Below are 118955 nucleotides of genomic sequence, written 5' to 3' on the forward strand. Positions count from 1 at the left end.
AATGTATCGAGAACGCAAATATGCAAGTTCATGCTGCTTGGGGTTCGTTCTGACTTTGGTGAGTGTGTTTGCTCTCCAATGTACCCCAGTGTTTGACGGCGTTCATATTATTGAATGAATACAAAGGGAATTCACCAAAATGGACAAGCATGTTGTGCCAGCAGGATGTTCTTTTTAAGCCTTCTAAATGCTATCAAACCCTACTTGGTCTCAGTAGATTACCAGGCCTACATTGCGCTGCCTTTGCGATGATGAGCCTCTTTTTTGCCGTTGGTTTGCTGGTGTGTGGCTCCTGGTGAAGCTCTGCAGGTTTCTTTAAAACAACCGTCTGTAATCAGGGATGTTTTTTGCACAGACATGCAGGAGTGTGACTTGTTGATAGCATGTAGTCATTTGTGAATGAAGCAGCACTACAAGGTGATGATGAAGAATTTCAGAAGGAATGATATTAAAATGCAGGTTCATGAACATTGATTTGATTGAGGCGATTGTAACGTAGCTTCTTGTGGCTACTTGGTTTGGATCGAGTATGTGAACGCATCAACAAGTTTTTTATGATTGCTTGAGTTATTTCATGTCTGGGCTTCTTTTTCTAGATGCCTCGTGGCCGTGGCCATCGCTCTCGGGCTACAACCTGGTCAACTGTGACCTGGGAGCCACAGGAGCCCCGCTTCCACCATGATGCACGTATGTACCAGCGACTCCATGTAACATTGCTTTTATTGAAGGTGCCTCTTATACTCCCTGTTTGTAGAAGCCCTGGTTTACCAAGAATGTCTACTAGTTAAATGTGTGTGTTTCCACTGGTTCATGATAGGCTACGGTACTGGCTTCCGGCACACTGTCCAGAAATGGCCAGTTTCAGAGCTGACTGGGAAAAGCCACAAGCTGATCCTTCCAGTGGAGTCTCCACACCAGAAGGTAGCAGTGATGTGGAATTGAAATGAAATTCGTCCAAGTCAACATGATTTTGTATTTTTTTTTCCAAGCGACTGATTGTTTTGTTTCAGTTTGGACTGATCGTTGGAGACTCCCACCTGCGAGGAGTCGTGGATGGTTTTGTTAGGATGCCTGAGGGAAGACTGGCCTTCGGTGTGATGTCAACACCAGGGGCCAGCGCCGCTGAGCTGAGGACTGAGGTCCTCCACGCTGTGGTGCCCCGTTCACCCGAGGTCGTCTGCCTCCTGGCTCCTAGCAACAACTTGACGAGGAGCAGGACCATCAGCCAGGCAGGAGCAGACTTCGGCTTGCTCCTGACCTCCGTCTGCAGGCGCTGGAGGAATGTACGTAGATGGTTTTAATGTTTGTTTGTTTGTAGTCATTTATTCTAGGGTGAAATGTGGTTCGTTGTACATGCTTTCAGACATACATAGATAATATTTAAATGTGTATGATGGGCAGTTTGATTTCATCTGTTGTTGTTTTGTAGGTCTTTGTTCTTGACTTCCCTCCACGTCTCAACACTGACGTGGCTCACCAGGAAGCTCTGCGCCGGGAGTTTCAGCACGTGGCTGCACGAATGGGTGAGTACGTTTGTAAACTGTGCTTCTTTTTTAGTTGTGATTTTTCTTGGTTGAGGGATTTCTGATTAGTGGAACTGAATAATGTTTTTCTGTTCTGTTACTTTTCTGTATCAATAGGAAGTCTTTGTTAATAGTTGCATGTGACAGTTGATGTGTTTATCCAAAAACACCTGCACTTATCTAGAAAATCAGATTTACTGGTAGTTGATAGTTTACTGCCTTTTGCTGGTTACAGTTTGTGAAAGTTACATTTACACAGTTACATTGTTTTTTGAACCATCTAACAAAAACACGTGATCAGCTTTTGCAGAACCAAAAGTGTCTCTAGGATCTGTCCAGGCATTTTAATAATTCGTGATTGTGATGTTTATTTAAGGTGTGAAGTACGTGCCTGTTGCTGAGCACTTCCCCCTGCAACGCCGTGAGCTGTGGTGCAGAGATGGCGTAAGTAAACCCCATGTGGTGGTGGCGGCGGCAGGAAATGTGTGACATGCATCTCTTTGTAGTTGACAGTAAAATGTAATGTATTGTATTACTACTGTAAGTCAAGTGTTGATTTTGTCCATTATTGTTGAATGTGTTGTTTGTGAAGGTTCACCTGAGTGACAGCGATGGGATGAAGATCCTGATGAAGCTGCTGGTCTCAGCTGCTCACCGGCAGCTGTAGACATCAAGCTAGAAGGATCCAGTCCCTCACAGACCCAGAGGTGATGGGTACAGCCCACCTCTGGGTGGAGAGAGGAGCACAGGAGGAGGCAGACTGGGACGGGACACGGAGAGTCCACGACCTCGGAGACCCAGAGGTCACTGGTGTTGGCGTGGCTGATGACGGGGACAGAGGAAGTCGTGACAGAGGACCTCCAGGTAGGAACTCCTAACTAAAGTGTGGATTTGATCGATGGACGGAGTGTCGGTTGTTTCCAATGATGTTTTTAATGAGATGAGGATGCTGGATGATGAGGGAATAAACTCAACCCTGTATTGTCTCCTCCCTTGTCAAGCATGAGAGCCCCCCCACCTCCTCATCCCTCTCTTCTCCTCGGGTGGCAGCAAGATCTTGCGCGGGGGTGTGGTCAGGCAACACCAGGGTCCTTCTGCTGATCCTTGACCCTTTTCACTCATGAGACCGATGCAAGGAGACCAAGGTAGACCAGCCTTTATATCTGGGTGTAGCCTTGGTGGAGCAGGTCTCTTCAGGTAAGTAATGTTTAGCATGTTACTATGGCAACAAGCTAAACACACACATACATATCACATGGCAACATTTTAGAAAATACACTTTATGGCCCTTCATCAAACAAGCAGGACAAGAAGACAGACACATTTGTGTCCTGCATGAGAGACCAGCTCACTGCTAGTTAGCTTAGCACAATCAGGAGCAGATGCTGATAAATAGAACCTTTGACTTTTATTTCATCTTTTTACATGAAACCAGAAATGTTTCAACCACATTAACCCTTCAATAACTTAGTCCTCTAAAATCTTCTCCTTTAGCACTCCAGGGGTTCTTTTTTCCTTCATTGCAACAGCATATTTACATCCATGTTAATGACATCCAACAACAACACACACACCGTTCTATGTAGCTTGAACACACTTGTGAGTTCCTCCTGTACCACAGTAGACATTTGCATATTAACACCAAATGCTGTTGCTAATGAAGGTTTTCTTTCCCCAAATGTCATAAAAAAGCAAAAGACACTGGTAGAGGTGCTTCCATACAAGTGGAATGGGGTTCAACTCCCTGCGGTGTCCATGCTTACAAACATGGCATTATTTCCTCCATGCAGTAGTAAGATTTGTAACAAGCATTCATGTAGTTTTCATGTAACTTTAGAAATATGCCCATCTTATATAATTCGATGCAGCAAATACCTCCTGAAGCTTGGATTGCTTGGGTCTATTGGGTTCATACCTTTTATTTCTAGTCATCAACAAATGCTTTGTTTGGGATTTTTCTGGTACCAAATCACCGCCCAGTCAAGGAAGCAGTTTCAGCTCAGTGCCTGATTGGGAAGTTGAAATATTTCAGAGTTAGGACCCGAACACTGGGCAGTGTGGGGGCCCTACTGAAATCCAGGAAAGTATTCCTTTTTTCTTCAAAACAAATCAGATTTTAGGGGGCTTCAACAAAATAAAAATAAAAAAAAACGCCTCCAGGTGGTCTGGCAGTTACTTTACTAACTTTATACTTTAACAATCTTTCCCAGGGGCTTCATCCGATTCTCCTTCACTTTTGTGACTGCATACAAGCGACCCCAGCGACGTAAAATTGCAAAGCTTCATGAGGGGGCTGCTACATGCTGATGTTTCTCCATGATTCACAAAACCATCACGTCTCACTTTATTGTTTTAAGTCATGTAGATATGAGAAGACTGGACCACGGAAACAAACCTGTGTGTTGGATTTGAATTTCCTCTTCTTTATAGTCATGCCATATTCACAGATTTGAAGAGGTTTTATCATGAGACCTTGAGACTGCAATTCAATTCTAGATATCATCACTAAATAAGTCGACGACCAACCTCTTCTTTCACAATTTCATTATCCCTTTATTTTAAAGGAAATTTGAATGCTAAATAAATTGAATTTCTAAGTAGCTACCATGTCATGTGACCTACTGACTCGGAATCAACACATCCATACATATACACACGCGCATTTATATATATATATATATATATATATATATATATATATATATATATATAAGAAAACGACGTCTGAAGGTGGTTTCACTCTGAACGCATGGGAGGAAGGCATTCTCCCTGTGCCTGCGTGGGTTCTCTCTGGTACTCCAGCTTCCTCCACAGTCCAAAGACATCAAGAGGGGACCAGGTTAATCCAGACTCTAAATTGACCGTAGGTGTGACTGTGGGGTTATGGCGCTGCAGTTGTGTGGGGAATAGACACCCGAAAACTGTAATAAAAATCACCCAAAACCAATTAAAAACCATAAAACTTAGGTGGTGGTGGCGGCGGTGCTTTTTTAACGTGTGCGCACAGTTCCGGCAAGACTTTTAAGCCACTTTCACCCCTGCTAAAGCTCCAAATGGATGTAAATTTCTGTTGAATTTGCAATCAAATCTGAAGTGTAGTGAGTAGTGAATAAGCACATTAATAATATTTGGACTGGTTTGCATTCTTGGGTGTATTAAAATAGTCATAGTGAATTACTCTTCAGAGGACTAAAATGTGTCGTTTTAGTCGATCTGCGGTGTTTTGCGTTTCACAGTTCAAACTCTATTTATTATTCTACCAATGGCCACATGTTTTTGTGATTGAATATCACTTGTGTGCAACATCACGGGATGTATATCCTGCCACTGTTGGCTGAGGAGCTCTGGAGAGAGACTCTGAGCAAGCTCATAACTCAGGTACTGCTGTGCATCCTTTACCCTTCAGTGTCACCTCTCAGAAGCATGGTGGTACTTATAACTATGGTATATTTTAAATTAGTGTATAATCACCTCAGTTGCATTATTGTCAACACATCTTTGAATCTACCCTCTGAGCAGCGCCTCTGACTCCATACATTTGCCATCTTCCATTTATATACAATGGCCCAGCACCAGACAAACCTTTTCATTTAGCTGGACTGAATGCATTTGGACGACAGTCAGCAGCAGATGTCACTGCGGGATTGGTGAGGACACACAGACGGTTCAGATGCAGAACAAAGCGATGAAGCAGGGGAGCTGGATCATGACAACAGGCTGATAGAGAAGCAGGTCTAAACCGTATCCCAGGGTCAAACTCTTTCATAATGCAGTTATTCTGGCATCATTTAGATCTGCTTATTGCAATCAAATATCAGTGAAACTGAAGTCGAAACCAGAGGTCATCCAGGTGCGGCCCTAATTGCTGTAACAGTCAAGGTTGTGTGGGCCTCCGGCAGCTGTCCTGCCTCGACTGTGGCAGCTGGTGTGATTTCAGGTTATCTGTCATCCATCCCTCTGATTGGTGTCAATATTTATAGAACTTCTTGATATTATTTCTACGACTATTGTGCCAAAACCCACTGGGACTCAAGGATGACCTGAAATCGTTTTGGTGGTTATAGGTCAAGGCCACTGTGTCAGACACACATTGCTGAGGCATGCAACCATGCTGAAGTAGTTCTATTTGCTTTTACAACATATTGGGACCTTCAACAGGCACAGTGTTATTATTTCAGCCATGGTTGATGAAGGGCAAAGAGAAAAAGCATATTTACACGGAGGTATTAAGCCCTGCTCCTCTTTTACTTTCCTGACAGGAAATGAAATGTGAATATTGACAGGTAAACTTACCACGAGCGACCTGCTCCTCTGCTCCTGCAGCAGGACCCCAGATGCTCTGTGCTGCACAAATATTTCATCTCTCCTCACCATGTTTAGCAGTCGTAGGCGGCTGTTGATTCTAATTAGGTTGTTGCTGGTGTTGTGAGAAGTTCAAGTATTATGATCATACAAGCCACCATAATTTTTCATATGAGCCAACTGACGCGTGGGATTGCTCCATCTCCAACTTAAGAGCCTCATGTGCCTTAATATATCTGGAAACACAAATGTCAAAGATGTTCAGTGAAATAATACAGAATCCTTTTAAAAATTACAGTATGTCCTGACTGATGTATAAATCAGTTGTCACACAGTACAGCCTAATGCACTGTATCTCATTATATTTCCATACATCACTTTATGAGCTTGTACATAGATAAGCAGTGTGTCAGACCGAGTCTTTTAAATGTTTAATACAGCATGGATTATGCATAAAGACTGAGCAACGAGCACGATGAGATTTAATCGAATCCACAGACATTTGGAGTTCTCTATATCATCTTTATGGGTCCAATGAGCTTTTGGAAAAGTAGAGGAATAAAATATACAACAGCTGAATCAGTAACTGTACTAATTACAGTCATTTCTGAAAATGAGCAAGTTTCTCCCACAGCGACAAGAAAACAGCTGCAAAGTCAGCTGTGCAATGCTGATTCATGCCTTAAGGAAAAATAACTGCACTTGATCTCTTTCATATTTAAACACACCATTTAAACAATGTTGTGAAATTTTAAATCCTGATATCATTTTGTATCATGTGAATTTACAAATAATTAAAACTGTGATGAAATAAGATGATTTATTGTCTTCTCGTATAAGTGACTAAATATTGTTCATTGGATTAGAAATATTTGTAATATCGTGCATTAAAAACATCACCACAATTAATCTTGTCCTTGCTTTCTGACCCCGTTGGACCAGTCACCAGTGGAGGGCAGCATTAGACTGAGGCTGAATCTCAACTGACAGGAATTCATTTTAGAGTTACACCTTTAAAATTGATCAGGTCATTCATTTTTACATTTACCAAAATGTATTTGAATTGAAAATTTTAAATGAAATAACATGTGATAAAGAAGATTTGTTCGAAAGCCAATTAATAACCATATGTATAATTCAATTATTTCATTCAATATTCTTCACTTCTCATTAACAAATATTCTGAGCTGTATTTTCTTCAGTAAGCAATTCATATAAACAGTAAACAACATCAAAACCTCTTGTTATACACACATTTTTATAATTGGTCTTTCAGCAGCAATTCACACGTTAGTAGGGCTGCATAATTTATTGAAATGTAATTAAAATCGCATTATGTCCTATTGAATATTTCAAAGCATGGGAAGATGTAATATTGGTTTAAAGCAAATTGTGTGTCAAAACATAAATTTAAATCAAATATTGCATTGCAGCAGAGATGCACCAACCCCAGCCATGACATTTAACAGACAAGAATCAAATTATTATCATCCTAATGAGGTTTTCAGTGACAATGATCCTTCCATCCATCCATTTTCTACTGCTTATCCCTTTAAGGGTCACAGGGGGGTGGAGCCTATCCCAGCAGCCTTCACCCTGGACAGGTCACCAGTCCATGGCAGGGCCAACACATAGAGACAGACAACCATTGGCTCTCCCAGTCACACCTACGGTCAATTTAGAGTCTGGATTAACCTGGTCCCTCTTGATGTCTTTGGACTGTGGAGGAAGCTGGAGTACCAGAGAGAACCCAGCAGGAACAGGGAGAACATGGAGACTCACACAGAAAGATCCCATGATGGAGCCGGGGCTCGAACCCAGAACCTTCTTGCTGCGAGGCGACAGTGCTGACCACTGCACCACCGTGCCGCCCTCGAAGACAATTAGTATAATGAAAATCATGATTGTCTCTTTTATTGTAAATCATATAGCAATCACAGTACTAAGTATCACAGTTAGATATGTTTTCAAAATCATGCAGCCCTACTTGACAACCACAGAGACACATGCTCAAATTAGCCACTTAACCCTAGAACCCTAACGTAGGAGATTTTCACCCACATGATTCTTGTTATGCCATTTTATAGGGTCCTCATGGTACCTTTTTTAATTTTATGTAACACTGCATATTGGGAAATTAAAGAAGAATACTTCAATTTGGCATACAGTGATGTACTTTAATATAGTTTGATGAAAATTATATTTTATCAGGAATATTATATCGGGAATAATCTACCCGACATTCGTGATGGTGTAAATTATTTTAAAGTTAGCGTTCTAGGGTTAAAACTGATGATGAACCAGGTCTCTCATGCTTAAATGACAATATCTAATAAAGAAAAATGTAAGAATATCCACGGAGGAGGCCACGATCCTCCTATTCACACCACTGAATCAGACTCTTGATCAAACGTGTTGCCGTGAGATCTGCTTATTTGGCAGACACATTTCAACCATCAACAACCACTGAAGTATTGTAGTTGTCTTTAAATAAAGGATTGTTTTTATGTACATATTATCTGCAAAACAAATGAAACCATTTTTACCACCTTCACACTGAATTTGGCCAGACATTATTTCAGGCCCCTGTTCTCTGTCCATTGAACAGTTGGAAAATAAAAATAATACCGTAATGTCATACATTTCCCCCCACATATTTGGCACGAAGCCACATTTCATTGTGTCAGTTAATACCAGTGAGAAGTCAAATCTCATGAGCAAGTTGAGTGATCGTGATACATGTACTTGTCCACTAGGCGCCAGTGTCCCCAACATAATGCTGCAAACATCTGCGGAGTGAGCTGGTGAAGTGACAGAACCGAAGCGCAACAAACACTCTTCTGAGCTCACATGGAGGAGAGGAAGAGCTCAAAGACACTGACCAGACAAAAGTGCCACAATGTTCCAAGGCACACGGAGCAAATCACAACATTCGTCAAGCACCATCAAGCACAGGTCCAACGTTTGTCTCACACACACAAACGTGCAGCTAATGATTTCAGACACAGAAAAAAACACAAGTAGCTGTGTTTTATGAAAGCCAAAAGTGCTGCCTCACCATGCATATATGTAGCCAACATCTGGAAGTGTGGAATATACATCAAGCAATCTCATCATAAAACACTTAACATGGTTATATGTATCATGCGTTTGATTCCCTTTATATAACAGTAACAGAAACTTATAAAGGACTGACAAATTCAGTTATTATACTGATAATAAGTACAATACAGAAAATTAGTGGCAAGAATACAGCTTAAAAAAACTCAGTAAAGGCACTTAGAATCTACCTGTGATTAAAATGTTTTCATTATTCATGTTCATTGTCGACTTTTCATTAAAATTTCATCCATGATGTACATCAAATATGCACATCATTAATTTGAGAGATAAGGCACCCCTGCATAGGCTGTGTTAAAGTCCTCAGTTTTAATGTGACAAAATGACAGCTTGATGTAGTACCTGGTGCTCGTGAGCACCGAGAGAATAAATTCCATTTCGAACCTTTTCATCAAAGCATTACAATCTAAAACCTTGCTGTACTTCAGGCTACAACCATTTGAGGGATTCTTAAACCATCACTTCCTGCAGAAAAGACTCAAACATTGGTTCGACAAAAAAACAAAACAAAAAACAGATGTAACTGGTCACATGTTAAATTTGATCTAAAATATCAAAGTAGTTAAATCACTTGTTTCCATCAATGTATTCTGATGCACATTTACAAGTATCATTTTGGAAAACAAATCTCCCTCAATTTTACAAAAAAAAATTCTATTTTCACCACAATGTTTTTGTATCATTATGTTTTGTCCCTTTTTTTGGAAAAAATTGAAGACGGAAATCTCTTTTTCTACAAAGCTAATAGCTGTAGCGTATCTTTAAGTCACATGACCAACAGCCTGAATTACAATCTGCCCAACAGAAAGTTATTCCTCAAGACTTCTCTTCAATTCAGACTACAAAACAGTAACATTTTCCCCCTGAAATTAGCTTGACATTATTATTTTTTTAATTATTTTCATGATTACCTAATTTTTTAAAAAGTTTTACTTCTCCCAGTCCTCTGTCTTGCTGCAAAAATGACAATGCTGAAAGGAAATAATCTGTAGTCTGAGATTTCTTTAACTTCAACTCTGCTTTAACATGTACTTTGCTTTTTGTTCACAGCTCTAATAGCAACATCTACCAGCTAAACATACAAATTTAGCTGCAGTTTTAAAATGGGGGCTGGCAGGGACTCATACTTTATGGTACATTGTTAAATCCATTCTTGGTGTTGATTGTGTGCTCGACTTTTGAGTTCTTTGGCTTTGCTGAATTATAATTTGTCCCTGCAATCACAGAGGCGAGATGCAAATAGCTCTGCAGTGCAGGTAGTTTATGAGATTTTTCAGAAGCAGTCAGTATGATGGAAAACAAACAAGTCTCTCCCATATCTACCATTATGACTGCTCACCCCTCCACTGCCACATCAGTGGCAATAGTCTGCCATGAAATGATAAAATTGTTTACTGTGGAGTGATATTTACCGCACACTCAATGATGCATTTTGTTGTGAGGCTCATTAAAATGCTTCAAAGAGTGATAGAAATGTCAATGTTATCCTTTTAACTCAGCAGACAGGAGTTATATTTCGAGGAGACATTGTTGACACTCACCAATGACTTCAGTCAGTGATGAACCTTGTACAGACTGCCCTTCTGTATTTCTCTCAAGTCGAGTGTCAACGACCCTTTGTCTGACAAAAGCTGTCAGTTGATTCCATGAATAAAGATTTAGATGGCAGCAATGCACTAAAAAAACATGAAGAATACATAAAAGCACTAAAACAAATGATGTGTGGCTTGCTTGTCTAAAAAAATGGCTTCTTTTGTCATTTATTCTGTTCACACAGTCATTTGAGATGGGACAGACGTTGCGAAACAAAGGGTGCTAGTGTTTGCTTTTGTCTCTCTCATAGGTTGGGCACACAGCACAGACAAAAGCAGTGTTGTTTAGACATCACGAGGAATGAAAAGGAACATGAAACTTGAAAGACCAGAAGAGCTGAGAAGGACACCTTTTTGGAAAATCATGACGAAGTCCTCCCTCCTTTGTAGAGCAAAGGAAAAATAAATATGACAAGTCTGCTGTGGTTCAGTCGCTGGTCATCCACCGGCTTCGTATCATCTGCCTTTAAACATGCGGATTTTGTGTTTGTCTGCTAAAAGGAGAGTAACATTATATTCATAATCTCCGTCGTGGACACCTGTGTGTCGGAAAGCTCCGGCCAAATGGTTTTCCTCCCAGTAGTGGTGCCAGTTTCCATACTGGTCTGCCCCAAATCCAAACACACTGACCTATAGCACACAAGAAATAGATACACTGTCACAAGCAGTTTGGGTCCGATAAATTGGACTTTTTGTGTCTTTGTTGGGTTCTCCTGCCTGTCTGAGCGTTTTTTTTTTTAAATTTATAATCACTGATTTGAATGTTTACCCAATGCCCCCCCCCCAAAAAAAAATCAACCTTTCATTTACATTATTATTCAGGTACACACATGATGATACATGTTTGTATGTGGATGAAGTATTATAATTGTTTTCTGGTATTTCTTTGAAAATCTGAACAAATAAATCTGAACAAATGTAACAACCACTGAAAATGTAGGAGAAAGCTGAAGCTTTAACTGCACCTCCAGGTTGCAGGGTCATGATGTTGTTGTTCAGCTTACCTCATCACATATGTGGATAGCCAGCAGTAAGCTGAGGAAGCCGGTTGAAGGATATCGGCCGTGTCCTTCGAGCCACGACTCATAGACATACTTTAAAAATGTTGGACTGTAAATCAACACCTGCAAATGAGACGAGGTGGTCAGTTTATGTATTCTGAGTTCTTGAGATGACTTTATACAACGGGGCATACGGGTCTGGAACCGCCACCATATGAGAACTCTCTGAAGGATTTACAGATTCAGCATCCTTTTATGTACCTGTTTTTATGAGTTGTCCTGACGTTCATAGGTACATCCCATTCTTATGAGGACATTTCAAGAATTTCAACTTTCTTAAAACATTTCTCAGCTGTCCACAGGGACTCACAGATGAAGGGAAGAGTTTTTGGAGGTTAAAAGTCGGGGTCACCTGACTTCAGTTCATTCATGGGTGGCGTTCATGCTGAATGAAGGGGATTTCTCACTGAACAGCATACAGTCTTTAGTCATAATGTTTTCAGCTGTGTAAAGAACCTTTTTCCCCCCTGTTACTTGTGTGTTAATGGGAGGACATCGGTGCAGAAGTGTTCCACACCCCAGCCAAGGCCTTTCCAGAAGAGCGGTGGCTGTTTCAGCAGCAAATTAAAACCTACGCTTTTGGAACAACCTGGTCAACTATTTGATATGGGTGTCACATTCAGAAGCCTGGTCACTTCATTGAAAGTGTCAACACACTTTCGGTCATGTTGCAAAAGCATAAAATATCTTAAAGGCTACTTTATTGCCAGAACTCCTGAACCTGCTGAAAGGTGTGAAAGGTACATTTTCTTTGAAATAAACTTTAAACCATTTCATCGAAGAAGCTCGAAAAAACACATCTGGTAAAAGTGTCATTTGATTCTTCATTCAATGCTTCTGAAATGATAAATAACCAAATACTAAGCTTGAACATGTCCTACTGTGTTCTATACAGTATTTCTCATCTAAACTTTCATCAATAAATTACACTAAAACTAATCAGACACTGTGAAACATGCAACTTGACTCAGCAGAGGCCAAGACTCATGTGTCAGTGTCTTTCTTTCAAATACTGCTAACATATGCCCATGATATAAAAGGTACATAATTTATTCCATATCTTTTTTATTTATTTATTGAAAAAATACCTTGTCAAATAAAATCAAGCATTTCAAGCATTATATATGTGTTCTACAAAAACAGCACAAAATAAAAAAAGGAAACCAAAATTAGCCACTTGTGAAAAATACTGCTGCTTTGTGCACACACAGAGTAGCCATTTAAGCCTAATCTCAAAGAATAAACTCTGAGGATTTCCATCCAAACCTTACCTTTGATATTTTAAAAAGGAATTTAGCATTGACTTTACTCACCTTATCCTTGTTCGCCTTTATACTGGATATAACTGGGATGTAAGTGCTGCAATACAAGAAAATACCAGTGGCTAAGTATTTGTACTTTCATTACAAGAAAAATGACCTCAAATAGAATGGTGCAGGATGAGTTCTGAACCCAGCAGACAAGTTGCCCTGCTGTTTTTTTAAAAATGGGTTTTCCGTAAAATGCCTAAGATAAGGCCTGTGATTCATGCTAGCATCAGGTATTCCAACATTAATGTAAAATACTGAAGAAAATCCCACACTCGTGAATGTTGACATATTTATGCATCTTTACAGTGACTACTACCGAGGGTTTAATGAGACTTCTGAGGTTCTCGCACATACTGAACATCTTCATGCAAAAAAACAAAAACAAAAACAGAGGGAGCGAGAAGCTACATTAGATGTGTAGTTCAGACCTAGCCTAACATTAGCTTTGCACTGCTGGAGATTTCATTTAAACTTCAAAAGTCATGCAACCTATGTTCACGTGGGATGATTATCTTGGAATAAAACGTAAGTCTAATAAATGTTTGTTCACTACAGAGCTTATTTTCATCGGTAACTGAAAACTGACTGCTAAAATCTCATTGGCTTTTGGTTGAAGAAACCTGTGGCAATGCTAACTTCTGGGTTAGCCTCTTGTTCAGGACACAAGTCTGCTCGACACTCTAGTGTACGCTATACTCTCTACACTAAATGAAATCAGTCCCAGGGCATGGTTTCAACGATACTACAGCAAAGATGTATCAAAAATCAATTAAAAGTTGTATTTATTTATTAGGGAATGTTGATTAAATATCATGGGACCATTTCCCAGTTATCACAGTAACATACGAACACGTGGTAAAACACGCATTCAACTAAACTTCAACTAACCCTAACAGTGCATGCAGATATTGTAAGAAAATGGACAAATAATTTATTTAGCAAAGTAAATCGAAGGAGGTATTGGCTCTTAAATATACTCTTTGAAGAAAAATCATAAACATAAAATAATATGTTACGCCCACCTATGATAGAGGGTCAAGAAGTTAACAAAACTCCAGTCTGTTTTGCTTATAATGACTTTAACATCAAGCCTTTCTAAGAAAAACAAAACAAAGAGGGAGTAGAATGTACAGATATTTGTTTTAAAATGTTGGGTGTGACAAGTTCAAGTACAAACTTGTTAGAAAAAAGTCCACAAAATCTAACAGAAAAATTGATTTTAGTACATCAGCGAAGTATCTGGACTTGCTCACTACACATTCTAATCCTTCCCATATGAAACGAGGAGTTGTTTTTCACTCTTGGTTCATAAAGACACTGCAAAGCTACAACAAAAACATGGCTGATACTGTTTGATTACAGGTGTGTGCAACAAATACATGGTCGTCCCATTTTGCCCATGGAAAATGTCTTCAGACTTCGGACTGGAGCAAGAGCCGGATATAACTGCAGTATTACCTGCAACATGAATGTAAGAACCCAAAGAAAAATCCTCTTGACAGGACAAAATGGAAACATTAAGGCCATGAAAATTCTGCACCGTGCCTTTGGGGAGTGGCAAAGGTGTTGGCATACCAAAGACTCACATAAAAAGTAATGGTTATTATAATCTTCATAAGATACAATCCAGACATATGTTTCCAATTAAAGTAAGGCTTATCAAGGCATTTGTCTTGCAGCGATGTGCCTCATTAAAATGCAAAGATGATACAGGCAGGTCTATCGGCTGGAACAGTCCAATCAGTTCCTCCAAGTTGTGTGTATGCATAGTACCTGTCATGCCTCTGGTGTTAGTTTAACAGCAGAACGCTTACGAACATGAAGTTCAACAGACACACGCTTGCGTCGACAAATAATCCATTTCAAGGTTTGACATGTGAAGTCAAGTTTGGATCAGAAGTCCTCAGACCTGCGTCACCTCTCACACAGCGCTGTCCTTTACCACTGCCCTATTTTATCTAATAAGACCAGAGAAGGTAACAAAATAATTCACAGCTCTCTGTTAGGATCTAATGGCTTTTGGGCTAATGCTGACATTACTGCCAGTAAAATGAAATTTAATGACACAGAATGATGGCTTTGGCAGAGCGAGGTGGCAGCTGCACATTTATAGGAAACATTTGTTTGGATTTACGTGTCCTTTTTCTGTCCGACATGATGTGTGACTTACTGGCATTCATAGGTGGCAGCTTCATTTTGTTTTCTGCGATGCCCAGTAATTAAGCTAATGATTACAGGTCATTGGGAATTAAGCAGCAGAAGGTGAAATATTCTTGTCGGACAAATTGGGGTGAACGTTATAAGGGTATCTGAATTTGGAGGGTACATTAAAGGTGAAGTGGACAACATTTACAGCTCCTTGGCAGGAGGTGTTGCTCTCACTCCCACTGCACTAAATTATTCTACTGGTACATTGACACAAGCGGTCAGAGTTGGTGAAGGGGTAATAGGACAACTTACGCAGGTGATCTGGTCATCATACAGCAGGTGATGATGCCACACACTGTCAGTAACAACATGAACCTGCTCAAGCTGCAATTGCCAGTGCAGAAATGCTGAACCCACATTGACTCTGGTTTTGCTCCTTTGTTGCTCCGACGGTGACTGAGACAGTTAACGGAATTATTTCTCATCCATCACCTGGTAACTCCTGAGCTCCTGGGGTCAGCGATGACGCAACGATAACGCGTGATCTCAATGTGTTTCGGGTTCATAAGCCCAGAGACTTTTAAGGGTTTAACTAACTGGAAGGTTAATATGATGAACATTTTGGACCTCATAACATTTCTTAAAATTGTTATGTCAGCACTATAATTCAGAAAATGTAGACTTTAATTCTGCGCCAACATTCTGTGGCTGTGTTATTTTTTTTTTTTTTCACTATTTGTTTTCTTAAAATTGTTGTCTTTTTCAACTTTAAGTGATGCCCCTCATATCAAGAATAAAGATAGCACATAACAAGAATGAATCACTTTTAATTTTGAATGCATTACATTTGGGGGTCATTTGGGGCACAACAAAATGGTGATGCAACATATCACAACAAAATTAAGGCTAAATAATTGCAAAAAAAGAGAGATTATTGACTCATTTATCTTAGTGAGGCAAGGATGATGTGTTTGTTGGCCAACTCAGAAGTTAGCATTCCTGAGGGTTCTCTACAAACTCAGGTCTTCCATGTGGCAGCGTGAAGCTCAAGTCATTGAACTGCAGTGACAAAGACACTGAATGTGTGTTTCATAGTTCGTTTTCTTACTCTCAGTCAACTTTATTTCAAAATTTCCACTGTTTTCTCAACATTTTCTCATTTTTTTGTTGAATTGTGTTATAAAAAAAAATCTCTTTCAACTTTATTCTCAACAGTTTGACTTTTTTTTTTAAAATGTGCATGATGGAAAATGAAATTGGCTGCCTCTCATTTTTTCCCCTCAAAGCTTTCGGATCATTGCAGAAAATAAGCTCCAAAGATTTATGAGACTTAAAAGTTTTATTTGACAAGATGAACTTTACAAATGAATGACGCTTTTATTGTTTTTTGAAGCATAAATATAAATAGCAAAGGTTAGGCTGTGAATGAATTGCACCACAGACACTGTGCCAAATGTCACCACAACTCATTTTTATGCTTATACATCTTCAGTTTTTCATGTCCTTGACAACTTCTGTTGTCTTGTTTAGCCACGTGTTGGCAACCACTTTTTTTAAAGACACTTGAAGCTTCAAAATTCACAAGAGTAGTATTTCCTGGCATATTTCATGCCGTAGAAGGAAATGTGGAAATACCGTAAGCTTGAATTGACCACAGAATTTATTTTAGGTCGAAAACAAATTGCCTTTGAGACAAGGGTGTGCTAACCGATTTCTAGCTTTTGGAGACTTTAGTCATCACTATTCAAGCTGAGTAATACCAGAATACTACTGAACTTTCTTAGATTCAACATAGATAGGCTTGCATTGACAAAAACTTACAATTTTTTTTGACGCAAGCGTTGGCTTTACTTTTCAACCCCAAGGCCTGCTTTTCAGGACCAACTGAATGATGTAAGTAATTTGAGCCTAGATGCTTCCCTTTTGTCACTAGATAATATATTCATTTATTAATTTAGACTTGTGTGTGGTGTGTGTGGTTTAAATGATGTGAACTGTGAAGTGAACGACAGCAGTAAAGTTGTGGGCCATAAATCCAACACAATGGCCTGAGGGGAACTTCATAGCTGGGTGATAACTCTCGGTGGCTTCAACGCCTTTAACACACAATCATTTTACCCATGCAAATTTGATATTTGACAAGTATACGCCTACTGTTTAATGGTTCCTGTCGTCAGGGCGCTTATGATCCACTGCAGGTCCAGAGTCTTGAAAGGGATCAACACCAGACTGGTTGTGTTGTCCAGGTCTATGGCACTTTCTGGATACATGACATGATGAGTTGTTCTGGAGCCCACATCTTCTTCAAAGCCAGAAGTAGGAGCTTGGTTCATCCTGCAAGGAAAGAAGCAGGGTTTTTCATGCTGAGGTTATTTTTCTAACCAAATGCTTTTATCATGACTTCAAAAACTTAATGTTGGCAAGAGGCAGGGTGAACCAATGTTTTCAAGGTCGTCTGTCTGTCAAACGCATTTTTAGTTCTTGTAAGATCTCTAGAATCCCTTCTGATATGAACTGCTTCAAATCGGGCTCAAATGTACACTGGGACAAAAATGAGCTTAAAATATTTTGGTGGTCAAATGTCATTGTGACAGGCACACATTGCTGAGGCATGCAACCCTGTTGTGCTATTTCCACATAAACCATATATATATATGAAGGATTTAAAAAAAAGAGTTAACCCACTGTACCATGTTTTTGGACATCCAAACATCAATTCAGGACAATCCAGTGTCCATTTAAAGCCTGCAATTACTGCTTGGCAAGCTTTTGGGAGCGTCCCAATTATAATGTCTAACAATACTCACAGAAGCTGCAGCAGTAATTGGTGGGACGGGGTGGCAGTTAGATTTGGTCAGTGGAAGGATATGACATTGAGAAGACAAATCATGAAGCGTGTTTGTGAGGCCACTGAGGTCTGAGCAATATTGTCTTGCTCATTATTCACTCTGAGGTGACAGATATATAACAGCTTGACAGTTTCAGCCTGAGCCTGTCATGACTCAAAAGGACCTCCTGCAAGAAGCATTTTGTATTGATGCTGGTGAAGAAAATAACAGCGCAACATGGAAAAGTAGCCTCCCAGGCAAAACAAAAAAATTAATGATTGGGGAACAACTTTCATACCTAAGAGACTATCTTAGGCAAATATACCCGTAAGTAAATAAATCAATACAGTGTTTGAGAAATGGGAAAAATAACTGCCATAAATGGCTCGCTGTAAAAGTCCTTCACGTGCGCCATGATGCTAATTTTAAAGGACTTGTTGCAGCATTTACTTTTTATTTACAATAATTACGCCTCTGCACCAATGACAGCTGTTGGCTGGAAGCATTAAGTTAATGCAGCATTTCAGGAGCACCTTGAGGGAGTTTCTTCAAATGTGGCTTAAAAGTCCACTGGTTCTCACAGATTAAGTGAAAAAACTTTGGTGGTCCAAAATATAGGTCCAATATTCGCTATCCTCTCTCAATAAATCAGGGTAGCTGCAGAGATGATAATATGTGATAATTGCAATGCCAAGGAGCGCATGTTTACTGTGTTGTTGTTCTTCTGTTTGTTCGCAGGATTATCAGAAACAATGAGGCTAGTTTCTATAGACCTGGAGGACCGATGTTCCATGAGCTGAGCTACGACCCAGTAGACCTAAGGGCCCTTGAGTTCTTTGTAGGTTTGTTACTAAGAAATGATAATCTCAGGTGATTTTTTTTGGTGAATTCACAAAGCATATACTTGACAAAAGCGCCATAAATTGCGCATCACTTTCACCTGCTGTCTGCCCTGTCTTAAGGTTCTAGTCACAAAAGAGATTGCCCTAATGATACTAGTGTGGAAACATGCTTTTGAAGCTTTGCAGCAGAGTGTAGTTTGCCATTGTTTTGCATCTGATTGGAATTATCCCTGTGGCAAAATATAAATAGTGGATTTGCAGCAGTGGAAGGAGGAAGTGTGTGTGTGTGTGTGTGTGTGTGTGTGTGTGTGTGTGTGTGTGTGTGTGTGTGTGATGACACCCTGACCAACAAGGTGCAAAGGCATTCTTCCAAGGCTAAACCTTAAAGAGAGATTTTAAGAGATATTTTGGATTTAGAATCCCTGATTGTGTGTGCTGTTGGTGTCCCAATCACACATCAGACTGTAGATGACATGATTTGAAGTGGAGGACAACAGGAAAAAAGAGCAAGGATGGAGGGAGTTGACACATACAGAGAAGTGCGTTTCACTGAACTATGAAGGTGTTCTTCGCTTCCTTCCTCTTATGATTATTATTATATACCATGCTTCATTTGTTTTACTGGACTTGGTTTCCTAAAAATATGTGCCACAATGTGCCTGGTTCTTCCTTTACGACTGCAACCCACTCAGTCAACCAGCATCTGGAGGACCACTGCTATTATAAATGTGCTTCAATTACCATTACCTCTCAGAATATGCTGATATTTCCACAGCATGATTCTATCTGTACCTTTTTTTCCTCCTGAATTACACTTGGTTTGCAGTAGCTCATTTGCATAGTCAGGGGTCACATCTTACTGAGAATGTGTGCATATTACCACATTTAAATACGTGTGAATAGCAGAGAAGCACCAACATGCTGCTTGCTTGACAGCACAGTAAGGCTGCATTTAACCTTTGCATTTGCTTTGTGTATTACTTGAGTTTTTGTCTTAGTTGCACACATTTGTGTGGCTCAAAAGTAGTGAAAATATTTATGAATTCACCCCTAAGTTCTTTAGCCCATATATAAAATATAAATTTTGATCACAGCAGCTTTAAGTAGAGGTAGTTTTAAGGAATATCTGGACTGTCTTATTCATCTCATGTGCTCAAGTGAACTGAAGTAAAATCACATCAGCTAATGGATAGAGGAAGGTCCCGGAGTCATGATTGGCAGTGGTCTTTATTGGGCCAGATGAAATTTAACACTCCAACTGACAAACGGTGGCCAAGCCAGTCGGTCCCAGAAGAGACAAGAGGAACATCACCAGCAACAAAGCTGCCACAACGGATGTGACTTTGGCTCTAAGTTACACTGCACAGATTATGATGCATCCATCAGTTGTAGCATTTTGGGGTAAACAGCTGGTTTCCACAATTCTGACAACTCAACAAAAACCTCTGTCTGAGCTGTTTGGACCTTGCTTTCAGAGCAACAGCTTGGTCAGCTCTTAGCTGCCACGTGTACACTGAACTAGCAGGGTTGTCAATAAAAACAGTGCAGTTGCCCTGGGGCTTGTGGGGTGGGTGGTTATGAAGGGAGCAGAAACTCCCACAGTGTAATAGGTGATTGATGATCTGTCCCATTTCAAAGAAATTGCATACAATTAAATGGGGTGTAATTTGCAATCTACATCCTGAAAATAGCAAACGCGTCTCTGCCTTGGTTTTATTTTTTGCATGTAAAATTCAAAGTTGCAATCTATACGAAAATGATATGCATCATCTCCAAAAGTTGTCAAAGAAATTTAAGTTATTTAAATTATATTTTATGTTTTATTTAAGAGTTAAATGAAAATTACTCCAGTTAAGGCTACCCCCAAATCAGACTTATCTGAGTCAACTCAGATTTGACAGTATATGGTCCTGTATCCATCCATCCATCCATCCATCCATCCATCCATCCATCCATCCATCCATCCATCCATCTTCTTCTGCCAGTCAGGTCGAGGGGGCAGCAGCCTAAGCAGAGAAACTCAGACTTCCCTCTCCCCACTACTTTGTGCAGCTCCTCACGGGGGATCCTGAGCCATTCCCAGGCCAGTTGAGAAATATAGTCTCTCCAACCTGTCCTGGACTTTCCCCGAGACCTCCTGCATTTCAGATGTGCCCTGAACACCTCCCCAGGGAGGCGTCTGGGAGGCATCCTGACCAGATGCCAGGGCCACCTCATCTGACTCCTCTCGATTTGAAGGGGCAGCGGCTCTACTCCACTCAGATACACGGTCAAATGCGTTCTCCAAGTCCACAAAACACATGAGGACTGATTGAGCAAACTCCCATGGATCCTCAAGGTCCCTGCTGAGAGTGTAGAGTTGGTCCCCACAGTTCAACGACCAGGATGAAAATCACGCTGCTCTTCCTGAATCAGAGGTTCAACGATCCAGTGCACTCTCCTCTCCAGGACCACCAAACAGACCTCACCAGGGAGGATGAGGAGTGTGATCCTGCGATAGTTGGAGCACATCCTCTGGTCCCCCTTCTTAAAAAGGAGAGCTTCCACCCTTGTCTGCCAATCCATAGGAACTACCCCCAATGTCCATGCGATGCTGCAGAGTCGTGTCATCCAAGATAGCCCCACAGTATCCAGAGCCTTGAGACACTCCAGGTGGATCTCATCCACGCCCGGGGCCCTGCCATCAAGGAAGATTTTGACCACCTCAGCAACCTCAGCCTCAGAGATAGGAGAGCTAACCATATAGTCCCCAGGTATTGCTTCCTCATTGGAAGACATGTTGGTGGGATTGATGGTCCAGTAGTTTGGCGGAAATGAAGGTAATTAGCAGCGTCTGGTAGTAGTAAGTGCTAGCTCAGTTAGGTTTAGGTTTCTCCCAAAATTAATTAGGGTTGATTTCATGCTCAACAACAGAGAAATCAAAGCTAGCATGGAAATTTGGGATGATCGTAGACATTTAGGGCTTGGAGGAGTGCATGAGGATGTACTGGGAGACTCTGCCGTCTGCAATCGGTGGGGCTCCATGCCCTGGGTGCCTCCGCCAATTTTAACTACATTCTAGTCATCCACATCATCACATCTACATTCCCACGCACAACACGCACCCTGCACCCATGTTGGGATGGGGGAGCAACTGGGGCGGGGAGTGGGTCCAGTGCTGCCTCCTTTGCTGACTGCACCATTGCAGGCCTGGGGGCCTGGCCGGTGCTCTTGGGGGGTGGGGGGTGGTCCTCCTCCCAGCGTGGTGGTTGGGCTGGGGTTGGTTGCGGGCCCTGCTGTTGTGCAGTGGATCGCTTGCTGGCGGTTTTACGAGGTCTGAGGTGCCCTGGACCATATCAGCATCTATGGAGTACTCAGCCCCTGTATGGAGGAAGATGAGAGTATGATTGTTTTGTCCAGGGGTGGCGGTCCTGGGCATGCGTGCCTTCGGCTCACCCCGGCGGGTGGGCTGGGCCTCTCGGGGGAGTGGGGGGTCCTGGCTGGCTGGCTGGCTGGTGGTGCCCTATAGCCTGAAGACCACCTGCTCTGGGGGGAGGGGGAGAACAGGGGATGGGTGGAGGGGATGGGGATCGAGGGTTGGGGGGGGGGGGGTAGCCCTGTACGGGGGCGGTGGGCCTGGTTGTTGTGGTGGGCTGTGGTTGCCCCGCCTGGGTGTGGGGTGTGGGTGGGTGAAGGCCTCGCCGCTGGCGGACCTCTGGTTGGGTCTCGGGCCAGAGGGGCCCTATGCCCCTGGGCTCTGCTCATGCTGTGGGGGGCGTCTCTCTGTGGGTTGCTTCCGGGTGTGAGTTGCTGCTCCAATGCTTTCCTAGGGGTCCTGGCATGGGTTGGGCCTGTGGCTGTTTCCTGGTGGGAGGGGTGGCCTGGGGCTCCCCGTGTCCTGGGGGTTTCTGGGTGCTCTGGTGGCCTGGTCCTGACCTGCCTGCTATCCTGGACTGGGGGTGTGATGTCCTGGCCCCCCACATCAGCTACAGCCAGCTACACACAGCATCCAAGACAAACCGTAGCACACACATACACATACACACACACACACACACACGCGTATACACACATACACACATGCGGCGCACAACTGACCCATAAACACACACTCAGACATTTATCTAAAAATTATATTAAACCAAATGGTAAGCCTGCACTGGAAACTCTGCAACCAATGTTTTTTCCTTTTTTTTTCTCCTCTCTGTTGTTGTTGTTACTTTTTCTTTGTTTGTTTGTTTGGTTTTTTTGTTTTTCTGCTGTTGTTGTTTTTGTCCCCCCCCCTTGTCTTCCCTATCCTGTCCCTGTTCTCTCTTCCTATCCACTCCTGTCCTCAGTCTGGTCGCTTTATCAATGAACCAATACCATTCCTAATAAAATTAAGCATAAATGGCAATAGGAGGAGTTTATCATGCAGAGTAAAACTGCTTCAGTACAACAAGGCACCAGGAACATTGATGCTGCTTGCCCCAGTTACTGAACAGGACAGGTTAAAAAAAAAAAAGAAAAATTTGGGATGATTTAGCAATGTGGGGTTGTTGTTGATGGGGGTTATGGCTGACTGCTGCTATGTGTGCCAGGCTTATCGTCATGCTAGCTGTGCCTCACTACTTGCTGTTAACCTGGGTGGTTGCCTGACCCACTGATGGTTTGAACCAGTGAGTTGGTACCAGCCAGAGAAAGAGTTTCTGAGGGCAGAAATAATTCTGGTGAATATATGATACCTTACAGAGATATGATCATAATTACTTGGTCATGTGCATGTTGAAATCCATGAGGATGTGGACATCAACATCTGTAACAGCTGAAAGACAACACAGACGACTGTACCCATCAGACCATTTTCTTACCCATAAAATCTGAAGAGCACACACAGGCTGGCCACTCTGTCTTCCCGACACCATTTTTACTTTTGTACATATTCCGTATCTTAGCAACTAAAGTGCCTTAGCTGGGGAAAATGCAGTTTCTCTGCTCCAAGATGTTTCTAGCTGGGTGCATTCAGAAGAGTGCATGGAAAAAAGAAACACTTTGCTGGATACAGGCACTAATTTATTATCCCTGAAACCCATTCAGCATCTAATCCACTGTCCTTTTATTTCAGACTTAACAATTTGCTTTTCAACACTCATCTCCTGTTGACCAATTCCTCAACTACAGGGAGGACGCACAATTTACATGCACATGCAGATATAAGATATTTAAAACTGCCAATAGCTGATTGTTATTAATGTCAGTATTTACTGTAGGTTATGATATTTACATTTACATGTTGTACATCCTGGAAAATAAATGCAAACATAGTAAATCTGACAAAGTTGTGTTTTCCTATTTTCAAAAACATTTAAAAAAAGCACATAAATCCTATTTGCTTAATTGTTTGTTCATAAATTTGATGAGCAAAGAAGAGATAAGTATAACTGGGGCAATATAAACATTGGCCATCAGACACACAAATTATAAAAATGGCCAGCATCAGCCAAAACCACTGACATGACACTGACAGAACAATAACATTGTGAAACCCCTGGTCAAACAGTATTTTCAACTTAACATCAACTGCAAAGTGCTGCTGTAAAGAAGAAAGTAAAAAAAAAAACATCCACAAAAAAACCCCTTTATTTTGTACTGAGTAGCCATGCCCTCCAAATACTGTTGCTGGAAAGTTACTTGAAAACATATAAATCTCACCATCTCACCACTTCTGGCAGGGTTCAGTTTGATGGTAATGAAAGTGAAAGGGCAGTCAAGAAGTTCGCTCAAATTACTAAGTGAATTCAGCCGTTGTTCCCTTAATCTTGAGGGGGCGTGAGATGTCAACAGCTCTAAGGAGGTGAACGTTTCAGTTCAGTCTAATCAATATTCAACCTCTGCTCTAACTCCTGCTTGGCACTGGAAATTTTCAGGGGGTTGATTTGAAAGAAACTGAACTAGATGGATTTAGTCCTCTAACCGACAAGATGTTTGGTCATGCACAGGAAACCCAGGCTACTTGAAACTAAACTGTAGTGGCAGGTTGAAATGTAGTGAAGTCTAAAGCAGTGTTATATACTACAATTTTACATTTTTTTCCAGACTTCATAAAAGTAAAGTCTGTATCTATTCTCAGACAGTGAGAGAAAAGAAAATCTTCAGAAACTAGTGGGTGTATCCATTGACACATTAGATCAGATGGCCTCAGAATGAAATACTACTGAGGCAGATACAGTAATTTAGAGGTCTATTAGATTCCCATCATGTCATTATATTACATATGTACCATTTTGCAGATGTTGTCTTTTTTCCCCATCTTCTACTGTATAACTGAATTGTCTGTAATATTAAGCCAAAGTTCATAGTAGGCTCGTACTGTTCATACCAATCAGCACCAGAAGATTTGGTTGACATCTCTGAGGTAGGTAGAGGCTTGTTTGCAAGTTTTCAATCATGCTAACAAGGCAGAAACACATTAAACTGAATATTTATATTATCATGCTACATGCAGACTGGAAGGTGGCTCTCTTTCACATCCATTGAAAATGGAGGAGGAAACAGTAAAGATACATGTATACTGGTGTGACAGCCTGACTCACCTGGCCCCCAATATTGCCAACCTCAGGACGTCGCAGTACACGCAAGCACTATGGCATGTAACATGACATCGGAGAATTGACTCGTCACTCTTCTTCAACCATGTGTCAGAAACTCAATAAAACATGAAATGGCTTGGGCGGCATGGTGGTGCAGTGGTTAGCACTGTCACCTTACAGCAAGAAGGTTCCAGCCCCGGCTGGAGCACGGGATCTTTCTGGGTGAGTCTCCATGTTCTCCCTGTGCCTGCGTGGGTTCTCTACGGTACTCTGGCTTCCTCCCACAGTCCAAGGACATGCAAATGGAGACGAGGCTGATTGATACTGTAAATTGACCGATTGGTGTGGCTGGGAGAGCCAATGGTTGTCTGTCTATATGTGTTGGCCCTGCAATGGACCGGTGACCTGTCCAGGGGGAAGGCTGCTGGGATAGGCTCCACCCCCCCACAACCCCGAACAGGATAAGCAGTAGAAAATGGACAAATTGAAGGCTATAGATTTATTGACATGTTAAATACTAATCCTTTGTCCTCATACCAAATAGTCATTAAATGATATCAAATCTGATCATTTGTAAATGTGTGTTTTAACACTTCATTTTGTACTGCAGTAGCCTGCCTGTAGTGAAAGAAATAGAACCCTTTGGTATTTGGGGCACATGCTGCATTTGAATCTGAGGAGGCAGAGGATCAACTACCAGGACTCCGTTGACCTGGAGCAGTCTGGCAGTCTCTCAGCAGGGTTGTCATTGTTGTTGTCGGCACCAAATGTCTGTTTGGCATAACTCAAAAATCACCCTCATTCTAAAAAAGGTGACTGTGTAATACTCACAGTCTGTCTGAGGGTAATCATGAAAAAAATGTTTGAATTCTGTAAAGAAGTGCTCCTTCTCTTCCTAATTTCACACATCCATGTTAGGGACCATCTACTAACCAGTCAGAGACAGACTACGGCTGTCTTCTCAGGATAAGTTCCCATTATGTTCAGTTCAGACAGGCATGAATAAAGCCCTTTAGCAAACATAATCAAAAATGGATAAACGGTTGAAATGACTTTGGCCGGTGCCCATGGGAGCAGCACACCAGTTGAAGAGTTGAACATGAGGGCTGGCGGTGTATAGAGACTGGGGGGGTACTCAGCAGGAGGCTGGATGTCATTTTTGGGAACCAGTGTACTAGTACATTCCTAATTCTATATGTGCATTTTTTGTACCATCTGGTTTTGATCCCACATCAAAGAGGATGTTTGTGTGAGCCCTCTCGTTTTCCCCATGTTGGTTTGGACACAATTACATGGAGGGATCCAGGGGATTCTGTTGGAGTAATGGAAAATTTAGCCGAATTATTGACCTGTTGCACAGTACATCTATTTGTGTGATGTATTGAGGTTTATTGCTTGGTTTCTGCTTAAAACACCCCAAAACATACTGTGTGAGACAAAAAGTGAGTCCTCCTTTAAGTTATAAAGTAAAAGTTATTTCATTTAAATAGTAAGGCCTGTGAGGCCTTTGAGCACTGAGTATTTGTTAAATCCCCCAGTAAATTTTGAGGGCTTCTTGATAATGTTTGTCATTGTTTTGCTGTTGGTTGTTGATTTATTGTTTACATCAATATAGATTAGCATAAAGTAAGCATATTCATCCATTCAATGTTGTTGTTCAAACTGTGTCTTTTAAAGTGCATTTTTAACAGATCATAATTAAAATAATACTATAAGTATAAACATGGACATGACTGGAACCTATGTCAGTGGTCCATCTCTCTGTAATTGTGCTTAGGAACGAAAAATTGTGGGCAGGAACCAAAATCTACCCAAGAAAACATGCTGTTTCTCAGTTTTGCAGGACCTGCAGCCAGCAGTTATTCATTTTCCATGACAGCCAGCTGCTTCCTGGAAGCCAGTGACTTGTGGTCACATTTACATTCTTGCTGGTCCCTGTGTGAACATGTGGTAAATTGTTGTGCAATTCACACAAGTTGTGCCCATTGATGATTGTTCACACTGAGGAAGGAGTTGAGCTTGAACTTTAAGTTCACTCGTAAATATTCAAAATAGAACAGAACAATGTTGGAAATGGCCCAGAAATGAAGAGATTATTCACTTATTATTTCATATTTTTTGCATTAAATAGCTCTTTTCTACCTTTATGGCACTTTACTATGTTGCCTCATTAATGATAGAGATAGACATTCAAGATGTACCCCTGCTCCATCCATCCTTCCTTCCATTTTCTAGAGCTTATCCTGACAAGTATGATCAAGGTCACGGGGTGGGGGGGTGGAGCCTATCCCAGCAGCCTTTGGTTGAGAGGCGGGATTCACCCTGGACGGGTCACCAGTCCATGGCAGGGCCAACACATAGAGACAGACAACCATTGGCTCTCCCAGTCACACCTACGGTCAATTTAGAGTCTGGATTAACCTGGTCCCTCTTGATGTCTTTGGACTGTGGAGGAAGCTGGAGTACCAGAGAGAACCCAGCAGGAACAGGGAGAACATGCAGACTCACACAGAAAGACCCCGTGCTGCAGCCGGGGCTGGAACCTTCTTTCTGTGAGGTGACAGTGCTGACCACTGCACCACCGTGCCGCAGTACCCCTGCTCCTCCAGAGTAATAAAAATCTTCCATCGAGGACACATGCCACTGAGATCAAACCAGCAACCATTCAGTCACTAGACAGACATTCTCCCTCCTGAGACCCGATGCTGCTGCATGGAGCTGCCAGGATCTCTTCCATGAACAGGTGTTGTGGGATGGATAGAGCACTTGATATTAATTGGTTGGGGCAAAATTACACAGAAAGTGGCCTAAAGTGGCACACCAGCCCTCATTAAGTGAGTATAGAAATCTGTTACCACAAGATTCACGTTATTCAAGAAAGCTGCTGATCACAGCATAAAAATCAGCTGCCATTGATGATTGCGGCAGCTGAAAACAATAACACCTTTTTGTTCACATCATAAAGAAACACAATCCACCTAAAAAGAGGAACTTTTCCAATCTTTGTACACCTGTTTCCTGTCATGGGTTTGTTTGACAAGTGGGTAAATGAGGGCAAGTGTTACAAATCACAAGTTTTTTGAGTCTCTTTTGGGCTGACATTTCACAACTGTGCATTATTCTCCTTGGAAATGTCCTTTTTTTTTTTTTTTTTTACTGCTACTTTAACAGTGAGACCCTGATGCTGCTACATGATTATGGACATGACTGTTCATCTACCCGCAGGCTCTATGACATTTTTTTTCCAAATCATTTTGAATTTTTATTAGAAAAGCTCAAGCGTAAAATCACAATGTATAATAAAAGGGCCCTGTGCTTCAAGGTGCAGCTGGATGACGTGGCATGTACTATAATAGCCCACTAACACTTCAAGGGTCAGTGGTACATCAGCACAGTCTCATTCTTCACATGCCCAGTGGTTCTGTACTTCCAAATGCTTTGCTAACTGATAATCACAATATGGAATGAATTCTGTGCACATTTTTACAAGGCAAATGAGGCGCAGGGCTGGAATGAGACACCAGATGCAGATGAAAAGTCTCAGGTGTGACTTTAAAGCTTAAGGCTTTGCAATTAAGAGGATGAACACGAAACTTTAGCTCAGTGTGGTCCTCAAGGTTGTTTTGAGAAAGGTGTAGTAATTTGCCTTGAAAAATGAAAGATGTCCTGGAACCAAAGCCGATATACTTTTTCTTGTTGTAGAATGATGAAGTACCAGGTTTCCAGGTCTGTGGTCCTAAATCTGGGCAAGTAAGTGAGAAAAATGTCAAATCACCTTTAGGGCTTTATTTGTGCTTCATAGGTATCTAGAGGATATACAATCGATACCTGGACTCATGCAGTAGGTATCCAGCAAAGAAACTGCGCTCATAAACTCTGAGCTAGTAGTGTAAATAGCAACTGTACTCCAAAGGATTTGGCAGGTGCTATTTTGATGCAGCACAAAGTTACAGACCAACAAAAGGGCGAAGTCCTCTCACAGATTTGTTTTTCCTTTTTTTTATTTGTACGTAGACGTTCAAAATAATGATTTAAATGATGATACAGGCAGAAAGAGTGACATGTGGCTGGCTCTTACTGCACGCTGGAAAGAAGGGAAGTGGAAGGGAAAACCCTCTTGAGCTAAAGACAGTTATTTGTGAGTGCTTGAAAGGAAATACACGCTCTTAAGGTGCTGCATCGCTTTAAATAAAGGGGAAAAAAAGAAAAAAGGGCCTTTAATGAATCAAATTAAAAAAATCTAGAGGACAAGACAGAGTAAGATATACTTATGGGATCTCCCCAACTATAGAAAAAAAAACCGATCCCATCCATCAGTCTGTCGAGGAGCTGATGATATGAGACAAGCTTTTTCAATTCAATGGGCCCCTCTTGACAAGAAGAAGCTGTTTTTCCTCCATCCCTTCATTATAGTCCATCCACTCACAAATAAGGCAGTCTGGATCAACTCAACCTTTTTTTTCTTCACTATAATTGATAGATCACCTAAAGGTGGACCACCAATTATAAAAAAACAATATAACCTGGGAGTGAACTCAAAATTGTGCTGGTGATTTCCTTGATGCAATTCTAGACTTCCCAGAAACCTTGCACGCCTGTTCATGATCGGCTACTTATGTTCATTTTACCTCTATTTAAACAGGCAACTCAGACTGACATACTATTTATTCATGCTAAGATGTATGCAGAGCAAAGTATGGAAAATTCAGTACATGTGACAGACATGGGGTATTGCTAGATTAGTAAGTATTTCTACGTACGGACATTCTGGACTACCCCATGATGCATTGCATCTCTTCAGACAGTTAATATGTTACACAACTATGTTTTATAAAAATTTTCATTCCATCTCACTTCGCAATTAACATCATCAGCCTCCAGGTAAACATGATCTGGTCAAAAGCCCATGAGTACAGAAGCCTGAAAGGTAAAGTGAAAAATCGACTGCCCCTTCAGCAAAAGCCACAGTTAAGTGACATCTTTCTTTGTGTGCAACAGGCTACAGCTTTGCACATTACACTTGATTTATTTTCCAGGTCTCAGATCACCTGCCTACACTGGGTTAACATCAGAAAACTCTTGTCCATGTTAAGTAGCCTCTTGTCCTGTTTCATAAAAACAAACAAGTTCAGTGAGCACAGAATATGTACAGGGACAGCACTGATTCCAGAGTGGATTGAGCCTGCCCAAATGTTACAGTGCAATTTGCAGGTATACCACTGACAAATTATTGAAAAGTGTGTTTTTTGTTGACCTGTACCAGTACTTTATTCTAGTAATAAGTCTGAATGATGGGAACATAAGCTTCAGCTCTGATCATATTTTAATGCCCCCGATGATAAAAGAATGTTCTGGTCATCCTTGAGTCCTCTGGATATCAGCCACACTCACATGGAGAAAAAGTTGATATTCTGACTCTTGCACACAGGTGTAAAGCATCATTAGTGGTCCCAAAACTCAGGATAGATTACAACCTGCTGTGAAAATCCCAGTGTTAAAGTCAGTTTGGAATACAGACTTCGAGTCACCAATGGGACATTCCTACCTGGCTTATTAGATCCACCATAATGAAGTTATTTGCTTGGGGATACATCATCATGAAGACTATAAGCTTGACTGATCCTCAGTTTGGCAGAGTAAATATGAGGGATGAGACAATCACAGATCCAGGACAGCTTATGTCTTTCCAAACAAATATCAGCTTGTGTGTCCACAGCAGCAGCACTGTGTTTGTGTATGATCAGATGTGATTACGGTTATATATCAAAGAAAAATGGGACAACGAAAAACAACATTTCATGTTAATGCATTTATGGTCAAATAAGTGTTCTACACCTTATTAATACAGTGTTCTGGTGGGTGACCTGGCTAGGTACCATGGCCTCCCACCAAACATGATGCTCTAGCCTGAATAAATAAAAAGAAATCTGCACACTTCCAGCACTTCCGACAGCTGGAAACTATTTTGCTAATGAATAATAACTCTTGTCTCCGTGCCGTCGCTGTCATCGGATAATTGAATTGGAAGACAATGCCATGCTGCTGTCACAGCGGTGGCTGGCAAAGAAGATAAGTGAAGTAATGTGGTTTTTACACCAAGCAGCCATGTTGTGATAAATTAAAAGTCATCCAAGAATGCAGAGTGAAATTTGTTTTTGGATATTTAAGCAGCCTCTGCAATTGTTCACGTTACTATAGGCAGGAGTTTGTGCACGATTTATGAATGCTGTCCCATCTAAATCTTCCTCTAAATACTTTCGCATGAATGTCATTTTAGCTGCTCACCTGAAACTAAAGCTAAAGTAATGAATAGTGCAAATAATAATGTATAAAAAAGATGACACCTGAAAGCTGCTCCGATTGTATGAAATAGTATGCATGGCATTCTCCTGTGTGGGTGTGTTTGTATGGATGTACGGAAGCTAGTTTTATATCAGATTTCAGCTTTCATTCATGTTTTCACAAATCTTTTTTAAATGTGTATGTGTGTGTGGTATGAAGGTGACTGCAGTGAACCCAGACAGAACACTGAGGCAAAAACAGAAGGTTCACATATGTGTTGCCAGATGTCATGAGACTTTGTTGCTGCTGCGGTGTTGTAAAGATTGGGGCAGTGGTGAAATCTTCGTGATACATATACGGGAAATGAGTACCAGTATACCATCTCATTCCTAGATATTCAGAGACACTGTGTAATTTTACTTCATTTTAGTAATGGTAGGTTAGCAAGTATCAACCCATTACTGTGATCTTGTGACTAATGAGTCAATATGTGTGGGGTATAAAAAGCTCCTCTGTAGAGAGAAACCGGGATAAAGCTGAGGGGTGCCATGTATACCTTGACCTTTGACCTCCAAAACCTTTTCTATTCTTCCTCGAGTCCCAGTGGATGATTCTGCCTGCATGTGTAAAATCTAGAACAAACATCCATCAAAACTGGCCAGCACGGTGGTGCAGTGGTCAGCACCGTGGCCTCACAGCAAGAAGGTTCTAGGTTCCAGCCCCGGCTCAGCACAGTCTCCATGTTCTTCCTGTGCCTGCATGGGTTCTCTCTGGTACTCCAGCTTCCTCCACAGTCCAAAGACATCAAGAGGGGGCTAGGCTGCTTGGGCGGTTGAAAATGGATGGATCCATCAAAGAAAAGGATGAAATGCAAAGATTTTGGCGGTCAAAGGTCACTGTCAGTTCATATGTTTTCTGTCCCATTCCTTTCAATACAATATATCAGGTATCTTATGTTTATATCTCTTATTTAATTGCTAACAGTAAAATACTAAAACCAGGATAAAAAAACCCCACAACATTAACAAAAAATTCAACAACTTAACTCCCTGCAAGGGTCTCTTGGATCTTTCTGCTATAAAGTGCTGTGAGGAAACATCCAAAATATATGTGCAGCTTATAAGCAGATATAATTTAGTTAGAGTATTTTAGACCTTTGAATAATTACACTACTGCACATCACTGTCATTACTGTCAGAGCAGTGACGTGGACAGGAACAAGGTACCCTGGTCCAGCACTCTCCCTCACCTAGTGTTGCTAGTCCACCACTTCATGTCTAAAAAGTACTTTTATTAAATACAAAATGATGCTGTGTATATTCTTATCTAATATGTGCTTTTAGAGGTTTGACTGAAAACACAATTATAAAAGCATGCCTTTTATAAAAAACTTTTATTTCTGCTTGCTTTTGTCTGCCTTCAAAGGCTCAATTAATGACTCAAATCTATTTGAGCACCTCAATATGCCGAACAAACAAGAGGCTGCAGCTTATTGGCCGATGCACTTCAATAAACACAACAGTGTGTAAAGGAGGTTTAAGCGCATCCATGTGAATTGCATGGTAGGTATTTGAAAAGCATTTATTTTCAGTCTGTGCTTGGCTCACATTAACCTGACTGTGTTCCTGCAGTGTTTTCAAGCTGATAACAGTGTTGTCTACTGTTATTCTCACTGTCCCCTGTAACTGCGTTCATTCTTTTTGTGCAGAAACAATGAGAGTACAGACCGAGGTTTTATCGTTGACAGTGCACTTGAAGAAGATGATGCAATGGCATTATTCATTAGAATGAATAATATTGATTTACATATGCTTGCATTTTTAAAGATCGGAATCACCCCGATGAGAAATAAACTTTCCATTTTATCTTTTACTTAGTGTCTGCAAATCTGCAACTGGTGTAACGAATGTGCAAACATTTGACTACTCTCTTGATTTAATCTGCTTATTTGTTCATGAAATCTCTTCAAATGTTTATCTCATGCAGAACACTGATAGGCATGAACCAAAATCTCCAAATCCACAAAGTAAATGAACAACAGAGACAAAACTCAATATCCTCTTTTGGTTAAGATGCGTACCATTATACTGTGATGGCAGTAACTCCTCTTTTCTCAACCTTCACAACTTTGACTTTTCACCAGCATCAGCATCTAAAATGTAAAAGGAGACCTAAAACTTTTCCATATTTTCTGTCATATTTTATAAAGCTGAATGTTCATATTAATGTGGCGAATGAGTTAAACAAATGTAGAATAAAACGAAAACGGCCTGGGCTTCAGACTCTCTAAAGAGGTTTCACACGCCAGAGGTTTGTCTACTTTTGCAACCAACTGACATCAGCCTGGCATGAACATCTTTATATGGTTTTCTGCTCCAGGCACAGCACGCTGTGGATGTACAGGGGCGCTGCCCCTAAGCAGGCTTATGAACGCTGGCCGAGCCAAAGAAAGAAGGTTATCAAGGGCCAGACACATAAAGACACATGAGCTCAAAAGGCTTGTTTCTAACAGAGGATGAACTGAGGGGCTGAATCAAGGGCCGGTAAACCCCAAACCATGCAAAGCTCTCCTATAGGGTCCCAGAGTAAAGAAAGACACTTTTTTTTTTTTAAGAAATGCGCCTTTTTGTTTCCCAAAAGGTTGTTCCGTCCTTGCTCCTTTAATCATTTCCATATTTTCTCAGTGTGCTATATTTGACTGCCTTGATATGAAAAGTATGTCAGCATGGTTTTCAGCTAGGACGAGCCATGGATGGATACTGATAATCATGAAATAGATACATTTTCAGGCAATAACCCACCAGACAACATCGGTGCTTGTGATATTTGGTTGAAGGTAGGTTGTGTTGTCAATGTCCAAAAGTGATATCTTGTTTCCACATACGTATCTCTACAGTCTGTGATTTCTACATTCCGTTACCTCAAGGATAACGGAACGCTTGCTGATTGGGCAGGGTTGAGAGGCCAATTTGTCTCTGTCGATAACTAAACAAGGGTAATATCATGGAACATGAAACATGATGGAGCAATAGCCTGTTAGCTCACTCATAGCCTGTTAGCTTGGACAATGTCCACAGGCAATACAAGACCCTTAGAAAAGTACCAGTAGTAGTAAAAGCAAGTATCAAGCCTAACTTAAATGGAGGGAGGCAAGATTTGATTTTGACATTGGTGGCTCCCCTGAGAGCTGATATTAGTTGCAATTATGAGCCCACTTCCACATCATCCATAGCTGACAGAACAAGCTAAAGATCATACTTAGAGGAAGAAACAAAAATCAATTCAGGTTAGGTTTTTATTTCAATTAAGGTTTTTAATCTATACTGTGAGGTCTATAAAAGTGTAGATTACTTAAATTATTTTAAACTAAATAGATTATGCACAGAGGAGCCAAACAAACAGTGAAGTTAATGGTGAAACAATAATTCCTTAATCAATGAACACCTAAACAGGAGAATTCAGCCCACTAAGAGCTGAGAGACTGAGTGTGTATGAGAGAGGAAGGGACAGGACTGATTCAATGCACATACAGATATAAAGAAATATCATAACATAAGATCTGGGTTTATCAAAGCTCTGCTAAAGACAGTACCTCAACACCTTGCTTCTCTTAACTCTTTTGAAGAGATCCCACCGGTTGTTGCTCAGCTAATTCTCTTCTGCATTGTGTCATCAGTTCAGTCTTGGGTTGAATCAGATTGTAGTTTAGATTTTGAGACCAAAGGCACCACCGAATGTAAAATCATTGGACTCCACACTGACGGACAGCTGGATGTAGGTAGGGACATGTCCCTATCCAATCCTACACCCTAGGAAGGAGGAGCTTTGGAAACACATCTGAAATCACAGCAGGAACTAACTAACTGTGTGTATTATACAGAGATTCATACAGACATATGTGGAAGCCCATGTTCAGTTCAACACTAGGAGATGACCTAATGACTCCATCAACCTTGCGTAGGATGCACGTAGGTCGACTGACAACAGATGACGTTCGTATTTTGTGAATTTTCATTTGTTTTTTTGATTAACCAGCGTCCAGAATCTGTGTTCACATATTAATGACCTTACCTACGTTTTGCCCATTTTGGTTGAAATGGGCAAAACAATGGATGCTGCAAAACTGAACAGATAATGATTGTGTCATCAAATGCATTTCCTGACAGCCCTCCTTCTCTGTGCACCCAGGCAACGGGGCGTGGCAGAGAAAAGGATTAGACAGAGAGGCTGCCTGTGGAAACTCTCAGAAGCTTATGAAACATTTCATTCTTTGATGAAATAGCTGACATTCTTTCAGTAGCAACTGATCTGACCCTTCCATCTAGAGCAAAAATCTCTGCCCATGGTGTCTACCTGTTTTTGTCCAGGTTTGCTTTCACCATTTTACTTCCTCTCTGACCTTATGTAGCAGCTTAAATGCCTTTCTTAGACTTCAATTTGAACAGATACCATTGAGAGCTATAAAATTAGACGTGTTGTAACAAAATCCTTTGAAAATGTAGGAAACAATTGTTGAAGATGAAACACAAAACAAAACAGAACTCTACCACAGATCGAACCTCTTACTGACCTTATGATGAAATGACTGGAGTCAATAAGGCTGCCATAATGGGACCCCTTCAGGTTCCCAGAGTTCCCCACCACGGCGCAGCTCCTGCAGCGCTCAGGGCTGGCGTCCATGTAAAGCACCTCATCAGGAATGACTTGGAATAGCTCCTCCACCACTTCACTGAAGTTGGCTGGCTGCCTCTCCGACTGCAACCACTGGTGACATGACAGAGACAAGCCTCAGAGAGAGACGTGGCTCCGGGCGAACTTGAAGTAGAAGTGATTGAACAAGGCCACAGGAGCTCCAGACACTGAGCACATTTCTGAAATAACCTCAGGGGTGGCTTAGCTCTGTCTGCAGGGGCTCTTTTGGCCTGGCCTTCTTCTGGTGGCTTTGAACTAGGAGAGACAGCAAATACATGCAGGAGTGTGCGTGTGTGTGTGTGTGTGTGTGTGTGTGTGTGTATGTATGTGTGTGTGTGTGCGTGTGTGCGTCCATGCCTGTGTATGTATGTGCGTGTGTGTACCGTTACATTTTGTGCTGTGGCAGCTGGGAACATAGAATGGATACAGAGTGTTCTGCCACATCTAACAACAGATTTAATGGAAAATATGAAAGCCTGAACTGAACATTACTGTATCTTGTTGTCCATTCAACTTTGCCAGTGGAGTTTTCAGATAACTTTTTTTGTTTTTGTTTGTGTTTTGTACAATCATATTTTGGGTTGGCAATGATTTATTTCAACGGGTGATGCGCTTTAAATCATCAGTCTGTTTTTCAGGATCACTGTAAAAAAAGATGGAAAAAAGGATATTAATTGTTTTATAGGAGATCAAATGATTCAATTTATTGAGATTTATTTTAATGTACTTGTATTCACTTTAAGGATTAAAAAAGGGCTTTTTATGTCTGCAAATGATTCTCCTACTATCTGACTGGAGGACAGAGAGTGTGTGGAGGTGGTACCCTTGAGCAGCTGCACCATCCTGCCAGGTGCCAGCTGATATGTTACTCTTGCCTCCTTGAGCTCCCTGTGAGGTGCATTTCCCTGAAATGAGCAGTGACAGGAGGCAACCTTGCAGTAATTTTTCTGTTCTTGCTTCTAATTGGACAAGGTGTGAGCTGAATGTGGGAATACCTACAGCGTTGGCTACCATCCAGGTTTATACACAGGAGAGCTGTGTGAATTTTTTTTTTCGAATAGACTTTTCTGAATCTAGACTATTCTAATAATGGAATGTAAAGTGAGTATAGTATATATTAGTTTGAAAGCATATATTTAATTTTTGTAACTTACTGTAATTTAAAGCAAATTTGATTTAACTAGACATCCTCCTTAAATAGGCTCTATCCCTGGTTTATATTCTGGGTTGATTTTATGTTTGGTGCATGTTATAATCCCCGCAAACGGTGGCATCTCAAACAGAGTTTGACATATGAAAGTATCAGTCACCCACAGTGGAGGTTTGAGCAGCTATCTAACTTCTACAAATTCAGGGAGGAGGCAAAAATAACAAGTTCTCTATCTGCAGAAGTGTAAGGTGAGTGAAGTTAACTTGGTGCTGCAAGATTTTAATTCCCCTGCCTTCAAAATCAACATTTCAGAGCGGTTCCACTCATATTGTTATTAAATATATAAACAACCTCACAGGCATATCCAAATAGAATATTCATTTACACGTTTAAAGTGGAATTATCTGACTGTTAGCAGGATTACACATAAACTTTTAAACTGATGTTCTTGAAACCTGGGCCAAGAAACAATCCTTTAGTTTTTGAAATGGAGCCAAATAAGGACTTCTTTTTACTTCTTTTTTAAACGTCTTTGGTTTTTGATGGCATATCTAAAAACAATAACAGAAGCACCGCATTCACGCTTTAAAAATCACAAGTGGTATACATTTGTGAATGATCATCTGACAGGACTTAAAACAGAACTTCTTTTTGGTGATAATTCAAAAATCTGCTGTATAAATCCTGTTGGCCCTTCAAATTACCGAATGTGTACGGTTTTTATTTTTTTACATTGTACCAAAAAAAAAAAAAAATCACAAAAAATGGAGTAAAGCACTAATTTGATGTGCAGCATTGCGGAGTCCCAGAGATATATTCCTGCTGATATACATGAAGACGGGCATTATGGGAAACAAAAGATGTGATATTATAGAAGACACAAGGAGAAGTAGGTGCACCAAGCGACTGTTAATCGGCACATGTGTTGTCCTTCAGTGGTGAATACTTTCCAACAATCTCTCCAATAAATGTTGCATACGTGCAGTGGTACGCGTGCAAAATGTTTGCATTATTTCAGAAGAAGCAAGGGGACTAATTCCAAGTGAGTGGAGGGATATGGTGTCATCTACACACAAAGATAAAACAAATAATCTCTTTCCATTTATAGATTTGAGCAGAAACGGTGCGAGGGAACAACAATTACCTCATCCACCCGTTCACTTGTTAAATGTGAACAAATTGTGTGTGGGAGTTGGCTTCACAACTTAATCTCTTCTTGTGAGCATCACAGCAGCGTGTGATCTCTCGCCTTTATTTGTGATCTTTCTTTTCAGCACCTCATCTGCTCTCAGAAGCTGAAGTTTCTGTCCCAGCCCTTTGTTGTCTGGCATCACAAATCCCCTGAACACATCCCTCTGAATCTTACCTGCCACCATTTGAATGTTTCCTCTGAGAGGGCGCTGTTGTCCCTGGTCATTAGAGGGTGGATGGACTGATTGAAGTGCTCAGCGAACCAAGGGTCGTCCTCCAACTCTGTCATGCACTGTTGACAGGCACATAGCCCTTTGGAGAAAAAGTTATCCGACAAGCGGAAGGCGTGCTTGAAGAAATAGAGCGAGGGATCCCGGAAGGTGTAACTGAATAGGAAGGTCGTGAATGTAATGGCACAAAACAGCAGAGCTAAAGTCCTAAACTTCCTCCGTTTGGGTAGAGACATGTTAGAATCAGTTGGCAGGGAACAATGGGAGCTCAATGGACAAAAATAGCATCATGATAAATCTAGGGAGCTGGAGGTGTGGGAAAAAGCAACCCTGTTGACCGCGTGTTGCACAGGGCTCAAATATATCACTGCAGTCACCTTGTCGTCCTTATTTTTCAGGCAGCACAGCACTGAGTTCATGCATGTCCATAGTACAATCCATCAGTGTGGTTTTACAGGGGGTTCGCAGCCTTCATCTGGATGAAAGGAGGGTAGATCCACAGTGTGATTCTGTCGGCTCGATGGCTCCTGCTTAATCAGATTCAGAAAGCTTCACTGTCCCCTCAGTTGTTGACTCAGTAAGGTCAGTGACTGATGAGTCATCCATTCTCTAATGATCCACCTAAAAGGCAAACAAAATCACATTTTTGGTGACATGTACTTGGAAAATATGGTTGCAAAGCAGCCCATGACCCTCTAATGCTATAACACAAGGAAGTCTTGTAGTTTTGCAGTGGTAATTGGCTCTAGTGGCAAACATACACCAGTTTTTACCTGTTAATGACTGTAATGGAATTCTACTAGTTCTTCACAGCAGATGAAGTACTGGATGAGCTATGAGCAAATCCAGTAAAAAGATTTCAACTTAGTTACAGTTTGAACCCATGTCTTTGTTAACATCCATTTTTCAGCTGATTTTTTTTTTTTTTACATTTTGCAAGAAGATATTACATAATGACATTTGAAGCACAAGCACAGTGGTTAGCACTGTCACCTCACAGCAAGAAGGCCCCATGTTAGATCCCTCAGTTCAAGCTCTGTGTGGCATTTGCATGTTCTCCCTGTGCCTCCCTGGGTTCTCTCCTGGTACTCTGGCTTCCCTCCGCAGTCCAAAGACGTGCAGGTTAGGTTAACTGGCAGCTCTAAATTGACCGTGGGCGTGGCTGTGAGTGTGAATGGTTGTCTGTGCGATGGACTGGCGACCTTTCCAGGGTGAACCCCGCCTCTCGCCTGAAGTCAGCTGGGATAGGCTCCAGCCCCCCTGTGACCCTTGACAGATAATAAGAAAATGGATGGATGGATGGACATTTAAAGGAAAATGCCAAAGTTTTGGGAGTTATGCTCATTGTCCATACTCCAGAAAGCCAGAAAAGAAGATAGATATCCCTCGCTCTGTGACGTGATTTGGAGCTGAGACCCACAGAGACCAGGTGACTGCTAGTTAACTTCGCACAGTGACTGCTAGTGGGTGGGAAGTGTGAGCGCGGTTCTGTTTAAAGTCATCACGTTCTCTTTTTTCTGAATTAGTCTTTTCCTGGATTATTAGGGTTGAGCATAAAACACTTAAATAAGAGTAAGGGTTTAAAATTATGAAACACTGTGGTTGTAGAATCAGACACACAGCCAGAACTACTGTCTTGACTAGTTGATGTGATATAACACAGTGAGTCCCAGCCAACAAAACAAAACGGCTGGTGCTACAAATCATTTGTAGAATCTTTCTAAGAGAGGATAAGGACGATTACCTCAGGACAAAGCAACATCCTGAGCCGTATCAACTTGAGGATTTTTGACCAAGGCACGATAGCACCCATTACAATTTATTGTTAGAGGGGTGAGAAGGGTGTCTGTCTTCTCTGTCGGCTCTGGGGAGAATGGACAGTCGTCATATCTCTCAAAAAGTTGGCGTTCCTTAAGATATGTTAAACGTATGAGATTTTTCACATTTTGTCATGTATCTTAACACGTTAACACATAAAATGTCATTCTATCTTAAAAAGACAAATTAGTCTGGTAAGGAAATAATAAAATAGTAATAATAATAATAATTTGTCATTAATGGATTAAGATGGGCAAGATACTGAGCCCCTAATTGCTCCTGATGGCCCTGCGACCGACTAGCGACCTGTCCAGGGTGAACCCTGCCTCTTGCCCGATTTCAGCCGGGATTGGCTCCAGCCCCCCCCCCCCCCCCCCTCGCAACCCTTAATGAATAAGTGGTAGAGAAACAGGATGAATGGATAGATGGTTTAAGAGGGTGTCAATTCCTGGAAAGATCTTTTAACTGAGATAAAGTAAGAAAAACACTAGAAAAACAGCAAGCGCTTCATGTGTCTCAGAGCTACATTGACTGATTCAGAATCAGGGTGATGGATAGGAGCAGCTCTCTCTTTGATCTGCTACTTAATATGGAAACGGTGTTTGTGAAAGAGCTTCTGCCATTAACCTTTTTCAACCAAACACACATTTCAAAAGAAACATATTAGTGATAACCTAGCAGAAGAAATCAGAGCAGGGAGACTTTTTTTTCAGAGTACAGCATGTCACGACTGACAAAGCAAGCAGACCTCATGGGGGTGTCATTTTCAACATGAAAATGTCACACCTGCCTTCAAACAGGGTCTGGGTTTCACTCAGATGTGCAGCTTTGTTAAAAATTTCACAAATACATCTATATTTTGTTAGGAGAAGATCCATATTGATGATAATGCATTATCAACACCACACAGGGTGGGGGTGAGGGGTGGGGTGGAGCTGAGGAGTGAGCCCCAGACACACACTACCTGCCCTTTTCTCTTAGCAATCTCAGCGCGAGCCCATCGTATGGGAGATTTGTGGGGAAACGACATCACAAAGAGAGAAAGACCGCTGGCCATGCCTGATTAGAAATTGATCAGGTCATTCAAATTTCACCCTGGAGGGACACAAAGAGGATTGGGGTTTAAGAATGGCTGAGAGGGACTAGGTGGCGACGCGGCCTGCCTGTTGATTTCATTCTTGCAATCAGAGCAGAAAAACAAACTATACAGCTGTTTGTCAGTGGCACTGACACAGGCTGATGCACAGGAAGGCTTATGAGCGGTCCTGTCTGCTGTTGGGAGCTCCATGACTCACAATGGACTGCAGATTTGCATACAGCCAAAGGTTAGTTATTGTCTAAGGCAGGCAGTTTGACAAGGATACCTGGGGACACATATAATAGACACTTCAATGAACAGGCCCACTCCTATAAAAGAGGCTGTTGACTCCACTCACTTTCAAGCCTCCTGCCATTAAGCGGGAAAATAGATGAGAGGGCGAGCAGAATACAGTATATTCTCAAACAGGTGGCAGCGCCCTGATTTTTGACAGCACACTGGCCATCAATTCGTTCCCCTGACCTTGTCCGACTGAAGGATGGCAAGCCTGTGCTGATCAAAGTTTGCCAAGCTGAGACAGCAGAGCATCTGTTCTCACTTCAGAGAGGAGGGAGACGAGGGTGGTGGTGGAGGTGTGAGATGTGATTTTCCGCCTAATCGTCAGTTTTGAGAAGTCATCAACTTTGCAGGGTGGAGTTACAGTAGAGTGTTTTCAGTTTCCGCTCTGTGGAAATTGTTTTTCTCCCTGGATTACCGCTGCTACTTGTGAGCAATTTAAGAAATCCACATTCTGCACTTTTGAAGACTCTTCCAGTATGTACTATGTGTTCTTGGAGAAAGGCAGTTGTTTGCTGCATCTGTGTGAACCTTGACATTCAGCCCTTTTCAAACATGCACATCTTTAAATAAATGAGACTGAAATGTCAGTGTCATGTAGTCGTAAAGTGTCAGATTTCTTCAACACCTCTGTGACAATCTGAACTAAATAAGGTCTGCAGCACATGAAAATATGTACATGCAGGGAATTAAAAGCCCCTCCCCCCCAAGTATCTCCTTAGCATGAAGATAACAAAAAATTGTTGAGGGAAGATCTGTTTTCGCAAATGTTTCTTTTTATTATCTGTTTCTGGAAACAGCAAACAGCTGGATGCCGTCTATGGCATAAAGACGAGCGGGAAACTGCTGGCTCTATGTGACGATAACAAAATACTGCAACCAGCGCCACGAACACTCTAGTTCATACGCTATAGAGAGCAACAGTGAGACTAATGGTTTAGCAAGTAAAATCCATATAGATAATATCCAGGCAGTTGTTTGCTGCATCCGTCAAAAATATATTCGAAAACAAAGCAAATCAAAATACAAATCAGCATTAGCTAATTTATTGATATTATAGCTAACAGATAAAGTGAAACTTCCCCCAAATTGTATTTTGCCTTCCAATTACTCACAATTGTTGCCTTAAAACTCATAAAGTTTTTTTTTTTCCACATGCGACACTTCTCAGAATGCAGAAGGAGCCAGCCATGTATATTTAGCTCGAAGATAATTGCAACCCATGACCACCGAAACCGAAAAACTGACCCTAAACTAAGCGCAGCCTGGAATAATCCACATCTTTTTATCAATCCATATGCTCAATAAGCCATAATCACTTGCACTAAAAAATAAAGAAGCTATAACACTTCCTGTACGGCGTTGGTTCATTTTGTAAGGAGGTACCAATTACATTTTGTAACAGATCCATTCAACAAATGCTTGGGCAGAGCAATACCTGTGTAGTTGCAATCATTCATGTCCTACAGAGGAAATAAACGTGTGTATAAACACAAAGACAAGAGGAAGATGTGGAAAGTGCTTTGCGTAATCTTAGAAAGGATGTTTGGCTCTGCTCTCACCCACTTAAGTGACAAAATACAGTGGAACTGAGGCCTTTGACCGACTTTGAGTGGGTGGGCTGCTGACAATGTAGGATGCATTTAATCTGGTCTCAGCGTGGCTAAATAACCTCAGCCCACAGTGAGGTGGCAACCGTTCACCTGTGCCACATTGGGCTTTGTGACTTGTGATGACACAAAAGCATCCTACAAGTGTCGAGAGGAAGACAGTGAGTCAGCTGAGATGGGAAGTTCCATTTTAACCCTTCCACTTCGAATCCTTAGTCTCATTATTTACCCGTTCAACAATAAATGCAAAAATTACCCCAAAAATTGTTGTTATATTTTACATCAAAATCCAATCTTTTTTCATCCTGTAACCAATCATGACATGACATCCACCCATCCATCAAGCATCTTCTCACAAAACTGCTCCATCACTGGCTCTTTCACTGCTCACCATGTCAAACACTTGAGGACTGGAACCGCAGCCCTGCTGCTGAGGAAGGCATTTTACAGAGCTGTCGAACGTTATGTTGTGACACGTTCTGGTTATGCTAGATTTCCAGCTTTCCAATCAGTTTCATGTTTAGAAAAATCCCTTTTTACTTGAAAATTCCTGACAATTCAGCAATTAAACACTCGAAATTTCAATGCACCTGGACTTCAATAATTTCAAATCATTATTATTATCCTGGATTATCTTTATTGTATTTATTAAGAGAACAACCTTTCTTCCGCAGTTAACTCAGAATTATTACGGGTTGTACATCAGCGCTTGACAGTACTGGTTTGACCACGAGTGAGTTGAAGTGTCTGGAAATGAATAATTCAAAATAATAATAATACTATAAAATACACTGAGGGTAGGATGCAGGAGATTGACAGGCAGATTGGGGCAGCATCCGCAGTGACGCGGGTACTAAACCAGTCCACTGTGGTAAAGAGGGAGCTTAGCCAAAAGAAGAGGCTCTCAATTTACCAGTCAATCTACTATCCAACCCTCACCTATGGTCATGAGCTTTGGGTAATGACCGAAAAAACAAGAGCGCGTATACAAGCAGCCGAAATGAGTTTCCTCTGTAGGGTGGCTGGGCTCTCCCTACCCACCCAGACAGGGTGAGAAGCTCAGTCATTCAGGAGGTACTCAGAGTAGAGCTACTGCTCCTCCATGTCGAGAGGAGTCAGTTGAGGTGGTTTGGGCATCTGGTGAGGATGCCTCCTGGACGCCTCCCTTGGGAGGTCTTTCAGGGCATGTCTGACTGGGAGGAGGCCTCGAAGCCGACCCAGGTCATGCTGGAGGGATTATATCTCTCAGCTGGCCTGGGAACGCCTCAGGATTCCCCTGGAAGAGCTGGTGGAAGTGGCTGGGGAGAGGGCAGTCTGGGCTTCCTTGCTAAGGCTGCTGTCCCCTGCTGTTATCGTCACTGACCCCGACCAACCGGATAAGTGGAGGACAACGACGACGACGATAAAATACACTGTTGTGAAAGCCAGATGAAATAAGCGATGCTGTATATTCCATATCTGTAGAAGGTTCAAGGAACTCTTTCTGATTATTAAAGTAGCCAAAAGCTGATTTTCTTGACTATCATACAATGTGAATAGAAAAAAAACAAAGTGAGGTTTAAGCTGGATCTCTGCCATCATTAACATTCAATATCTGAAGCTGCACTAGATCTGGCAAATAAGATGAGAAGTTAAAGTCAACAGAGATGGAATCCAGAGGGATTTAGTGTGAAATTTTGACTCCATAACTAATACTATCACTCAGAAACGATAACATGAAAAAGCTCCAGATTTCACATTTGATGAAATCACATCTAAGAGTCTCCAAGCTTTAGTCTCTTTCTTAGGGGTGTTTTATTTTCGCAGATATTGGATTTTCAAGCAGTACTTTATTTTAATATAAAATGATGCAAGGTTATGCTTCCCACTCAAGCACTTGAAGAAGAATCGAGGGGCACTGAGAGACAGCAAGGTGTGGCCTAGGTCATCACACAAGATTCAAATCAATAGCTACAGATATGATATTTCTTACTTACTTGATACGGACTTCAAATCATATTGGATTACTGGAAACCACTCAACATGACCGCCGTCAATTTTTGTATTGAAATAGTGAAAATACTTTGTGACACAAAGCTTTTTGATTATCACGCTTATTCCCAGCAGATGCAGATCAGAATTCTTTCAACACCCATGTGGCAGTTACTTTATGTTTTTATTCATCTTCACAGATTCAGATCAGGCGTTCCCAGGGATCACTCGGCTATAAATAAATAAATACCAACAGTGAAATCCCAATGCCGCTTTGTTCCTGTCAAATAGGGATCCAGACTACATCTAGCTTACAGCAAGAACACATGTATGAAATTGTATCCAAGTTGCAGATAGTTGTGGTAAAGACTTGTATTCTTTATGCTGTTTACTCAGTTTTTGTAGTTTTTCGTTGCATGAAATAACGCCAAGGATCAATGCAATGATTTGTAAAAGTACTATAATTTGTAACGTACTAAAAGACAGGGGATCCATCCATCGTCATCTTCCGCTTATTCCTACACATTAAGGGTCGTGGGGGGGCTGGAGCCTATCCCAGCGTCAACGGGCGAGAGGCGGGGTTCACCCTGGACAGGTCGCCAGTCCATCGCAGGGCCAACACACAGAGACAGACAACCATTCACACTACATTCATAACTACAGTCAATTTAGAGTATCAATCAGCCTAGTCCCCAAATTGATGTCTTTGGACTGTGGAGGAAGCTGGAGTACCAGAGAGAACCCACACAGGAACAGGGAGAACATGGAGACTCCACACAGAAAGACCCCGTGCCCGAGCCGGGACTCGAACCCGGAACCCTCTTGCTGTGAGGCCACAGTGCTGACCACTGCACCACCGTGCAGCCCAAGACAGGGGATATTTCATTAAAAAAATCAGCATCAAAAATGTATATTGCAGCAACTGTTGTTGAAGTCAGGGTCTGTTACTGTAAATATCCAGTCAATGCAGCACAAGTAGTTTTCCAGATCTATAAGATCTGATATTACAGCACTGAACTGGTTTCATGTGGCGTGTCTTTCACTTGTCGTTCTCTGTATATTCAGCAAAAGTAGTGAACCTACATTTTAGTGTGCAAAGTTTCTGCCAATTTAGTATTTTCATTCCTATCTATCCCCGTCACTCAAAGAAATATACATTCTGATCAGAACTATTTAACCGAGCCAACTACAAGTGTGTCCTTCGCTATCTGGAATGTGTATGTCATGCAAAGAGCAGATGCATCTTGACTTGTGTCTTTGAACAAGCCACAGCAGGTTCCCTCTCATCAGGACTATAGCGGCAAGTTCTAAAATCATTGTGCAAGTGGAAAATCGGGGTTAAATTATGAGGTGTAGCTGACCAGAAGCCACAACCTCTACTTATTATTAAAGCTTTATTTTTGTTAACTTTTCATTATCATTTTGGTTTACTATGCAGCAACTGTAAATGTGATTTTACAGGAATAGAGTGAACCTAATTACTGGTCTGTGACATTTTAAATTACGAATGATGATCGCTTTTAGGATGCGCCCCCTCATTTGCCTGCTATGTCTAAAGAGGATATGTGGTTTGTGATAAATTGAAGCACTGTTTATTAAGAGCTACTTTGGGTGTTTCTGTTTCTTTGAGGATTCGGAGTGCATTCATACTTTGTGACTGGTGACTGCCACATTGCTTCATGGCAAGAATTTCATTGGTAATATTTTCACTATCATCATTGCCTTTTATAACCTTTTTTATGCTCTTAGTTTTACCGTTATTAACTTAACTCAAATCAACATTTGCTTATTTTCCCTGGCAGCAGCTTATTCATGTATGTCTGTCTTATTCCGATATTGTATTCCTCTGCCCAGGCACTCTCTCATTGCATTTCCAGTGATCACTGCAAAGCTGCATTTATCATGTCCTTCACATGTACCTGCAGTTGCCTGGAGCAATAAAGTTTCCCCGGTGTGTTAAGTCCCTGTTAGGCTGCCTGCTTCAGTCCGGTGTCAATGAATACAAGCACAAAGCACAAAGCACAAAGCAGAGCAGTCTGAGCTGAACCTTCACACTATGATTCGGAGACGCTCCCTAAGCTCAGGCTCCCCATTTCAAACCCCAAAACCTATACTTGTCTACTTTTCCTCTTGACTTTCAACTTAAATTTCTGGAAATATCCAAACTAAACCGCTCCATATTCTACATTACCTTGCTTCACCTTCACCCAAGATCCTATGCTTTTTTCCCCCAATCAAGTAGTATCAAAGTGCTCTGTTCCCTAAAATTCAGTTAGACATGTTTGGTGTCTTAGGAAAACTGGAATTTCCACTCCAATCTGACCCATTATAAAGCATTTAATGATGACTGGTTTCAACCACTTTGCAAGGAAAAAATAGTAACTGGCATTGCTTAATTCACTGAAAAACATTATATCCATTTGGGCTGCGCCACAATAATATTATGATTATTCTATGGGTTGAGTTGTTCTACAGTCTATCTTTGAGCTTATTATCTACATTGATATTTGAGGGGAGATCCATCAGAATATTAAGTTTTATTCTGCTGAATCATATAAGATCCATACCACTTTCATGTGCCCATTTAAAGTGAGGCAGCACCCAGGGGTACTGTCATGATCCTTGTCTTGTTCCTGTTTTATTTTGTAGGTAGTGTCCTGTCTTCCTGCATTCCCTCCCGTGATTACCTCGTGTCTCACCTGTGATTATTGCACCACCTGTGTCTCGTTCCCTCTGTGTATTTAAACTATGTGCTTGCTGTCGTCTCTGTTTGGATCAATATCAGTGCCTGGGTGTGTGCGCGTGTGTGTGTTAAGAGTTCACCCATGGTTTTTCTCCGTCTGTCTTGCTCCTTGTTTTGCTGTGTTCCCAGCTCCCTGGTGTCGGTCCCCTGTAAGTTTAGTTCTCAGTCTTGTTTTTTTAATCTTGGTTTTGTTTGTACTTTTCATCCATCCAGAATGCAGGCCTGTTGACCACTTTATCTGATACTTTGTTTGTTTTTTTCACTTTCCGCTTGTGCTTTGAGGTACTTGTATTGGTACTTTGGCTTTTGTATATTAAATGTCTTTGTTTGAAAGCCATCTGCACTTGGGTCCTGTTTTCCCCCACTTACAAACCGTGACAGGTCAGGGTCATTATTTGTGATGTATTTTCCTAGCCATCTCTGCCAAGACCCGCTCAACATTGTTTGATTGACCACTTCTCACTGCCTTTCGTGGTGAGGTTGAATTTAATATTTAAATCCGTAAATGCCTGAAAGCCGACTGAACACGGAAAAATGCCACTCAGACAATGGGATGTTTTCAAGAGCTATAAAGTACATTTGACATCATTAGGCACTGCAGTGTTCATGGTTAATAAATGTATTTCTGCTTTCAAGTGACACTTCATACATCCTTCTTGCACTAATTAGGAAAGTTGATTGTGATTTTAAAAGTCTACAATACAATTTCTTGTGGTGATTTTTGTCATGGAGCGATCTTTTGTGTAGCTTTAGAAAAACAAACGGTTCACTGAGCCCACAGCAAAATACAAGCCCAAGATGCTGCACTCCAGGGCTCCATGAAAACGCCAGCGGTGCACGTATGAAACAAATTCAACTTACTGAGTTATGATCCGTAATTAAAGGTGGCTCATTTTAAACTGGAGGCCACGCCACTAACTGGGATGAAACATTCACTACACTAATGATGTAAGATTCTTTCAGAACGGTGAAAATGCCTGTTTTTTTTCATTTCGCAATGCGTATCGCAGAATCGCAGGGGCAAAAAAATTCCGCTTGGGCATCCTGCAGGTGGTCTGTAGGTCACTGTAGTATTTGACAAGGATGTCAAACAGTAAACAGCCAAGGGTGGTAACATCAGAGAGGGAAAGACAGCAAATTCAATGGAGACAGTTGAGGAGGCCAATGTTATGTTAATTTTCCTTAACTGAGTATTTTTTGATAGTCTGAGTTGAAGTCTGTTGTGCAACAGGGGCTGCTGGCCACTGGTTAACCTATTTTGGTAAATGATGCAGCAGGTGAACTGGAGGAAAGTCTGATCAGCTACAGAGGGCCCCACCACCTCTGGAGGCAGACACGCTGCTGTCAATAAATGGATTCTACCGCTCAACTGCAACTATACATATAAACGAACTGACAGACACAGGAATCCCAGTCTCAGTTCTACACTGTCTCTGATGTAACCCATGTGTCGATACCCTAACTGACAGAAATCAGCTCAACTATTGACTTTCTGACAGTTGAAATACACCCACTTCTCAGCTGTGGGGAAAGATGTTATGGACAGAAGTTTTTTTTAATGAACTACATGAATACTTTTATAGAATACTACTGGAAATACAACGCTGTGTACATTTGTGAGAAAGGCACTACACACAAATGCTATTAGAAGCAAAGGAATCATTTTTACAAACCACTCACATTGCAGTATCAGCCTGTTAGAATATTTTCAGCTCGTCCCCGTTGGAGTAATACAATTCTCAGATGCTGCAGCTAGAAGGAATTTTCTCACGGGGAAAATCTCTTAACCATTTTGCATGTAGTCAAATGTGCTTTCCTGCATGTAATAGTAAGGTGGAGCAGCTCTGATTACTGATGAGAGTTGTCAAGCTCATTCTCCGTTCAAAACCAGACGTCTGTCTCATCAATCGTTAAGAAAGTGGAAGATGTGAGATGCCTTTGATAACGATGCATATTCCCTTTTCACATTTGTCAACACAGAATATGATGATGGGAATATTTTCCCCGTTTCTCATGTTTTTATCTGTTTTTTTTATGGATAGGCTACTTTACAGTTTTTCCCTCACTTACACTGATAGGATGATGCAGCCACAAAGAGAATGTAAAACAGGTCTCAGTAATAATACGTTTTGTCAAGTAGGTCCCATTAATCATGAGCACCTAGGAAAATACGGACGAAATAAAGTGGTCCATTAGCATTTTTGTCAACATCATGAATAGTCTATGCACCATGAGGATGTGTCAAAGGAGGGGGTTTGTACCTCAGTAATAGACCAGTTGGAAATACTTTCTCCTTCCGTTTATGTCCATGTGAAACTGGGAGCCACAGAAGGAGATTGGAGGGCAAGGCAGCATGTTGACTGAAGAATTACTACACATGGCAAACAAAGTAGCTTCCAGAATAGAAATATCCTCCTCGGATTTCAGGCTCTTTTGGCTCATAAAGTGGGAGCCTTTTCCAAATGCAACTGGTCACATTTGTCCTTTTCTACTACAGGGCAGCAGGACAGGTTTAATTCCTAAAAATCCTTATTCAGACATCTGTTCAATCTTTTTCTTTCTCTGTGTTTGTGGCTGTGGTGTTCAGCCTGTGTCTGATCTGATTCCAGATCCACTTCTGCATTTGGGAAAAAAGCCAGTTCTGTCACAAAGAATATGAAACACACACTGTTCTCTCCTGAGAATGAGAGTGATGAACAAAGAACCCATATCTATGTTTACCACCACAGAGCAGAAGGAAGTGGTAGAAACTAATCATAGACGTCTATGGAGTTAGTATTGAGTGTTGTCCTGCGTCTTAAATCATGTACTTTGCACCACAACCTAATTTGTGCACTATCATTCTTTTTTTTTCATTCACGGTGTATGAGGTGATGTTCTAAACCCTCTGTACTGTTTGTAGATGCAGATTGCAGATGCAGATGTGGAATTATCCAGGTGAAAAACCAACAAAACACATAAAATAGACCAAAGTGTTTGCAGAAAATTGCCAAATCTGGCAATTCAGACGTAATTAACCAGCATCTTTTGGACTCTGCTAATGAGGTTCACATTACTGTACATAACTGCAAGTCATAATAGTCCCCTTCAGTGTTGTGTGAACTTACACGACACTTCTGCGGGTCCTGTTTGGCTCACGTGTGTGATTGTTACGACCATCATCGGCTATGAACAGGGAAAAGGGTTCTGAATGACAAAAATGAAAAAAAGTTTATATATTCATGTATTCATATATTTACTACACTATATTTAAATTGAAGGGGGGGGGGGTGACCCATCGAGGGTGTACTCTGCCTCTCGCCCAATGTCAGCTGGGATACGGATAAGCGGTATAGAAAATGGATGGATGGATGGATATTTAAATTGAAATATTTTAAATGCTTTATATATGCGATTAATTCCAATTCCAAAACATAGAATTAAATAGATAACAATTTTCCATCACCTGATAGCTCTAATGGTAACGTAACTGATTACTGTCCGCCTACACTAGCTGGTAAATTGTGATGTTTTACTTTCTGCCCAGTGTAGGTGAAGGGGAGTTACCCTGAAGACAGCATGATTATTTGTGTGAATCTTGACATTTCTCGTAGTCAGAGCAAAGCTTCTGGTCACTGCTTGGCCCTGGAACAGAGACTGCGCTCCATCATCAATGGTCCTAATCAATCTCCTCTAACAGCCTACTGTAGCAGAAGCTCTATGCAAGTCCCATGAGCAACCAACACATTTACGCTGTCATTTTCAAAACTCTTGTCTTTTCACGCTAATATTGAATCATATGGTGTGTAAGAGTTAGTGGCAGACAAACATCCATTTCTTTAGAACAATAGACGTGACTGAGAACCTATTGAAGCAGCTATCAAGAACATTTGCCGATATTATTACAAATATTTGAGGACATTTTTTATAAACTTTCAACCAAACACCTGCAAACGTCCAGATAGCAAACCAGCAGCCACAAAGCTGCAGGACTGTTTTTTTTTGCAACATGATCGTCAACTTGTTATCACATAGCCTCAGAGCTGCTGCTTGTTATACGCTGCTGAGAGTGCCAGCGGAACGGTGGAGAAAACTGATTAATTTAAAAATGTTTTTTTTTTAAAGCAATGCCGAGGATATAGTTGAATGTTACAAAGATTGTTTCAGGACTTTCTGGTTGAAAAATAGAGGCTGATATTATGCATATATACTTATGCAAGTCTATTGACTTGCTTATGGGTGCAGCGTCATCATATTAACCATATGTGCCCTTGGCTGTTTCACAGGCTAATTTCACTCTCCCTATTTCTAAGCTTTCATCTTGGTCATTATAAAGGCTACATGCTGTATCGAGATCAGGGGTATCCAATCTCTTTCCCGTGGAGTGGCACAACCCTAAAAGGTGTGCTGCTGACCAAAGGCAATCAGATATAGTCTGCATTTTTTCCCGGGTCTTAGCTGTGTCTTGAATTATTTCTGACTTCATGACTGCCAAACTTACCTACTGCACAAATGAAATTTCAACAAAAAGTTTAGGATCCTACATATTTTTACCCCAGAAGAGAGAGGATGTACAGTTTTATGTATAAGTATAACCGTGCACATGCATATACATTTACAAACACGCACACACGTGTGTATGTACATACGTATGTATATACACACACATATGTGTGTATGTGTATGTATATGCATGTGTACATATATACATACACATATGTATATGCTGGTATATATATACACATGTGTGTATATGTGTACGTATATATGCCCACATGTGGGCATATATAAACATACACACACATACACACATATATATGTGTGTGTGTGTGTGTACAGAGAGAATGATATTTTAGACAGAACTATGATAGAGGGTGGCACGGTGGTGCAGTGGTCAACACTGTCTCCTCACAGCAAGAAGGGTTCAGGTTTGAGTCCCAGCTCAGCCACGGCATCTTTCTATGTGGAGTTTGCATGTTCTCCCTGTGCCTGCGTGGGTTCACTCCGAATACTCAAAAAGACACATTTTCTAAATGAGAATTCCCAGAGTGGTGGCACGGTGGTGCAGTGGTGCAGTGGTTAGCACTGTGGCCTCACAGGAAGAAGGTTCTTTCTTCTTTCTGTGTGAGTCTGCATGTTCTCCCTGTTCCTGCGTGGGTTCTCTCTGGTACTCCAGCTTCCTCCACAGTCCAAAGACATCAAGAGGGACCAGGTTAATCCAGACTCTAAATTGACCGTAGGCGTGACTGGGAGAGCCAATGGTTGTCTGTCTCTATGTGTTGGCCCTGCCATGGACTGGTGACCTGTCCAGGGTGAACTCCGCCTTTCACCTGAAAGCAGCTGGGACAGGCTACAGAAACACCCCCCCCTGCGACCCTTAACCGGTTAAGCAGAAGAAAATGGACAGGTGGAGACTTCCCACAATATGAGGGTTTTCAAGTTATTATATGTTTAAATGAAGAAGTAAGCTTTAGTTGTACTGAAAATAAAACTGTTACTGTTTTAAAGCCTGTTCAAGGTCTTTCCAAGTCAATGGGAACTGGCCACAGATCAAATCTTGGGGGTGGGGCGCAAACATGATTGCTAGACCCTATACTGGAATGGCTGACAAAGTAAATTTAGAGTAATCTCTGTTTCCTTTTCAGCACAAATTCAGCTTCCCCTCACTGATCCACAACGTCAATTCATTAGGTTTTAGCTGCTGTTGCAAGTCTTTCTGCAGATGTTTAATGGTGAAAGCCGTAAGCGTTCCTCCAGCTGTTGATGTGAAACAGTGTGGCGTCTTTATTCACAGTAGCAGCAGGAAATTGACCGTAAAAACTGTGGCAGTTCATAGTGTTTTTAATAAACTATGTTTGGATTTATAATAATATCAAATAAAGAGCTCTTGCTGAGTTGAGTGGTTTTGGTGGAACTGCCTGATTTGTATCAGTAGATGCCCAAAAAGCTATTGAGCCAAAAATTAAAATGCAGGAACAGTATTATTTTTCAGTCCTCTGCATGCCTTCCATTAGACTTGCAGTCAAGTCTGCTGTTAACTGGCTTCCTCATGTCCGTTAGGAAAATGTGACATATCATGAGTGCCAGGAACAGTGGAGGGAGGGATGGGGGAGGCTTGTGTAGGAGGAGATATTTTCTGTCAGCGTTGTTATGAATTGCTCTGGTCCCCTAGAGAAATTGGTCACACAACAGTTACAACAAACACTGAAAAGGACACACAACAGTTAATAGACCAAGCAGAACATGTCTGTAGCATCCACATCCAAAGGACTCCCAAACTTTTAAAAAGTTTTAGAACTTGATATGTCCAGGAAGCCGATATATGCAGAGAGCAGATGGACTTCTTGGCAGACTTTTCAGTAACAGTGTGTGGGATTAAGACAGGCCACATTAAATAACCTGAACCTCCCCAGGAAGAACAGCCAGCTCTGCCTCGTCTAATCTATTGCCACAGTGTTATCGGACCACTGCAGGTTGTTAATAATAAGAACACCCCCAAGTAGTTGAGACCAGGCCACCGTGTGGACACTACACAAAAAATGTAGTGAATTTCAAAAACCAACACATAATTTTTTTATGAAACTGCAAGAATTAAACAACAAACAACAAAAAAACAGTCAACCCACAGATATCAATTCACTGGGATTTTGGGGTGGGTATACTGTACTTTAACATGTACACTCTAAAATACTGGAATCCTTGAATAAGCTTTCATGACATGACTTGGATGAAAGGCTTATAATACCCATTGTTAATACATGATAACTGAATACTTAATCTAAGGAATAAGCTGACTTTTTGGGAAATGCGCTCATTTGCCATCCTTCCCAGACTCAGACATGAAGATAAAGAATCAGTGTTCCCTCTATGTTTACTGCTTTGGGGGGAGGAGTCTCAATAGGAAATGCATATATAGTCTTCACATTTCATTCAATTATAATGATGTATCCACCTCATTACTTGTATTTATTATCATTTCCTTTTTAACATTTACTGATTTATTTTTTACTTACTTACCAACCTCAGGGTTATACAGCCAGGAGGAGTATTTCACAGGCAAGTTGGGTCTAAACCTGTCATTCTGAGGTGACTGGACTTGTCCTGCTTGTCAGGGGGAGGGGGTCCAGCAGGTGAGCTACTGCTCTGTTCTCTCCTTGCACTGGCAGTAGGAGAGCTACTCTAGCTTCTACTAGCAGCAGAGCTAGTGCAAGCATCCTCGCCACTGGTCATACATGGAGTTCTAAAAATGCTGACATTTTCACCTCCTTTGCAGGCGGTTGGGGTTAACATGTCATTTTATCCTCCACTCTCACTCTGTGTGGTTGTGGGTATGTGCACACGTGTGCGTCTGTATCGGCACAATGTGCGTGGGGACGAGTCGTTGCAAAACCTACAACAGAGGAGAATTGCATTTGCACAACGATGTAGAGAGTGAAATGAAATTCCCTTGCTTTCGTTTAGCACCTTTAGCTTAGCACAATGTATGGAAGTGCATGGAAGTGTTGCTTTGACATCACAAATGTCTAAGGGCCTATCATCTCAGCTTTCAATATAACACCAACATCCACATTTAGACAGGAAGATTTCTGGCTAATATCTGACATAATTAGTGCGAAATTTTGATGCTCAATTTCAGCACGTATGTATTTTTTATTTTTTTTTTATCTTACTCTACCAAATATGCACATTAAGGGAAAAAGAGGCACAGATGCTAATTACCATGCTCACCGGCAGCAGAGTTATGAGATACCATCTCATGGAGTCAAGATGGAGCGATTGCATGGTGATGCAAGCATGGCAGCGTTGTCCTCCTGTGTTCATTGGAGGCTGAAGCTTTAAAATTCATGGTAGGTAGGGTTGTGCCCGCTGAATTCTCCATGAAATTCATAGGGAGATGTTTTCTTAAAGGAAACGACCATCTGAGGTTTTCAAAAGAACCTCAACTGAGTGTTATTTCCCATCAGTCTCCCCTCAGATCTTAATCTGAACAACTAGTATTGAACACAGCGTGCTGCACTGGACTACTCAATCAGTATAACTGACAACAAGGTTACTAAACCCCATGGCTATCACAGCACTAAACCTCTTTGGATTTAAAGAGTGAAGAAGGGAGGAGAAATGGAGGAGAAGAGTGAGGAATTGAAGAGGAAAGATGTAAAGGATTATGCAGAAAGCAGCTGAAGAGGGAGCGAAAGAAGCAAAGACGGAGGAAAGGAGAGGAGCAGATGTGACAACAAGGCATTAATCTTTGGAACATCCTAAATTTATGATAATAATATTTTTGTTTCACATTTCCCATATTTTGCCATAAATCTTTTGCATAATTCTTTTCCACATGCATGTAAGCATTATTACATTGCACTATTATGTGTAGCTCCACAGGGTCATTCTTTCAAAGCCAATCGTGTCTTGCATATTTTTAATATCCTAAAAAGTGTATGCTAGCTATCATACTTGGGGAAAAAAAAATCTCCTCAAAGGTGTGGACGAAGCCCGACCTCCCTTCCTATATTTCAAATCCACGTGTCAGTGCTACTGGCACTGATTAGCAGAAGTTTGAACACACAAAAAAAGTTGCTGTTTTTGTTGCCTGCATGAACCATTGCTGAACCAGAAAGATGTAGTAAATGTTTGTGGATTACTGAGCATATGCTGGATAGCGAAGAAGTGGATTATATCCCACGATGCACTGGAGAGTTCGCGCAATGACATTTTTGTTGGCAGTCCTCAGTAGTCTATCATCATTAGCTTGAAGCTAAATATATGTGGCTGGCTCTTTCTTCATTCTGGGGACACACAGAAGTCATGCAGGAGGGAAAAGTCATCTTTATGAGTTCAAGACACTTAATTGTGAGACACTGAAAGCAAAAAATACACATGCACAATTTCTTACACTTACTGTTGGAGCTATTTGGTATTTTTGGTAATATTTAATTCATTATTATTTAGTCATTTTGTTGTTGTTTATATTTCAGAAATACACCTTTAATTTGTTTATTATATTTAGGATTGTTTGAGTTATTTTGAGTGATTGTTAATGCTTTTATTTTGAAGGCACCGAGGAGTCAATTAGAATGGGTGGATAGGGGAGGAAGCCAGGCACTTGGGTGGGCATATGGTTTGTGGTCACCATAGGTAGGGAGGCGGCAAGGGCTTTGTTCTTTGTTTGTCCTCTTTTCTGTTGGACGTAAACCTACGATGACAAATTTTATTTTTTTGCCTGGACAGTCCTATCTTCCTCTGTGCGTAAAGACATTCCTCAGTTAGCTCAGTGGCCGTTTGTTTTGAGTTTGTTTATTTTGGTTTTTGATACTTATTGATATTTTTGAATTAATGACAAATGGCCACTACACTCACCGAAATGAAAATTTTGGACTTGAAATGGATTCTCTGCTATGTAAAAGACTCCAGCATAATTATTTTTATTGTTTGGTCATTGAGGTTGAACTTTAACATGGTTTACATATATTTATTCACTACAGAACTGCATATATTTATTCACTATAGAGCTACATATATTTATTCACTTTAGAACTACAACTTGATGTGCAGCATAAGTAGAGACTAGAAATGAAATTAACTGCGGCCTTTGAAATCTCATGCAAACATTTTTTTCTTTATATCATCTCAATTATGAATAATCGACACTTTCCCTGACTTTTTGCACAATTATTGACCAAGCACCTCAGAGAACGGTTGCTGCATGCAGGGGAATACTCTGCTCTGATTTCTCCAGCCTCACACCTCATCACCATAACCTGAAACGATGCTTTCACATCTGAGATTTATAAAATCTCTCCCGGTAGCTGTTACTCAAATGTCTGACACATTAAAATGCATCAAATTGACAGAATTACAGATGATTCTTGCCAGTCTGATTGTATTATAATTATATCATCGGTACTTCTACTTTTATATTGTCAGTACTCTAAAAACACTCATTGTCAGTGTGTCATCCAGAGAGGTGTGTTGTTCGTACTTTATCATGTATCCATATGCAATTTGTTACTCATCAGACAGGGAAATAATTTTGAATTCTACAGATCAGGCCGCCTAGAATTAAAAATGTAGGTTGTTTAAATGAGACAGCATCAGCCACGGACTTGCTGTCCCATGTTTCTTTAGAAAGAATATTCAAATGTTGTAGCTGTTGTTTTCACTGGGGCAGTTCCATATGGAACTATTGAGAATCTGAATGGTTTAACAGAGTTCCTCTTGTGGCGAAGCCCCTATATAAGGAACTAATGCTGCAATCCTCTGTGCCCATAAAAGAGCAACGTCAAACAGGGTAAGGGCACAATAACAGTCTCCTACTCCAACAATGAATTTCTGACAAGACATGATGTCATCAAAAACCAATTTGTGTAACTTCTATTTCCATCCAGTTAATTTGAACTTGATCAGAGTCTTTGCAAGCATCTGGTTTAATCAGTTTGCTCCGTGCTGATTGGATGTGTGGGATGCATTTGGATGTAAAATACCACTTTACAGCTATCGAATTTTGATTTTGCAGAATTGGCTACAAACAGCACATTTAAAAATCACTGGAAGACAGTCAATAAGTTGGTCACTTTTTTCTCTTGTTTTCTGAAAAGTGAAGGTCCCCCCCCCCCCCCCCCCCCACAACAATTGCCCGTAGAGGACCTTCAGCGATGAAACTAACAAAATTGTTTTTGTCTCTTCTTTTTGTGGCCGATCTGAATTATTTAGTTTATCTGAAAAACAGCTCCATGCTGGTTCTGGTTTCCCACTAACACAGTCAACCATCCCCTAGTACGCCACCTTATTTGAATCGTTAATATCACAGTTGCTCTTTTTCTACCTCTACTTTGCACATTCTTTTGTTATGTTTAATATTCCAGACACTATGTCCTCCCGGCAGCGGTCAGCCTGCAGTTAATATATTAATAAGTTGCAGTAGCCATTTGTATAAAAGTCCAATCCTGTCAAACCTCAGCAGTGGTGCATACAAACACAGTTTGGGGTGAAAGTAGAGGAATCCCAACTGACCAACCAAACCACTCAAGGACAAGAGAATGATGGAGAAGAAAAATGAGAGCTAACAAGGTGGAACAAGAAGTTCACACCAAATGTGACCTGTTGGCAAGTAGAACTTTTGTAATAAAATCAATACAGCAATGTAATGCAAATTATTTCCATGCTGCTGTATCAATATTACAGCCCCTCATAGTGATACCATGCCTTAGCATATATTGATGTTTTGATAGGTCTACTGCTAATAATGCTAGGTGTGTTGAGTAACAGAGTATACGTGTGAAGAGTGAAATAAGTTTGAGACTACATTTATCAATACAATGTGGCAGACATATTGTCAGACGACAGCAAGTTGTATTTTCAGCTCTGTTTTTGAATTTTGCTGTAAATGATCACAAAACACATTATATCTCATCTCGATATATATTGTGAGAACATGTAAACATCGTCAGGTCCTTGCCAAATCTCAGCCCTACGGACATCATAGGGGACTCCAGCTAAACCGCTTATGGCTCATTCTCTGACAAGGTGGCAGAACGCTCTTGGAAAAGAAATGATCCTTGCAGTAGTATCACAGTGGTCTGATGGGAGAATGAACTGTGCAGCAGCTGGGTGACAGCAACATCCACCAGGAGATGAACCTGGAAGGCAAACTGAATGGGGGCCAGACAGCAACCCATGAGGGACTGGAATGATCCGGGAGAACTGCACGACTGCTCTGCACTCACGGAGCAGATTTACATACACTCAAATAATCAATGTTAAATAAATGAAGGAAAAGCTCTTGAATATACAATATGAGAACATTCATGAACCTCTTTTTTCCTTTCATACCGAGAGAACAAAGACACAAGTAAAGAACGGATTAGAAACACCAATATATGTGGAAACACAAAATAACTGTAATGGCTTCAGATCAGTTTCATTTTTCTACCTCTTATCCTGTTAAGGGTAGGGGGGGGGGGGGGCTGGAGCCTATCCCAACAGCCTTAGGGCGAGAGGCGGGGTTCACCCTGGATGGGTCGCCAGTCCATCACAGGGCCAACACATAGAGACAGACAACCATTCACACTCACATTCACACCTACGGTCAATTTAGAGACTCAATCAACCTCGTCCCTAAATTGATGTCTTTGGACTGTGGGAGGAAGCTGGAGTACCAGAGAGAACCCACACAGGCACAGGGAGAACATGGAGACTCCATACAGAAAGACCCCGTGCTAGAGCTGGGGCTTGAACCCGGAACCTTCTCACTGTGGGGCGACAGTGCTGACCACTGCACCACTGTGCCACCAATTTCATAAACCCACTAAAAAAAACAAGTCAATGATACAAAACAACATTTCTGTCTGGTCCATTCACGTCAAGAAACACAAGAGATGATAATGAGCTTGATTTGTTTATTATAGTACAAATTGGCGGTATGGCTCTGTTCAGAGGAGCCCCCTGATAATTTTTCATGAGCACCATGAAACAGGGGACCAGCAGCGTGAGGGAAGGTTCTCCCAGTTTAAGACTGGAAGAGCAAACATACCCCCGTGAACAGAGCAGCTGTTCGAACTATGCCATGTATACACGACAAGGTGGAGCTGGGGAGGTGGAGGGTAATAACTTGCGAGCAGGAGCAACTGTACAGCAAATAGCAGCAGCAGCAGATAGCAGATAGCAGCAGATAGCAGCAGATAACAGCAGCAGCAGATAGCAGCAGATAGCAGCAGATAGCAGCAGATAGCAGCAGATAACAGCAGATAGCAGCAGATAGCAGCAGATAGCAGCAGATAGCAGCAGCAGCTGATAGCAGCAGATAGCAGCAGATAGCAGCAGATAGCAGCAGATAGCAGCAGATAGGAGCAGATAGGAGCAGATAGCAGCAGATAGCAGCAGATAGCAGCAGATAGCAGCAGATAGCAGCGGGCAGAGCAGCACAGCCAGAAGCTAGTGGAGTTGAGGCCGGGTGATATTTAAGTTGAGAGGGGCCAATCAGAAGCAAGGGATTTGATCAGCTGATGTGGAGCAGCTGTAGATCAGCTGATTGATCAGTTTGATTGATAGACGGGAAGCCAATAGCGCTTGACTACCACGGCCTGACAGAACTAACGCTAACGCCCGATTTAGCTGATTGGCACGAAAGTTTGCTTGTATACATGCACTTTGCGGGACACAAGGAACTGTTTATGTTACCTCTGTCCGAGCTCTCGCTTTACATCTAATTAAGAATTATTGTCTCTCAGTCTACATTTGTCTCAATAATCAAATCAATTTGAAGAATTGTTCCTTTATTCAAGCATCATTTGACAGCAACAATGTCCAGTGAATATGATGTATAATAATATAGGAGGAAAAAATCTCCCTCTCTAATAGGTTGATATCGGTGATACATACAGTATAATGTGACAACTCAGGATGTTGGTGTGTGGTTTGACTTCAAATCCCCAAATCTAATTTCTTTCTCAAATCACATCTTTTTTCGGTCCAAACTGTTATTTCCAAGTGGTGAAATCAGTTTTGTTGTGTCCAACCTATCTACACATCACAAATTTAAGGTGGCCAGTATCCATGGAGACACAGGTTCTAGTGCTGCAAAAGACTCTTTGAAATCTTATTGGAGCATCCAGACTGAGAGAGAATATGATTCTCAAACCACCTACAAATGTGGTTAGGATGAAATTTGCAAATATAAGATTGTTTTTTTTGGCAGTTCTGACTTAAATCAATATGGATTCAGTGTACGTACGCCAAAAATCAGATATGGGCTTCCAGTATGATTAAAGTGGGGTTCACCCTGGACAGGTCACCAGTCCATGGCAGGGCCAACACATAGAGACAGACAACCATTGGCTCTCCCAGTCACACCTACAGTCAATTTAGAGTCTGGATTAACCTGGTCCCTCTTGATGTCTTTGGACTGTGGAGGAAGCTGGAGTACCAGAGAGAACCCAGCAGGAACAGGGAGACTCACACAAGAAGATCCCGTGCAAAGAACATATTATCATTATTTGTATTATTATTTGTATTATTATTATTATTATTAGTAGTAGTGGAAGTAGTAGTAGTAGTAGAAGCTGTATTAGATAAGAAAAAAAACAGGGAATTTGCCAGCTGATGCCCGTGTAGAATGGGTGACAATTCTATTTTTAATTAAATTACATGCCTCCTCCGCTCAGAGTGCTTCACATAGTTGTTCAAGTCAAAAGCAAAAAAAAAAAAAAAAAAATTTTCATTCTGTAGCTCAAGAGAAATGTGCAGAGAGAACACTTTCTATGGCTTAGCAATGTGACTGTAAGAGGAGGTTACAGGAGACATTTTCTTCCATTTGAGTTCTCCTGAACTGCCTTTTGGCAAACACAGTTCTAAGAAAATGTGGGATCAGGACAGCTCATAGCTAAAAGTGCAGACATCTAAATGTTGCATGTGTCGAGGGCCAGTCAGTGTATGTTCCTTTTCCCTATTTCTGTCTACACACTTCTTTTTCTTAAAACGCAAATGTTCCATTACTTTGACTGACAAAATTATTCATCATAAACAGCAAGCATGTCCATGCTACTTGGGTCTGAGGTAATATTTAGTGGCAGGGCTTCATCCTTCCTGCTTTGATTTAGGATATGCTGCCACAGTAAATTATAGAATCTAATAAAAACTTAAACTGTGTTAATAATAACAACGGTGGTCTCAGTAAAGAAGTACAAATGCAACAATTCATTTGAGCGGGTTCATGTCAATCAAAATCCAGTGATGAATACCAAATACATCTCAAAGGAGGCAGACAGTGACATTTCCTGTCGATGCTTGTTTCAAATTTGGACATCAATAAGAATAATTAAGCAAGAAAATAAATAAATACATAAATGTGTAAATCACCTGACTGTGTGGGTTCCTGTTCTCTCAACTAATTCTATGCAGTGGTCCGACAACCTAATCAAACAGATGAATAAGCACATTTCCGGAGTATTAGCTCTGCTGTAATCCCCAAGGATAATTACTTTCTTGTGCAACCTATGTGATGAACATGTTATACTCATCAGACTCCCTAGATTACCTGTAGTTTAGCTGTGGGAGCCAACAAATCAAGCGTGTGGTTGGTGGTCCAGACACATGAACAAGGCTTAAAGTTTTGCTGTTAAAATAAAAATAATGTGCTCTGCACTGAAACAAAAACCTGTTTTATTAAACATGTTATCAATAGCAAGACTTGGACAACAAGCCCCCCCTGCACTCTTCTCCACAGGTATTCTGTGTGACACAACACAATGACAGTACGAGCCCACACATGGTAGTTTTATCCAGGTCTGTGTTCAGACCCAGAAGTCAGTCAACACCCCGATGACTGACAACGGCAACTGAGATGCAGAAGTGTGCCGTCAGAGCAATGATGAAGTTATGAGGCAAAATGATTTTATAATTATCTAATTCTTCTAGGGACGGGCAATTCATCGTGTCTTGATGAATAAACATTACTTGTAATCAAGATAGGGCTGAGCAATTAAGCAAAATGTTATTCCAATCACGATGTGTCTGTAATATACAAATCATAGGAAGTAAAATTTTGCTCAAGGCAGAATGTTTGCAAAAGGCTATTCTACCGACTCAAGAAAACATCTTTTTTTAATAGATCTCCCTGCAAACATCACACTGTTATGATTATATGATGTTTTCCAATTGAAATGTGAATAGTGACACAAGAATGATAACTCTCTTTATTGTTAATCATGTTGTAAATTCATTATCAGCAAAAAATATTTGCAATTAGATATTTATTCAAAATTGAGATTAGGCTTTCAGTTGCAGCTAGAAATCGGCTATTAGCAAAAAATGTATCCAAAGTGACATGTGACATAAAGTGACGTAAAAGCCCTGCTGAGTTATAATGCATTGTCAAAAAAATGATGAGAGTATTGTAAAAAAGTGGATAATGAATCGTTCAATGATCATAAATAAAGTAAAAGTGAGATCATCATGTTATGTGATATTGATTCAAAGTCATATTTCCCAATGATTATCGTAATCCTTGTTTGGTTAAACACGGGCGTATCGCGATGACATCACCAGCTGTGACTCAAGTGGCTTCAACTACGAATCACACATCACCACTCTTTTCCTTGTCTTTCAGTTACAACACATAATGATCAGGATTAAAAGCCCCATGAGCAGCAGTCACGAGTGAGAACTGGCCCGACCAGATTGACCGACACATTAGACCTTCTAGGTCTCTGTTCGATTCTTGAAACCGGATATTTCATGACCACAAGTTCCAAAACCTTCACTCCAAGGGCTGAACGGTTAAATGATTTTAAAAGGAAATTGCATTTTGAGATACTGCGATTAGCCAAATGCAACAGCTGTGATTGTTCTTGGTAGTAATTATGCAGCACTGTGCTTCTGCCTGGGGGTTTTTAGTTGAATATGGCCGCCACAACAGAAACAGAACCGAGGCTACACTGTTTATACCCAAATGATGGCTTTTTATTTCCTTTAAAGTGTAAAGCAATGAACCTATTTCCGGGTGGGATTTTTGATAAACAAGTTCTGAATGACCTGCTCTCTATGTGCAACCAGCGGTGAGGGATGAAGCTTCAGAGCTGCAGCGTTCAGGGACAGAGTACTGTAGATGTGAAGTGAGCCTGGGGAAATTGCTCAAAATGAGAACAAGAACATGGCCAAAAAAAACACACGCTCAGCAGATTAGCCTCAGCGATTGCTCGGGAGGTTTTCTTGTACGTTGCTGAGTGCTGGTCACCTGTGTTTATGAAGCAAACACCTGTTAGTGAAATATGCACTGAGGCGGTGACTGTGAAGCAACAGTGCTAACCGCTGCACCACCGTGCCGCCCATGGATATGCTCCATCATCTTTTAAAACTATTACACAATGAAAACTGAACTGAGGTTTGAAGACCGAAAAATATTCACAAATCAAATCACAACTGCAGTGTATCATAAATATCATTAAATTAAAGAGGATGTACATTACGTCTGTTGCTCAAACATGCAGTCAAGTGCATGCATATTACATGTTTCTTTGAGCTCTCTCAGTCAAATATTGCACAGCCTGAACTTTTTCTTCATGTTCATATTAACTCCTCCACATCTGAGCTCTATCAGCAATCCGTGTTTGATTTGATCTATTTCCTCTGACTGTGTCTATGTTCGGTTTATTAATCTGACAGTTTCTCTGCTAGATTTAGGGGTATTCTGCCATCGCCATGGCCTGTCCTTTAGATAAATGTAGAATACAGTGTGGGAGGCAGCCTTTGCTTTGATTTGAATTTGTCACTCGTTGTTGTACCTGCAGGGGGGGCTATTACAGAAAGCTTAAGAGATCATATACCTTTGAGCAGAAACATTTTGGGATTTATTTTAGCAACAAATTATGAACTCACAGTGACGGTCATAGCCTATGGGGGAAACAGTTTTAATAATTAGCTTAGCCTCCTGAAGCTTGTTCTGGATAAATGTACCCCAGTCTATTCTAGATAAGTAGGGTCCTTTCAGGGTGCTGACAAGGTTTTTTTTCCCCACATATATACAGCAAACATGAATGTTAACAGGAGCTGGAGTGTCAAATCGATCCTAAAATTCCTGAAACTTCAGATCAGAAGTTAGAGGTCATGAGAGGGTGTGTTGATAATGTTCTCATCAAGCAATCCGTGCCTAAGAAGAAAAATGCAAATCCCTGAAGATGAAGAGGACAGGTCAATTCAGGAACGACTATCTGCGAGGGCTGCAGAAATTGTCAGAAATTCAGACAGACTCAGCTGTTGATGACCAAATAATGAACTTGCTACATGGCACTATGTTGTTTGTCTACTGGATTTACCAGCTAGAATTTGTGAGCAAGGGACAAAGCTTCCATTAGTAGACTACCTCTCTGAGTATTGAGCGATCAAATCAGGGTAGTATTTTGTCTTTGTTTGTAGTATTTAGTTTGTTGTGAAATAGCATGACAAGCATGTTGTCTCTCACTTTCATTCTCATATCTCATGTTGAAAATTGGACAATTATAAATAACCAGCAAATACAAGAGGACGTCTTGGTACAGATGAGAGGGCAGTTTGTCAACCCAGAAGCATTCAATACCAGAAAGATGTAGAAATGCAGAAATTAAGTTTGACTCAGGCTGGCAGGTCACCTCACCTCAGCCAGCCAGCTTTGCACAGTGCTTTGAATTTCTTTAAGAAGTTCAACCAAACAAAAAATGGCCGACCTGTTGTGTCTGCTGCACAATGACTTGTTTGAGGCCGGGTTTGTATTTATGTGACAACACTGAAACACAACACAAGCTATTTTTTTTTTGCATTTTAGTGAATATATCAAATCAAATCAAATCAAACTTTATTTATAGAGCACCTTTCACACAAACAAAAAAATGCAACTCGAAGTGCTTTACATTAAAAGAAATACAAGTAAACAAACCTCCATGACCCCCCCCCCGCACCCTCATTCGTGCACACACACACACGCACACACACCTTTGAACACACAGCGTACTACACAGATCCATACTACCCAGGTAAACTCCCACCCCTACCCCCCACCCCTCACTCATCCACCCTTGAGGAATAATGAAGTATACAAGTATACAAGTATAGCAGAAGGAATAATGAATATACATGTGGTAGCAAAAAATAATTGTCTAGAGCTACTTCAAACTATGCAGATAAATCAATGGATAAGCAGCAGTTATGTAACTGTAGCATAAATGTGTTTGACATCAAAATAGCTGCTGACAGGAGCACCGAGTGACATGTGTGTTGCCTCGTCATGTAACATGGCGTGTACAACCTGGCATATGAAACTGTAGCTCTTAGCAAGAACAGAAGTGACTGTGGCCACAGCCCTCTTCTTTTTAACGACGGCATGCTCGGCCCGGGTTCAGACATGTGGTCAGTGTCTGAGTGTGTCTCATAAAATACGGGTCTGTGCCTTTCCAGATGTTGTCAGAGCTCCAACTGACTGACAGGTAAGCTAATATTCCTTAGAGACTTTTATTTATCCTCAATCAATAAGTGGGGCACATGTAATGTAACACCATGAAGAGATCTGCTATAATCTAACACTCAGCCAAGCCCATACATCAATCATATATCAGTGTCAGCGTAATAACAATGAGTCACCCTCAGGTCATGTTTAAATGGGAAACATCTTTCATGGGGAGGAGGTGAGAATATCAGTGCTCAGTCAGGAAACGATGACTGGAGATTTCCGTCACTGCCGGGTAACGAAATATTAACTCTCCACAGTCTTTTGATGCACTCAGAGGGCAATAAAAGCAATGAAATAAATTGATTAAAAATTGCAGATAGCGTGAAATTGTCGGGTTGGAAACAGGGGGATCGGTAGCCTCTGCAGAAAAGGAAAAACTCAATAACAGTGGTATTATTCTTTAAGCTGATTGGTAGCCCATACGAGCAGGTTGGTTCAGCAACTGACTGGTTGATGTGAAAGTTATAGGTGTGATTCCAATCTTCAGTGGATGCAACAGAATGAAAATGTTTTCTCGTCTGAGGAGTCCGATCGTTTGATCAACTGAAAGAGATCTGCCTGTTTTTAGTTCTTTCACCCTCTATTTCGTTTCTGCAGCTCGGCTCCGATGGTAACATCTGTGGCACAAGCTTCACAGACAAATTTTGCTGTTTGATCAGCTAAAATGAAGACTACACAGTCTGAGAGCCATACTGGGTCTAGTTTGTGCTTCCATTTGAAGGAAATTAGATCAAGTCTGCCCTGCTGTGAGGCTCTGCGGGTGAGTCCAGCACGGGAGAGAATCAAAGGAGCAGTAACACTGTCTTGACGTCTGGCCCTGGCGACACACACACACACACACACACACACACACATACACACACACACAATGCGCATGTGTTGACACCTTGCATGTGTATCACCTGCAATGAATTAAAACCAAAAATTGATGCATATGTTTCATTTGTGATCACATTGTTCCATAATTAGGGACGTGAATGTTTTTGGTCCTCCCATTCCGGCTCGTTTGCTTTGTCAAACGAGTTGGATTTAATGCCAACTGGTAAAATGTGACCTACGCTGCAGCCGAGCCAGAAACATGAGGGTGACGCTTAATTTACATATTAATCAGTACTCATTAGCTTCTCTGCTGCTCCGAGCTGCTAGTGCTTGATTCAGTGTCCAGGACATTGCCTTGCAAAATCACAAAACATTTAAGAGGGCACCCCAAAACTAAAATTCAGTCATGCAGATGGAAGGTTGGGGGAAGATTTTTATTCTGCGAAACAGTGGGTTTCACAAAAAAAGGCATTTCAGTAATCCTCCAAACAACTGAAATAAACAGGGACCAATTTTCAAAAGTGAAAAGATAAATAAAACCATAAAATGCCTCTTTACTGCTCATCTGAAGTCATCCAAGCATCCAGAAGCCTTGGCGTGCCAAGTTGTTTTGAAAAATTTCACTCATGGTGAGATTTTAAACTCACTGTTCACTGTAGCTTGTAGCTCTGAGCCCTGACAGCATGTTTTAGTGAAGCTGATTATCTGAAAAAGAGGTGTGGTCAGGTGATAAATTAGTATATCCGTATCTTAAGGCGGTGAAAAAGCATTGCACCTCTGACTGACTAAAATCATGTCTAGTGCACAGTATTTTTCCTGCTACTTACAGGGAGGAATGTTCAGCCGGTAAACTGCACAGACGCCCAGATAATTCATCGTTTAGCTGATTTGAATGGATTAGACACACCCCAAAGGCACATGTGCTGTGCATCTCAGACCATGTGCTTTAAATCACCCAAGTGTCACTCTCCAAAGCACTTGACACAGGACGAGCGAGAAAATTGAGACAAGAGCTGTGGTACGTTCCAAAATGAGGCAGACCAGCCGAATGATGGACAAATCTCAGCAATCGCTTACTCTCTGTCACTAGCTTGTGACCACTGGTCAAATAGGTCACACAGGTACCTTTATCCTGGACATTTTTCTCTCTTGTATCGCTTCATTGTGACTCTAGAATGCCTAGTGCCAACCACATATATTTAGCTTGAAGCTAATTGCGACTGATGCTACCAAAAGTAAAATGGTGCAACAATGTCTGACTGCAAACTCTCAAGCACATCATCCAACATAATCCACATCTTCGTTATCCAGCCATATGCTGAGTAAAACAAATAAGGTTGATACTTTTGCAAACATGCTCAACATGGGACTACAAGTGCCAGTGTAGTATTACTCTACTCCGATAACATCGACGTTTTACATCAGCATTTCATTGTGATAATATTTGCTATGGAAAATGAACATTTATTTCCAATTATGGCGTTTATTCTCCTTGCTTGAAATGACTGATATTAATGTTCACAATTCCACACTGGTTAATTCAGCATAATGTATATTTCTACATTTCTACATATCTACACTGTGGGTGGAAATACAGTTTCCACTCGCCAATCATTCTCTGCCACTTTGCTTTTTTGTGGGAACAGCAGAGACACGCAGCTTCATAAATGCAAAATTGATCTAATTGTAGGATTGTTGAGTTTGTCTTGAAATGAAACAGCAGCAACTAATTAAAATATCAGCCTAGTACTTCTTATACAAAGGGGGGGGGGGCATACTGTGTACTGTATGTGGCTGTTTAGAAAAAAAGCCAGATTGTCTCCTCTCGAGTTGAGGAACTCCAGCCTGAATTTCAGGACTTATTGTAGTTCAATTCATTTTTAAATGATCTTTCCAAGTACATTTTTTACGCAACTGTCAGTCCAGGACAGACCAAAATAGATGAGTCAAAACTTTACTTATTTTACATATTCAAAATTCAAAGAGATGGAAGTAAAAAGAGGGAAGAGGAAGGCATCCATCAACACTGGAAAGCCCCAAAACACAATAAAATCCCTGGCTGGAGGTGATACAGCAGCAGGAGGATCTGAAGGGTCCCTTGAGATGAATGACTGCGCAGACAGAAACTCATCAGGGAAGCAAAGAGGCCAGTGGTAATATTAACAACTGCAGCGTGCATGCTGGAGTCTTCCAACTCCATGGATATAAAAGCTCATTTACATATTCGCAAGGTTTCTGGGCTGTGCTGTCGGGTGGCAAGACAGACACCACTTTCCCCTAAAAATAACATCCAGTTCATCTTAATTATGCAGGAAAGGCACTCCGTGTCTTAAAATGATGTGAAAAGGAGTCTTAGGGTAGAACTAAACCAGAGTCTTAACTTTCTGGTTTTAAATCAGACATTTTTCATGAGGAGCCAATGCTAACGTCCCCCTCCACTCAAAGTTGTGCTAAACTTAATGTTACTTCACCTGAATGTTTGAGCTTCCCAGTCTGTGACGTGAGAAAGCTGTTTTAACATTAATGTATAATGCATGAAGAAAGTTTCTCAGTGCTCACCTCAAATGTGAGTTAAAGGCGGGATATGTGACATCATCTTGCGTGTGAAGCCAAATATAGTTCAGAATACAACTTACACAAGTGTGATAAGACTAGAAAACTGGAGCTCACAAACACTGAGGATAAGCTCTACACTAAACTAGGAGATTCTGGGACAAGCAGCTAAACACTGACACGAGAATATTTGCATAATCAGGCTCCTAATGAGGTTTCTGCCTTTTATCCCCCCCCAAAAAAGGGGGGGGGGGGGGGGTCCTTACCTGATGGACAGTCTACGGACATATATCCCACCGTGTACATGGTAGGACATCTGTAAAGTCTCTTGAGACACATTTGTGATTTCTGACTTTGTTTCCACAACTTGTTTAATGTCACAGATTGAATTTTGACTTCAAAAGGAAAACTGTAGAGCTCTCATTCTCATTGCTACTCTGTTGGTGCTTCACCTGAGTCCTATTTCTACAGACAGCAAAAGACACCGCTCAGCAGGTGCGTTTGAACTGCAAAAGCTACAATCAAGTTAACACATTGGCCAGGTGTAGATTATATATTCTGATTCACAGAGTGGATATTAAAGCTATACTGCTCCCCAAAGTAGCAATTTTCCTCTGAGATACTCACAGGTATCTATCTTCATCTCCTGAAGTTATTTTTCCTGCCCGCATGACTTTTTGGTGATTTCACAAGTCAGACAATAACAGGCAAATTTGTTAACTTTAGGCTAATGGAGACTGATGACTAATGACAACCCAAAACACAGCACTTCAGGTGCTACCCAAGAGCAGACAAGCATTCACGTAGTGGAGTAATTATCCGCATAAAGAAGACTAGGATCATGCATTTGAAAGTTTTTAAACTAATGTTTTGGGGGATTTTGCTTTCATTAGTAAATAGCTTCCAGCTAAGAATATCTAACTGGGGGTTTCAGCCTTCTGGAGTCTTTGACTGAGTATTTGAAACGGCACCTTTTGAGTGAGGCATCCGTTGAACTTGTTGTTTCACTAACTCAAAGTTTTATCAATGTACTGCATCGCTAACTAGAGGTTATTGCAGAGCATGTACCCCCGCCAAGGTGATACAGCATCACCAGTTTTGTATAAATGAATGGACAAATCCTACCAAGCCTACCAACCAAACAAATTAAAGCCATCTGCAACATTTTGAGTTAATACTGCAAACAGAGTTTATGTCAGTAATTACATTCGCTCTTTTGTGGAAGTAATTAAGTATCGGTTAGAAACTCTTTTGTTTTGTGTTTTGGATTTAAAACTTTCAACATAAAAGTGCTTTGTTTATTCCAAAAAAGTAATTGTTGACTATATTTTATTCCTAAAACTAATGCTTGACTATATTTGCTTCTTGTTTGTTCCCTGATTCAGTGTGACTTCTTGACATTCAATGATCTTTTAGACACAGAAAACTACTTTATACTGATGGAATGAATGAGTGGGGACATTAATGAATGATTACACGAATAAGTAAGAGTTTTTTGAACTGTATGCATTACAAAGTAATAAACTGCAGTCATGAATTTGAAATGTAAATGATTCTGTATTCTTCTTAGGTTGAGATGCAAGCATGGAGAGGGACTCATGGTTGGGATAGAAGAGGCAAGGAAGCTCCACATTAGCAGTGCAACAGGATAAGATATTCATGGTACGAGAAGTATTACACTTTCATCACATACAGTATATAGTCCCCATTTCTAAGCATCAAAAAGGAGAGGGATCGCCAGATGCAAGAGAGATTTTCTATCTAGTGTTATATGTAAGCTTTATAGCTGATAAGCAAGTAATGCACAGCAACTCTCCTCAAAATACCAAGATTTTTTTTTTCCACTAGAGTAACACAATGGTCTTGTCTGAGGAAATTTCATCTTCCAGCTTAACAGTAAACCAAAGAGCACTGCCAAATCAACTGAAGAACAGTGGAGTCACAAGGAGGATCTTTATCTTGCGCTTTTACGTTTGTGGACTGAGTCAAAAAGGAGTCTGCAACAGTGCTTTCGTTCGGTATTTTTAATACTTTGTCATTACCTTTTCCCTCTGTATTCAACACTTCCAAATGAAAATGAAAAAAAATTAAGTTTGATTTAATGGGTTTTCATTTCAGCCTTCAAGGCAATAAAAACTAGAAAATTAGAAGGAGCCTGTAGACTTGTGATATCCATGGCGTGTATCCACAAAGACGCAGACCAGATGTACTTCCAATACTGATTACAGAATTACAGAAGACCAAGTAATTATTCATCACCATTATGGAAGCCAAGCAGGATGTGTGAGATGGTCTGAGGACTGTTTCCATTCTTCAAAGACTTTCTTTGGGAGACGTGGCAGTGTACACGACCCCCCCCCCCCCCACACACACACACACACACACACCAGAAAACATTGTTCAGTCAATTTGAGGTTATTTCTAAAATGAAAAGAAATTGCAAATAGAGTATGCAAGATACATGGAGATAAAACAGTAGAGTTATTTTATTTTGACAGTGGAATGTAAACCCAATTATCAACTAAAATTCAATGCATTAAGTTACTTTTTTGTGTCTCATTGATTTATTTATTTTAAAATGGTAAACTAAGGGACACCAATAATCACCATCCAACATATCTGCTGTTCACTTTTTACAAACCATTATTTTACCGATCTTGATCATTATTTTTGATGAGAAATGGAAAAATGACAGCCAATGACGTTGCACTGCAGCCTCACATTGTCTTCAGTGAGTACATAGGTGGCTCCTTTTTTAAGCATTACTACGTAGTTTGGGATACTTGATATCCCTGGAGGGCCACATTCTCAGTGTAAAAAAGAAAATAAGAGATCAAGCCACCCAAAATGGAGATCTATCATGCAGGTGCAAGTGACTCCTGAGGTAAGTGGACCTTTAACTGATAATAATGTAAGAGCTCTGCGATGACAACACCTGGTGTACTTGCATGAGTAATAAACCTGAAAACATATTTGAACAATGTAACTTTTCTTCCTGTATTCTGAAAGAGCACAGGCAGAGTAAAATAGCTTAAACTGACTGTGCATGAAAAATACTTTTTGGCCTGGTAGGCTTCGCTTCTGTTTTTACAAATGGAGCAGTGAGTTGGTCTGTGGTTTTACTTGTCATAGAGCCTTTTGGCAGTATTTATTGTCGAGGCTGGTAACATATCCCTCCCATCCATCCATCCATCCATCCATCCATCCATCCATCTTTTACCGATTATCCTGTTAAGGGTCACTGGGGGCTGGAGCCTATCCCAGCAGCCTTCGGGTGAGAGGCAGGGTTCACCCTGGACAGGTCACCAGTCCATCACAGGGCCAACACATATAGACAGACAACCATTCACACGCATGATCAGTTTAGAGAATCAATCAGCCTGGTCCCCTCTTGATGTCTTTGACTGTGGGGGGAAGAGAACCCACGCAGGAACACGGAGAACATGGAGACTCCACACAGAAAGACCCCCTGATCAAGCAGGGGCTTGAACCCAGAACCTTCTTGCTGTGAGGCTACAGTGAGGACCACTGCACCACCGTGCCGCCCCTGGTAACATACTTAGCCTTTCAAATGTATCAGATAACAACATAGTTTTGTGTTTACAGCATTTTCTACCGCACCAAAGTGGCCAAATAAAACCTCCCTCAGATACAGCCGATATAGATTTACAGTTGAACTTTGACCATGTCCAACTAGCTTGAAATCATTAAAAAGAGGGTCGTCAATACAAAAAAAGGTTTCACTTCTTTCCATGTTGCCTGTCCCACAGCTCCAGCACCTGCCAGCAAAAGTTGGTTGCAGATGATGCAAAACTCCTCATCCAGCAGACTCGGGTTGTTTTTCATACTCCCACATTATTTTGTTTGCCCAGCACTCTGCAGATGGTTGGATTGGCTCCAATTCCAAAACAGCCTGTCCGCCATGTTCTCATTAAAGTCAGATGGATATAAGTGCAATAGTAGCAATTTATTTTGTTTTGTTACTCACACAGAAACATTACAGTGGCAGGGAGTGACCTTGGCAGGCAATGGGCCCAGTGTTGAGAGTTTTCTGCCATACGAGCTCCATTCCCCTCATCTCGTAGGCCTAGTTACAAAAACATGTGCTCTGTTTTCCTGGAAATGCAACAACACATCTTCCCAGCAGTAAATGACTTCTTTAAGTAAAGAACTAGGTCAGGATGTCATAGCAAAGCTTTGACTGGCAGGCAGAACAGACATGTGCGCTCTGATTTGTGGGACAGAAAAAAATACAACAAACCGCATCTACAACTGCAAAAAGTTCACCAATGAACATCATCTTTGTCTGTTTAATATATTCTTATTCATCTCTGTCAGAGCAAGACTAGTCTACCCAGAGCTCCGATGTAGCTGACCTCCAGCTGTGGTGTGTCTGGTGGATCTGGCTGGTGAGCATGTTGGTTTCCACAAGAGTATCAAAACTAGCAACTTTGCTGTGACTGGTGCATTTTAGTTGTTTGAATTGTTGCTATGTTTCACTTTGGAAAGAGCCAGACTTCCTGTTCTTCCGCTAAGCTAGGCTAATTGTAAAACTGATACAGATCTTCTCATCTCAGCCCTGAAATTAAAAAAGTTCCCAAAATGTTTATGAAATTCATCAACCAGCAAGTGTATTTAAACTTTTAAACTCTGTCCACTGTTCCTGCAACGTACTGTGGTGTCTAATTTTGTGTCTACTTTATTAATGGAACTAGTGCATACTTCCTGTATTGAAGAGGAGATGACGTGTTTTAGGTATATACTGTTCTTTCTATGGACTTGGCACGCTACCAAGTCTACCAGACATGGAAAAATGTTCTTTTTAAAAAGTTGAATGCAAGAACTTTTGACCCCAACAGGTTTATGGCCAGAGAAATCCAACTTCTAGTTCCGCTCCCTATCATGAAGAGCATATGTCTTGTGATTCCAGTAGCTGAGCTGAAAAACCCTTTAAACCGACTCCATTATAAACCAAATATTAATATCAAGTATTCATAAAAAGGTGAGAGTTGTGAATGTTGTGAAAGTGTATGTGTCTACAACTATTCCGTTGTTTCTGCAGAACAGCTCAGGCTTTGTACTCCGCAAGGATAATAAAGCTCTCAGAACTCAGCTTTGCTGGACTCCAGTGCTTATTTGAACTTTATATTTTTTACCATCAGAACGTAGTTGAGTCTCAGACTCTGAAACCTCGAAACTTTTACTGAGAAAGAAGGTGTCAAGGCTCAGGCAGGGAGAGACCCAGTCTCCAACAGGCCCTGACTGGGCTACACAGCCCACCTTTGGAAGCATCACCCACATTCATTGACACAATTTTTTTTTTTTTAAACACATACCACTTTTCTTCAGCCGTGAATTAAAATAGACAGTGGCAATGTGTGTGGCTTCATTTCATGTTATTTAAGTACTCTAGCAGTTAAGCGAAGAGTATTTACATTTTCTCCTGCTCATTATTCCTGAAATGATCTCCAGAGCCAAATTAACTGGCTGGGTCCAGTCAAGGAGAAGTTCTTTTCACAGAACAGAGCTGCTGCTCTCTATAGTATGTTAATGACCTGCTATCAGCTCTGGTAGCAGTGGAGCATTAGGGCGAGTAATGAGTCTGCTGTCAGTAATAATAGCAGTGATAGGCCTATTTATGATGATTACTCCTATAACGCAGGGATCTGCTGTTTCTGTTATTTTTTGTGCCGTACTATTATATATTTTCATTAATTATTATCTGCAGCTACGTGTACAATGAAAACAGAATATCCTGTACACAGTTGTGTGAGAGGCAGGGGACACCCTGGGGTGCTGTGCAATAAAATCCATTCAGCGATATATTGCAATATTGTATTCATTGCATTCTATCAATTATTTCAGCCCTCAGTGTCAATATTGTGTCGCAATATATCATGATGAATCTGTTTCATCTGTTGAGTTATCAATATCATGTGACGTCCATATGACTGGACTACCTAGGTGATACACATGAAGTTGTTTTTTCAGCTCTGTTTTTAAAATTTTCAGCACATATAGCAATATGTATCATTCCGTACTGCAACCTATCATGATAAAATCCTATTGTGTCCTTGTGAGGTCATGGCCAGTACCCCTGCCTAGTCTGGACAGTTGTTAGTCGATGACTGGGCAGATGAAGACAGGCTGCCAACTCACACTCACTCCAATTGCTCTGTGGAAGAAGGTGCCTACGGAGATCAAGATAAAGTGTCTGGACATTGAATTCACATTTCAAATTCCTATTTTGATCAGGGAACAAAGGAATGACACATTTGGGAAATTAGTGTCAACATTACAGAGCAACGTTAAAAAGACAAGACAAGCCTGTTGACTTTGTTGTGTGTCAGGACAAAGGTTTGTTGTTATCATCAGCGCTGAACAGCAGAGGCAAGTTTGTTTGCATCATCAGGGCAAACCTATGTGACCTTTTGAGACTTCAAAACAAAAAGACTTCCAAGGACTGAGACCACAAAACCATTACTCAAATTAATTTACATAAGGATCTGCGACTATTCAAGAATTAACAGAGATTCACTGGAAATGAAAGGACAAAAAAAGGAAAAAGCTGCTCTACTATCTTTTGTTTAGATAACTGCCTTCTCTCACTGTTTCCATTTTCACGCGTAAGCGCACTCAATAAATTCTGTTTTTTGGGTGAAAATACAAAACTTGAATCAGTTTAAATATTCATCTCTCTCTCTCTGAATTGAGTAACAAACTTCCTTCCTTAGAATATCACAAGAGCTGATCGGTTCAAACTTGATGCCAAAATTCTGGAAAAAAGGGATGAAAGGGAGGGTACTTGATTTTCAAAGGTACAGCAGGTACTAGAGATACTGCAAAATAACAACATCATGAGGAAAGACTGCAGCAAGTGCAGCTATAGGTCTGCTGTGACTTGGGAAAAACAACACAACACTAACTCATCAATGGATAAAGGCAGTACAGGCATTCATTCAATTGATATGTTTCTGAGGTAAGAGGGTTTTTTGAAGGTCTTTGTTTTTGGTGTCATCAGTCAAATGTTTTGTGAGGAGACATCCCTATCAATTCTCTCTAACCTCGGCCAGCATCAACAATGATGGCTGTGCTTGCTATCAATTGCTAATATCAATTTTGATAGTTTCATTAAATTCAAACCACTGTAATGCAAAAAACATTCAGTTTGGTGAAAAAAAACAACAACCCAGCACGCTTCCTCAATGGCTCACGGCCAGCCCATAACCGTTTGATGCATACAGGAAATATTTCAAAGGTTATAGAGCCGCTGCAATTACTCGGTGTAACTGATGACGCTTTTCAGCGTAAACATCCATATCTTAAATCAACTGCTTTGATTTATTGGTTTAACGATTGATTTCAAAATTGCCTCATCTACCTTAAGTATGACAAATATTTTGCCTCAGTGTCAGTGGGGAAAGCCTGTAAGCATGATGTCACTCATTTTGGACTCAAGTCTTAAGCCCAGTCCAGTCACATGATCATGTAACCTGCTTTAAGGATCCTGGCGGCTGCAGCAAAGCCTGATTTGATTGCAGAGAGGTTTTTTTTGAAGAGTTCTTTAAGACCCATGACTTAAGCAACAATGAGCTTTCTTCAGACTTATTTTTATGATTTTGGAGTATCTCATCCAGTTTATTACTTTCATACAGACCTCTGTTTATATTTTGTTTTGTGGATTAATCAAGGCATTTAGCTGTCAAATAAAATGAATTTGAGATTTTTTTGACAGCTAAATGCCTTGATTAATCAATCGATAGGAACTGGAAGCTATAAGCAGTGCGTTTTTCAGTTGCAACATTGACATGAGACACATGATAACACGAAGGATGCAGTAGACTTGATGACGCAGAAGGTTAAAAGGGCAATCAGCTTGGAATTGTTTCATACATGTTTCAGCGGATGTGGATATTCTACATTTACAAAACTCCTACTAATATTTCATAACTTTACTGAGTTAATTAATGTCTTTAACATGATTTTTTTTATTCATTATCTATTGCTTTTCTTCTTTAATCATGAGAGCGTAATCGACCCCTATGTATTTGTGTAAATGTTAGTGTTTTGTCTTTACTGTTGCTGTGGGCCTTGTTTAATAAAGTATTAAAACCAGATTTTCTTCTCATCTTTATAAAAACCCAATCATTTAGGAAACTGAATTACTGTGGTCATTTTTCCCCTCCTCGAGCCCATCATCCTTTCTTACAATGAAACAAAACCACTCTTCATATTCTTCATTTTCTTCCCTTAAAACACAGATTAACAATCAAAGTAATGAGCAGCCACCTCACACCCCCCGGGGGAGACACAGAGGTGTGATGTATGAGTGCATCAAAAGATTATAATAATTGTTTTTTTTTTTTCAGGCTGGCTTTAATAGTCTTTTTTAGCTACAGAGCATGAAATAGCCGTAACTAGAGGTTTCCAGCTCTGCAAGTTTGGAAAAGTTCTCATGCCTGTTGCGCACACTCTTATCATCTACCTGCTTTGAAGGCACTATAGGCACATGCTGCCAAGGCCTATGGTTCTGCTGGAAGCACATGGGAGTTTAAGGCTATAAGCCAGGTGTTACACGCGAGCTGCCTGAGATAACTTCTAATTACTACGGACCTCTGAGACATAACAATTAGCCTTTCCTTCAAATAATACCACTGAAAGAATGCATGTTATGTGCTCTTCGTAGTTGCTTGATAACCTACAGAAGACAGCAGATGTGAACTGGAGACTTTTTCTAGTTACATGGGGGAGGCATGTAACGACATGCCAGTTATGTTAAAACTAATTGATTAATAATTTTAAACCTTAATGATATCATCCTGTTGCTAAACCAAAGATCAATAGCTTACTGATCGTGGTAGCGGGTCCTTTCATGCAACAAAGTTTGAGCAGAGATGAGGTAACTTGGCAATGGAAAAATGACGAGACCATGTATTTCTGTAACGTAGCCTTAATAAAAAAAAGGAGAAGAACAAGGAAGTTGCGCAAATATGAAAGAGCACAAATGAGAGATTAGCTTCACTACTAACGACAAGCTGGTGGCCAGAATTTTCAGGTTCTCAAATCCTGCTCTGAAAAAATATAACAATGATAGAATAGGGCAGGAATGAAAACCCAAAAGAACATTAGCACTGTCGAACGTCCGGTTCCCTTGTCTCAAAATCAGTTCGTTCTTTAAATTAACGTTTGATTAAAGGCTTGAAATAAGGTTGGTGTTTAACACTAGCTGGAGCTATTTTAATGTTTTGTTCTAGAGCAAAAAATATATCAATAAATAAGACTCAAGAATTTTTAAGCATTCATGTGTCAGTAAACCTCATCATGCTGAAAACACAAGGAATGCGTAGAAGTGGCCATGTGATAAGTAGGTCACTGACGAACGAAAATAACACGATGGCTTGATTTGCAACAAGACTGAAGTGCTTTTATTTATAAAAAAATAAAACTATGAGAAAGCAAACTTGGAAAAATCCACAGCACATCACACTTTAATTCTGTTTGCAATCGGCAATAGCATCCTAGTCACCTGACATGCCCGTAGCCTCTCGAGTGCCTTGGTTGCCAGAGGCACACAAATGTTAAGCCAACCCACCAGGAAGTCAGTCAATTATATTTTACCTTCAGTGTACATACCTTGACATCAATGGACACTTACTAAACCAAAGAAAGTTCAGAATAGCATGACCCTATTTCTCAGTCAAACCCTTACTAAGGCCTCAACCCCTTGAAACAAATCAAATTAAGTGAAATAGCCTGGGGTTTTGTTTACGATGGTATCGTCCACCATCACCACACATTTCTAATTGCTGTGACCTCTACAAAAGACAGCAGCATGAATCAACTCTGTTTAGGACTGTTGAGGAGAGGAACATCAGACTGACACAAAAAAAACTATACAATGATGAATTGTTTGCGCCCTTTGTTCCAAAAGCACTGACTAGTGCGGTGTATAATTATAAAGTAGTGTCATTTTACTTGCGTGTAATTTATTGTGATTGCGTACACTCAGCACAATTACAGAGGGAGAGGAAGCGTGTACTTGGTTGACTGCTTGCAAGTGCTGTTGCTGCTGAGTGCAATCAGTGATGAAGTCTTCATCACATCCTGTGTGGTGATTGTATTGATTGCACTGTAGTTCTTTCATCGCATAACGAATGAACACCTCAAAATCATAAAAGTGGTGTTCATTTGTGGATATTATCCTACTGAACAAAAAGTCTCCGACTTTTGTGTACCACAGAGCTGATTTTCTTTAATAATCCAAAATTCAATGATAAATATTATCCCGTTGGCTTTGGATCCAGGGAACCCGGGTTGATGCTAACTTCCAGGTTGGCATGATGGCAAATAATTTCCTTCAACTGATTGAGGTTCATGCCAGAAAAGACATACGAAATGTGATCCAATTACCTTTACTGTCATTATTTACTGCCATATCTCTTAGGACAACAAAGTAAAAACGCACTGAAAATAGTAATAACAGGAATCATGGGTGAAGTCTTATGTACAGCATACATATTGTATATGTAAGCCTACCGGAGTTAAGTATGGAGGCTTTATTCCTGACAAGGTCGAAGACGCTCAAGGCCTGTCAACATGAGTATGGCATGAATAAAAGGTGCCGAGAGGCTTCACATTGACGAGAACGCTGCAGTGAGAGTAATGCAGTCTCTCAGCCTAACTGAGTGTAGCACTAAACGATTAAGACGGGGGGGGGGGGGACAATTTGTTGAGAACGCTTCAGGTTGACACCAGAGTGATCAAAGTCAAGGACGCCGCATTTGCCCATCAAAATGGAGAAAAAAGACCTTTGTGAAGAAGTGATATGGAGGTGTATGGTTATATAGCTCAGTTCACCATCAAACACAAGAAACATCTGCTGCACAGGACAGCCTGGTTGTACATAATGCATCAGTCCCTCCTGAAACACTCTGTGGCTGTGGATTTCCCCTCCTCTGCACCTCTGAAGGCACCTGCCAATAAGCGTTACCAAACGAGCAGATAAAAGCCATGCAGTCATTTAACAAGCCTGATTGCGAGGGTGATGTGAAGTCTTACGCTGCTGATTGCACCGGGGAGAGATTATGACAGCAATCATAGAACGAATGTTAGTAGTGTGTATTTAAATGATCATTTTGTGATATGATGATATCATGACACTCTCCCAGTCGTTTTTGAGTGGTCACATACAGTAAATGCCATACAGTCTGTGTGTGCGCGCGCACCAGAGTACTAGGTCTGCTCGTGCTTGTGAGAAAAACAAAACAAAACAAAAAAAAGAATGGCGGTGAGGTGTTCTTGGAAAAAAGCCAGGACTGTTAAGTGGAAACAGAGGGCAAATCAGAAAGCCAGAGAGAAGTCCGATGGGAATACTGAGAAGGAAAAGACAGCCTGTGTCCGAGCCGAGAGGCCTGAACAAGAGACACAAACTATTAGTGAAAACACACGCTGCATGCAGACCACCACCTGAGGGACTGGAAACATTTTTGCTCTTGCAGGATTGGTCCCAGACCTTGATGGAAAGCCTGTGGAGAGCTCCAAGGATTCTTCTGTCTGAGGCTGAACGCCAGAGCTGAATGCCTGTGCTGACTTAACTCAGCCCTCACGGCACGCCACAGTAGCTAAAGACTGGAGGGAAAAAGCTTGCAAGAAAGATCTGAAAACTGAAAGTTGGATCATTAGAGGAACTTTCAAAAACTTTGAAAGACATTAGCAGCCCTCACGGAATGCTATACATTTCCTTGTGCCGGCATTCAGCGTGGCATGCTTTGAAGAGAAAGCACGAGCGCAACCATTTTATCAGACTTTTCCTTGCAGCGTGTCTTCATATGGCTGGCAGCTGGTGAGAGTTGCCATGATTCACAGTGACTCATTGTGTTTTCCATGTTCTATTGTTGAGAGAATCCACAAAGGATTTTCACTCTGAGGCATCACACACATCTCTTCAATTGCTGTGTGAGAAGGCGTGTACTGAAGACGGACTGAGGTGCTTCTTATTAGGATGACAGACATTTCTCTCAAACAGCTTCTCCACGCTATACAGCAAATGGCAATTTCTTATGGCAACTACCGTTTCCAAATGTAATTGCCTTCCTTGATAATGAACGCCTCCAAAGTGCTCTACCTCCATCTCTAGCCCCCTCCTCTCTAGAGCGGTCTCCCAAGGTCACGCTATCCAATCAGATTGGAGACCTGATGAGGAAGCGGCTCAGCTAATGACTTCTCCTGGCTTATTATTTATAATGGTGAGGGGAGATTTGGAAAATGAGCCATTACGCTGCAGACACCTTAATTAGTACATGAAGTGACATCTCATACAAAATACACAACAGTGATGGAATATTTTAAGATATTGGCAAGCAGACAGACTTTTCCCACAGTAGCCTACGCACTTTTGGACCAAACAGTGAAGGGAACTTTGTAACAGAAACTAACTGTCAAGGACTACTGCTTCCCAGCTAGGGCCTTTGTTTGCACTAACACTGCAAGTAGGAATGGGCATGTGACATAAGAAGGCTGACAGTGGATGTAAGACGTTGTCCCTTTAAAAAGATCCTTCGGTTTACGACTAAGCTGCACAGCCTCTTAAAAATGGCAGATGCTGGTGCTGTGTTGTCTTCAACCAGTCAACGAACACATTTGTCACTTGTGAGTTAAAAAGGTTCCTAAAATGGGGTTCCTAGAACTACAGTAGTTACCAGTTCCTACAGTCAGGATGTGTCAAAAGAGGTTATTCTCTCCAAAGCTTATAGGAACTTGTGAAAAATTTCCTCTGGTCTGAAAGCACCAAGTATCTGAATGTACTGAAACTTTTTCGGATGTGACTTGAAAATGGCAGGTTACCAGTGCTGCATCAGCTTTTGCACCAGACAAGGCAAATATGGGGGTGTAACTGAGTCACTTGTCCCTGGCCCAAGGGGCCCCCAAAAGTGCTACTCGTGATGCTACTGTAACCTTTAAATAATCTGATATATTTCTTTGTCAAAAATACATTGGGACTCATCTTGTCCCTGCACTTGCAAGACAATTGGTGGCCCTGGTTGATCCTCTTGCCATGCACCCAGCCATACACACCACAAACAGTAAATGGACTGTGCCACTGTAACACCTTTCTATCTTAGCTGTACTCAAAGTACTTTACAGCGTTGCCTCACTCACACACGCAAACACTGATGGTGAAGGGCTGCCATCTCATCAGGAGAAATTAGGGGTTCAGGATCTCATGAAAGTGTACTGTTAAAGGGGTACACGAGGATCAAACGAGCAACCCCAGATGGCCGCTCTACCTCGGAGGCATGCCACCCCACAACCAAGCTGCCCTGTCGCCAACAGTGAGTGGGTCTGTGTGAGTACAATGAGGAATGACAAAAGGATTCATGTTGATACTTTTGACAGGCTGGCTCATTACGTATACACTACCAAGATTTGTTCAGTTTCGCTCACTATTAAATTAAAATTCATAAACCTGGAGTTCTCTCTCTCTCTCAAACACACTCACACACACACACACACACACACACACACACACACAAACACACTGTAAAACATGTTTCACTTTTACAAAAAAATGAAATGAATTTAAGTCAAAGGACATAGTTTCTTGAATGAGGCTGCTTCAGGACACAAGAGAAATACAGTATCTCTGTTGCTGCACTCAACAGTTACAAAAGCCTGATCCTGCTGTGGAAACCTCCACCCACCAATTAAAGCAGTCTACCAAAGTCATTTCTGACACGACGGAAATAAGAAATAAACGTGCTCCCATACAGACTTGGATATCAAGGATGTCCATTAATATATTGATTAAAATGATTCTCATACACACTGCAGGGGTGAAGTCAACATAAACACAATAAAACCCTCAGAAATCAAAGGTGTGTTTAGTAGAAAGTTAACATCAGCTCAGCTGCACTTTCAGACTTCAAATCCTGTTCTCCTTAAAGTGCTGAGATTACCAGCTATCAATAGAGGATCCTAGCGCGCTCGACAGGATTAAAACACACGACGTGTTCCCATACTCACTTGAAGTGAAGTGAAACCCGGGCTGAGAGTAGTCCGATGAGTCCCGTTACTTCGGTGCGGCGGTTTGGCGGCGGCTCCGCGGAGAAGCAAGGGCGAGCAGATTAGCCCAGGTCAAAGCTTTAAGTATATAATAGCAGCAGATTAGAAGACGAAGAGAAAAAAAATCTCCAAACTAGTAACATCGCATCGCTTCCTGCACACCGAGAGCAGGAGGTGTCCCCTCTGTAACGCATCCATGCGCTTTGTAGCGGCGACGAAGCAGGGGGAGGATGAGAACACTTCCCCGCGTACCGTTACTCGCCCCCAGGCAATGAGAGGCGTGCATTTTAATTCCTGAGCGCTATATGGCTGACCATGAGGGGCACATTAAGTGATACGCCCCTCTGCATCCTTTCACACGCACACGCACAAACGCGCACACACATCAGGATTTTTTTTTGGCAAGCGTGATCACAACTTACAGTTTGTCTCCAGTTTACTGCTGCTGGAAGGAACATTGAGATCCTACAATGATAAAGAATTAATCTTGACTGATGAGGCACATTAATATCTGTCCTCTACGGCTCTAGTCCCATTTTACCAATTAAAAGTGTATTTTTTTGCAGTCGTACAAAACATTCAACATGTGCCCTGTAATAAACAAAACCAGAAAGCACTGACCTGGGCCATCAGGGAAGAACTTGCAGCCCCTACATGCTCAGGTTCAATTCAAGTCCTGATAACATTTGGATTTTGCAAGAAAGCGCAAATCTTAGTTGCTCTTTGGTGATAATATTACTCCCTGCCTCCACTAGGTAGGCAAGGCAAGGCAAGGCAATTTTATTTGTAGAGCCCGTTTTCCCCACCAGTTTGTCTCAAAGGGCTTCACATGGCATCATAACAACATCCTCTGCCCTCAGACCCTCACATCCACTGAGGAAAAACTCCATAGAAAACCTTTAACAGGGAAAAATCTGAGAAACCTCAGGGTGAGCAACAGAGGAGGATCCCTCACCCAGGAGGGACAGACGTGCAGTCGATGTTGCTACAGACAAGAAAACAGTTTATAACACAGAATGTGGAGACATGGAAATGTTAATAACAGTTGAAGAAGGAAGCTTCTGGTAGGGGAGGCAGGGAGAGCAAGCCAGCTTGATGGGGGACTGGATGGCAGACTGGTTCATGGGAGGGGAGCGCAGGCCGGTGTGACAGTAGGGAATAAGAGGGGGGGCTGGGGGGGGGGGGGGCGATGCAGGTGGCGGTTGGGGCTCTGGAGGGTCTGTGGAAACACAGAGAGACTGTGAGACACCAAGGCCAAAGTACAGAGGTAGCAATCGAGAACACTCACCTTCCTTTGTTTTTTAAGTGGGAAGTCAGAACTGATTGGAGATCAACTGACTTGCCAGCATTCAAGGAAAAGAGTTGGGGGGTATAAAGAAAAAAACAAACGTAAAAAAACATCCATTGTTTAGGACTTGGCCATTTGCAGCAGTTGATAACAATGCCATATGCAGCTAGAAGCAGTATAAGCAGCTATTTTTGATCATGATCTGGGGTTCATCAGTTATCTCCCAGTTTCTGAGGAGAGGCTCCAGTTTAAATATCCAACTGGGATTTCCGAAATTCTAACCTCAGAGTTAACTGGACAGAAACATTATGCCGCTCTACATCAAGTGCTAATAAGACAGTATCATCCATCCATCCATTTTCTACCACTTATCCCATAAGGGTGGCAGGGGGTGGAGCCTATCCCATTTGGGCAAGAGGCGGGGTTCCCCCTGGACAGGTCACCAGTCCATGGCGGGGCCAACACATAGAGACAGATGACCATTGGCTCTCCCAGCCACGCCTACGGTCAATTTAGAGTCTGGATTAACCTGGTCCCTCTTGATGTCTTTGGACTGTGGAGGAAGCTGGAGTACCAGAGAGAACCCACGCAGGCACAGGGAGAACCGGGGCTCGAATCTGGAACATTCTTTTTGGGAGGCGACAGAGCTAACCACTGCACCACCGTGTCGCAACACAGTGCCATTTTAATTTAAATTAAGTGATGTTTGTCACATCAGGCTTACTTCCTGTAACCATTAGGTGGCACTATGACTCAACTTTAACTGGTGGATGTGAAGCCTTCAAAAGGTCTGATCATGTGGAGTCCTGTTACAACAGTTTTCTATTCAATGGTGAAACACAGTTTAATGACAACTCACAGTGTTCACGGTAACCCACCCATCACTGAGTTCTTAAAGGAGAGATTCATTTATTATTATTATTATTATTAATTTCAATAGACATGTGGCCTTGTTTCCAGCTTACCCAGGGTACTACCATTCACCGGAAACAGTTTTTGACCCATTTGGTCTCGTCCTATTGCTGTCTGCAATGCTAATGCTTGTGCGAGTGGATAGGATCCCATGAGCCTGCCATTTAAATACCATCTTACACACTCCACAACACATTCCAGGCTATTGAAATAAAACTCAAGCATATCAATTTAAATGTGTATGGATATAGCACATAAGCAAAACATAAAGTGAAGACAATAATTTTTCATTATGTTTGGATTACAAACTTACAAGATAGACAACTGGCCATCCGGTCCTGGAGGTTTTGGTTTCTTCTTCCAGGCGATCTTGTCAATGGCGAAAAGTGTTTCCAGAACTCTCTTGTTTAGAAGGGAAGTGAAGTCCTCGTGTTCAGTGATACACACTGGGACTGGTGTCACTGGGTCACAAGAATCGCCATCCCGGGATACATCTAATTCTTGAAAACTTGTGCCAAGCTCCAGTTGTTGCATTTGGAGGATAAACAAATCGCACTTCTTACAACAAAAGCATTTGACTGATGTGGCCATAATTGGACATTTTTTGCCGTCACACTAAAAGTCTCCAGTTGTTCTGTCCCTTTCTGCTTCAGAAAGGATGGGGTCAGTGACATATACACTTTCTCTTGCAGCTCTGGCATCCATTTCCCTGAGTTTGGTGTCTGTGTATTCAGGCTTGTACATGTAGGCTTGGTTGCTCAAAACGCAACGCAACGCAAACTCTTCTTCTTCGTATTCAAAATCGGATGCATCACTTTCTCTGTCAACAGTAGCCATTGTAGAATAAAACTGAATACCAACTAGTTAGCTTCTCTTCCGACTGGTGTGGATGTAAACAAAGTGTAGGCTACAGTTACGCTACTTCCTTCCTGACTGCAGTCACTGCATATCAGTCCGCCACAGCTGGAACGTGAGCCCACTACTACCTACAAGAGGAAAGGTAAAATTACGCCTGTAATATGAGGTTAGTCCCTCAAAAAGAAGCACGATGTACGAAAAGTTTTCTATCCATAATTACTCTATCAACATACACATTTAAATTGATATTCTGGAGTTTTATTTCTATAGCTTGGAATGTGCTGTGGAGTGTATAAGATGGTATTTAAATGGCAGGCTAATGGGTTCTTATCCACTCGCACAAGCATTAGCATTGGCAGAAGGACCAGTGACTGGTAGCACCCTGGGGGAGCTGGAAACAAGGCCAAACGTCCAAAAAAAGTGGCCAAATTAGAGACAGATGTGGCTGTCCCACTAAGGAGGTCAAAGCTTTAAAAATGTAATCTCCCATTGCCACCAGGTGTAGCTGTGACCAATCCGCCCCAAAATGTAAAGTGTTCATTGGCCAGTTTTTCAAATCAAGTTTGGTGAAAATCTGCATCACAGTTTTTGTGTTATCCTTCGAACAGACTTTCATGGCTGACAGACAAAAGCCTCATAAAACACGATTTTCTCTGCAGGAATGAGTTTTTTTTTTTTTACATTTTTAAATGTTTGTTACTTTACCTCCTAGATTAGTACACAGGATCAGAACTGCAGGCTTCCACAGGTGCCACAGCTACAGCGGACTCATAGGATAACTGAGCTTGTAGCTTAAGTGGATCTAAACTGGGTGAAAGCACCCAAGTTAAAGTTCCACCTGCTCTAATAACCCCCGGGCCTGCTGAGACCTGTTGGTCAGATTCATATGTCAGTTAGAAGAAGACTTTTGCCTCCTAAGGCCACCAAATGCAGGTATTGCTTTTCATAAAATACCTGGTGGCATTTACAGTAAATATTCAGCAACACAAGGAAGGGTTCGATTTAAATTGTTGCATATTGAAAAATATGATAAGTAAAATAAATTGAGTTTCATTGCTTGTGAATGCCTAAAGAATTTGTTGTATAAGTTTTTTCTATCACATCATTGTGACTGAGGTTCACTGGAAGTTTGTTTTAAACCATTCAAACCTGCATTTAAAGATATCTTTGTGTTTACTGAGAGTAATAAAAGGACCAAAATGGATTAACCCCAGCATGGAAACACCCTGTACTTTGATCAAATAACTTTACATTAAAAGAAAGCGTGTTTTTACAAACAAGGGGAAGACCGTATCTTAATTCAATGAAATGTTGCATTTCAAACAGATGCTCAGGCCGGCATCTCTGTAGCATGCCCTGGGGCCCCCGCAACCTGGAGCCACTGTTTGCATACAGATGAGTTTATAATTTGATAAAATGTTTCCTGTCTGGTTGAGATTATCATGCTGTCTTAGGTTCAACAGATGGGTGGCCACTTGTCTGGATGACAGGCTGGCTGAACATACAGGGTGAGATGATGGCTGCTGGCAGTGTGTGTGTGTGTGTGTGTGTGTGTGTGTGTGTGTGTGTGTGTGTGTGTGTGTGTTTGTGCGTGCGCATCCAGAGAGGAGGGAATGGAGTATGTGAACCTATTTTGAATGTTATCAGTCCATTAAAAGGCTATTATCAGCAGTTATCAATACCATTTATTGCCAGATGGTAGTGACAATCGCTGATACTCACCAGAAGGCACAAAGATGAATATCATCTGATCATGTTGTTGACGAACAGTCAGTGATCCAGACGCACTTCCCAGCACAGGTCCCCCATTTACAGAAACAATGGTAAGCCTTCCACAACAGAAAACAAGAAAAGAAAACCCCAAAATTCTATCTGGAGCATTAATGATATTACAATGAGTCGACACAATGTTCAACGATTGTTAAACAGCTATCAGGAAACACCGCTGGGAAACAGAGAGAGAACGCGCAAGGGGGGGGGTCATATTCATTTTTAAATTAGTTGGTATTTAACAGCAGGTGGCACGGTGGTGCAGTGGTCAGCACTGTGGCCTCACAGCAAGAAGGTTCCAGGTTTGAGTCTGGGCTCGGGCACGGGATCTTTCTGTGTGAGTCTCCATGTTCTCCCTGTTCCTGCTGGGTTCTCTCTGGTACTCCAGCTTCCTCCCACAGTCCAAAGACATCAAGAGGGACCAGGTTAATCCAGACTCTAAATTGACCGTAGGTGTGGCTGTGAGTGTGAATGGTTGTCTGTCTCTGTGTGTTGGTCCTGCCATGAACTGGCGACCTGTCCAGGGTGAACCCCGCCTCTCACCCAAAAGCCACTGGGATAGGCTCCACCCCCCCGCGACCCTTAGCAGGATAAACAGAATGGATCAATGGATGGATGGATGGTATTTAACAGCGATTTTTCACTGAAAAACAGTATTTTGCCTTTCAAGTAATCAAAAATAGGAGTCTTGAGCTCTCAAAGGTGCTTTTCCCTCCTGCATTACTTCTTTGTGTCTCCAGCATGCAGAGAGCCAGCCACAGATATTAATGTTTCCCTGTGGTCACTGCCTACAGACGACTATAGAACTGTCCAAAACGTAAGTAAGTGTGTGATTAAGAAAGTATAAGTGCCCTCTACCTGCCGGGGAGCGTGAAGTGACAGGTGGCCATTCAATTTAGTTGTCCATTAAGTGAAATTATAACAAATCAAATTTGAGCTGCTGTGATACCTAACTTATGTACAGTTGTCATTGCAACGAAAACTGTACAGTTTAACAAGAAACATTAGTAGTGGTACAAAAACAGAAAACTGCAAACCATTTTATATCCAGGGATTCAAGTAGCAGACACACAGACCATCTGTGTGACCTGTGGCATTTCTGAACATTCACTGTCCAGATATAAACTATAACCTAGTCTTGTTATATGGTAACTAGAGACTCCACCATTATCAAACTCAAGAGATGCCAGATAACGAGGGCGGTGAACCAGAGCCACTGTGTGTGTGTGTTCCTCATTAAAATCCAAGCAGGTCAATAGAAATGCCTCTACATGTGGTGTTGCTCTGAAAATTCCCTTTTTGGGGGGTTGGCAAAACCTCTGGTGATGGGGGTGGCTATGCAGCCTGGATATGCTAATTTAAATGCATCCACTGTGGTTTCTTAATTTAAAAAAAACAAAAACAAAAAAAACCAATTTGCATTTTCTCAGTTTGTCCAGGTTTTAAGATTACATGCATTTGAGATTTCCAGTTCTACCTGTTATACAAAATACATATTTTATTTTGTCTTACTCACAATAAAGAGCCTCTTTTTTCAGAATCTGTTGAGGTGAAGTATTTTCTTGCAGAGGTGCAGCTCAATTCTGGCATATATTGGCATACTTCCACCCAGAGATGGGGACTTGGAGTCTGAGAGTTGGACTTGAGTTGCACCAAAGTTACACACTTGTGACTTAAGACTTGATCTCAAAAGTCTTGACTTGGAGTCACTCTTTGAAACTTGTTACAATTTTTTTTAAGCACAAACTATTAAGAAGCCTGTCTGAAGTCTATTAAAATGTCTGCATTTAATATCAAACTTCATCAGATACCTAAGAATGTCAGTGACTCGGTACGGTGAAACTTAATGTTGAGGTTAGCAATGTAGCTCTCTGCGTGAGCAACATATTAGCTTGCTTCTTGCTTTAATTTAACTTGATTAGATTGAACATTTCACTACTGTTTAGTATTTCCAGTACTGGCTGTACCATGACGACTATAATCCATCCACATTCCCATGACAGCACTTGCGGGATAACAACCGAGAAATGGTACAGCTCGTAAATTTGAAAAAAGGGGGAGAAAAAGAATAAAATCTGACTTGGACTTGAGACCTGACTAGGACTTGTTAGAAAAGACGTGAGCGTCTCTGCTTCTGTCTGTTACACGTATATCATGATCAGGCATAGCTAACAACAATAGCTTATTTTAGAGCAGACATATGAGGCAAATACATGATTAATCTGCTCCTTACATGATCAGTCTTTCCAAAACAACACAGAAGAACAAAAAAATCTCTCTCGGAACTGTTTAAATGCTGTGTATTGCTCTCTCTTCAGTCCCACATCACTTCAGCTTTTGGAAAAATCCCATAGTGTCTTGAGGGGTTTAGTGAACTGCCAATCAAGGCTTTATGTATGTGGCAAAGTTCCTTTGAAGGTTACTTTTCCAAAAGTTTTTCAGAATTTAGATTAACTGGTTAATTCATCTGTTGACAGCCTCCACTGATTTATTTTTCAGTGGCATGCCTTTGTCCCCAGGTCATGAAATTTTAATGTAAGGGATAATGTCAGCTCATAATTACCAAAAAAAGGGCAAGGTAGGATTTGTGCACTGTCTGCTGCACTGCTACTCAGAAAGCCCCATACAGGCTAATCAATACTATGAAAATTACCAATTCTCTCCAAATGCTAGCCTGGAGATGTTCAATTAACAATGAATGGAAGATAGATTTTGTGGTCTCAAATGTTGGCAGGAATAGCACCTTCAAATGAGCATATCATATTTATTTATATTTATTAGTGATGAAATAGTGGGCTTGTTTGTCAGAAATGGTACAGCTTGCAGTCATTATCATGGTTTTATTTTGCCATAAAACTTCATCGACTGGAAGCTAAAGCTAAATGATTTGTCTACTTGCCAAACAAGCCCACTTAAATCTGGCTTTTGTCTGCAGTGGGAATGGGTTTAACTGGCATTCACTGCAAATGACCCCGTTGTATAAATCTCGGTACTTTCCGGCTCCGGCTCAGATCGTTAACACAAAAGATCCCTAAGGGGGCTATGATTTCTGGCCACTTCTTCATATTTTCTCAAACCCGTGTGCAGTCAAGCAAGAGCCTTACATTGTCAGACGGTGTCGAGTTTGTAATACTTGAGAAAATTATACTGAAACATGTTAATGTTTTCCAATGCATTTGTGGTGCTGAACATGACACATCAGGAATTGACAGGGTTTAAAAACTTTCATGTTGGTACAGTGGGTAAACTGACCAAACTGCGCCAAGGTATGGAAATTGTTTGTTTAAATCTGCAGTGTTTTTGTCCTGCAAAGAGCTGTGTGATCATAAATCAGCTGTTGTACCGAGAATACTTTCGTAAAAAGGTTTTCAATAAATTTTGGGATGTCAGTGTTTTTTTTTTTTTCAATATCTAGAGGTGTCCATCAAGTTAAATGAAGCATAAATAAATCAACTATAGAATCCAAGCCTGGAATTTTGCCTCAACATTAGGAAAATGTGGGTGATATCTGGTTTTTCTCTGAGGGAAAATGATAACAGATAGACACAATGAAAAACTCAAGACTCTCAGAAGAATGTGTGTTTCTTTTTTGTACACAGAGAGTGTAATGCATGCTGGGCTTCAGCTGCAATGTCTGTGTGCCAAATAGCAATATCTCCCAGCATGAGGCACATAGCCCTCGGGCAATATCCTTCTCACACATTGCCAAGGTCACTTGGCTAACTACGGTATCTCATCTCACAACGCTAAAGGATTACCGGTTTGTGGGGCTACTCTGGTCTGGGGAGAAACGTCCTCTCTATTACTCTCCTTCAACAAACTGTCATCATAGAGGGTTGTTGACTGCAAGGCTCTTTCCACTTTCCACTCTTTGTTATTTGATTGAAAAGGTTGTTCTTACTCTCACATACACACCTAACTACACTCGGACCACAATGCTTTTTGGGTCAAGTCCAAGGATGAGTCCTTCCCCTCCTCCCACTCATTCACACTGAAGCTGGATCTCCCTGTACAGTCACATAAGCAGGGATGGTGAAAACAGTGTCTAGGAAATGAATCCATACGGGAAACCTTTCAAGAGGTTGTACTTTAAGCCAGTAAGCTTTGTCATGATGACAGACAGAGCACCATTACTGTGATCTGGGGAGAAAACTACTTCTGTAAGCTGAGCAGTAATAAAATACTCAAAATCTGTGAGTACTCTAACAAATATATCAAAGCTGGTGTCGTGTAATCAATTGAGCTTTGGCGTGTTGCAGTGTTGTGTGTCTGCTGCCATGGGCAATTAGGATTAGCCTATGTAAGATATGGGGGAATTGAGTGTTGAGGCCTCTCCCACTTCAGCAGCCGCTCCACATAAGAGTGAAGACCCCAGGAGTATTTTACAGAGCTGATTATCAATTCACGGCTGCCAGGAGAAAAACTATCTCTCCACTGGGCCATTATTTAAAATCTTTGTCCAATTATATCATGCTTGCAGGGGCAGTGTGTGTGTGTGTGTGTGTGTGTGTGTGTGTCCATACGTTCTTGTACTTGCTACATATTGAAGGATAGAATGCGTATTTAACTAACAGAGTGAGGACATTTTTGGAAAGTGAGGACATTTTTGCTGATTCTTACATCTTCAAAGGGCTGTTTGAAGGTCAAGACATGGTTTTAGGGATGAGGTTAGAATCAGGTTCTGGGTAGGGCCAGGGTCAAGGTCAGGGGTCAGGCAGTCAGTTGAGATGATTAGGTTTAGGGTGAGGGGCTAGGGAATGTATTACATCAATGAAAGTCCTCACTGAGACATAAGTATAAGGATGTGTGTGTGTGTGTGTGTGTGTGTGTGTGTGTGTGTGTGTGTGTCTGTGTGTCTGTGTGTGTCTGTGTGTGTGTCTGTGTGTGTGTGTGTGTGTAAGATATGCAGAGTTATTGGCTTGAGAGGAGGACATCTAGTTCTGGGGATATACTCAAAAGTGTTCACAGTCAGTAAAAATAGTTGGAGAACTTCTGTGAAATGAGAGGCAGCGGTCTCTACGGAGGGGGTCTGCACTCTTAATTCTTTTGATTGCAAGTTTTCCATAAACAAAATGAGTACACAGTTTCAGAGGGTGAAGCCTCTCGGTCTGAAAAAAAAATTACTTGTGTCTTTGCAAGCTAAAATGGCCTCAGCAGAACACAAGAGCCACTTGATCTTAGAGTTGATTTTGTTCCTTAACTTCTGCGTTGCTGATCTGTGACAGAGCTTTAGCGTTGGATCGCAGGGTGGGTGTCAGCTGGGTTATGGGGGCACTTAACTAACAGATTGGGTTGCTTATTGTAGAGGAGAGCAAAGATTGAGCTGCATTTGAAACAAGTAAAAAAGTGAAAATATCGAGTTTATTATTGTGTAACTTGAGATTGAACTAAAATGTTTGTCCTTGAGAAAAGACAAATATCAGGAATGCTGTGTGCCTGCTGTGTTTTTGAACAGGATACAAGCGACTTAACTACTGAAATGACTTTTAAGGTACTAGAAGATTTGATTTTGATTCTCATTCTGATGGAGAAGTCCATTTGTACCTTAAAAAACATCACTTTTAGATTAGCTCATTTGCTACATAAGAACAAAATGTCTGCGCTGCACACTGACATTTTCTTTTATTAATGCAAATTTGCAATCAATGCTCCTGCATTAAGAAATGGGTTTTTATACAGATTCTGTCTTTGCAGAGTGATTTCCCAGGTGGCAGTGAGCTTGTCCAGCTTCAGCCTGAATCAACAGATCAAGACCAGAGCATGTCTGAGCGATTAGAAAGAGCCAGAAGAGCACTGTTAAACAAACAACTAGTCATTCAATTTGCAAATCATTGCATTTGTTTTCATTTGATCGTTTTACATTGGTCTCACCAAAACACCACTATTGCTCAACCAGTAATCTGTATCCAAAGTATAAATGACTTTTTTTCACTCCTAAAATGGTAACAACCCCCCACCACCCCGTATTCCTCATGCTGGCACAGAAATATTGACTTGAGAATGACACCAAATGTAAAAGTCAAACAGTCCACAAACAAATCAACCCCAGAGAAAAGTTCAAGACAATTAACGTGTGGAAACATCTTACGATGATCAAAGTTATGGATTCATGCGCTGACAGATGACCTTTATTGTGTCGGACTGTCATCCCCGTTATTGTCTCCAGGCCCGCTGCAATATCAGCAGCTGAACATTACTTGAAAGCAGCATGCAGGGCCCAGCCAACTGACAGGTTTTACTGTATGCCTCAGTGCCCATAACAGCTGTGGGTTGGAGGCATGAGGTTGTTGTGTTGTATGTCTCTTTCTTATTAACGCAGTATCTTAGGAACCTTGAGGGAATTTCCCAACATTTGCCTTAAACATCCACTTGGATTCAAGAATGAAGAGGCAAGACTTTGATGGTGAAAGGTCAGTTACTCATACAACCATGATGCTGTATTTTTAGTTCACAAAATAAATGTAACTTGATTGTTACGAGCCCTTCATTTACTTCAAATCCGGAGGGGAATTAAAAAAAAATCAGTTCTAAAGGAAGAATAAGCCATTCACCATCTTTGTGTTGAATGTTGTGCCAATATTCAGTTGTTTTTCCTTGTTGATTACGGAGAAATAACTTCTTATCAATGCAACAATTAATACAAGAGTATGTGGCTAGAAGCTCCCAGTGATGAAATACACACACGCACATACACACTGGATGAATGCACGCATGCATGCAAGGCACGCACGCACGCACGCATGCAAGGCACGCACGCACGCACGCATGCAAGGCACGCACGCACGCACGCATGCAAGGCACGCACGCACGCACGCATGCAAGGCACGCACGCACGCACGCATGCAAGGCACGCACTTTTCTCCCCACATACCTGAAGATCAAAACAGCTCTGTGGGGATTTTGGACAAGATGCCCCCTCCACTTCCCACACCAGCCACCTCAGTCTCCTCCTGTTTCTTCTTTTCTTCTTCTTCTTTCCCAGCCTGTTTTCCTTCTCAGCTAGAGTGTGGCTGAGGTACTAACAGCCTCTTTTGCCCGACTGCAGAGAACTTCAAAGTGTGTTTGACATATACACTTGGGAGGCCTGCACTGGGAGCGAGTGTGTCTCACGCTGAGACCTGAGGACGGGTCTTAAAAGCACCCTGTGTATCTACACTATTAACATTCAAAAGAGTTTGCACTTCGCTGACACGTACATGGCTCTTTTGAATTAAATATGTGTCATCTCTGTCACAGCCGTTCCAAAAAAATACTATAGGTTATTCTACAGTGTCTGACAGAAGTGAGACAAAGGTTGCACGGCCTACATATCAATTAAGGAAGTCTTTCTTGCATTTCATTTGACATTTGACACTCGGGGTGCACATTTGTCCTGGCTGCCATGTTTGTCCTTTTCAATATGAGGAGCCTTTTCTTCGGGGAGAGGTGTTGAGAGTGCAGCCTTTAATTTTTACCGACAGTGAATATTTTCAGGGGAAATGCCTTTTTAGTATTTAATTTAGCACCTCTGCCATGGAACATGACAAGTCTGCATAGAAAAAGAGTTCAATCCATTCAGGACACTAGAGATTTTTTCATTTCATCTTGATACACCAGGGTTTTACTGGCATGCCTTTTTATCTATGCAGCCCCCACACCGACAAGTCACAACACTCAATTTACAACAGGGCTCAAGAGGGCTTTAAAATATGAAAAGTGGAGAAGAAACGAAAGACAGCATGAATGAGTAATGGATTCACTAAAAATGGAGTCATTGCTTGAGTCAAACTAATCAAGAAATCTTGTTTAAGTCCAATTTAGTCTCATACTGCTGAGCAGCAAAGATAGGAAATAAGACGAATTTGCAACTCGTTTTTACATGATTTCCTGATTTGTGTGCATTTTAGTATTTGCAAGATTTCTGGATTCGGAGCATGCTTTCCTTAAAATATTTGTACTTTCTCTGCTTGCCTCATCCTCTGAGACCTTAGTACATGAGAGTTGTGAGACTAAACAAGGTTGCAAAGCTCAAATCAAAACTGTGGAGGCCATATAGAGACAATGAGGATCGTAACTGAAAGAGCTGAGAGACTAGGATTGATTCTCTGTAGGCTTGTGTTACAATCCAAAGGGCCATTTGTTCCAGTCTTCATGTACTGTACAATTAACTCTGCAGTTGCCACAAGACATTGTAGAAATTAAAAAAAGAGAAATGCTCTCCTCAGTTGTTTTTTTATAAAAAAAAAAAAAGAATTTATCAACTATTGGCTCTGGCAATGTTTTTTTTTTAATTTTGTATTTTTTTATTTGTGATGCCAGATGAACATGTTTGATTGACATGAACAGATATTTAAAAAATATTCATAACAATTGAAATAATGTCTCAATTGACTTTCTATGGTGCACAGCAGGTATAAGGTAGTAGAAGGCCACAGCACAGACCCCAGTGATCCAGCTGTGGGCACAGCTGCTGGGTCCTCATTTGACAGAGAAAAAAAATGATTGTAAGGAAAGAGTTTTGTGTGTCTGTGTCAAACAGTGTGTTGGACTGGACAAAGCACACCTCTGGGAAAGTTTTGTTTCTGTTCATAGTCGGTCGCAATGGGTTACCATTAGCTTCAAGCTAATATACTCTGATGTCTCCTTCTGCATTCTGGACTCACAAAGGAGTGGAGCAGTAAGGCACCTGTCTGTGAGTAAAGACAAAGTATTCCTTCAATATTCATTATGAAGGCTGTGGTTTGTGGTGCTCTTGAACTATACTGGGTTTTACTGATAGGTGTATCTAATACTTTGCCCATCAAATTTATATGAATAAAGATGACAAAATAGTAGAAACAAAATAAGCCAGTACAGTTCGCAGCCCCATTAAAAGAATTTATCAAAATTAATGAAACTGAACATGTCTTATATACACAATATACGCAAACAAACATGTTCTTACATTAAAAAAAAGTATTTTTAGGATGGATTGAAGTTGAATTCTGTGATAGTCTTTCAAAATTTCACTACAATTCTGAAATGTCTTAAAATCTGTTATACCCTCACTGGTCAGTATGAAGATCAGTGAGATGTAGATGTGACGAGTGAGTGTCTGCCTCTCAAAATTGATAGATAAAACTGTCAGTATTAAACAAATGCTAAGAATGATGTTCTGTGAACGCCTAATGAAACAGCTGCTGTGAATGTGATCCATCTGATACCATCCACCAGCCAGTACTGTTCATTGACCACTTGATGAGTGTTGGGAAATACACGAGTCGACATTGTTCCTTCACCTAAACAACAAGTGATCTCACAGAAAGGGATGCTGCGATGACAGGACTAAAGGAATAAACATCATTTATTTTCAATGAAGAAGTGTCAAACAGCTTTTAACATTCAAACCCCTCAGTCAAATATGTCAAAACAGCTTTTATTGGAAGATTAACTCTTGTTTTTAATTCATGATTGAAGATCTTGAAGATCCTTTCTGACATGTATTGTATTTATCAACTAAAATGCCCCTGTGAAGAAATGTGCTCCGAGCTTTAGAAGTGTAATAGTCTGAGATGGCGGCCAGCTTGCTCTTTGCTCACCCTCCTGCAGGATAATATTTGTGTGAAAGGTAATGATGTGTGCATTAGCCCTGGTGTTTCACACTGTCCTAATAGCATTACAGAGGGGATTGGGCTAATGGGCATGGACCAATGTGTCAGCAGCAGATGTAAATATTGCCTCAGTGTTTGTGTGTATATGTGTGTGTCTGTGTGTGTGTCTGTGTGTGTGTGTGGGGGGGGGCTCATCTCCTCATGAAATGTCTCGAAAAACAGTTTCAAAAATGTAGGTTTAGCGGCATGAATTCAACAAGAATGCTGGTGATATTTATTTTATATGCTATCAGCCACAGCCAAGCAAATTGACAAAGTGTGGATCCTATCAGTCATCATCACAGTCCAAAAAGTAGCTGCCTAGATGCAATGACAATAAAACAACATCTCCAAACCCCTGAGGTTACATTGAAGTGATGAAGAATGAAGAAAGCTGTCCACCGACGCTCATGGCGGCCAGAGGACGAACAACTCCGGTGTCCGTGACCCGTGATCTTTCCACCATGAGGCTGATGTTTGTTGCTTTGGAGAGAAATTTGATAAAGTCATTCATGCCAGTCTCAATATGAACTGTGATCATTTGAACTGTGGGAATGTTTGGGCAGAAAGTGTTTCTTTTCAGAAGATTGATCTTCTAAAAACCAGGATGACATTTTCCAAAAACAAAATTTTTTAATTATTGATTAGAGACGGGAAAAGGAAAAGGAGAGTTGGGGAATGGCACGCTGAAAATAATCCAGCTAGGGCAACTGCACGTTGGTAGAAGCCCAGAGCACGACACACCAGGTGAGGTTTATCTTCCTCTCAAAACATTGTAAAAACATTCCTTAAACACAAGTTTTTGTCTACATTTTTTTAAAGAATTGTGGGTAACTTCCACTCCCCAATGTTGTGGGAACATTCCCAGATTGCTAAAAAACATCTAATGAAGACTGACATTTCTCAAGAAACCCACAAAGATAACATATGAACTCTGTACAGAAGGGATCTGGACCGGCCGTAGGGCCTCAGACCTGGGACCTTCTTATTATAAGGCATCAGTGCTAACCACTGAGCCCCCATGTGTCCCATCTACTGGTCTGCAACCATCTGACAAGTTACACGGGAACCACCTACGTCTCAGCCAGCTACACAACACTGGTTAGATCAGCTTCAACAAGTTGAGCTGTCGGATGAATCCAGCAAGACCAGCGAATGAGCTGCTGAGGTGTGAAGCTAGTTGGTAGGGATGTCATATTTCATAAGGAATAATGCAACCCGTGCCACTTCAAGGATTCTGAGGTTAATGTTTTCTGAAAAAACATGTTTACTTGAGTTTGGAATTAACAGAGAAAGCTCAGGGGGAATAAAATGTCATGACCCTGGCCACATAGTTTATTTAACTTGTGAGCACAACCCGATAAAGAGGCTGCAAACAGAAGAAAAAAATCCCAGTCCTCATCTGAATTTCTCACTGCAGCTGAGTTTGTACTGAAGAGTTGCTTTTTTGCTTCCTAAATTTGCATGATTTACTTTCGTAACTCACCTTGGATGTGTCCTTTTGTAAACATCACTACGGTAATTACAGCAGCGCGCTGTGATTTGATTCAGGGGATTCCCCTCTCATGCTCTCTCTTCATAATTGGATTATTTCTACCTTGTTTATCTCTTTATTCCCCACATCTGTAGTTGGAGGGAGGTGGCGGAGGAGGGAGAATTCCCATAGCTGAATCTCATCTCTTCCCATGGGTCTCCAGGGGACATGGGTGTTTGAAAGTAGAATCGAGATAAAGAAAACAAGTGTTCAGACATCATCCATTGTATATTGAAAAGGGGACAACTTCATGCCTTAATGGGACGATTTGATCCCTCTTACAGCACACGAATCAAAAATCATAACAATAACTAGATTCAGCTATTTTTAAATCTAACATGAACAATAAATCAATAAGGTGTAATTTTGAGAGAAAGTAATGCTAAGCCAGGCTGACGTTTTTTTTTCTTCTTCTTCTCAGAATTTCATTGATCTGACGGGCTTAAAATAGTTTTAGCTTTAGCACATCGTTCTGCTGTTTTCTTTGTTTTTTTGTGTGTTTTTTTTTAGTGTCCGTGCTTAAAAGCATTGGATTTGTTTGTATCCCTGCATATTTTGGTATCCGGTCCACAAGTGTGAAACGCAATCCCCTCAAACCCTGTAATCTTGTCATGCTTTTTGACGTCCTCTTTACCACAGAGAAGACTATGAAGCAAGACTTACAAATGAATTTTGGAAGCCACAGTTCCTCCCAGGGAGAGGTGAAACAAAGTCACACACCTTTCTCCTCTCCCTCACTTTTTCACTATTTGACTTCAAAACTCTTCACAAATTCTTTGTCTCTCATTAGTCAACATTCCCTGCAGCCTTTCAATGCCTCTGATTAATTATGCATTTAGACACAACAAATGCAGCTTCTACATTGCAATAATGAATTGATAATATATGCAAGTTTGTCATATGCGACCTACATTTTCTTTCTATTTGAAGAATTATTATGCGCTGAAGTTTAACATTAAAGACGATTCTCGGTGTGATGTGCAGCAGCAGAGCTAGAAGGGAAAACTGCACTTCAGTTGAACAATTCTCACACACTGCAGATCTTGAACACAGCAGTGACATAAAATGCCCGTCATTTCACCCCTCCCCCCGCATCATCCGTCCATTTCATTACGTAGCTTGATGCCGCTGTCACTAATAATAAAGATCCAGATCTGTGCACATCACACACTGCCCCTTCGACCTTTTCTGTGCAGAATGTGACAAATTTAATGCTGCTGCATGATTTCTACATCTTGATCTGCCCATTTACAATTCTGAAATTAAAGACTGCAAGGTTAAGCACATTGTCAAGGATGAAAGAAGTGCGAGAAAGGCTTATTACATGGGTGTCATCTTCTGCTGTCAACCTTGGCAGATTCCGGAGAACAATCGCTGCACGACTAGCAGTGAGAAAAGAGTCTTTAGTTTAGAGTGACTTCTCAGAGACATGAAAGTGGGTGGTATGCCTTCTGAACTTCTTTTTTTGCACATACCGATTTAAAGCCGTTAGGGTTACAATTTCTGACTAAATTCTTACTAATAAATACCATGATGCAAAATAATACATCCCTAAAGGGTAAAATACTACTCGGCCACTGCTGGTACACCTCATATCTGACACAGAGTGCTGCCCTGTGTTTTTCTGTGTTTGCTGTGATTTTGGCCATCAGTAACAGAATGTTTCTTTTCCTGTCGTTACAAACTGAAGTTCAAAAGTTGAGAGTTGAAACAGGAGAAGCACTGGTTTTTACTGAATCTCGCTCAGAGTGAAAATGAATGGATGAGAGATGGAGAGCATGGGATAATGCAGACCTTGACCGATGTTCTGCAAAAGGAACCCAGGCTACTTTCTGATCAGTGAGAAACCGTATTAAAAAATGTGTTTAGATTTTTGTCATTTGCCAGTTGTTTGTCAGTTTGTCTGATTATGAAAAAATCGGCAGATTATCATGACACTCGGGGGAGGGGTACAGGGAGGAACCCATTAAATCTTGGAGCAGGTCCAGACATTTCCATTAATTTCTCAGGAAATATTAAACGGACCTTGGCTGTGGAGTGACCTTCCAGTTATAAATAGCATCTTCATTGGTTCACCTCTCCACCCATTGTATGAATTACATTCCCACAAGTAATAAAGTCATTTGGTGTACACAGCCATGAAGGGATAGACTTTTTTTCTCAGTCCACGCCTCAGTACTTCCCATCACTCCTAGCTACATCTTCAGCTGTCCCTGCTTCCACTTGGTCATAGTGTTAAATCAACACTCAGAGTTGGCTATTGTGGCCCGTCTCCGCTCCCAGCGTTTTTTTTCCCCTCCCCTTGCTGATGAAATCCAATTAGCTATAAAAAACACTTGATAAACAATGTGAAAGTTAATCCTGTCCCATCTGATGTTTGGCTGTTTTTCTGTTTGCTCCTGAAATAGGTTTCACAGACAGAAGGTGCCAAGGTGCATCAGCAGGTGTCTATGACTTTCAACTCTGCAGCAAACGTACGGCTGGAGACACGAGACAGACAGCACATCCAATTTGACATTTGTGGTGGTGAATGAAATACATAATTCAGGGCACATATTAAGATGGACATAAAGCCACCCCCCATGCCCCCCATTCATGTCTGCTGTGTGCATATGTGTGTGTGTGTGTGTGTGTGTGTGTGTGTGTGTGTGTGTGTGTGTAGTTTAACACTTAGCTGCATTCTGTACAATTAGAAACCATAATGAAGAAAGTAACATCATTGCACACCTTTTTTTTCCCCCAAAGTCTCCAGATGTCAGACTGAAATTGCTTTGCTTCATGTTTATTAATTATACTCAATATATCCCCGAGCTGGGAGAGAGAGAAAAATACAATTTGCTGCACCGCAGGACAAGAAATTCATCCTTGGTGCTGTGGATTCAGTCTGGTTTGTGGATTCTATGAGAGTGAGGAAGATCTAAGATTCAATTTAGGGACAAGATGGAAAGTCAACATAGATGTCAAAAGTTTAAAATAGTTTGAATTGACCAGTGAAAGACAGGAGGCACGGTGGTGCAGTGGTCAGCACTGTGGCCTCACAGCAAGAAGGTTCCGGGTTTGAGTCTGGGCTCAGGCACGGGATCTTTCTGTGTGGAGTCTCCATGTTCTCCCTGTTCCTGTGTGGGTTCTGTAGGTATGAATGTGAGAGTGAATGGTTGTCTGTTTATATATGTTGGCCCTGTGTTGGACTGGCGACCTGTCCAGGGTGAACCACGCCTCTTGCCTGTAGCCGCTGGGATAGGCTCCAGCCCCCCTGTGACCCTTAACAGGAATAAATGGATGGATGGATGGAAGTGAAAGACAGTCAATGCTGGGTTGTGATGGTTCTGCCAGATGGGTTTCTGTGCTCGCCACTGTGTCGCAGCTGACATGCAAGACCCCCCGGCAGGTGAAACACTGCATCTCAGGATTGTTTACCGGGAGTTTTTATTTCTTCTATCCCTAAAAAATCAGCGTGTCGGGGGGGGGGGGGGCAGGAGGAAACAATGTGCAGCATATGCATAATTTATTTTGCAGCCACCATGATCAAAGCAGACAGTGCCATGCTGTTTGCCACTGCTCTGCCAGGAGACATACCTGTAACAGTGGATTGTGGGACTAAAGCTGTAATCCATGTCCCAAATTACTGCCTGGAATTCACTGATATTCAAGGATATTGCATAATCAATCCTTGCTCAGCAGGAAACAAACTGCAAGCCTTTTTTTTTCATTTGAGAGGAATCAAAAACGCCTTGAATGATTTCCAGAGAGAAAACAAACATTTTTAGGCATGCAGTCTGCCCCTGTCTCCAATGTTATACCCCCCCTCCCCCCATGGTTTGTTTATTTTTAATGTTCTTTGTCATCCTTCATTTTAAAAATCCCCTCGATCTAGGAGAGGTGGGACATGTTTACCAGACTTAATAACTCATGCTCTCACCTGAGAATACAACGGAGAGCAGGAAGCATCAGCTGCCAGCTGCAAGTAATACATAAAGATGAAGGAAAGCAAGTGCCTTTTGAAGACAAAACCAATTACTTTAGCAATTTTCGAGTCAGTCGGGGGACACAGGTCATTTCATATCATTTCACGCTGATTCTCCTGGAAATATAACTTATAATATAGCCACTTTGGGTGAGGGATTTACTAAGTAGTAGAGGCTACTGTGGAGGAGTGACAAAGACAGAGGGAGAGCAGGAAGCATGTACTAGCATAATATGAGATATATTTTAATGGATTCTCATGCATCAGTGAATACAGCACACTGTGCTAAGACCTCACTCATGTCTTTTTTTAAGTCTGTGTTGGGTACAGTTAATACACATGTGCTTAGTTGTCAGTGTAGAGCTTTAGTTGAAGCAGAACAAGCTGATGTCCACAAACTTTTATGGTAAGATTTTCCCTTAAGTTTCCATCATGTATAACAGGTGTTCCAATGTTTTCTGAAGCTTTTGGAAAGAGCTGGGACCCTGACGCCCTATATGCAGTCTAGGGGGTCAGAAGTGTGTTACATATAGCAAACAATTACAAAAGGCAAGTCATTGCATTGAGTATGGATGTCACGTAAAACCTTGTCCTTCTTAAGTGTGATATGAGGTTAAGGGAGTTGGTTAATTTGTTAAAGTGGAAAAAAATACCATTCTCTACCAAAAACTAAACTCAATTATTCATTAGGATCTGAAAACCAGTGCTACAACAGCTGTGGGTTGATGGGATTGTAATGTGACATCATGCCCTCCATAGCTTTGTATGTGTCAGTGACCAATAGACACTTTTTTGTTGATTCTATAGTTGATCAAGGCTGATCAACAGCTATTTCCTCATTTGACTGTTCAGTGGATTTCAGCGAAACAGCCTTCTTCTGCTACAAGGTTAAAACGGAAGGCCTCAAAGTAAGACTCCCAGGACTCTGCAGAGCATATTTCCTTCAAGGTCAGTGTGGAACAATAACAAAGATGCCTGGACAGATTGAAGATACAACCTCCTTTGTGGAAGTTGTTGCAAAGGTTGAATAAATGTACTCCAACACCTTAAATAGGCACCACTGGGTGGGTCTAGTCAGAGTCCTTCCTCCGGCAGACTGTTCTCTTTCACTGTTTTTAGTTACATCAACAAACCAGCATTTTCAAAAAGTCAAAAGCAGTATAATATCTATATTGGCCATGTAACTGTTAGCCAGGAAGAGCCAGCAGCGAGACGGCAGGAGATTTTCTGCAGTCATGGGTAAAACTGGTGTTTCTCTACAGTTGTAATACTTTAATCAATAATAAAGTCGTTACTTTAACTAATTCTAGCGTATTTACATGGTGCTTGTTCTCAGATAACTATGTTAATGAATATGCATGGTTCCTGTCAAATAAACTTGAAAATCAAGCATACATTTGTTAATTTTCAGGTCACAGGTTGGGTTCAGTCTACTTATGAACATGTATTTTTTCCAGTTTGGATCAGCCTCTCCTAATGGGTTAGGGTCTTAAAGAAATTAAGACAGTGTCACTGTCATTTGCAAACTTAAAATGGGAATTCAGGAAACCTATATTTTGAGATGCAATTTAGTCACTTTCGGTAGAGTGCATTACACTTTTTAAAGTGAAGCCCTCATTCACCCCTTTCCATCCCACAGTATTCGTCCTATCCCACACTGCTTCCGTGACTATGAAATCTCGACGAGAGGGATTCTCGACCAAATGTCAGGATGTAGTTTCCAGCTCAGTGATGATAAAAAACTTCCTCAGGCCACACTGCCAAGAGCACCGTGACCACAGGCCAGCAGGGTTTGGGGTGTTGAGAGGCAACCGTGCAACAGGGCAAAGTGTGAGTGCATCCTAAGTCCATTAAGACTTCATTCATTCATTCATTCATTTATTCATTCATTCAGTTTTGGGTTTTTTTTAAGTTTTGGTTTATTCCCTTTGGAAAATAAAGCAAGACATAATCAACTTTCTTGGCTATCTTGTTCCTAACATTTTTGTTTCAGATTGATACTCGACATGTTGCATAGTGTTGGCGTATCTGAGCTATTTGAAAAAAAACCCACCCACCTGCTGGGCCTGGAAACAACACAACTGAGTCTTCAAGCTGGAAAACAACAAAAATGCAAATTTTCTCCTCAGAACTGTAACATAGCACTGAGTTGAGTCACAATAACCTTACACATTTGATCAGCTATGAATAGAAATATTCATTAGTCTGTATGATAAAACACAAGATACACATGCATATTCTCTTTATAAAACTCCTTCAGTTACTGGGCTTTGCCCTTCACTGTCTTAAGGGATAGAGTCTCCATGAAGATGACCCTATTCTGGCAAAGCACGCCAGTGGATCATGAATCACCTAGCAGTGAGAAGTTGGCTTGTATATAAGGTTATAAAAACTCAGCAAAAGCCAATGTGGTCTTGAATGGATAAAGGATGAAACCAAGGCTTTCTGTTCACCGGAGCAGACCAAAGAGACCAAGACCGTGGTTTCTCCAAAAATGTGTATCCTGGAGCTGTTTGAAGCTTTCATTCTTTGACAACAAGCTGTGCAGATGTTAAAGTTTTCATTATGGATGTGACAAATGCTTTCTTTAACATTTAGTGCTTACCCACAGAGGTGCAAATATTCGATTAAACACTTCACACTCTGGAGAATTTCACAAATCACTGGTGTACAATTTGCCACAAGGAGTTGCAACAGAGATGAGTCGATCATTCTTGAAGCCTTTACGGAATGCTGTCCAAACAACAATCACCAGCTGTGTTGTTCAGTACAGTACGTGAACAGCAACTGAAGATAAGTACAATTTTTTTCAAATGACTTGGGATTTTTTTTTTAGCTAATATATTTATTAATGTTTACAGTTGTCTTATTTTTACTCTTTCATTTGTGCTTTACATACAAGAAGTGGAACAAAAAGAGAAGTTGATGCTCCAAGGGCTTCACAGTCTATGTAGACACGACAGGAAAAGCTAAATGGAAAAAGGATGATTTACTACTTGAGTGGAAAGTCAGCCTTAAAACACCGTTTGATATATAAAAGTGTTAATGGTGACACTGTAATTTTCAGTCTACAGTAATAAATAAGCAGTCATAAAAAAGCAGGAGGGCTTTAAGTGTCCCCTGAGCCCAGAATTAAACTATCACACTTAATAACCTGATGATTAACATATCTTGTCAGCTGGATCCTTGTGGCTACATGGCATATTCATAAATAGTGATTTATGACTTGTGCCAGCCTCATCACTGACAAAATGATGATATGAAAGAGACTGTGGGACACTGTCAAAACAGTTTGGATATATGGCAGAGTAAAGGTCTTGTAGAGAAACAAGGTTTGAGATGAATCATTCTTCTGTCTTGCATCGCCCACTGCTCATCTCATCATTGTGCACAACATCTATATGCATTCATCTACTTTCATAAGCATGCCGACAGCACATGACACACATTGTTTTTGATGTGGGGCCAACGTGACCTCAGTCTGAATCATGCAACCCGCTCTTTAGAAAAGAAATGTTCAAAAGTAGTCAGTCTTGACGCCCTGGAGTTCTACATCAATTCATTTTAAAGCTACTAGCTCTGCAGCCACTTCGGGCTCTGACCTTGTTGCTGCAGCACAGTTATTAAAATCTTGTCTCTTTCACCTCCCCAGCCTCACTAACCTTCATATGAACATTAATGGTGCATCTACAAAGTGATGGCTGATAATGTTATTGGTTTTTTGTTCATAGGGGCTGAAACATGTTCATAATGCCAAAGCATGATGCGCTGGAGGAAGGATGATTTCTGGTTGTCTGTCTCATTCTTCTTAAAGTGATTTCTCTGGTACACCTTGAAGGACTTTCAGCAAATTTAGTACAAGCATTCACTGGGATTCAAGGATAACCTGAAAATTTGTTTTATTAGAAGAAAAAAAATATCAGGTCCAAAATATACATAATATTTACATTCAAATGAGGTGCCTGACAAACATTGAAGGATCTCTGGACCTACAAATAGCATCAAGACATTGATATCACATGTTATCTAAGTGTCGTCACTAAGCTCAGGAGTTTAAGTTTAATTAATTTTTAACAAATTAATTAACAGTCAAATACATCTCATTTTTACAAAACTGATTTGTAAAGTGTGATGAAACATGATAACAGGCCACCTCAGTTGCAGTAGTGTGATGTCATGAGCACGTGGAGTAAGATTGTGGTATGCACACGTTCACATGTGCATCAATTCATGGCTGCTGAATGCCTAGGCAAGTCAACAGTGTCCTTGTCTTCTATGCATGAGTAAAACTCATGACATGGCGTCAGATGTGGCCGTCAGGAAGCCTCCAGAGTAAGAATGGCAAAGTTTGGACTGCCAGAGCCCTTCGACGTCCGATGTGGCCGATGGCCGCTGTGGTGCCGTCGGTTCCACCACTTCAGAATAGCATGTAAGCTGGATAAGACAATGGGAGTTGCAGGTGAGCACGCTTGTCCATGAGTCTTTTGTGTATGACAGCCAGATGGCAACGGTCATCCAGAGCTTGACTACACAACAGCAATAGAGAAATTTACCAATCATTTTGTGCTGAAAAGAAACCTCTTCCACGAAAGAGCATGCTTCCACTAGAGAGTGCAGAAACCAGGAGAGTCTGTTGAAGCTTTTGTCAGAGGATTATATGAGTTGCCACAGTACTGTGAGTTTGGAGGAACCAAAGAGGAACAGATCAGAGACAGGATTGTTGTTGGCATATCTGACAATGAAGTGTCACAAAAACTGCAGCTCGAGCCAGACCTCTCACTCGATAGAACCATTCAAATAGCAGAGTGAACAAATCAAGCAGCAGAATATGAGCCTGCGTGCGGATTGTACTGTGGAAGCTTTGAGACAAGGAGGGCAGCAGTTTCACGGCAAAAGGAGTGAAAATGACGGACAAAGGCAAAAACAGCAGTTGCATGGTGAGTCAAAACCTGTTGCAGCATGTACATGTTGCAGCAGACAACATGAGAAAATGCAGCCTTACTCAGCTAAGAATAAAAAGTGCAGAAAGTGCAGTAAACTAGGCATTTTGAAGCAGCCTGTGAAACCAAAATACTAAAAAAAAGTGACAATGACCTCTGATGACACAATGAACGGAGACAATGTGTTTTCCTGGGAGCAGAAAATGAACCTGAGGCAGCCATAGTTAAGCAGCCAGATTCAGAAGAGGAGTGGCTTGTAGAGTTACCTGTTAATGGCTGCACTGTTGATTTTAAAATTGACACAGGCCCTGACAACACTTTAATGTCACAGACTATATTTAACAGACTGCCACTGAGCCCAAAATTAATCAAAGCACAGAAAACACAGTGTGTCACCAGGCCTGAGGGTGAGGTACAGTGTGTTGGGATATTCCTGGCCACCACTCAATTTAAAGGACTGAAATACCAGTACTGGGTCACTGTCATAAGAGGGCCGTACGCTCTCAACCTGCTGGATGGGAGCATTGCCAAGAGGATGGGGCAAGCGCGTCAACAGCATAGACACAGGCATGCTGGGTGACATGTTTGGGGACATTGGTCTGCCAAACAGTGAAAATTGAACTGAAAGCAGATGCAGAGCCTTATATTCTGACAATGCCCTGCCGCATCCCTTTCCCCCTCCTGTAGAATTGTAGACTGGACTGAAGTATATGCTAGATATGGGCATAATACAGGAGGTCACCGAGCCCACTGATTAGTGTTCCCTAATGGGTACTAAGCCTAACCCAAAGGTAGCTGGTGCAAAAGTACTCTCCACACTGGACGCTTCATGTGGATTCTGGAAGATCCCATTGGATGCAAACAGTCAAAAGCTAATGATGTTCATAACACCCATTGGCAGATACTAGATCTAACGTCTGCCAATCCCATCTACTCACGAGATTGTCCAAAAACAGATGTCAGCCTTATTAAAAGGTCATGAAGAAGTTGTCATGGTGATGGACGACATCCTCATCTTTAGAGCAACAAAGCAGGAGCTTGACAGCCATCTCAATGCTGTTCTGAGGACCTTAAAAGACAGCGGCTTGAAGCAGAACAAAGTGAAGTGCCATTTTGGCAAGGTCGAGATACAGTACTTTGGCCACATCATCAGTGCTGAGGGCATGACACTGGACCCAGTTTAAGTGAAAGCTATCACAAAAATGCCCAGTCCGACCAATGTAGAGGAACTACATCAGGTCCTGGGTCTTATTAACTATGCAGGGAGGTTCCTGCCAGGCTTCCTAACAATGCTGCAGCCCATCGCCAGTCTGCTAAGGACAGAGAATAAGTGGATATAGAGTAATGCGCAGGAACAGGTGTTTTCTGCCGTCAAAGCTATGCTTGTGTCAGCACCAGCACTTGCATATTACAATGCTAACTGGAAAACAGTCATCAGCTCAGATTTAAGTAGCTACGGCCTAGGAACTGCTCGAGAACATCCTAAAGCCAGTGGCATTTTGTTTCCACATGCTGTCAGACTCAGAGAGGAGATACTCCCAGATTGAGAAAGAGTGTCTGGCAGTCGTGTGGGTGTGCAAGTGTTTTGCATGCTACGTGCAGGGTATGGACATCTTTTGCCTACAAAACGACCATAAACCACTTGTACTGCTCATAAACACATATGACTTAGACAAAAGCACCCCCTAGATGCCAGAGACTCCTGAGGAGGCGTTTGAGATTTCATGTGGTTGCTGAGCATGTCACAGGCAAACAACTGATTGTTGCGGACATTCTCTCCAGGAGCCCGCTAACCAACACCGTGCAGAATAAATACGGACTATGTGTTGTACACACCATTTGCAATTACATCCTCACTTATCCGAGCAAATCAACATCTTTTTTTTATGAACAACTGATGTTTGGTAATGTGCAATTCGTAGCTTGATTATTGTTGGAATGGCGTTGTTCGCATTTTTTTCCCCTGTTACCCTTTTAGCAGTGGATAAACGCTGGGGAATCGCAGGGAAGCAAAATTTATTCTTATGTCCAACATATTAAATTCATTGTGCATTTAACATCATGTATATGATGGCATAACTTTGCATTGATGCATTGTTAACCAGATACCCTTACAAAAAGTTACTCCCTGTTTGCTAGTGGGAGCACTAGGGGGTTTGCGCCATCCCACTAGCAAACAGGAAGTGGTGCACATGCACCCCCATTTCATTGGCTCAGCGTTGGGGGGGGGGGGGGCTGTGCGCAGTAGAAGCGGAAGGGAAAAATGGTATATTTTGGGAATGTGTGCACCACTTCCTGTTTGCTAGTGGGACAGTGCAAACCCCCTTGCATTCCTAGGGTCCTTAGGGCACTCAAACTCCTCCACCACGATGAGGAGACGGTTCCAGGAGGAGAATATCAGATGTAAACCAGATGCTGCAGATTTAAGACAGTCGAACCCAATGTCCTAGATGTAGAAGTTCTGTGCTATGCATTTATGTTAATGCCAGGAGAGTTGTATCTTTGTTTGTAAATATGAGTGTACTCTCTTAAGAGGGGGAGATGTGATGAAATGTGGTTACAGGCCACCGTAATTGCAGTATTGTGACCTCATGACTGCACGGAGTAAGACTGCTGTATGCACGCCGTTCACATGTGAGTCAATAAATGGCGACTGAATGCTGCAGCAAATTGACAGAGTGCTTGTCTTCCACGAGAGTTAAACTCATGACGTAGAGTGAACTAAAAGATTACCGCTCGGCCAAGACCTCTTGCTACTTAATAATTGATGTTGGCAGAGTGGCTTGGCTCAGCTATGATCATATCAAATGTTGACCTGAATACCCCAAACTAGCCAGCAACAGATATGATGCCTAAAAGAGTCAGTGTATAAAACATTAGCGCAAGCTAGAGCTCCATTTATACAATGATGGCGCAAACACAGTGTTAATACAATACATGTCAGGAGAGGAAGACCAAGCAATACTCATAAAAAATAGCCATCAACAAACAATTTTCTGGTAATAATTTACAATTACAGTACAATAAAAATGGTAAATTATAAAAAAAATAAACATTAATTAATGTTTATTGTGACCCTTATTGTATCCCTTAAGTAACACTTCACCCCAATGACTATTACAAAGTTGGTATTATTATTAATAATAATAATAATAAAAATAATAAGTGTGTGTGTGAGAGAGAGAGAGAGAGAGTTAGACAGGCAGACAGTGAGATGTTGAATGAAGAGACTTACACACAAGACAACAAATCAATAACAATTACTTGATGCTATAATGATAGTGATAAGACTAACGCTATATTAATAAACTCCAATAACAATAAATAAAACCATAGATAATACTAAGATTAACTCAATACGAACATAACAACGAATGAGGTAAATATTTCTACTGATATCTGCCAATGCAGTATATCCAGTAAGGTATTAAGTAGCAGTTATCACTATATTAACTACAGAAAACAAACAACACGATCGAGACAAATTTACAAAAAATGCAGAAATCATCTTTTGACATGGGAATAACCTGCATTATGATGTCCTGTATTAACCATAAAGAGATATTTTTGCATGATGTAAGCCCATCTCTCACCTCTGAACACAAACACAACCATGTTGAGTGACATCAAAGCTACAATACTTCTCCAAGAAAAAGCCTCCCAATTTCCCTGCAGGTTACTGTGAGTTCAGCTGCCGTTCAATGTGTTCTCCCACCTTAGAAGTTAGAACTTTCACACCTCCCAGTTGCTTATGATAGCACACTTATTAAAAGTTTGTGACCCATTCTCAAAGGTTGGGCAAAAATGCTGAATGTTACTTGAAGGTTCTTAACATTACAGCTGAAACTGTGCTTTAGTACAGCATATTTCTAAACAAATTTGCAATTTATCATAACTTAAGAGAGGTGTTAAGTCAACCTGGCTCCCAGGGTCTGGGCCTTCGGGGCAGTTGTTCACGTAGACTGGTAGATCATCTGGCCTTGTCAGCAATAAAACACAGCGAAAATAAATGCATCCTGAGATGCTAATCAACTTTGAAATATGCATGATACATAAAAATATAATAAAGGGACAAATACTCACCATAAATGTATCCCTTGCTAATCCACCCACAGCTTGTGTTCAGATAAAAACATTTTACTTTTAAATTCATTTTCAAAACGCTGTCAGTTTTATGATAATAAATGAGGCAAGCGTCCTGTCAGAAGGATGAAATCATCCCTGCAAACACTGCTGTGATGCATGAATTAAACAGACACCTACATAGATCACCCGTGATTGTTCATTTGAATGTTCCTTCAGAGGGAAGGAAGGAGGATGGAGCGCCTTGTCTGACGATTTTCATGTCTCTTTTTAATTTCTGTTTGTCATCACCTTAAAGACCAAAGGAAAAAACCAAACAAAAAAAACGATTAAACATGAGTGTGATGAGTTCCTGACTGCTATTTAATTAAAAACTGTGAGGTGCTGCCACTTTAAATGGCAATGGTAAAACTTCAAGTGCTTTGTAATCCACAGAAAACATAATCAGAGCATCCTCACTACTTTAATTAGAAATTTAACTCTGTATATGCCACTGATACGCAACCTGATTAAGAGTTCCATCTTCCTTAGCCCTCCTCAAGGACTAGCTCTTTCGTGCTGATGAAAATATTGTCACTTCCATTAGAGAAGTTCATTAACTGCTGTTCTTCGTAAAAGTGAATGATGTGAGGACATTTTTTCTATGTGACAGTGACTGCCAACAAAAGCACACTCATGAAAAGCCAAGAATGAGGGAGATAAAAAAGTTGAGAGAAAACAGTGAGTTTTGAATATTCCAAATGCAATCAAACCAATTCAACAACAATTCTAATAACATGAGACAAACAAAACTTTTTTTTTATTCTGGATTTCTAAATGAAGTCTTGTTTTCCCTTCTTTGTCTTGTGTAGCAATGAGCATTTTGACGTCTCATGTTTGGCCGACTCTTCTGTTCTGTTGTTTCATCAGCAATCTCTTCTCGCTTGTATTCGGATTTTTGTTCTCCTTCCTACCTTTGGAACATAGTAAACCTGCATATTAACATTGTCATTTTGAGCATGTGAGTACGATGGCAGTGAGGTTCTCATGCACTTTGATTTGAGAAACAAATGCAAACAGAAAAACCATCCGAAAATAAAGAAAACACCACAACACGTGCACAGTACAAAGGAGATGCACTGCACAGCTCAACCAAATATGTTAGCAGGCTGCAACAATCCAAAACACTTTCATTAAGAAAAACATGCAAAGTCAAGTACAAATACCAAAAAAAAACATGTTGAGTAGAATTGCTGCTAATCCAGCAGCCACAGTGGAAGTGCTGCAAGCCACTTGGGACAAGTTGAACGGATGTTTAGGCACAGAGACAAAGGATGCTTCCCACATCACATACGTATATTTGTATACTTATATACAGTACACTTAAAGGCAGTACACTCATTGTGTAGTGCACTCATCCCAACCAATTTACTGCGAATCTGAACATTTTACTGACGAGGCCAAAAGTACAACATGGCTACATTACATGGCTGGCTGGTATATTTGCAAAATATGTAGCCATGGTTTAGGATACAATCTCATATAATTTCATTTTCATTTCTAAATACCATAGCTATATGTTTCATGTTAGGAAATTGAAATGCTCAAATTTGCATGCTTATTCTAACCTGATAGCAGGAGGGGCTCCAAAGGCATGACCTGTAAACAAAGAATATTTCATGTCCATGACAGAACTTGTGAGGGCTTCACGATGATGGTTCAGCTAAAAGCCTGTGTATCGAGGTTGCTTTAACGACACCACACCACAAGCCTGTGGTGTTTTGATACACATTTGACATTTTCTAATATGATTATTCATAACAGATGCCACGCAAGAGCCAGGAATATCGCTGATACACCTGTAGGCTCATGAAAATGTACTGGCCCTCTGTTTTTTGGGGCCCAGGAGATGAAGCCTCTTACCCTGGTAGTGCTTGCTGCAGCTTCCTCCCAAGTACAGTGAAGAGCAAGGACAACAGTGGCGGGGTGGCCGTCGGGACGACTGGGAGTTTTCCTGGTGGCCTGGCCCCTTGGTTGCCTTTTTTTTTTCTTCCCCCTCAAGCCAGGCCAGGCCAGCTAGCGACAGACAGCGCAGATAAAACAAAGGTCTCAATTCTATCGAGGCCTTTCATTCAATCAATCTGCTCAGTCAGTGCTGCTGCTGCAGTCTCCAGTTTGTGTAGCACGAGCGAGCAACACGAGAGAGCTGCACTCACTCGGCTCACTCGCCCCCTACCCTCCTGTTTGAGGTATGATAGTCTGTCAGACAGACTCCACCATTTCACGCCATTTTGGCGCCGGCGCGCACTTCACACCGCCATTTTGCACCGCCATTTCACCGGCGCGCCTGCTGGTATTAATTCCTCCCGGTCAGATTTGGAGTCCCACCCCGGCCCTGAAGGACAACATGGGAAAAATAATTTTTGAGTGGCAGGATGTCCTAGGGGCCCATCTACCTGCTGCAGAGCAAAACATCTCTAAACAGATAGGCTCTCAAGATGTTGCCATGCTCACTAAATAGATGACAACATGACAGACATAACATATTTAGACAGCATTCTTTATGTTGCATGCACACAAATACAGAAATACCTGTAGACACAGCCTTGTGTCATTTTTCCATTGAGCTGGACTGAACTCATCATGTTATGAGTTGGACTTTTTTGGTGTATTTTATTCTTGCTTGTGTTTTGTTTCATGTTTTTTTTTTGGTCTTCCTCCTGTCTCCGCTGTGGAGGTGTGGCCTGGCGGTGCAGCAGGCCCACTGCGCACCTGAGGCTCATCTCTGTAATTACTCTCCCTGCTCTTAAGCAGCTTGGCGGCTTCGCCTCGCTACCAGATTGTCTTGGTTGTTGCCTGACTTTCCAGCTGTTTTGTCCGTGTTTTTCTAGATCACGTACCTTGTACTAGTTTCCTTGTTTTTGTTAGGTCCCAGTGTTTGGAGTGTTGTTTGCTCTTGCATCATTCCCACTGTGGTTCCGTCCTTAGTTAGCTTATCCATGGAGTTTGTTTGTTTTTCCTACCCGCTCGCCACGGTGTCGTAGATTATTTAGTTTAGGGCTGATTTTGTGTTTAGTTAGGACTTGGTATTGTTTTGGTTACTGTGGTTTTGCTTTTGGTTATTATTAAATCTTTTGTCTGTTCGATGACTCCTTGTTTCTGTGCTTGGTGTTAGTCTTTTTGGGTCCTACTACTCACTCGGACTAGTAGTCCTAACAACAATATTTATTTAGATATATTATGTATTAATATATTTAATACTGTAAATATTTTATTCAGTACAGTAACCCTTTAAGAAAGGAGCCCCTAGGTAAACCAGGTTACTTGCTGAAGCCCCATGAATTATTAGCCCTGTTATTTGCGTCACAACCCAATCTTAGTGAAGTCAATATGAATCTGCTAGCAAGATCAGCATCAGCACTCGGACCAAATGGAATACTGTACAAACTATAAGAACTTTCCAAGAATGCTGTGGCTCCTGTGGTCCCTCATGGAGTTTGCCTCTACTAACAAGAGCATCCTATCTGAATCTGTTATGGGACAAAGGATCACCATCTACTTGATGGAGAGCAATTACATTCACACCAGCTGCCAAAAGGATGGGGTCCCAGGCTGTGTGGAGCATGCGTCCATGATTTGGGAACAGAAACAGACTGCCAAGAGAGGGAAAAAGACCAACATGTTGTGTGGCTGGACCCTCTTAACATGTAATTGCCTTTACTGGACTACTTCTGTTGAGCAGCTACGTTCAGGACTTCCAGATGTGTCTTGCAGTCCTAAACCTTACTTACTGGTGAACAACAGCTGTCTAGCATTGAGGCTAGCTGGTGTGACATTCTCCAGTAGCCCCTCAAGTATCCAAAAATTTTGGACCAAAGTTTCAAGTATGCTTCATCTAACTAAATGATCACTCGATTTTTAAACACATACATTAGTGTGTAAAAAAAAAAAAAGAAATCTCAACTTGCACGGATAATAGTACTACTTCAAATTTGGATTTTAGAAAACTAATAATTGTTGGCATCCTCCTACTCCACTGGCAATTGAGTGAAATGTCTGTCTCAGTGACTAAAGGTCTGCTCGTGGTCTCCCTGGTGGCCTTTAACCCTTCCGTTGTGGTGGCTTGATTTTCAGAGATCCTTCTGTGCTTCGGTTTTGGTGTTTGTTGGTGACTTCATATGTTTTTGCTAATGGAAGCATTTGGGCTGCTGTAGCACATTCGTGTATTTGGTTGTGTGATATGTATTTAAAGCATGTTCCTTTATGTCCTTACACAGCTCAGTGTGTATGCAGACATGCATTTGCCATAATGAGGAAACATTATTGATGACTCTATCTGAAAAGTCACAGAAAAGTTGGTCCTGAATATATTGCCATTACATTCACTGTCAGCATATTGAATTTTCTTTCCTACTGCATCCACTTTTGCAGTACAATATCCTCTAGCAGCAACGCAAGCCTGAGTAAAAATGCCTCTCTCAGTAGACCAGGAAAAGTCCACATTTCCTCATAATTATGGTGTATGTACTCATCCAAAACCTAATTGGCAAAGTAGATCATTTCCAGGGGAAAACAATGATGCATCACGCATAGAGAAGAACAATTCCCTGCATACAACAAATAACAAAGCAATTGTTCAGGGTCTATTTCTTTGAAAAAAAAGAATCCTCACTAATTTGTTTTCATGTCTTTTTTTCTAATCAAATCATATTAGTTATAAAGCCCTGCGATGGACTGATGATCTTTCCAGGGTGTACCCCACCTCTTGCTTGATAGCATAGGCTCCAGCCCCCCTGCAGACCCTGAAGCAGGATACGTGGTTGACAATGGATATATGTTATATATTCAAGCTTTTGGCCCCACGCTCTGTTGTGGTCAGGGGCCCTGTGCAGCGGCAGAATGTGGCTGTTCCAAAGAAAAGTGAGCAGTGAAACCTGATAATATTTTTACTTTTGCATGAGGGAGCAGACTAGTACTGGATTTTGGTACAAATATCACTTCCTGCATCCAGTAGGTGGCGCTCGAGGACACAAATGTAGTATGTATTATTTTGCTTTGAATCGTGTGAAGACATTCCTCCCATCCATCCATTTTCTGCCATTTATCCTGTGAAGGGTTACATGGGGGCTGGAGCCTATCCCAGCAGCCTTCGGGCTGATTATTCTGGTGGAATGACCTTGAATACGATCAATATAAATAACACAAATCAAACAAAAGAGGGGATTTTTCTGTAACACGTTTGTTTCACAGCACTGGAGGTGTCCAGGGGACCCCAACAGGCTATTTTGAGGAGACTTT

General features: G+C 41.2%; 1 protein-coding gene across 2 annotated transcripts; it reads right to left on the bottom strand.

Moving 5' to 3' along the window:
* Nucleotides 1–9230: 9230 nt before the first annotated feature.
* Nucleotides 9231–85031, bottom strand: LOC147241179 (CMP-N-acetylneuraminate-beta-galactosamide-alpha-2,3-sialyltransferase 1-like). 2 transcript variants are annotated; one of them, XM_086193604.1, is made up of 7 exons: nt 84683–85031; nt 38765–39440; nt 36127–36320; nt 17211–17390; nt 12912–12957; nt 11542–11661; nt 9231–11167 (listed from the first exon to the last, which is right to left on the bottom strand). In XM_086193604.1, the coding sequence occupies exons 2-7, from the start codon at nt 39053–39055 to the stop codon at nt 10994–10996; spliced, it is 1005 nt and encodes a 334-aa protein (XP_086049730.1). In that variant the 5' UTR covers nt 39056–39440; nt 84683–85031; the 3' UTR covers nt 9231–10993. The 2 variants fall into 2 exon arrangements, with proteins under 2 accessions (XP_086049730.1, XP_086049732.1); XM_086193606.1 differs by lacking the exon at nt 84683–85031 and adding an exon at nt 39813–39864.
* Between the last annotated feature and the right edge of the window lie 33924 nt (nt 85032–118955).

The sequence above is a fragment of the Aulostomus chinensis genome, chromosome 22 (genome assembly GCF_037954235.1).
Source record: "Aulostomus chinensis isolate RoL2024-O1b breed Wild chromosome 22, RoL_Achi_v1.0, whole genome shotgun sequence".
Lineage (NCBI taxonomy): Eukaryota > Metazoa > Chordata > Actinopteri > Syngnathiformes > Aulostomidae > Aulostomus > Aulostomus chinensis.

Excerpts from the sequence above, each read along its gene's own strand:
- LOC147241179 (XM_086193604.1), bottom strand. The coding sequence starts at position 39,055 with ATGTCTCTACCCAAACGGAGGAAGTTTAGGACTTTAGCTCTGCTGTTT. Across the intron at positions 17,391-36,126 it reads TCCAGTCATTTCATCATAAG|GATGAACCAAGCTCCTACTT; the intron begins GTCAGTAAGAGG and ends CTTTCCTTGCAG. Across the intron at positions 12,958-17,210 it reads ACGACAGGAACCATTAAACA|CACTTACATCCCAGTTATAT; the intron begins GTAGGCGTATAC and ends CTTGTATTGCAG.